Source organism: Eucyclogobius newberryi, unplaced genomic scaffold (assembly GCF_026437365.1).
Source record: "Eucyclogobius newberryi isolate DKJ021-1_F unplaced genomic scaffold, fEucNew1.0.hap1 SCAF_15, whole genome shotgun sequence".
Taxonomy (NCBI): domain Eukaryota; kingdom Metazoa; phylum Chordata; class Actinopteri; order Gobiiformes; family Gobiidae; genus Eucyclogobius; species Eucyclogobius newberryi.
The window spans coordinates 8,632,880-8,770,770 of NW_027315779.1; the positions used below are offsets into that span (position 1 = coordinate 8,632,880).

The following is a 137,891-nucleotide window of genomic DNA, read 5'->3' on the forward strand; positions in this document are numbered from 1 at the left end:
TCTAAATGTCTTTAAGTTTCTTACCTCTAAACGTCTTTAAGTTTCTTACCTCTAAACGTCTTAAGTTTCTTACCTCTAAATGTCTTTAAGTTTCTTACCTCTAAACGTCTTTATGTTTCTTATCTCTAAACGTCTTTAAGTTTCTTACCTCTAAACGTCTTTAAGTTTCTTATCTCTAAACGTCTTTATGTTTCTTATCTCTAAACGTCTTTAAGTTTCTTATCTCTAAACGTCTTTATGTTTCTTATCTCTAAACGTCTTTAAGTTTCTTACCTCTAAACGTCTTTATGTTTCTTATCTCGAAACGTCTTTAAGTTTCTTATCTCGAAACGTCTTTATGTTTCTTATCTCTAAACGTCTTTAAGTTTCTTACCTCTAAACGTCTTTAAGTTTCTTATCTCGAAACGTCTTTAAGTTTCTTATCTCTAAACGTCTTTATGTTTCTTACCTCTAAACGTCTTTAAGTTTCTTATCTCGAAACGTCTTTATGTTTCTTATCTCTAAACGTCTTTAAGTTTCTTATCTCTAAACGTCTTTATGTTTCTTACCTCTAAACGTCTTTAAGTTTCTTACCTCTAAACGTCTTTAAGTTTCTTACCTCTAAACGTCTTTAAGTTTCTTACCTCTAAACGTCTTTAAGTTTCTTATCTCTAAACGTCTTTATGTTTCTTACCTCTAAACGTCTTTAAGTTTCTTATCTCTAAACGTCTTTATGTTTCTTACCTCTAAATGTCTTTATGTTTCTTATCTCTAAACGTCTTTAAGTTTCTTATCTCTAAACGTCTTTATGTTTCTTACCTCTAAATGTCTTTATGTTTCTTACCTCTAAACGTCTTTAAGTTTCTTATCTCTAAACGTCTTTATGTTTCTTACCTCTAAACGTCTTTATGTTTCTTATCTCTAAACGTCTTTATGTTTCTTACCTCTAAACGTCTGTTTCTTATCTCTAAACGTCTTTAAGTTTCTTACCTCTAAACGTCTTTAAGTTTCTTACCTCTAAACGTCTTTAAGTTTCTTATCTCTAAACGTCTTTAAGTTTCTTACCTCTAAACGTCTTTAAGTTTCTTATCTCTAAACGTCTTTAAGTTTCTTACCTCTAAACGTCTTTATGTTTCTTACCTCTAAACGTCTTTATGTTTCTTATTTCTAAACGTCTTTATGTTTCTTACCTCTAAACGTCTTTAAGTTTCTTATCTCTAAACGTCTTTAAGTTTCTTATCTCTAAACGTCTTTATGTTTCTTACCTCTAAACGTCTTTATGTTTCTTACCTCTAAACGTCTTTATGTTTCTTATCTCTAAACGTCTTTATGTTTCTTACCTCTAAACGTCTGTTTCTTATCTCTAAACGTCTTTAAGTTTCTTACCTCTAAACGTCTTTAAGTTTCTTACCTCTAAACGTCTTTAAGTTTCTTACCTCTAAACGTCTTTAAGTTTCTTATCTCTAAATGTCTTTATGTTTCTTATTTCTAAACGTCTTTATGTTTCTTACCTCTAAACGTCTTTATGTTTCTTACCTCTAAACGTCTTTATGTTTCTTATCTCGAAACGTCTTTATGTTTCTTATCTCTAAACGTCTTTATGTTTCTTATTTCTAAACGTCTTTAAGTTTCTTATCTCGAAACGTCTTTATGTTTCTTATCTCTAAACGTCTTTAAGTTTCTTACCTCTAAATGTCTTTATGTTTCTTATTTCTAAACGTCTTTAAGTTTCTTATCTCGAAACGTCTTTATGTTTCTTACCTCTAAACGTCTTTATGTTTCTTATTTCTAAACGTCTTTAAGTTTCTTATCTCGAAACGTCTTTATGTTTCTTATCTCTAAACGTCTTTAAGTTTCTTACCTCTAAATGTCTTTATGTTTCTTATTTCTAAACGTCTTTAAGTTTCTTACCTCTAAACGTCTTTATGTTTCTTATCTCTAAACGTCTTTAAGTTTCTTACCTCTAAACGTCTTTAAGTTTCTTACCTCTAAACGTCTTTATGTTTCTTATCTCTAAATGTCTTTATGTTTCTTATTTCTAAACGTCTTTAAGTTTCTTACCTCTAAACGTCTTTATGTTTCTTATCTCTAAATGTCTTTATGTTTCTTATCTCTAAACGTCTTTAAGTTTCTTACCTCTAAACGTCTTTAAGTTTCTTACCTCTAAACGTCTTTAAGTTTCTTATTTCTAAACGTCTTTAAGTTTCTTATCTCGAAACGTCTTTATGTTTCTTATCTCTAAACGTCTTTAAGTTTCTTACCTCTAAATGTCTTTATGTTTCTTATTTCTAAACGTCTTTAAGTTTCTTACCTCTAAACGTCTATGTTTCTTATCTCTAAATGTCTTTATGTTTCTTATCTCTAAACGTCTTTAAGTTTCTTATCTCTAAATGTCTTTATGTTTCTTATCTCTAAATGTCTTTATATTTCTTATTTCTAAACGTCTTTATGTTTCTTATCTCTAAATGTCTTTATATTTCTTATTTCTAAATGTCTTTATATTTCTTATTTCTAAACGTCTTTATATTTCTTATTTCTAAATGTCTTTATATTTCTTATTTCTAAACGTCTTTATATTTCTTATTTCTAAATGTCTTTATATTTCTTATTTCTAAACGTCTTCATATTTCTTATTTCTAAATGTCTTTATATTTCTTATTTCTAAATGTCTTTATATTTCTTATTTCTAAATGTCTTTATATTTCTTATTTCTAAATGTCTTTATATTTCTTATTTCTAAACGTCTTTATGTTTCTTACCTCTAAACATCTTTATGTTTCTTATTTCTAAACGTCTTTAAGTTTCTTACCTCTAAACGTCTTTATGTTTCTTATCTCTAAACGTCTTTATGTTTCTTATTTCTAAACGTCTTTATGTTTCTTACCTCTAAATGTCTTTATATTTCTTATTTCTAAATGTCTTTATATTTCTTATTTCTAAACGTCTTTATATTTCTTATTTCTAAATGTCTTTATATTTCGTATTTCTAAACGTCTTTATATTTCTTATTTCTAAATGTCTTTATATTTCTTATTTCTAAACGTCTTCATATTTCTTATTTCTAAATGTCTTTATATTTCTTATTTCTAAATGTCTTTATATTTCTTATTTCTAAATGTCTTTATATTTCTTATTTCTAAATGTCTTTATATTTCTTATTTCTAAATGTCTTTATATTTCTTATTTCTAAATGTCTTTATATTTCTTATTTCTAAACGTCTTTATGTTTCTTACCTCTAAACGTCTTTATGTTTCTTATCTCTAAATGTCTTTATATTTCTTATTTCTAAATGTCTTCATGTTTCTTACCTCTAAACATCTTTATGTTTGGTCTTCCAGCTCCAGGAGCCACTACAGCGTGGAGCCGCTTGGGTTGGACTCTGCTCATCATCATGGGAGTTTTTCTGATCATTGTGGCTCTCGTTCTGTGCAGAAGGAGAGTGATCAAAAATAGGTTAATTCTGGGGTTTAATCACAAATGAACTTTTATATAATATATTGTTTGGTCTTTTTTAGGATGGATCTTCCTCCTCCTCCGTTCAAGCCGCCTCCTCCTCCGGTCAAGTACACGGCGGTCAGGAATCCTCCACAGCCTTATCCCACTGACTGGTGTAACTCTGTAAAGGTGCAGAAATGAAATGAAACTCATGCTTGTTTAGACATTTATGCACTTTCACAGTCTAAAGAGGAAAACAATGGGACGTGTGCTGAACAAAACCCTGCGTTGTATTCATGTGTGCAAAAAATATGGAAAGTAATATAAGATTTATTTCTTTTTTTTCTTTTAGATAAATGTATATATATTTGTTTTTATTTATGGATTGATGTGTTACAAACAATTGAGCAATCTTAGCACTTTCAACTCTCTGTACTGAATAATTGTGTGCATAATATGCACAATTTCATGTGTCATGAATAATATTATGAAAAAGACACATGCCATTTAGTTTTTGTGAGCTTTCCTATTCAAAGCTTCACCCTACTGTGTTTTTCTGCTCAAAAGTGCACTATACACACACACACACACACACACACTGTTATTGTGGCTTTTACTTTAGGATATCCTGTCCAGAGGCTCATTGTGTAATTGTTATACCACAAACCACATTTTGTACAAACTGTTTTGAAATCATCCCTTGACCTAATAAAAAATTTACACATTTTTGCATTGCATATTTTAGTCCGTCCGCTCTCTAACATAAATGGTGTCACTGCCATGTTGGAGTGTTGTTTATGGTTCTTCTGCTTTCTTGTCCTGCGACAAGTTGGCCACTGTCCAGGGTGTGTGTACCCCGCCAAAGGCCCAAAGTCACTGGATAGGCTCCAGTCGCGACCCCGAAAGGGAACAAGCGGTAGAAATGATGGATGGATGGATGCTTTCTGAAAACCAAAGAACATGTGATTGTTAAGCTATAAGACAGTCAGACAGTGCAAGAGTTACACATGTGTAAAATGTAGATTACAGAGTACATGTAACAAAGGTTAAGATATATTTATTGTCCCTGTGTACATTTGTTCTCTGCATTTGACCCATCCTTTTTATGCTGCTGGGTCAAACTGCCAGGAATACTGGGACCACATTTCTCTCTGAACCTTCTGCTACACGTGGCCCATCTGTGAGAGGATTATACATTTTGTGCATGTTTTGGGTTGATGAGGGAACCCAGAGTGAACCCACTCAAACACGGGGGAGGATGCTGTGACCTCCTCGCTGCGAGGCAGTGCCACCATAGCAGAGACAATGTTACAAGAAAATACAGTTTGGCAGGGTGCGAGAAAATGTTCTGATATTGCGAATTCTATGTAAGAATGCATGACAGTTGTAAGAGATCTGCAAATCCTTGAAACAGTATTTAATAATGATAATCATGTGGGTGTAATCCCTCATTCATCCAGGAGGTTTAATGTTGTATCATCTGGACTCTTTAAAAAAAAAAAAAAACAATGTTTCCACTTTCATCCAAGAGTCATTCTCAATCTGTGAATCAAGACCGGGAACTCAGATATTTATCCTACTCTGAGCAGGCCCTGCCCACTGGGCGAAAAGGTGTTATTGGTTTCAACAGAAACTAAACCTCTTTATTTTCTATCAAACTAGCCTCTTTATTTACTATCAGTCCTTTAATTGGCTATAAGCCTCCTATTGTCCCTGACTCACACTCTCTCTTCCCTGTGTAACTGATTAGCATCCGAATGCCCTGGGCGTCGACCTCTCCAGGGATTCAAAAATAATCTTAAACCCCCCATTCCTATTTAATGATGGTCTTTCTTTTTAACAATGATTTGCCTCTTTAACTCTTTCAAACCATCTTTTTGCTCTATCTTTGATAGAGTGGCTTTAAGATGACGTGAGGTGAAGATTCTAAGCAGGGAACGAGATGGTTTGAAAGAGGAGTTAAAGAGGCAATCTTTGTTACAATAATAATCATATTTTTGATTTTATTTTCAAGCATTTTTTTCCCAAAAAGTAATGAAACAAAAAAGGTGGAAGCTTTCTTCATTTGGAATATGGACATTATTTTCTAATTTTGACACAGGTTTGTGTCACATTGACGTGCTGTGCTTTGCATTTGTGTTTAAGCCTCAAAAGGAGGTTACGCTGTTTCCTGTTTGTAACTGAAGAGCCGTGTGTATAGAAAGTAAAAATAGACTGTGTCTTTGCACATCTTCATGACTCCAGACAGTGATGAGCTGTAGTCGTGGGCCGGAGAGGGAGAAACAAGAGGCCAGAACGGTTCAGACAAATGCGACATGAAAGGTAGGAAACCTACATCTGTGACAACAAGTTTGGGAAAATTAAAAGGGTTAGAAAAAAGTGAAAACATCAAGATGTGACTGGGAAAGTTGCAAACTTTCAACTCTTTACGCAATTACTTTATGGCAAAAAATTGTCTGGGCAATGGTTATTAAAGCTTGTCACACATTTTCCAGAGTGCAGCTTTGTTTGGCTGTTTCTGCTGCTGCTGTCTCTGGCTCTGCTGGCCTCACTGTGTCTGAACATTATATTCTGTTTGCTCACACGCAAACGCTCTAAAGGTATCCGTACTGCATTTACTGGGTTATTGTTCGCACCTAAACAACAATGCTTACTTCAACTTTTTTTTTTTTTTAGATCAAAATGCTTCCAGGTAAGTTTATTTTTTATATTCAGCAAGTAAAAATATTTTATACTCTTTATACTCACTTTATTTATGCAACACATTTACACCAGTTTCCAAAGACAGAGAAGTAAAACAACAAAAGGAATAAATGCTAAGCTCAATTTAATCTCACCAGCATTCTAAATCATATAAAGCAAAAATAAATAAAATACATAAAATACAATACAATAAATAAAAGGCATTGAGGCTCGCACAACTCACTCGGTGTTAAAACCCAGAGACTTGAAACACTGTGAGGCAGATCGTTCTCTTTAAGTTTGATTATTCTTACCAAAATACACTATTTCTATTTCAAGTTTAACACCGGATGAAGAGGCCCATCCAGGAGAAACAAACAACTATGCAGAAGATCATTCCCATGGCTTTCATTTGGAACAGGAAAATCCTATTTACGGCAACATTAGCACCGAAAACACAGGTAACAAAAAACAAAGATGAATCTTCCATAAGTATCTTATTGTGAGAGAAGACTTGTTGTGCTTTGTAAATACATTTTAATGGAAATTAAATCACATTATTGTTTTGAAAATATATAGAAATATAAACTTTTTTCCTAATCATATTAATTATTATTTGATGTTCAGGTTCTGTTGTTTATGAAGCGATGGCAGTGAGAACAAGAGGTCGCACTGAGGTACATTATAGAATATTTCTATTGTTATTATTAATAGAAAATACAAAAACATGCTTTGTGACTTTTTTTCCTGCCGCAAAAAGTAAAGTCCAGTTTAATATTTATGAACAGTCCGACATTCCCAAACCACATCATAATGTGGGCTACTTTGTGAGCAGTGTGCACTTTGATTTAATAATTTAATTTAATTTAATTTAATAACAAAAACGTTTCTCCCACTTATGCTATAATAATAATTGAAATCAAATTGTTTTAGTGGTCAATGGTTCTCTAATATCCTGATTGTGATCATTTCTTATTTGCAAGGACCTTTAAAAGTCCTATTTATTTAAGTCAATGGATTTCTTTAGTTGTTTTACAATTTGTAAAAAATAAAATAATAATCCAGATCTTAAATCTCGGTCCAGTACTTCAATCATTGGCCAACCAGTTTATGATTTTAAAACTTTTGTTTCAAAGTCTTGACTAGCTCATTCCAAATAGTAAAAGCACATTTTACCCATGGATCAATTCCTTCCACATAATCAAACTGTGTTTCAATGAGCTTCATACTCTGGATCGCACCAGCAGAGTAGTGTTCTGATCTGAAGAAGCTGAGTAGTGTTCTGATCTGAAGAAGCTGAGTAGTGTTCTGATCTGAAGAAGCTGAGTAGTGTTCTGATCTGAAGAAGCTGAGTAGTGTTCTGATCTGAAGAAGCTGAGTAGTGTTCTGATCTGAAGAAGCTGAGTAGTGTTCTGATCTGAAGAAGCTGAGTAGTGTTCTGATCTGAAGAAGCTGAGTAGTGTTCTGATCTGAAGAAACTGAGTAGTGTTCTGATCTGAAGAAGCTGAGTAGTGTTCTGATCTGAAGAAGCTGAGTAGTGTTCTGATCTGAAGAAGCTGAGTAGTGTTCTGATCTGAAGAAGCTGAGTAGTGTTCTGATCTGAAGAAGCTGAGTAGTGTTCTGATCTGAAGAAGCTGAGTAGTGTTCTGATCTGAAGAAGCTGAGTAGTGTTCTGATCTGAAGAAGCTGAGTAGTGTTCTGATCTGAAGAAGCTGAGTAGTGTTCTGATCTGAAGAAGCTGAGTAGTGTTCTGATCTGAAGAAGCTGAGTAGTGTTCTGATCTGAAGAAGCTGAGTAGTGTTCTGATCTGAAGAAGCTGAGTAGTGTTCTGATCTGAAGAAGCTGAGTAGTGTTCAGATCTGAAGAAACTGAGTAGTGTTCTGATCTGAAGAAGCTGAGTAGTGTTCTGATCTGAAGAAGCTGAGTAGTGTTCTGATCTGAAGAAGCTGAGTAGTGTTCTGATCTGAAGAAGCTGAGTAGTGTTCTGATCTGAAGAAGCTGAGTAGTGTTCTGATCTGAAGAAGCTGAGTAGTGTTCTGATCTGAAGAAGCTGAGTAGTGTTCAGATCTGAAGAAACTGAGTAGACCCCAACCACCGTCTTCTTTAGCATCAACGACCAGGTATTTAGTCTTGTCTCATTCTGGAAACAATCGGCAAAACATATTTTTTCCCTTAAACTTTGCAAAACAGAATTCATGTAAATTTCTCATTTATTTTTTATTCAATTAAAAATAGTTTCTATTATAAGCTGTGTGCCGTATGTATTTTAACTATGTACTATACTATAATGTTGGAACATATCAATGCCATTTTAGCTTTTTCCCCCCTTATGAATTATAATTAAATATACCCGACTATCTATACCAATTATACATGTTCAACTTCACCACAAGGATGTGATGCATGCAATGTGCAGATTTAGCACATTTTGACCAGATGTTCTTTCAAAACGGAAAACACATTGCAGCAGAGATGTATTGTGGTCAATGAAAGATTTCTCAACGATCTAAAAATAACTAAGCAGGTATAAAAATCTGTCTGTGTATGAAGAAAAACTAAAAATATAACCTCTCTAATATGCAGCCTGCCGGGTCTGACCTGAATTATGCATCACTGGATCTGAAGTTAGCCAAGAAACGCAAGAGGAGGCATCAACAAGGCCAGGTCCCAGGACGAGGCTCTCCTCCAGAGCAGCTCCAGGCCCGACTCACTCCACCTCTTGTTTTGGAAGAAGTGCATGTCTGCCTCCCTCTAAGAGACCACAGCCCCATGGTGTCCCACAGCAGCATCTACCTGAACAGCCAGCAGATCGACCAGGAGAGAGAAGACCACGACACTGTGCACGTGCTAACGTCTGAGGAGCAGAGGGACCTGGAGTGTCCAGAGGGTATACATATACAAGATGACACAGAGCTCTGATGTTAGACAGTTGTTACTTATTAGCACTTAACTTGATAGCAATATTATAATATTTAATATATTGTCTACAATAGGGAATCTAAACAAGCTGTAAAAAGAGTTACAACTCAAGACAACAAGATCAACAACAAAAAGAAAACTACAAAGACAAGATTTGCAGTGTGATTTTCCTGAAAAAGGTATATTAATGTGATATTTCTGTACTTGTGATTAATTTTACAGATCATGGACTAATAAGGTGATGTTAAGCCTCATTCTGATATGTTTTAGACTATTGAATGAATCATTATAATCAGATAATGCAAATAAAACTACATATTCATTTTCTGTCAGTATTACCCACCCGAATCTATCATATTATTATAGTGATCTTCATTCTTGCATGAAGTGATTTTTGTCACTTTTTTGTCACTTTTCAAATGTTAGAATGTGATGATGTCACTGGAGGATTGTACCGTATTGTTTTGCATAGGCTTAATAAAGAAAAAAGGAAATCCAAGTGAATAGCTTTTTTTAAATTTTATTTTATTGTGGCCCGTAGGCTTTACTAGACAGGAGAGGACAGTGTGGTCTGGGGTGAGAGAGAAGGGAGTAAATTGTCGGAGTTGGGATTCAAACTCATGACACTCTGGCCGGCTGCGCTTGGAGCCTGACATACTGTACGTGTGCGGTGCCTTAACCACTCGACTACATCTTTAAAAGCCTAAACCTCACAGGCAAATTTGATAGATAGGCAAAATATCAGATCGGACGTCAAAACATTTTGCGTCATAAAAGCTGTAGACGTCTAAGAAATTGCACAATAACAACCGTTCAAAGTCTTTAGAGAGCAACTAGAGATCAAACGGAACATTTTTGAGAAGCAGATGCAAAAGACAGATCATATCACTCGGAAAACTCAAGACATTTTGTGTAGGTTGTGGGGTTTATGCAACACAGGGAAATGTTTGTTTAACATTTGAATAGTAAATATTACAAATCTGTTAACAATTTCTTTTTTTTTTAACTGAATGCGCTAATTTAGGATAAGCATAATTTGATTTCATCTCAAATTTATTTTGAGTATATATTTGAGTTCTAGCAGCACATGCCATACAAGGGTGACCAGTGACCACTTTAAATAGGGTTAGTAAAAGTGGGGCAAGTTGGTGGGACAGAGTGGATGAATTTAGGTTCATAGATGAAGAGTGCTATAACCGTATGATCAATGTTTAGCACGTATGGATTATTACAACCCAGAAAAACAGAACGCCCCTCAAGACTGCTGCTTTTTGTGTGTGTGTTTTTTGTGGTTCATATTTATGTTATCCTTTTTTCTATTTCTATGTAGATATCATTATTTATTTTGTATCATGTCACGTGGCTCCAGTTTAAATATATAATTGGGACAATAACTATACCATAACAAAACCAGGACTTGAACAGTGCCAACCCAAGTCAAAAAGTTAAAGAACACCCATTATGCAAATCATAAACATACCTAGTATTTAGATGTATTCACAGTTTCATACATACAAGGTTGTCTCCCTTTGAGCCCCGAAAACCCTTGGTTTCTCCCAGATTTGTTTCTCCTGAGTCCTGAGCTGATTTTAAGTCCGTAAATCATTGCCACACTTGTTATGAGTAGTTTTGCCGTCAAATTGTGTTCATTATAACTATGTGAATAAATTAGCGTGTTGGGGAAAGCTAGCTTTTGTTTGGCCCTCCATGGTAATTCACTCTGTTGCCAGTAGTGTGGCGTGCTAACACCAAATCTGAATGAGGGAACACCACGGAGAACTGTGGGGGTTTCAATGTATACCTTGATTTAAGCTCTAACACGTAGGATGCCAAAGTAAAGACACTCGAGACTTTTGACATTTTAGGCAAATATAAAACTACAATTAATACATAATATGTGTCCTTTTTCAAACACGAGACAAAATGAAATTGGACTGACAAATGAAAAACACATCAAATCATACGAGCATTTCTTGGACCGTGGCTATAATGAATAATATAAAACAATGTAAACATGTCTCTTTGGCACAACAACAGGAGTGGGACATCTTGACGCGACAGAACCCCAGGATCTTTGTAGAAACATGGCCGCCTCTGTGTGAATGTCACGCTACTTCTTCACACGCTCGAACCTTGTGCGCTTTAACATTCACTTTAACATTGTTTGTGTGTTTGCTGCAGCAGATTGGACTGGTTTATGTCAGCTACGATCGGTCGCTCAAATCTAGAACTCACGTTATTAAACTAAGCTACGGTTTAGGTCAAGTTAGCATTTGAGCTAACCTGCTAGCTTGGCAGTCATGATGGAGCCGGACTCGCAACTGCGGAATGTAAGTAAAACATGCATTATTCTGTTGTAATACAGTGCTGCGCGTGTGGATAACCTAGGAGCCTTTTTGCAGCTGCGAGATTTCCTGCTCGTTTACAACCGCATGACTGAGATCTGCTTCCAGCGATGCTCCAGCAACTTCAACTACAGGAACCTGACCATGGACGAGGTCAGGAAACTACAGAACAGTTCAATGCATATGTTTTTGTCTCAGTCTTATTTGCTGTTATGATATCAGGGTGTCGGTTTAGTAAAAATCTATTAAATTCCACACTACAAGTAACAGATAACCTTGTTTAAGGGTAAATGCTCTGATCCTTCCATCTGTACAAATGTGTGTAACGAATTACCATCAAAGTTTGTTTATTTACTGACCTCTTTTGTATGGAATTGGCACGTGCTGGTCTTTAATTTTTATTTATTTTTTCATGGATTCAAATCAAATTCAAAGTAAGTAGATCATAAAAACTGTTTAAGTGATTAACTAATATCACATCTAAATGCTGAAGATTGTAAGACTTTAAAATAAAAAAATAAGGGTAGATAATAATTTTCAAACCTTGAAATTGTACACACGCTTCACAAAAAGTGGAATTTGTGCTTGATTATGTATCTGCAGATCAAATTAAATGGTGTTGTGCGGTCAAAAATTGTGCAACTATTGTCCATCAAAGTCAAATATCTGATTCATGCATCATTTGCCAAAATCATCCAAATGTTTCAAATGTTGTAATATTCTGCGGTGTGAAATTTTGTTGTTTCTATTATAGACTTTTAAAGGGTCGATACAACTAAATATAGATTGGACTAAATCAAATAAGAGACATACAGTAGTACATTATCTTTAAAATCAGCTGTAGAGTGTCAGTGAAGCACAGTTTTACCAGTGTGAGGTAGATCAAAAATGGCATGTGAAACCAGAGGGTAGATGTTGTTGTTTTATGATGTTTGATCTTCTTCCTTACGATTGTGTTTGTTTACAGGAGCGCTGTGTGGACAACTGTGCTGGGAAGCTGATCCGTTCTAATCACCGCCTGATGGCCACATACGTGAACATCATGCCTCGTATGGTGCAGCGGCGCATGGAGGAGATGGAGAGCAAGGCGGCTGAAAACGCAAAGCTGGAGGCGGCGGCCACGGCCAGTGTGGAACCTGAAACTCAAGTGGCTGGGATGGCTCAAAACTCACTAGAACTGAACACGGACAAAGTTGGACTATCAGGAGTCATACCCCTTGAACTGACTGAAAATATGAACAATGTAGACACTGGAACCTCAATAACAGCAGCTTTATCCGGGTCCCAAAGTGTAGAATCAGCTCAGTCTGTTTATACACCACCAACATCTTTATCTGAAGAGGTCCATGTGTCCACAGCTCCTGTCCCACAGGTGTCCACAGCTCCTGTCCCACAGATGTCCACAGATCAGCCTGCAGGCCCAGAGTGAGACCTGGTGCTTTACATGGTCGATCCCATCTAATGTATTGTTATTCCTGAAATAATTAATAAATAATCTATATCTGAATTAAAGTTGCCATTTCATGGAAAAATAATAAAGACCAAATTATCTGGACTTGCTAAATAAGCCTTGTTTATTTTTATATTTGTACCACATCCTGAGTCAATTTGCTCTAAGGTTCATCAAATAAACTTGATTATTTACAAAAATAGACAGATGAGCAACTTCATAACATTAAGCATTTCCCTACAGTCTGTTAGATGTGTGTGCGACTGTGATGGGGAAAGGCAGCATATCGTTTGTCTTCACTTCTTGTAACACCCGAACGTACGTACAGTGTCACCGGATGTCCTCTGGTTTGGTTGCTGCTGGGTGTTGGCTTTGGGTTCTGGGTTGTAAGCATAAATCATGAAGTTCATCAACTTGCTCAACTTCCTGTCTTTACCCTTTACATGATGTGTGCGCTATAATCTCTGTAGACATCAGAGGACAACATTCCCATTGTCTCTCGTCTTAAGATCTTTATCTCCTTCTTAGCTTCGCCCAGTCTTGGAAGCACACACAGTTAAATGACTTGTGGGTGCTCCTCATCGTGTCAGTTTAGGGAGATAAATATGCACAACAAAGGAAATCATTGTAGTGTTGCAAAAAACTGTCAGATCTGAAACTCCTTTCACTTTTGGGCACTAAAACCACTGCCTGGTGCATTGTACGTGTTTGCAATGCCAAAAGTTGTGTCTTTGATAATACTTTGATAATAATAATTACTCCATTGAAAGTAAAGTTGCATATTAAACTCTACTGTATATCAGATCTGTCCTATTTAGATCTAATACTTTCTGGTATTTATCTCTGTTTGTTAGTGCTGACTCCAGTGCAAAAGTATAGAAAAGAAACTGGTACGTACAGTCCAGGCTATAAATTGCACCAAAGCAGATTCCCAAATGAAATGTCTTTACAAGCCCTTCATATAACCTGTTTATGTCATGTTTGTTGCTGCCCCACACACCTCTTCTGACCCCCGTGGTGCTTTTTGAGGACTACTTTAGACCATTATCTTGGTGTAGCTGCGCATAGCGTCCACCAGGCGTCGCCGTAGAGCCGCGCGCGTCCTGGGGCCCTGACGCAGCCGTGCCAAGGCGCGTCCCGGGGCCCCCGCGGACCACATCAACTTTAAGAGGAGCGGGGCGTGGACTTTTCTTGGTCTTCAGACTGCAGCGCACGGACGACTTTGAGGGCGAACGGCGCTGTTCAGAAAAGCAATCCATAAACGGCAGGTAAGACTTTAGTTTGACTCCGAACAGCGCGAGTCCAAAGTACAATCGTCGCTGCGCAATTGGACTTTTGACAATCGAGCGCAAAAGTGAGACGTGTTTGGGCCGATCCCGTCGAAGTGAACGTCCATGGAAAGAATGAGTGGACATGGGCTCCGTCTGTAGGCTTTGGATTCCGTCTCTAGAGTCTGTTTGAGTTGAAGAAGTTAAACGTTTTGCCAATGTTGCCAGACTGTTACTGTATCATCTTCTGAATAGTGTCTTTCTGCCATTCAAGATGATCCTCTTATACCATATAAGGAAAAACATAGGCGGCTACTTCCCCTGCTACAATAGCCTCTGCTGCTGTCTACTGTGTTTAATATTCCTTATTAGAAATTACATCCATACAGAAGTTTCATGATTTTAGTTTAAGTGAGTTACTTTCAAATATTTCCGTGGAACACAACCAGAATCTTTGTGAACCCGTTTTTGTGGTTACAAAGTGTGTTTTTAACCTATTTGGTGACACGTTATAATACCTACACTCACCACAGCCTTAATAAAGCATGAAGAAAGGCTTAATTGATAATGAACAAATTGTTTTTGTTCCTGTTTTGCTCAACTCCTTCATTAAAGAGCCTGAATTATTCTCAATTAACTCATTCATTTAAGTCTTTCTGCATCCTTTATTAAGGCTGTTGTGTAGTTATCTTAAAAAGTTACAGTCATTGGTCAATTTTTAGTCCCTTTAACTGTATCGTTACACTCATGCTTTCAATTATTCCACTGCAAACTAACAATCTTTTTATAGGTTTAATTAAAATTCTAGACACAAACGCCTCTAGAGTGAGACTATTCACCTCCAGGCTCATAAACAAACTGGACGCCAGGAGTTGTCATTGCTGCGATATGAAGTTACATTCACTCAACACCTATTCCAGGCTACATGATATCAAGAGCGGAGACAGGAGCGGTGACCAGCCCAGAGAGGACGCCTCGAGTCTAAACATGGACGACATCTTCACTCAGTGTCGCGAGGGGAACTCCGTGGCTGTCCGACTGTGGCTGGACAACACCGAAAATGACCTCAACCTGGGGTGAGTGTGTTTTGTGTGTCCTCTCGCCGGCGCTGGGATACGAGCTTTGAACATCAGATCGACACTCTCTCGTCTCTGAAGTGAAGGCTCAGCTGAGGGCCGCATTTTGAAACTTATACGGGGCAAAGGGCCACAAACAACCTGACAATATCAAATTTGTTGAATGACAAAGTGATTCATTCAAAATGTTGCATTTGACATAGTTTGGCTGAGTCTCCACACCTTTAATAAGACTTGGAACATTAATATTAGGTTGGTATGACATCAAAATGCTTAATCTTTCCAATTTTACAGTAAAACCTACTGCTTCTTGTTGTTTGGATCAACTTAGCAGGGAGCAGCAGGGCCAACAAAAATGTGTCTAAGGGCCGCATTTGGCCCCCGGGCCGTAGTTTGGACATGTCTGGCTTAGAGACGGTTAGATTTACAGTTTGTTGCAGTGTTCCAGCAGCAAGCGCAGCCAAAGAGCTCACATTGTCTGTAGGTGAGTGATATCAGAAGGGTGCGTGTAGTCGCAGGTGAAGGCACAGTGTTGTAATATGTCGCCTCAGGACATGCCTTTCCCAAAAGTTTTCTTTTTTTATTTCTAACAGCTTGATAACACATATTTGTTAGTTTGGCTTACTCAGAGCGAGTTCTTTGGCATATTTCATGTTAAAATAGTTTCCTTCTGCTGAGCTCTAGTTCTTTTGTTTTTTTTACATTTTCCATTTTCATGACGTCAGCCTCTTAAGCCGTGCGTGTGTAAAAGCAGTGCGGCACTTCATGGAGGTTGTGGGCTGTGACTCAGTGTCCAGGCCTCACTTTTAACAGACTGGAAAAGCACTGTTTAAAGCATTAAGACTTGACCTATTATTAACTGAAAACGTTGCGAACACAAGAGGTTTAGTGTAATTTTAAATCTTTCTTAAGAATGTGTGAGATTGTTTATTGCTTAAATATCAAAAATCAAGTGTTGTGACGTCAACGATTAGCACCAATTAACAATTCAAAACAAACCAGGCTTAATTTCACAAGTTTTCCCCAGAACTACTTCTGAATACATTAAATACTGGGCTTATTTTGTAACATTTTGCCTGGAATTCTTACTAAAAGTGTACGGACAAAACACACATTCCCACACAAACTTCCTCAAACCTGCTCATTTCTAGTCTGTCTGAGCACGGATCACTTTCTTCTTCGTCTCTGAAAGCCCCAGATGTGCAAACGTCTTTCTACACTGGACAGTTCATTTCTATGTAAAATGATCTTGTTATAATTCTCAAATGTTCTGTGGAAATCACGCACACAGCGTTTTTGCACGTCTGCACACGTGAATGAAAGCGCTCGCCGGTGCCGCACTGATGAGGCACATGTGTGGTTGCTGCGTCCAATTCCAACTCTTGACTATTTGCCGAATGTCTATCCTCTTGCTCCCCATTTCAGAATGAGAATCAGACTCAGAAAGGGGTTTATTGCCGTTTGTCGATGAACACAGATTCACAAACATAGGAACTTGTCCTGGTGCAACACAGACAACAAACATTGAACACTTTGTACAAAAACAGCATGATATGTACATTCTAAGTAAAATATAAGTTTGATGCTACAACTGTCCTATAAAATGTATATATAAATAAAACGTTAGGGTTGGTCAAAACCTTAAAAAAAAGGGGGGGGAAAGAAAGAAAGAAAGAAAGAAAAAGCCCAGGAAGCCTAATCACTGTTTTTAGTACAAATATATCTTTCTCTGTATCCCCTTTGTAGCTTCAGAGTGACACAAAATGAGCTCCTTAGCCTTCACAACTGCCACCTAAAACATGTTTATTGTGTATTTTGAATGGTGAAAAGCAGGCCATGACGGGGCAACATTTTGATGAAATATTTGCCCCCTCACTTGTGGTCAGTAAATGTACAGTTTGAAACTCATTGCACTCATTCAGTTTAGACGGGACCTGCTGGCACAGTCCTCAAAATGCTGCCTCTAAACAGGAAGCTGAACCCCACGAATACTTGACCTACACTGACCTAAAAACATTTGACCTATAATCTGTTATTTGGACGACCCTCAGCCCAGGATGGAGGTGGGCCACTGTCCGTCCACGCAAGTCTTTTCATAGAAAGCGGCTTAGAGAGAACTCCCTGTGAAACTCCAGATTATCTCATTCCTTGTCAGGTCCTTATATGTGCAGTGTGTTGACGTTGACTTTGAGCACTGCAGAGCCTCCAGCCAACCACACAGCAGTCAAGGCCATTTCCTCTGCTCAGCTCCATACAGGGACTGGCCCTCGCGCTCCCGTATAAACATCATTATGCAGTCATTCCGCGGGGGGCTGCTTTGTTTCTGATGCCGAGTGGGTTCAAGTATGTGGCCTGAAAGATCTCCAAGTACGAGTGGAAAGAGGAGCCAAAAACTATCAAGTCTATTGTTACTTAAAATAAAGTGTTGGGTCGTAAAAAGCAAAAGAATTGGCTCTATTTGTTGTGCTATATTAGTCTTTTAGTAAGAGCCTTTAATCAGAAAGTCTGGTCATTTCCCCTCACTCGAAGATGTAATAGATTAGATCCAACTGAGTAAAACACTGTGGCTTTACGCGTGGGAACATACAATATGGTGATATAGCTCCCTCCTGTAAACATTTAAGAGGTTTCTGGCGCGCTCCCAAAAGACTGTTTGTGAATTTGACACAGGAAAGGCACAGGGAGGAGGAAAGGGAATGTGGCTCAGGATTCCACCAGGCATTTTCCGCTATGTCATTCCTGAGTTTTTTTTTTCTTTAAATAGCATTACGCAAGTACAAACTGTCCGTCTGCGGTGGAGAAAAGGACACAAAAGCACGGAAAAACTGATATTCCGAGGAGCTGCGTTTTTAACTTTGCCTTTAATATTACTTTTTATTGCTGCTGGTAACATAAAACAAAGATATCCAGACAGTATTCGACACTAAAACTACTACCGAAACTAGATACTAACGTGTGCATCATCGGGGTGAAAAGATACAGTATAGAGAACAAATGTTGATCTTTCATGGTTCATTTTAGAATAATCTGGATCCAAACCAGATACTTTTTTGGTCGAAAATGACATAGTATTTTGTAAAAGAAATCATGTTTTTTACTCTCATTATTATTTTTTACTCTCTAAATCTTATTTCAGTACATTTGATCCAGTCTGCTTCATCCCACCTTCACGAGTGCTATTCAAGCCTGACGCCGACGGTAAATGTAGCGTTGAATTTGCGGCTTTGCAGGAAGTCGCGAGAACCCCCCCCCCCCCCCCCCCCCCCCCCCCCCCCCCCACAACTGTTTTGGGGTCAGCTAATGCAAAGTATCCCGTGGGTGACGAGTCCAGTGGCACTTGGGTGAGAGGTTGACTCCTTGTAGACTGCTCCCTAAGCCTCTGTGGGCCATGTGTGTTTGCACCTCTGCACATGTTAGCGGGCATTCCTGTCCCGCGCAGACGCATTCATCACCAAGCAGTTGTCAGATGGTTGTAGGTAAGAAAAAGCATGTGCCGAAGTCTAAATAAAGATTAGGAGATAGGGGGGGAACATCAGTGTCAAATACAGAACCACACACATAGTAGTTGTGTTATCTGATATGCAGAGTTTCTGTGCACGTCCGCCAGCAGCAAACACACAATAGAAGCAAGTTTTAAAGTGTATATTCAGACATTGTGTGAAGAATGACAGCGTGCATTATACGGCTAAGTCAAATTTGTATTCGTTTTTGGTTTAGAGAAAAGTATTTTACTCTCATTAGTTACACAACATATCTAAAACTCAGACTAAACCTGGAATTAGGGGTGGGCAATAGTGACAAAACATAATACTACTATATTTAAATAACGATAGTCAAATAAAATGATGTCAATGTCAGCAGAAATGTGTTAAAACATCCCTTTAAATGTATTATTTTGAGGTTTAACTAGGAGACAAGTGTGAAATGTCTGTGGAATTAATCACAAAAGCTCAGAAATATCACCTTTATTTGAACGTTTACAACATAACCTTTTCTCACCTTTTATTTTCCATTAGCTTTTGTTGGATTTTCTACTATAATCAATACCGTATACTTGATATTAAAATGTTGCATATCTTCATATATATATATATATATATATATATATATATATATATATATATATATATATACATATATACATATCTAAAACAACATTCACAGTATTATCTAAATGTTGATTATTCGCCCACTTCGCCTGGAAATAAAGCTGTAACAGACCAGGAGTAAATTGAGCAAGAGAACAGGACCAAATCTACACGAGGACAAAACTGGGCTAAGACAAGACCAAACCAGGATATTGCAAAACACATCAAGCCCATTCAGAAAATAATCATCTTTTTGTTCACCACTGGCCTCCAGCACTTTTGAAGCAACTCTGCAAAGCTCTGACACATCGACCTTCTCATGAGTCAACAAAAAGTGGTGAAAAGTTATGAATTTGTGTATATATTTGTTTGCAGGGATGACCACGGCTTCAGCCCCCTGCACTGGGCCTGCAGAGAGGGCAGGAGCGGCGTGGTGGACATGCTGATCATGAGAGGGGCCCGGATCAACGTGATGAACAGAGGAGACGACACGCCGCTGCACCTCGCTGCCAGCCACGGACACCGGGATATCGTGGCGAAGGTACGCAGTAAACGGTTGAATAACTAAGCCTTTTTATCATCGTGCAGCGCTCTAATTGTGCTCATTGCTAAATCACAGCTCATTCAGTGCAAAGCAGACCCCAACACAGTCAACGAGCACGGGAACACACCTCTGCATTACGCCTGCTTTTGGGGACAAGACGAAGTGGCGGAGGTACTGTTTCTCACATATGCTTTTTTCTCTTGTCTTTTTTTAATGTAGATTCAGTATGCATTCAGCGTAAAATGATGAAAACGTAGACCTACACGTATTTTACACCTATTTTTTTGTCTTGACTTGGATTATTTTAATGTTTATTCCAAATGTGTTCAACATTTCCCTCTTGTGGTGAAAGTAATCTGATGCAAAATGTTCAGTACACGACAACTATTCGTATTGCAATGTGTGAACAACAAGATAAATAAATACAATTGTTTTCTTCATAGGATTTGGTTGCCAGCGGCGCTCAAGTGTGTGTATGTAACAGATATGGACAAACGCCATTGGACAAAGGCAAACCTCACCTAAAACAACTGCTTCAGGGTAAGAACTCATTTATTACAATCGCGTAGTCCCAGTGACGAGGAGCCATTTGTATTGACTGATTTTGCTTTACTCAGAAAAAGCAGAAAAAATGGGCCAGAATCTGACCAAAATTCCCTATAAGGAAACTTTCTGGAAAGGGACGATGAGGACACGACCTCGTGAGTCACGTTTCCCTCAAAAAAAAAGTGCACCTCATAATACAGCACATTTTTTTGACAGCAGTTTTTTCACAGGTAACGGTACTCTGAACAAACAGGCTGGAATAGATTATAAGCAGCTTTCGCTTTTGGCCAAGATCAATGAAAACCAGTCCGGAGAGGTCGGCATTTGTTCAAAACTCCTATTGATCCATTTCTCCCGTATTGTGTATCGACCCGGCTGTTTTGTCTGCAGTTGTGGCAGGGCCGGTGGCAGGGCGACGAGATCATAGTAAAGGTCCTGCATGTGAGGGACTGGACGACCAGGAAGAGCAGGGATTTTAACGAGGAGCATCCAAAACTCAGGTACTTTCCACTGCACACGTGGCACGGCACAATAAAACTCCACCGTATAAAAATCTGTCAGCGCTGAACTTCTTGCCTCTTGATATTATGCCACGCAAAATAACATCAGTTGAGTTATGTCGGCGCCATCGCTCTGAGGTGCAGGATCCATCATAGAAACGTGTCAAAAGTGGTCACATGGAGTTCATTTTTAAAACATTATAACTTAACCTTAATCAGTTGAGATGCAATTTAAAGTCTCCTGAAATGGATGGATTTGTAGATCACTATATAACTTATTTGAAACAGACGTGTTATTGTCATCTGGTTATGGAAACACATGCCGTTCTCTCTTCATAATCACACTGAATATATACATTTTAATATGGATTTTAAGTCGTATGAAGAATGTGACGAAATGTGAAGTAAAAACGTCAAATGTCATTGAAATAAAGCAGCTTCCCTTTTTTGATTTATTCATTGTTTATTTGAAAGGAACAGCTATAGAACCAATACAGATTAACGCGGCGTAATTTGACGCTTGTTTCGCAATAACTGTCACGGCGTAATGCTCAACAGAGTCTTAATGAGTAACACATTTGCCGTTTGGCCACTGGTGCGGATGGAATAAAAAAGCCAATGAACGACAACATTGACTTTACACAACAACACATATGTTTCAATGCTAAACTTTGATTTTTTTGTAGAATCTTTTCCCACCCAAACATCCTCCCTGTCCTGGGGGCCTGTCAGTCGCCTCCGTCCCCTCACCCCATCATTATCACTCACTACATGCCTTATGGATCCCTCTTCAACATCTTGCACCAGGGCACGAGTGAGTACAGGCGCCGTGGTTACACTTGTTACAACGCTTTTACATTTTGACTCGGTTTTGTCTTCTCTTCAGCGCTCGTCGTTGACCAAAGCCAGGCGGTGAAGTTTGCGTTGGACATTGCGAGTGGCATGGCGTTCCTCCACACGTTGGAGCCCATGGTTTCCCGCCTGTACCTCAACAGTAAACACGTGATGGTAAGTGCATCGCATCTGGCGTCGAGTATCAAAAGTACAACTAGAGACTGCGATTGTGCCCGTCCTGTTTTCGTTCCTCAACATGAATTGATGCAAAAATATTGAGTCACAATTTCTACTACTCTACAATTGGGCATTTTCTTTAATTTTCCTGCTTAAACTTGATCATTATTAAATATCTTTCAGCTGTAGCCTTTAAAAACAACCTGCACAAATTGAACAAAATATATATTCTTAGTTAATTTGTAGTTAGATCGTGATTAAGACTCTTGATGTTCTGCTTTTAATGACTTTATAAGGCTCCATGTGGGTGGTCTGTGTCTGTTACGAGCCCAGTTGTTTTGATGTGAAACAAAGCGGCATTGCGTTGTTCACAGATTGACGAGGACATGACAGCCAGACTCAGCATGGCCGACGCCAAGTTCTCTTTCCAGTGCCCGGGCCGTATGTATTCCCCAGCTTGGATGGCCCCTGAAGGTATCTCTCTTCCTGCTCACATCCTATACTTAGAACGTCTGAGTCATCCAGCAAGAACATAGCGCACCGTATAATTTAACCCAAACGTGTTGTTGTTGGGCATGGACAGTATTGTGTGACATTTGTATGTTGTCTTGATTTCAACAATATTGTCCGGCCAACCTACTGTTTCTGGACAAATGAGGGATTATATAGATCTATAGGTTCTAATGTTGTCACGATGCAACTCTGTTCAAACTCTATTTGGAAACTAAGGAACGGCTTGATACCCGTTAACGATTTCATATCACAAAGATTAGAAAGAATACTATTTTTATTGCAATACAAAGTTATTTTCAACACAAAATAATAATACTTTCTTTATTATTTCAATGTGGTCTTGCTGTTTTAGATTATTATAAAATTATTCAGGATTGGTAAAATTTCTGTCTTGTTATATACATTTGTTTTTTTCTTCCAGTATTGTTGAAATTATTATCTAGTTCAGTTACTAGTTTTAGTATTGATTAGTATCATTTTTGGGAAAACCTTAATTGGTCTTAATATGAAATCCATACTATTTTGAGATATAGACCAAAGATGTTAACTTCTAATTGAGAACATAATCTGTTTTATGTAGTTGAGTTGTTGAATAAAGAAAACATTTGCTTCTGAATAGATTTCTAGTCCAACTGGAACTGTTACACTGAAAGAAAAGTAGTGGTTCAGTTGACCTCTTTTTGAAAACATTTTGTCATAACTGAAGTTCAGATTTATTTGAACTGTCTCTGTTTTTAGCTCCTATTTTGTATTTAGTGGCTTGTTGTGCACACTATTTCAGCCTTTCTGTTCTTGCGCTCAGTTAAACCATTGTTAAATCTGCTTTTAGCATTACAGAAGAGGCCTGAGGACATAAACAGGAGGTCTGCAGACATGTGGAGTTTTGCTGTGTTACTGTGGGAGCTGGTGACGAGGGAGGTCCCGTTCGCCGACCTTTCAAATATGGAGATAGGCATGAAGGTACGCATTAAGCATCAAGCATTCAACCAAACATATAGCATTTATTTCCATTTGAAAAACACCATCTTTGAAACACCCTCAGGCGTTCTAATGGTCTTTAAATTGGATCTCTTTTCATAGGTGGCTCTGGAAGGACTTCGGCCAACGATTCCACCTGGTATTTCTCCTCACATCTGTAAACTGATGAGGCTCTGCATGAACGAGGACCCTGCCAAGAGACCCAAGTTCGACATGATCGTGCCCATTCTGGAGAAGATGCAGGACAAATGAAAGCCTCTTAGTTTTATTCTTTTATGTACGCAAACCACTCATTATCTTCACTTTTCATGCATTTGCTTAGCCACTGTAAATATATGGATCATGTCAGAGACCACTTAAGCGGCCACATGTTAAATTGGTTTTCCTCATATTTAAAATTGAGATAATTATGTTCTAAAGCCAACTTGTTGCTTTTGTTATGAATTTAGCATCAGTGTGGACTTGTATTTTAAGAAGACTGAACAGCAAACCAAAGAAATGTGTAAACAATCTTTAATGCAATAAATATTTTTTATTTATACTTGTTTTCTCTGTTTTTTCTCTGCTATGACAAAAATGCCATAGTGCTGCAAAAGTTTCAATAAAAAGTGCAATATTATAATACATTTAGACCAGGATGACCATATTTTCCAAATCAAAAGCGCACACAAGATGGGGAGTGATAATAAAAGTGTATAAAGTGTGTGTAATTAAGTACATTTTTATTCTCTCGGTCCATACATGTCTCATTCACACCACTTTATCGGCTCACTTGTGGCTCAGTATTTATCTGAGAGACTTCTATTTATGGAAATGAGTGCATTTTGTGTGTTCTGGTTATTCTAAAGTCATTCTTCTCTATTTTGGCAAAATAAACGACAATATGGCCCCCTCTTTAATGGTGGTGTGTCTCAAAGTGGTCAAAAACTGGCACAACTGGGACATGTCTTGTGTAAAACTTGGACAAATCAATGGTTTTGGACACATCTGCTGGGACATGGGACACACGGCTCAAAACTGGGACTGTCCCGGGACCAGGGCCGGCCCAGCCTATAAGCGAACTAAGCAGCCGCGTAGGGCCCCGAGGCGTTAATAGGGCCCCCAATCTGGCAACCCGTTTTATGCGAAGTGCAAGCGCAGCGTGCGCCACTAGTGTAGTAGCGCTGCTGGCGCGGCAGCGCACACAGCGGTAACATATAACGCACAAACCGCATTTATTTGTAATGACAATCTGGCAACCAAGACACCAAACCTGCGCTGATTGGTCAACTTCATTGTGCGTGAGCAGAAGAGCAAAACATAAACACAACACAAAGTGGTCCCTGCGTGGCCCTCATGTCCAGAGGAATATATCTCCTGGTGCCGAAAAACGAAAGAAGAAACTTCTTGACGATGTAAAGAAACTGCAAACTCAACAACACTTTCCAGGTATTGAACTTCTCTTACAAAGAGACGGTTAATGCTGCTGTTTGAAACAACACGATTCTGTCACGTTAGTTCGCTCAGGCTGGAGGCGACGAGAGCTCTGCCCCGCGCACAATATGTGTGAATGAAAGATAATAAGCTTAACATTTACACCAGCCCGATAGTGTTAGCTGCAGGTGAGGCCGGTGAGGCGGCGTCTATGCCCCGGGTCACTAAGAGGCGGAGATCCGGTCCGGACGAGCGCCGTCTCGTCCAGAACCTCTGACGTGAGACTTTGGAGTGAAAAGTGTGCGGCCCCTGTCCCCTGTCCCTGTCCCGGGCCCCTGTCCCGGGCCCCTGTGCAGCCTCACTTAGAGATGAGCGGGTTTGAGTTTGCATTCCATCTCTCTCACATCACCATGTGTGAGAGCAATCGTGATGTCTGTTTTACTTTGACTTCTTAAAGTGCAATAAGAGGAACGTAAAGGTTTATGCACGTAAGGTCCATCAGCCAATCACATCGCAGCATTGTTTCATGCAGGAGTCCAGTTTGTGATGTTCTGATCAGAACAAACATTTATATTGTAATTAACTTTTAATAGAGCATTAAAACATTTCAATTTATTTAAAAAGCATCATTAGACTATTTGTTATAAATTATAATAAATTGACTGTGAAAAATAACCAGACATATTATGATTACATCTGTTATAGAATAAAACTATATATTTTTATATAAAAGTGGCAAAGTCTCTTCACAATAGCGAGGTTTGGACCTTCACTTTTAGTTCTGTTCATTCTCTGGGAATAACATGTTTGCACTGTCTAGTCTTATCAGTGTTAATTGTTAATCAAGCAATGCTTATGCCATTTGTTTAATTTAACTTGTTTTGTCACTTTAGCAAGAAGGAAAAGTTGGGAGCTGTAAAAGATAAATTAGTAAGGATAACTATTAATTTTACATTTTCAGTTAAAATTAATCAATTTGATCATAATCATTTTTCATAGCCAATATTGTATTGAGTAATTAAGTACACTAATGTATTAATAACTGGCTTTAATCATTTTCTCCTGGCACAGTTTCATCACATCATCATTTTATAGCATTAAAACCTCAACATTTTACTCTTACTTTAGCCGGCTGGACCACATTAAAATGCAGCAGAAGACCCAAAAAAGGTCTGAAAATCTCTGGGGGAGAGCCCCCAGACCCCCCTGTTCATTAATTTAAACTGCTAATGTGCTAATGTGGCTGTCGACCCTTAACGCCCACAAATACACCCAAAAACATATCAGGGACTTGTGTTATTTGTACAGGGAGTAGAGGTGATGTCAGCGGAATACCAAGTTGCATTGTGGGATTTAAGTTATCAATATTTGAGCTTGTGAGGTGTTGAGAATAAACTAACTGGCAAACAGATGCCCTGGAGTTTTGGTGCGCTTTGTTTGCGTTGAAGAAAGTTCCCATATGTGAATTGTTTACTGACAATGGCAATAAAACTGATTCTGATGACGTGGTGAGGGGCCCCCAAATGTTTTTTCGCTTAGGGCCCCCTGAAGGCTTGGGCCGGCCCTGCCCGGGACGTGTGGTCCCGGGACATCAACACTGTACAACACAAGAGAATAACAATGCTTCTATACTCTTTTTTACGACAATAACTCTATTTACTTTCTTAGGGCTTGACAAAGGTTATTTAAATGTAGATTGCACAGTAACAGTCCTTTTGAAGTCGGTTTACTTCAGGACTTTACTTTGAAGAAGTGAGTTTGGGAGGGAGACTGTGCCCACGTGACCTGTCAGCTGACACACCGGAAGTGTCAAACCTCAAGTGTTCCTTGTTCAGTCGTCGCTCGTCACACGCAACGGACCAGCGCGCACGGGCTCGTTGGTGTGAAAAACGTTACGGAACCCTTTGAATCGTGAGCTTTTCCACAGAGAAGAGGAGCAGAAAGAGGAGCTTAAAGGTGCAGTTGTCTCTTTGTGTTTAAATGAGGTTAAACACGTAGCTGTCATGTTATCGTCTCTTTTGCCTTTCAATATTAAAGCTATGGACTTCCGTCTGAGGGTGAAATGAATGTGCTTTGTTACATTGCGGTTACTTCCTGTTAATGTATGTTTGCTCTTGTGCAGCAGACCCTGGAGGACACTGCCTCCTCTCACGATGCGGCTCTCTGCTCCTCTCCTGACCCCTGGAGTGGTCACTGTGGCCCTGGTTTTATCTTTGGGCTGGTGTCATTCACTGCATCCTTCAGAGCAGTCACATACGCTGCTTTTGGATCGACTGAAGACAAATGTGGGCTTTAACTGGAGAAACATAACCTGCCCTTTGTGCAAAACCATTTTCAGCATCCTTGACATCGCTCTCCTGGTAATGGATACACTGTATTGTATACATTACATTGTAGTTCCCCTGTCAAACTTCCTGCATGACTTTGCTTGCCTTGTATAATAGCAGTAGAACACATGATAATTCAACCTCAAATACCAACCCTATTGTAAACTCCCTGTGTTTTTGTAATCATTTCCAGGACAGTACGAATGCCGAGCGTGTGGCCCGTACTTTGGGAGAGGCTTGTGTCCGGCTGCATTTGGCCGATGAGAGAGTGTGTCGTGAAATAACCGAACTATTTAGGGACGACTTCATCCTGGTGCTGCAGAAGTCGTTGCTGTGGCCCACTGAAGCCTGTGCTTTGTTGGTGGGACCCTCGTGTGGTAAATTTGACCTTTACGCTCCGTGGAACGTCACTCTTCCCAAGGTCCCAAAGCCTCCGGTCGTTCCTCCTTCAGCTCCTGCCGCTGGCGCGCCTCAGAACAGAGTTCTGTTTTTGACAGATATCCACTGGGATCAGGTCAGTATTGACTCTGTTTCAAACAGAACAAAGAGTCCAGGTCTTCCCTCTGTCCTCTGTGTCCACAGGAGTACGCTGAGGGAAGTGCTGCAGATTGTAAAGATCCTCTGTGTTGCCGAAACGACTCGGGCACCCCGAGCTGGCGCCGGAGGGAGGCAGGTTACTGGGGCACCTACAGTAAATGCGACCTGCCTCTGCGCACTCTGGACCACCTCTTGAAGCACTTGGCCCAGAGTGGACCATGGGATTGGGTCTACTGGACCGGAGACATCCCAGCCCATAATGTGTGGTCCCAAACCAGAACACAGCAGCTGTCTGAACTGACCGTCATCTCCAGGCTCATCCACAAGTAATTCTGTACTTTTTAAAGTGTGATGAATATTGTGTAAATTAGAGCGGAAAGATTTAATTATCACAATCAAATATCGTCTTATTATGTCTAAAACCTGCTAACCCAATAGTTTAGACTTAAAATGAGAGTTTTGTACTGAGAAATACATTTCAAATCTTATGTTTGTAATAAAAGTGGGTTTAACATATTTCCAACATCGTTCAGCACAAGTGTGAAATATAATTAAAGTTCTTGCCCACAGACACCTGGGCCCAAATGTGACAGTTTACCCTGCCATTGGAAACCACGAGAGCACACCAGTGAACAGCTTTCCTCAGCCGTTTGTACACGGCAACAGGTCGTCAGCGTGGCTCTACAACACTATGGCAGAAGAGTGGGCCCCGTGGCTTCCAGAGCAGGCTCTGAAGACTCTAAGGTTTACTGTTCAACACAACAAGCATATTTGATAGTTATTTTAGTTGGTTGTGTTTTCCATATTTCCCCCTCTCTCTCTTTCAGATATGGTGGATTTTACACAGTCCAGATTCAGCCTGGTTTGAGAGTGGTGTCTCTGAACATGAACTATTGTGCTCGAGAAAACTTTTGGCTCATGGTGAACTCCACAGATCCGGGCAATCAGCTGCAATGGCTCGTACAAGTCCTTCAAGCAAGTGAAGACAAGAGAGAGAAGGTCAGTGACATAAAGCGCACAATAAACGGGTGTAAAGTCACAACGAGTCGATAAACGTATCGTCATGCAGATTAAAGAGTGACAGGGTTTGTTTTGACTCAGGTCCATATAATCGGTCACATCCCTCCTGGTCTGTGTCTGGGCAGCTGGAGTTGGAACTACTATCACATTGTCAACAGGTTGGATATTTTTTTATTTTTAATGTAGACTTTACAGGATTCATTTATAAACATGACATTTGTGAGACTTCCCCATATCCAGATATGAAGGCACAGTTGCTGGTCAGTTTTTTGGACATACACACACAGATGAGTTTCAGATGTTTTATGATGAGGAAACCCTGACCCGCCCCTTGAGTGTTGCCTTTGTGGCTCCAAGTGTCACCACGTATGTCAATCTAAACCCAGGTAATAAATGCATCACCTGTATTTTTACATTCAATTGTCATAGACTAAATGCACATTGTTTTAGGCTACCGGGTTTATTTTGCGGATGGAAACTACCCCAACAGTTCCAGAATGGTTCTCGATCATGAAACCTACATCCTGAATCTGACAGAGGCCAACCACGGCCCGGCAGCACAGGGTCCTGACCCCAACCCAAAGTGGACCCTTCTGTACCGGGCCAAAGAGGCCTACCGTCTGCCCAGTCTGTTTCCCACTGATGTGGACGGGCTCCTGCAGACCTTCTACAAGGATGATGCAGTCTTTCAGAAGTTTTGGTTTCTAAGATCCAAAGGTCATGTGTCTGAGCAATGTAAAGAGACGTGTAAAACGACCACACTGTGCTTTTTACGAAGTGGACGCTACGACATCCTGGAGCAGTGCTCACAACTTCATGGTTATGGAGACAACTTGGCCCGTGCAGCCAGGTCCACGTTGTGTTGACAAAGGCTTTAGAGACAAAACGACAGGACTGTGACCAAAGATTAATCAAAATCGGTCTATCATTGATCCTATTGTTATCGCTACTGCAATCGCCAAAGAGATTATTGGAGTCTATGCACAAACCTCATATTTGACCATTTGTATTGCGTTACCAAATGTGCAGTGAGACTGTTTGATTGCAAGTTTAGTTTACTAGATAAAAAGGGTAAAAATGATCATGTAATCCTCAGCTGTTCCGCAGTGCTTCTTACCTTAGTGCCTTCTTTATTACTGTACATTGCGAGTGACTGCATTTGCTTCTCACGGTCAATGACTTATTTGCACTTTATTTTGTTATTGCTTAAAGCAATAATTTTGCAATGCAAAACAAGCAATAAATATTACTGAATGTGACTTCTGTGAGCATAAATCTGTATCATGATTTCTTCTAAAACAACCAATTGTCATTAATATTCGAGTATCCTAAGTATAAAGCACGCATGCATTTCGGAAAGGAAACGTTTATTAGGGTTCGGAGAAATACATGGTGACACCAAAATCTTCTTTATACAAGTTCCAAGTCTTTGCTTTGTGTGGATTGTCGAGCTCTTCTCTGGGCAGAAACAGCCTGTAAAGATTCAAATCAAAGTTTCAGAAAGTATTTTAATGGTGGTTAAAGAATGTGTCTTAAAACCCTTTGAAACATACTTGTCCTCTACTATAAATGAGGTATTAAACCAAAAGTAGAATGGGACATCTTCATATCCTTTTGGAAGCCCCTGTAATACAAAACAGAGTAGAACAAACAAATCTAAACCATTTCTATTCAAATATTGCGGCTCTTACAGCACTTGATTCAAACATGACTTTGACATCTCCATCGACCACAGGCCCGTTCTGTAAACTGATCACGGCTGCGTTGTTTCCCACATCTGGAAAAACCTAAACGACACACAAACAACATTGTGTAGAAGTGACTGTTATAAAAGATAATTATTTGCATCCCAGTTTTTACAATTATGAACACGGACCTTCACAGCAATTTAAGTGTGCGCGTTAAACTACATACTACAAACAAGAAAAGTAGTTATAATGTTATGAATAATCTGCGAATGTAATGCGTAGTACATGTTGGTATGTATCTTTTACAAACTTGATGATTGTGCATGACTTACTGTACAGTTGTCCTGTTTGGCGCACACGCATTCAAACACCAGCTCCTTTCGGACAATTATCTTCACTTTTAAATCACTGCCGTTGCCTTTGCCGACACCTGGTTCAAAAGTGAAACAGTCGTAAGTGCAAATTGTACGTGTAGAGCATACATTGTTGGATCCGTATGCCGCACCTGCAATAGAGTGAACCCGGATGCTCTTGACCCTGAGGCTTTTTGGAGGAGGAAGTCGTCTGTCGAACGTGGTTTTCATGATTTCGTAATACCCCACGTATCTGCTCTGGAAGAGAAGCACAGTCGACGTGAATACGATGTGGGCAGAAACCGTCGATTATTTGAGATTTTAAATGAAGCGGAAAAGTTTGCCCGCACCTGTGAGGGCGTCTCCACTCCCTGGAACTTGCAACTTCGACTTTTGTCCGTCCTCCTCTCGCCAAAATACTCCAAACTGTCCTAAAGCGGAGTATGTGCAAGATTAAAAACACACATAAATGCCAGTTACACATCCCAATACAGTGAACGCAGTGTAATTAACTCACCTGAGCGGACTTAAACTGGTCACTGTCGATGAGCCAAGTGCACACCATTGTACCTGTGCGCCCTGAAAGACAAAACGGAGAATAATCATGACGCATAAACAAAAGATCATACGGTCATTGTGAACAAACCTTTCCCCCCTTTACAGTGAATTGCAATGATGTTCTTTGGATCCGCCGCCATCCACTCCCTCACACCGGCGGTGTATTTCAGCATATCACTGTGTCACAATGTAATCGTTTGTCACACTGTGTCACAATGTAATCGTTTGTAAGATAAGATAAGATAAAGGATTATCTTATCTATCTTATCTTATCTTATTTTACAAACAATTACACTCGAGTACATGCAAAACTTTACAGAGAATGATTAAAAGAGACATGTGACGTACTCCAGAGAGGGCACATTGTGGTCATCGATGAAGATTCTCTCCACTTTGTAATGAAAGAACTGTGGGTCGTAACCTTTTTCACCTACGGACAAAACAAACAAACATTTAAATACGGAATTAAAACAGATTACTCCTTTTAATCTCCGTTTTATGGCTTGCTGGTTCCGTCTTGTCTCTGGACACTTACTGCACAGGTTGTAGACTTTATAGTGCCCTTCATGTTTAGTGTCTAGAAACCTTGCAACTTCCTAAAAAGAGACAACAAAGAAATCAATTGAGACAAGTAATTGAAAGTGTGAAAATGAAATGGTATTGCAGAGTGGAAAGTAGAGTAAACGGAATTTGTGGCTTACCTTGATGGGATTTCTGTAGAAGGACTGTTTGCCAGAGGAGGGGAAAGACATGGCAATGACACGGTCTGAACGGGAAGCAAATGAAAAGTTTGAGGTTTGGGGATTCTACTCTGTTTTAAATCTCTGTAAAATAATCAAATGTGTACAATATTCTACCGAACGATTAACAAACCTGTGACGTAAGTAAGGTCGAGGTCGAAGCCGTCCTTCTGATAACGCCTCTTATTCTCAGAAACCTAAACAAAACAAGAAAATCCCACGTGTCATCGCTAACTCAGTTTAACCCATTGTGAAAATAAATAATATAATAGTATCAAATCGAAACAATACAAAAGCATGAAACCAAGAAATATACTCTATTCTCGATGCCAATTTTGATGGGTCAAAGTAAAAGTTTTAAACAATAGATTATCACTTTCAACACAGAATAATAGTATTTTCTTTCTGTTAAAATGTGGTCTCATTCTAGATGAGTCCACATTTTACCGTTTAGTAAAGGTCAAGTTTTGTCCTGTTTTTTAAGAAGACTCAAATCCGAATCTAGTTTCGATACTAGTTTTAGTATCAATTTGCATCTTATTGTAGATACTTTTGGAAAGCACTTTGGTCGTCTTGTAAAGGGCTCTATAAATAAAGTTAGATGGATTGAAACGTGTGCTTACCATTCTCCTGGTGACTTTCTCCAACTCTTTTCTCTGAGCTGCTAATCGGAACACTCTCACAAGGATGAATATTCTCGAGAAACGCAGAAATGTCACCACCCTGACGACAGAGACAAACACATCGTTGTATTCAAACTGGATGGAAACCTTTGGCCCCGCCGGAAGTTCAAATGTACCTGGGGATGAGGCTGGCTCCCGACAAGTCAGAGAAAGTGTAGATCATTGTGACTATTAGCGTGACCCCGACAATGACAGCGTCCAGGATGTTCAGCCTTGAGCTAAAATACACGGTAAACCTGAGGAGGCAACGCCCAGTTAATCAATGTAAACACATACATATCACGTTCTTCTCGTCTATATGGAAAGATCAGCATCTATCTGGGGCGCAACTGACCATTTTTAATCAATCGACTAGTCAGCAATTCATATATTTGATAAGTCAACAAGTCAAAAGATCATTTCTATTGTACGTCAAGTCTTTTTAAACACATAATCAACCAAAGAAATGTTGAAATATAGAAACTGGAAGCTTCTATATAGAGAACATTTACAAATAAAGTGTATTGATGATGAAAATGTTAGGAGATTTTAATTTAATAATGCAATGTCTTAAAAGGTATTTTTGCATGCGTTTTAAAGTCTGCATAGTCAAGATACCCTATTTTTCGGACTATAAGTCGCACTGGAGTATAAATCGCACCAGCCATGCATAATAGAGAAGAAAAATAACATATATAAGTTGCACTTGAGTATGAAATGTGGTGTGAAAATAACAAATAATATCACATATAAGTTGCTCCGGAGTATAAGTATAAATGTAAGTATAAATCGCACCCCGGCCAAAACTATGAAAAAAGGTGCAACTTATAGTCCGGAAAATACGGTAACAATTATAATGATCAAAACACAACCACGATTATTTTCAATACTACTTCATATTTAAATTGTTGATAGTTGATTAATCGTCACAGCCCTAAATCTATCCGTGTGTTTCAAGGCGATAATGTCAGCAAAGTAATCAGGAATGGAATAATGTTACTTTTATACTATCATGTGGTTTTATACTTTTCTTGTTCATTCACTATTGATACTTGTTCAAACGAGTATCTAGTTTTGATACTAGTTTTAAAACAGTGTTGCACCCACTGTATCAGAAACGAAGTCTGACTGATGACAGGAGTTTAGCAATGCTTTCCCCGGACTTCCTCTTTGAACGCTTCCTGTTAAACTGCATTCTTGCTGACTCAGGCATCAACCAGTGTGTGTGCGTGATATGTAGAAATACTTTGACTAGATGCCACTTCTTCACTTACTTTTCTACATAGACCCGAAGCAGGACATCAGCGAGAAAGAAGAATGAAATGACCAGGGACGCGGCCTCCAGAGCGTTCCCCAGGCCCCGGCTCCTGGCAGGCAGTGACAGGTCCACGATCACCAGCACCATATCCACGACGATCAGAACCACTCCAAATATACTGCACATACAAAGACACATACAAAGACACATACGCTCAAGCACAATACTTGTACAGTCCACAAGGCATTAAAGACTCACCGGAATCCGAAAGACAGGACCACGGGGGAGATCTTCTTCCGGATATTGCTGTACGTGAATAATGTATTACAATGATTGGATAAATAAAATACTTGTCATTTAAATTTGACGCAAAGTAAAAAGCATGGACATACTGGTACATAGTGTCAGGGTCCTGATCCTCCTCTTTTCCATCGTCTATTTCCACTTTGGCGTCCTCCATCTTTGCAACATTCCTAAAAATAAAATAATAAATACAGGCCTATAATCTCGTATCACAAAATAGATATATTGTCACAGTGTAGTGTAGTAAGCCCGTGCACTGTTCATGGGTTTTAGAATGATGATAAATTAGTTACCAGAGAGTTTACCAATTTGAAAGTAAATAATCTTCTTTTGAATGGTGAAAAGTCCACAAACTGCTGCCAATAACAGGAAGCGGAAAGCAGTGAATTGGCTCTATAAGACATTATTCAGTGAGGACTTGTTCTTATTAAAAAATATATATATAATATATTACGCAATAAATACATGTCATAGAACCTGTCCTCCAGCTCACATGGTGATGTCATGTGACCACAACATATTTTTTTGTTTTAAATCAAATGTCTTGATTTCTGATCGTTCTAAAACCCAGTGATAGAGAAGACATTTTGTCAAATAAAATAATAAAACAAAACAAAGTCAATAATTAGAAATCCAATTTACCCATTTACACCTGCATCTGAGCCTGGACTGAAATGAACAGAAGACATGGTGCTGGAGTCTTCACTGTCACTGTCTGGCTTTGAAGGAGGGACAGATAAAAGAAAAGAAAGGGGGGGAAAAACTGTTAATTGACCAGTTAGGCAGCTTGATCACACAAATGTCAATAACATGGACATAGTTAAATTAGGCATACAAGTTCAGATAAAATGCATAATAGCGCATGTGTCCTTGCACAGCACTGCAGCCTCTCCACGCCTCATCCTCTCACAGTTTTCTGCAGTTTTCCCAGTTTGAACTCACCCTTTAGCAGCAAAAGCCAAGCAAATCCCTCAGAGCCAGCTTACCCGTGCTTCTGTCCTGCGTGACATTATACGAGCGCGGTCTTGTGATCTCCTCTTAGGACAGAAGGAAGATGGTTCAAAGGTTAACCCGAGCGGACTCTTTCTCTCCTCCACTTTTCCCTCCGCGGTTTGTGCAAACGTAGCGGGTTTGGACTTCCTGAACTTCAGTGAAAAGAGGCGCACCGCTCCTCCTCGGACTGGACAATAATGACACAAACCTTCACGGACTTGGACTCCACGAGTAAAGTTAGCTGTAGCCAAACTAGCCTCTGCATCGCTTCCTCTGCAACATCGGGGTAACCGCAACATCTGGTTTTAATTAACCACTTTCAACAAAACTCTCAACAAACCTGTTTAATGCACAAAAGCCTTCTTTATCATTAACAGGCTTCTACCATTGCATTTACTTCTGACTTTTTTGTGCTACTGATTACAAAACAGAAGAGTTGATAAGTAATCGGGATTGTGACGTCACTCATCAAACAATTTTTTTTTTTTTCAATTGTGTGTTATATAGATTAACATTCTTTACACATAAATCACTCTGCAGAGTGTCAAAGCAATAGAGCGTTTAAAGATGCTAAATAAACTCAGCGTTCATTCAAAACTATACTAACTATTGTTAGATGTATTTATCAGTAGTGGCTCAGCTGAATGTCAGTTTTTTCCAAAGCTTTTTTGATTTGTTTTTCCTCTATCTTTGAGCTCAGCCTGGAACGTCAAAAACGTCCGTTATCATGGAGATCCGCAATGTTTGTTGCTGGTGTGCTAATTGTGCAGAGATCTTTGATCTATTAAACAGCCAAAACAATATAACCACGTTCGTATTAATGATTGCTGAGTTTCCATTGGTTTGAAAAGGCAAACTGAAAATGTGTGACGTCACAATCCCGAGCTCCATGACATCCAGCCTGATGGTTTGTGTCTGTTGTTATTCTTTGTTTACACAATTTACACCAGAGCTTCTAAAAAACATTCTTGGGAGTTGGCCCCAAACTTTGGAACGCTCTTCCTCCACATAAAGACTGCAGTTGATGCTTTTAAGACACGTTTAAAAAAGCACTTTTATTCACTGGCATTTAACCCGAATGATAATTGTGTGGTCCTCTGAATGTCTTTTTTAATTTTGTATATTTTATATTGTTTTTAATTGGGTTTGTACACATTTATGTATTATTCTTTATTGTTTTAACATATTTTGCTTTTGCTTGTTTTGTACTCTGTGCAGCACTTTGGGGACTTTGTGTTGGTAAAATGTGCTCTACAAATAAAGTTGGATTGGAGATTTTTTCCACTTGTATCCACTGCGGTTAATACGCACTTGCGTTACTTCACGTCACTGTGGATCACTTTTACCACTGCAGGTCCACGATCGTCACACACAGACTGCTTTCCTTCATCTTCTTCTTTGATATTTCATGGTAGTTGGTGTCAAAGTGTTACATTACCACAGTGCTGACTTGTGCCACTGCGTTTATGTTTCATTCTTCAAAGCCCATGAGATCAGAGCGGAAAGGAATCAATGCACACATTATTTTTGCATATGCTTTATATCGACACGTGAGCGGTTAAAAAGTTATATTCAAAAAGCGGAGGAAGATGAGCGTGAATGGAACCAGGACAGAGGAGGAACTGAAGAGAGACAGAGGAGGGCCAGAGGAGGGACAGAGCCAAAACCGTGGATCGTTCTAAAGATGTGTGTGAGGGGCACAGAGGCAGACACGAGAGGGGCACAGAGACAGACGTGTGTGAGGGGCACAGAGACAGACGTGTGTGAGGGGCACAGAGACAGACGTGTGTGAGGGGCACAGAGACAGACGTGTGTGAGGGGCACAGAGACAGACGTGTGTGAGGGGCACAGAGGCAGACACGAGAGGGGCACAGAGGCAGACGTGTGTGAGGGGCACAGAGACAGACGTGTGTGAGGGGCACAGAGGCAGACGTGTGTGAGGGGCACAGAGACAGACGTGTGTGAGGGGCACAGAGGCAGACGTGTGTGAGGGGCACAGAGACAGACGTGTGTGAGGGGCACAGAGGCAGACGTGTGTGAGGGGCACAGAGACAGACGTGTGTGAGGGGCACAGAGGCAGACACGAGAGGGGCACAGAGGCAGACGTGTGTGAGGGGCACAGAGACAGACGTGTGTGAGGGGCACAGAGACAGACGTGTGTGAGGGGCACAGATGCAGACGTGTGTGAGGGGCACAGAGACAGACGTGTGTGAGGGGCACAGATGCAGACGTGTGTGAGGGGCACAGAGGCAGACGTGTGTGAGGGGCACAGAGGCAGACACGAGAGGGGCACAGAGACAGACGTGTGTGAGGGGCACAGAGGCAGACGTGTGTGAGGGGCACAGAGACAGACGTGTGTGAGGGGCACAGAGACAGACGTGTGTGAGGGGCACAGAGGCAGACACGAGAGGGGCACAGAGGCAGACGTGTGTGAGGGGCACAGAGACAGACGTGTGTGAGGGGCACAGAGGCAGACACGAGAGGGGCACAGGGGCAGACGTGTGTGAGGGGCACAGAGACAGACGTGTGTGAGGGGCACAGAGACAGACGTGTGTGAGGGGCCCAGAGACAGACGTGTGTGAGGGGCACAGAGGCAGACGTGTGTGAGGGGCACAGAGGCAGACGTGTGTGAGGGGCACAGAGACAGACGTGTGTGAGGGGCACAGATGCAGACATGTGTGAGGGGCACAGATGCAGACATGTGTGAGGGGCACAGATGCAGACGTGTGTGAGGGGCACAGAGGCAGACGTGTGTGAGGGGCACAGAGGCAGACGTGTGTGAGGGGCACAGAGGCAGACATGTGTGAGGGGCACAGAGGCAGACGTGTGAGGGGCACTGAGGCAGACATGTGTGAGGGGCACAGAGGCAGACGTGTGAGGGGCACAGAGGCAGACATGTGTGAGGGGCACAGAGGCAGACATGTGTGAGGGGCACAGAGGCAGACATGTGTATGAGGGGCACAGAGGCAGACGTGTGTGAGGGGCACAGAGGCAGACGAGTGTGAGGGGCACAGAGACAGACGTGTGTGAGGGGCACAGAGGCAGACATGTGTGAGGGGCACAGAGGCAGACGTGTGTGAGGGGCACAGAGGCAGACATGTGTGAGGGGCACAGAGGCAGACATGTGTGAGGGGCACAGAGGCAGACGTGTGCAGACCATTGTTCAACTAAATATGTTTCATAATTGAACTTAATCAACTTGTATTTACAGATATGGACATTATAACTTCAAAGACATTTTTTATTAAAGTGGCACCTACTGTATAATAGGTCTGCACAAAACTTTACTTTTCTTGTACTGAAGATCTTGATGGATCGTACAGACGGATTTATTCATATCCAATTCTAAGCAAGTTAAATGCAAAAATGCAAATGTTCTATAATATCTAGTTTACTCAAATAAGATATCCAAAATCCCCTCTGTTGACAAACTAGAAACAGAAATATATACAAAGTGAAAAAAGACATTTATACCTGACTATTCATTCTTCAGTTTCTATCCATCCATCCATCTTCTGCCGCTTTATCCGGGGCCGGGCCGCGGGGGCAGCAGTCTGAGCAGGGACTCCCATACTTCCTTCTCCCCAGACACTTCCTCTAACTCCTCCGGGGGGATCCCGAGGCGTTCCCAGGCCAGCCGAGAGACATAGTCTCTCCAGCGTGTCCTGGGTCTTCCCCGGGGCCTCTTCCCGGTGGGACATGCCTGAAACACCTCCCGAGGGTGGCTCCTCTCGACGTGGAGGAGCAGCGGCTCTACTCCGAGCTCCCCCCGTGTGGCCGAGCTCCTCACCCTATCTCTAAGGGAGCGCCCAGCCACACGGCGGAGGAAACTCATTTCGACCGCTTGTATCCGCGATCTTGTTCTTTCGGTCACTACCCAAAGCTCATGACCATAGGTGAGGGTAGGAACGTAGACCGACCGGTAAATAGAGAGCTTTGCCTTTCGGCTCAGCTCCCTTTTCACCACAACAGTCCGATGCAGCGACTGCATCACTGCAGCCGCTGCACCGATCCGCCTGTCGATCTCACGCTCCATCCTTCCCTCACTCGTGAACAAGACCCCGAGATACTTGAACTCCTCCACTTGGGGCAAGGACACCCCACCCACCTGGAGAGGGCAAGCCACCTTTTTCCGGTCGAGAACCATGGCCTCGGATTTGGAGGTGCTGATTCTCATCCCAGCCGCTTCACACTCGGCTGCAAACCGTCCCAGTGCATGTTGCAGATCCGGGTTTGATGGAGCCATCAGGACATTGTCTGCAAACAGCAGAGATGAGATCCTGTGGTCCCCAAACCGGACACCCTCCGACCCCCGACTGCACCTAGAAATTCTGTCCATAAAAATTATGAACAGAACCGGTGACAAAGGGCAGCCCTGGCGGAGTCCAACATGCACTGGGAACAGGTCTGACTTACTGCCGGCAATGCGAACACAGCTCCTGCTCCGGTCATACAGGGACCGGACAGCCCTGAGCAAAGGGCTCCGGACCCCGTACTCCCGGAGCACCCCCCAAAGGACACCCCGAGGGACACGGTCGAAAGCCTTCTCCAGATCCACAAAGCACATGTGGACCGGTTGGGCAAACTCCCATGAACCCTCGAGCACCCGATGGAGGGTATAGAGCTGGTCCAGTGTTCCACGACCGGGACGAAAACCACTCTGCTCCTCCTGAATCCGAGGTTCGACTATCGGTCGGATTCTCCTCTCCAGTACCTTGGAATAGACCTTACCTGGGAGGCTGAGGAGTGTGATCCCTCTGTAGTTGGAACACACCCTCCGGTCCCCCTTCTTGAACAGAGGGACCACCACCCCGGTCTGCCAGTCCAGAGGCACGGTCCCCGAACGCCACGCGATGTTGCAGAGACGTGTCAACCAAGACAGTCCTACAACATCCAGATACTTTAGGTACTCAGGGCGGATCTCATCCACCCCCGGAGCCCTGCCACCGAGGAGTTTGCGAACAACCTCAGTGACTTCAGCTTGGGTGATGGATGAGCCAGCCTCCGAGTCCCCGGTCTCTACTTCCTCTTCGGAAGACGTGACTGAGGGATTAAGGAGATCCTCAAAGTATTCCTTCCACCGTCCGACGACATCCCCAGTCGAGGTCAGCAGGCCTCCACCCGCACCGTAAACAGTGTTGGTGAGACACTGCTTCCCCCTCCTGAGGCGCCGGACGGTTTGCCAGAATTTCTTTGGTGCCAACTGATAGTCCTCCTCCATGGCCTCCCCGAACTCCTCCCAGGCCCGGGTTTTTGCCTCTGCGACAGCACGAGCCGCGGCTCGCTTGGCCTGCCGATACCCGTCGATGACCTCCGGAGACCTACAAGCCAGAGTGGCCTGATAGGCCTCCTTCTTCAGTCTGACGGCATCCCTTACTTCCGGTGTCCACCACCGGGTTCGGGGGTTGCCGCCACGACAGGCACCGGAGACCTTGCGACCACAGCTCCGAGCAGCCGCATCAACAATGGAGGCGGAGAACATGGTCCACTCGGACTCAATGTCCCTAACTTCCCCCGGGACATGGGAGAAGCTCTCCCGGAGGTACAAGTTGAATACCCTACTGACAGAGGGCTCCACTAGACGTTCCCAACAGACCCTCACAATGCGCTTGGGTCTGCCAAGTCTGTCCGGCTTCCTCCTCCGCCAGCGGATCCAACTCACCACCAGGTGGTGATCGGTTGACAACTCTGCCCCTCTCTTCACCCGAGTGTCCAAGACACGCGGCCGGAGGTCTGATGACACGACAACAAAGTTGATCATTGACCTCTGGCCTAGGGTGTCCTGGTGCCATGTGCACTGATGAACACCCTTGTGCTTGAACATGGTGTTCGTTATGGACAATCCGTGGCTAGCACAGAAGTCCAATAACTGAACACCACTCGGGTTCAGATCGGGGAAGCCGTTCTTCCCGATCACCCCTCTCCAGGTGTCACTGTCATTGCCCACGTGGGCGTTGAAGTCCCCCAGTAGAACAACGGAGTCCCCGGTCGGTGCATTGTCCAGTACCCCTCCCAAGGACTCCAAGAAGGCCGGGTACTCTGCACTGCTGTTCGGCCCGTAGGCCGCCACAACAGTGAGAGACCTGTCCCCCACCCGAAGGCGGAGGGACGCGACCCTCTCGTTCACCGGGGTAAACTCCAACACGTGGCGGCTAAGCTGAGGGGCTATCAGCAAGCCCACACCAGCCCGCCGCCTCTCCCCTCGGGCAACACCAGAGAAGTGGAGCGTCCAGCCCCTCTCGAGGAGATAGGTTCCAGAGCCCAAACTGTGCGTGGAGGTGAGGCCGACTATATCTAGTCGGTATCGCTCAACCTCCCGCACAAGCTCAGGCTCTTTCCCCCCCAGCGAGGTGACATTCCATGTCCCCAGAGTTAGTCTCTGTGTCTGGAGATCTGGTCGCCGAGGCCCCTGCCGTCGACTGCCGCCCAGATCTCTCTGCACCGGCCCCTTATGGATCCTCCTGCGGGTGGTGGGCCCACGAGAGGGCGGCCCCACGTCGCTCTTTCGGGCTGTGCCCGGCCGGGCCCCGTGGGGTAAGACCCGGCCACCAGGCGCTCGCCATGGAGCACCCATCCCAGGCCTGGCTCCAGGATGGGGCCCCGGTGACGCCGATCCGGGCGACGTAAACTGCCTTGTTCGTGTTGTCATCATAGGGGGCTTCTGTTTCATGTCCCAAATATGTGGAATTCATTTTCATTTTTACACATGATGCCTTATTTCTATATGAAAATATTACAATGAGAGGAAAATGTACAAAACATACAAAACAGAACTACCATGAAATACTAAATACTAATAAATACTAAAAACTGGTACTAAGACTGCATTTTTGTCGTGCACTGAATAGAAATGGAAAACTCTCAAATACCAGCTTCAGGTGAATCTTAATGTGGACCAGGCCGAACCAGCTCCAGCTCTAAATAACTCCTGACACCTGAAGAGAGAAACAGATGGAAACTGGAGCGAGATAAAAGACACACTATGCTGCTTGTTATTGAAAAGTTGAAAAGTTATCATGGCAGCAGTACTTTTACTGGTTTTGGTTTGCAGCGGCTTTGCTCTGATGGACATGTTTGTAAGTATCATTAATTTCCATATGGCTCTTGAATATTATAGTTAGGTTGTTGGATATTTATACAAATGCAAATGCCTTTCTCCTGCTTAGGTCCTGGACTCGTGTGAGAAGGAACTGGCAGATCTCAAGAAAAGCATAAACAAACTGGAGAATCACCTTTTGATCGGAGCTTGGCAGATCCGATACCTGCAGACACACAAATATCTCCAGCCTCTTCACCCGACCGCATCAAACAAAGATCCACAGTCACCAGCTGACAGTGGCGGGACCAACAGCAGCGGGACAGTGGGCAGCGGGACAGTGGGCAGCGGGACTGTGGGCAGCTTGGGCACTACCCAGAGGGCTCCCCTTCCGTCTGCAGGTACTCTTATTGTACATGACAAAGGTATGTTTTCTTATATCATCAAATGTTTTATCAGGTCCAATGTCTCTGTGTGTGAAACTCGTGGTAAATAAATCATTGCAAGTTTAGTTTAAAATTATTATTTTATATATATATATATATATATATATATATATATATATATATATATATATATATATATATATATATATATATATATATATATATATATACATGGTCAAGATTTTTATTTCTGATGTAATTATGTCATTCTGTAATTATTTAAATAAATAAATAAATAAATAAATAAATAAATAAATAAATAAATATATATATATATATATATATATATATATATATATATATATATATATATATATATATATATATATATATATATATATATATATATATATATATATATATATATATATATATATATATATATATATATATATATATATATATACGTGTTAACTTGTGTTGGCGTCACCTGCTTGTCTCTGTGAGTAAAAATGCAAAAAGAGAGAAAAGAGTAGTGCGTAGAAGTCTGGCATATGTCCCCTTTGTTCCAGCGTTGCCATTTTCATATTCATGGCAAAAGTTAGTCTTTTTTTCCATTTTAGAAATGTTTTTTTCTCCTCCTTGTTAATACTTTTTTGTGCTAAATTTCACTGGTATTCATCACCATCATAGAGTTTTATATCCGAGCTACATTATTTTGAAGTGAAATGGAATTCCGCTGTTGACAACAGTCTACATTAATCTCTTTTTTTTTTTATAAATAATGGTACAGTCACAAAATACATGATACTGATGAGCTACTTCACAGCCACAGTTTCTCCAACTAATGTTTCTCTGAATAATGTGCACTTTGACAGTGTTTTCTTTCTACAAGAATTGAGATAGATACATTTAATATAATTCTGTGGAACTTTCTGGGCAAAGCAATAACCTCATGGAGACAAAGCAAGTGGCTCAATCAAGAAAGATGCGTAGTGCGCTTTGAATTGATCAGAAATAAAATGACAGCAGTTTGTAGACCAGGGCTTGATGCTCTTTACCGCTGTGGCAGATTGTTCTGAACTGTTTGAGAGAAAGAGACCTCCGAGTGGCTTCTACAGGATCAGGCCCGTTCCAAACCAGGACCCTATGTTGGTTTACTGTGACATGGACGATGGAGGCGGATGGACAGTGTTTCAGAGACGGAGACATGGAAAGGTGGATTTCAATAGGTAACAAAGTCAATATTATGGTAATTTATGATGGCTTTTCTATACCAAACAGTGTCTGTGTGTGGCTGTTTGACTTTGCAGAGACTGGGTGGACTACAGAGATGGATTTGGGGATTTCAAACTGTGGAACGATGAGTTTTGGCTGGGCAATGAGCACATGCACTCATTGCTTTCAAAAGGTTGTCCTCTTGATAAACTGTACATCAGTGGTCCCCAAACTACGGCTCGTGGGCCACATCCGGCCCGTTGGGCCTTTCAATCCGGCCCGCCAAGCTTGTCCAAGTTATATTAAAAAATTAAAATAAATAAATAATAATAATAATTTGCCGTAGGCTTTATTAGACAGTAGATGGAATGAGAAAGAAAGGAAGGGGAATGATGAGAGGGAAAGGAGGACGTGCAGCAAATGTCGGAGTCGGGATTCAAACTCACAATACTGTGGCTGGCCGTTCAGTTTACCTTTCACCTGTAATGTGAAGAGATGGCCACTGTTCCCTCTAAGCTGCGCACTGCTCGCACATAGTGCACTGCTCGTACATAGTGCACTGCTCGCACATAGTGCACTGCTCGCACATAGTGCACTGCTCGCACATAGTGCACTGCTCGCACATAGTGCACTGCTAGCACTTAGCGCGTGCACAAGAAAATCTATGGCGCGCAGGAAACAAAATTCACCACAAACGGCCACCGGGGCCAATCAAGCAGGAAGCGCAAGTGTTTGACACTGAAGAAGACTCTTGTGGACAGTAGAAGACTCTTGTGGACAGTAGAAGACAGTAGATAATTAATAATTATTTAATGCATTTGGAAAACAATTTGTACATTGAGCCTTGCATTTGTTGCTTTGTTACAAGTTACAGGTCAAATCTTGCGTGTAATTTATAGTAATTCATTAGTTCACACAAACACACCATATTTTCCTGGCCCGCCCCCTCAGCCAAATTTTAGAACCCAATGCGGCCCTCGAGTCAAAAAGTTCAGGGACCACTGCTGTAAATGGTAAAGTGTCTTTTGTATTTTTATAGCTTCTGAATTCAATATGCTTTTTTTAAGGTAAAAACTTGGTGAAGATAGACTTAATGGACTGGAATGGACACAGAAATTATGCGTTTTATGAGAACTTCAAAACCAGTGCTGAATCTGTAAGTGAACAAAATGTGTCATAGATGTGCATGATAGCAATTACTTGACTGTAATCTTAATTGCAGGAGAAGTACCGCCTTCAATATGGCCAGTACAGTGGCAAAGCGGGCGATGCTCTGACGGGAGGAGGGGGGATGGTGGAGCAGTGGTCCTCCTTCCTCAGTGGGATGCAGTTCAGCACCAGAGATCAGGTTAAGGATCACAATCATATAATGGGCCGTCCCATTATTATACATGCATTTTGTTCCAGCAGTGCCTGAAAAAACAAAAACAGACACAACATGAAGATATAACTGTTATTAAACACTACAATTTCTTAATGGAATATGAGAGTTGTTATTTGTACCAGAGGCTTGTTATGGCATTTTAAAAGGGAACAATTAATATATCTAACAAATATTGTACAATATTGTAGTAATATGGTGGTGAGGCATAATATTTTGATCATAGATTAAGTGGAAAACATATCTTCATCATGGCACATACAAAACATCTGTGTTGAATATACTATGTTCTTTTACTGCTTTGAAGAAATACCTTCTTTTAAAAGTTGGTTATGAAATAAAATTGTGTTTCATAGTTGTTTACTTGCCTTACTCGTAATGTTAACAGTGATTTCTTGACAGGATAATGACCGCTACCATCAGGGCAGCTGCGCTCAGGAGAATCAGGCCGGCTGGTGGTTCAATCGGTAAATTCTCAAGTTTTCACATTCGAAAAAGAAAAATCAAAAATCAGGATTACTCTCAGGATCGGGGTGGGCAATTTTGACAAAAATGTATAGTTTTTTATGACAGTATTCAGACAATATTAGGGCAATCCATCAGATTTAGTTCAGGTTCAAGTATCACTAAACAAGAATGCACAGGAAAATTGACCACCAAAATTGCAGAAATATCACTACCACTATTAAGTTACTAAGTTTAAGCTCTAGTAATTTTTAATCAGCTCTTTTTTAAAGATTTATTTTTTATTATAGACAATACACTCAAATTTGAAATTATAATTATTTTGACATTGATTTGACTTCTACAATTATACTACTACTGTATTGTATTATTACAGATGCCATGCGGCCAACCTAAATGGAAAGTTCTATCGCAAAGGGAATTATTCTGGCCAGTTTGACAACGGAGTGGTTTGGGGAACGTGGAGAGGCCTCTGGTACTCCCTTCGACACACGACCATGAAGACGCGACCACTGATGTTCCTGGACGCTGTGGGAAGCGGAGATGGAGTATTTTGAATACATACATAATTTTTTCAGCCCTTTTTTATCCAACTGTTTTATTTAAATACACAACATCTACGAAAGCTTCTGATCAGGCTGAATTGTAAGCACAGGTCTGTCCTATTTCTACAATAAAACGTGCATTGTAGTCATAGCCTTGATCTGATCTTTGTGTTATGAACAGTGCACTGACACAAGTCTATTGTCTTGAGAGTGGTATAGTAGATTTACATTCAAATTGTCCTTACCCAGTGAACCTGAATTACACTATAATGATCTTAATAATACAAACATGCTGCATAAATCCAACTATAATAGATAAAACTTAACAGTAACAGTATAAAAATTCCAAACTTCAAAATGAAATAACCTAGATTAAAGCTGGGGTACTTGATTTTCAGACAGCAAAACCAGGACAAAATAGATATGTGTTAAACTCGTCCCTTGCTCTCACAGACCCACATCCACATACACACATTTTTGGGCGTGTATGGTTTTAGAACAGATTTTTTAGATGAACAGGAACTGGGGTGAACTACTCAAGCGCAGTGAACCAGAGAGAGCTTCTTTCAGCTAATACTTACAGGTTGAAATAAAATACTGTATCACTCGCTGCAGGCAGCCAGCAGCGGTCTCATCAAGTGTTGCTTTTACAATATAACAAGACGAAAGTCGGTTACCCCAGCTTTAACTATAAAATTACAAAATGATAACAATTATCAACAAAAAATCATTCAACAAATATACTGAAACGCTGTACTTAATGACAAGTAAACAAAGAAAATTATCTTTATTGTGAGTCTTGAGGCCTTTATTGTTTGGGGGATAATGGAAGTCATGTCTATAGAAAGGCACCTGATCATGTGTGAATATTCCATCTGAGTTGGCCTGGATGGTCTTATTTAGTGCATAAACAAAATCCTTAATCTTTAACAATAGAGTTTACAAATCCCTTGAAATCTACTCGTAGGCCTCTTCACACCGGGAGGACAGATCCAGATCCATCATCCTCTGTTCGGCTCCACTCAGTCTGAACGGCGAGCCCCCACTGCTGCTGCTAAAGTCTCCAGACATGGGCAAAGATCGACCCCTGTCCCTCCTCTGCTGGGATGAGGACACGCTGAAGGTCGAGCTGCGTTGGCGCCCTCCTCTGGCACAAGAGGATGACTGCGCCTCCTTCAGTTTGCGGGCCAACATGTTCCTCTGTATGGGGGAAGGACCGCGCCGGCTCCAGTTTAATTCAGCCCTGTTCAGACTTAGATGGTTCAGACCGATGGGATAGTCCTGCTGTCCTACAACCGGACCCCCAATTCCCGAAACACCCTGGGGTTTAGGGATGTCCTTTTCTATTGGGGCTTTGAGGTCAGGCTTGAGCAGTCTTTCGGATGTTGAAATTGAATTGTCTGTGTTGGTGCCAGTGTGTTTAACCTCATTGTTTTGTGTGTGGGTCCAGGTCCTCTTTAGATCTTTTCTCTGGAGTCTCGCTTTGGCCCACTCCGATGCACTTTCTTCTGCAAAGGGATAAGAAGGGGACAACTTTCCACTTCTGTTCCAACTGCTGCCCTCAGGAAGAGTGCGAGATGCCACCTGAAATACATAACACTTTACATTAGCGATCTTCTCACGGTCTATGAAGAGGCATAACATTATAATTATATATAAACCATTTTGTTCAGTATTAACTTTGCCCCCTTCTGTACCACTACTACTCCTTAACATTATCTTTACTCCTCTTACGTGCAAACAGATTTAGGCATATTAATTTATTCATCGGGCAAAAGGTTATCCTAGGGCAGCACATTTTGGAAAAAGAAACGTCTGATGCGATTGGGATTAGATTTGCGGTTTCAATAATACGATTTTGTTCAAAACTTCACATTTGAAACATGCAGGAGAATTGACCAAAAGACTGAATATGAAATGACAAACTTATAACAGAATCACATGTATTTAAGAACATGTTAATACACATGTAAACTACAGGGTTAGCAGTTTTATGCAGAATAAGACAGGATAGTTATCTGGACAATGTTTAAAAAAAGAAAGAAGGATCACATGATGGTACTTCAAAAAAATTTGCTAATTGCGTCCAGTCAAATTGTGATTTCGAACTTGATTAATCTTGCAGCCTTTTCTTGAGCTGAGGAGCCATCTTAAATAGGAGAGGCCGGGCAGTCAGTGATCCCAAAGCACAATTGTCCAAAGGTTCATGGAGAAACCTGTTAAATATATATTCATATCTCTGTATAATTGATCTTGTACTCAATACGTCACGCCTATTTTGCTAGCATAGATGAGTATGGGGGCAATATTGGTCAAGTGGTCATAATGGCTTGTTTGATTCGGATTACATTAGATCACAAACCTGAGTCATGCTTCTCTCTCTGAACTGTCTTGCAAGTGCAGCCGATGAAAGTTGAGGTTTTGTGTCGTTAAAACTACAAGTGCGACGGAAATAGGGATTCCTGTTGTTGTAGTGGTCTTCATTTCCTGGTGCACATCCTTGTCTGGGTGCGGCCAACCCACTCCTCTCCACCATCTCCACCCAGTCCGCTGTCCGGTCCCTCCATCCAGTGCTACCACCTTTTGAATGACCTGGAACAAGAGGTCCAAGGACTAGCTGCACTCTAGGACTTAGTCTGTCAGGCGTGGTCCTCGATGTCTGGGGTGGCGCGTCAGAGAAAGGCGCAGCGAGTCGGAAAGGGCTCGAGTTCAATGAGTTGGTTTCTTTGGGTGGGCCCAGAGGGGACTCCGTTGGGGAGGGGATGGGGGAGCACGTTGGGGACGCCGAGGTTTCAAGCAGAGTGTCGTGAACAGGACTCGAGGAGACGTGGTACAGCTGCGTGGCTTCCTTCAAACCTTTCTTCTTCATTTCTTTCAACTGCTGCTGAGCCAAGCGATACCTGCGGCGAGCAAAAGCAAATTGAACAATACATGTGCCCAAATACAAGCGATTGATAACACATTTGAAAGAAAAGTCTATTGATTTTAGTAGTTCTGTTGAATTCTGATGAAAAGCTTATTTTTGTATTTTATTTATGATTCATGCATGTTCAAATGTATGTATTATTTCAATTTGTCTGTTTTCTCAGATTATTATTATTATTATTATTACCCTATTTTTGAGTAAAGGTGCACGGTATAAAATCTATGAGGTACAAAGGCAGAAAGGCAGTAAGAACAAATGTTTATCAAGGGATTAGTAAGCAATAAAAACAGCAGTAATGAGACGTTTAATGCCAAACTATGGAAAATTCAAGCAAAGTAATAATAACATTCTCATAGAAACAAGCAGGTGGCATATCCCCCAACTGAAATGTTGCGACCTTAAATATCTTGAATGAACAGAGACTAATCTATAAGGCTAAATGTGCTACGACTATTTCTACAATTAAAACATAATTATGACTGCGTGCAACCAACAATACTATTGCAAAAAACTAGTTACCCAAATATTGGCGGCAGCAGCTTCTGGCCACTAGGGGACAGTCTTTCTGGGTCTTGGGGAAGAGGTATCGCCAGTGTCTGTGTGAGAGGTGGAGCTGCCTCTTTCTGGGAGGCAGTAACTCCAGCTGTCGTAACATGGCCATCGGTGACACTGGGCCGCTGGAGGCTGTTGGCACAAATGGACGCCTCATCAGACAACTTCCTGCCCCCGGGCGAATGGAGAGAGCCTCGACGAACTGAGCTGCAGGAAGGAGGGGTCTGGCAGAGCTTTCTCCACACGGTTACAATGACAGTAGCCAAAATCACAGCCAGGCACAGAGAGATGCCCGTCACAGCCACAATGTTATTGCCCAGGGGTGAATTTCCAATGCTGGCGGGTGGAAGGGAAGGTGAAGAGCCTGGCCACACTGGAAAAGGAAAAATAATTTTAGATAAGAAATGTTTGTATTACTGTTGCTTTGGTAAAACACAGCCGTAAATTGTGCTGTAGAATAATATATAGAAAGGTATAGAACACCCTATGACTATTTGGGCTGAACGATTTTGGCAAAATAACTTATAAAGGACAAAAACTGCGAGTTGGATTCTCCACACTTTAAACATATGAAGGATTTTCAAAATTTGAGAGAATCCTGAAATACACACTTCAGAAAATGTTTGTAGATGTCCAAACTACAGTGTTCGTAGGACAAGACAGGACATTTTGCAAAGAACATTGCATTCTTGGTGATTTTTTTTTGCTATGTTGTTTCTTCCCTACTACCCTCTCCATTCCTCTCATTTATTGCGACCATTCATACATATTTCAGCCCTGTTTCAAAATAACAACATAGAACAAGAAAATGATTTGAAAAAGTCAACTGAACAGCAAATAAATTGTAAACTGACCAACACAGTCTTCAAGGGAGCAGAGAGACTGTTCTTTGACCATGCCGGTGCACTTCAGTCCACCTCCACCAGAGGGCAGTAAACAATCACGGACCCTCTCTCTCACTCCTTCACCACAGGTCACACTGCACAGGCTCCAGGGCTGCCATGGACCCCACGACTCTACAAGAAGAAACAACATAGCAAAGAAAACCAACAACAATGATTTACTTATTTTAAAATTGGTAGTGCTGTTAATATAGCTTTTTATTTTGGAAAATGTAATGTCAAAACTTCAAATATCGATTTTATTTAGATTTCCTGGACAAGCTACAGAATGAAAAGACTATATAAAAGACTAAGGGCTATTTTATGTTTTTCTTGATGTCCCACAGAATTATAAGAATAGTACGTCCATGCTGGCTTCTTTTCTGTTTGAGTGCAGTCATTTAGCGTGACATTTTACCCCCACACTTGGGTTTCAGAAAAGTGGATGCCAATTGAGGGATTCATTTTTAGATGCCTTTCATGTTCAGATGCCTCTTCCGAAACTACTCATCTCAATCGATCTGAGCTTGGGAAAAACTTTGGCTTGTCAACAAAATGCGCTCCTCTGTCCGTGTGTGCTCCATGCATCTTTCATTTCCACTGCAGTAACCCATGAACAATACCAAATGACACCGTTTTCTCACGGTTTATTTGTATTTTCTGAATTATTGTTAAATATCTAGCGACGAGTCTACAGACCTTTTTTTCGTTTTGTCTTGGAATAAACAAAATACATGCCATACCTGCTCTCCTGTGAACCACCAAACACGCCTGCGCTGGACTTGGCGACCGACTGTAGTTGAAGACAAACCGAAAGCAGTACTTATTCCTGCCGGGGTAAAACACGGAGCAGTTAAATTCGGTTTCATTCTCTCCCTGAGTGAGCCAGTTGAACGCCAGGGGGGGTGACGCCGGTTCCTCTGACCCAAAGCCCAGCAGCGCGGCACCGCCTGTCCCAGTGGCGGACAGACTCGGAGCGACCCCCGTGTCCTTGTAGAGCAACACTTTCCCACTGATGTGTGCACAGGGTGGAGTCAGCAGCTTAACGGACATTGTCCCTTCACACGCGCTCCTATACGCGTTGCCATTTTCCACAAGAAGCTTATAAGAGAATATTCTGGACAAATACAAGGGCCCGGAGCTTTTCACGTCCTGAGTGGCGTGAGGCGACTTCAGTGCCACGCGTATGAAGTCTCTCTCTGTGAACGGGAAAGCGCACGGCAGCTCGAGGCTTTGGGAGCGGAGCGGCGTGACGGGATACCGGGAGCGCGCGCGCACTTTGTCGATGCTGTTTCGGCCAATTTGGTTGTGCTCCATGAAACTGACCTCCAGGTAAAGAGCAGAGTCTATGCCGCTGCTGCAGGCGGTGAAGTGCTCGTTGGTGGCTAAAACGACCTGAGGCAAAAGAGACAATTACCATTTCATGTTTGAGAAATGTCACACCTATGTCACAATACGAGCTGTGACTATTACAAACAATTAGGCGCAATAATATGGCTATTAACAGCACACAATTAGGGCTATAGGCCTATAGTCGTTTAGTTGGTTGATGGTGTTTTACTCAACCAAAATTCATCAACTGATTACTTCATTTTAGAAGATTGGACATGAATGATACATTTAATCTGCCCCTTTATATGTAATTGCAAATAAATTGTTGTTTTGCATACACTTCCATGCGGTTGTAGTCGTGTGAGTGCAGTTAGGGTCTGATAAATAGTTTTAACCATAAAGACATAGAGTTTTTGCCAGTTTTGCACCACTCTCCCCTTTAGTCAACTAGTTAATCGATTGGCAGAATGTGTCTTTAATCGACCAAGAATGTCTTCAGCCGACTACAGCCCTGCACACAACAACAAACACACTGTCACGACCACTTGTCTATGCTATGTCTGTCTATGTCTGCTATGATAATCAACATAGCAAATGACGATCACAGTTATTATCTTCGTACATGTTCTAACACATCAGAACCACCCGCTGGCACCTCGTACCTGAAATGACCCGGACTGGTTTCCTGCCCTCTCGACCGCCACATGAAAAGTGGGCCATTGCACTTGCAGTTCTGAGCTCCACCACCAGGTCGTTCGCTCCACACCGCCCCGGCCTGTGCCATTGCTGCGAGGGGCTGCTGGGGCGATGCTCGTTTGCCCCAGCAAGAAGCGGAAGGTCCCGGCAGAGAGGAAGCACGAGCAGTTGAACTCCACCCTGAAAGTTGCAGGGGAGTTTGGGATGATCCGAGTGGTTATGGTGGTGTTGGTCTCTGTGTTCACTAAAGAGAGGGTCCTTTGAACTACGGTGTCGTTGTTGCTGGGATTTGATAGAAAATCCACAAATACACTGGCGTTGCTAAGGGCGATGTGAAGAGAGGGCCATATGCTGAGCCCAGCCAAAGCTGTATGGGACAAACAAAGCAAAATAAACATAGTCAATAAATCATATAACATAAAGGTACTTGGATTTTTTTTTACTGACCAAGTTGTTTAAACTTACAGTACCTCCCTTTTCAAACTCAAAATATATGACATTTCTTTCTGTTGGTCTAAAATGTTTATCTGCTAACAGGTTCCATCAAAAAGCTGTGATCTAATAGTCAACTGGTCATTAAAAACGTTGGCTGTGGACGCATTTTATTACAGGCAAACAAACAAAAAAATCCTTCCTCAAATGGAAGTATAACGTAGAACAGTCATACTCTGCCCTTCTCTTTGAATGTATATGCCCATAAGTACATCTGTTCCTTAGCATAGTTGGTCTCACCATATCCCACGAGTGCCAGCAGGAGAGGTAGTGTGCAGACAGTCTGTGGCATTACGATGTCCCGGTTTTCTCCTATAGTTTATGTTCATCTTCCTCCATCACTAACCTCTGTAAAAGAGATACTACAATTAGAAAAACACCCAAAGACAGAATCAACAAACAGAACCACGATAGGATGTTTTCCATTACATTAAGCCATGAAAAACAGGAAGACAGGACATAAATCTGGTTATTTACCAAGTTCTTCCTTTTCCTCAGTCCTGACAATGCACACGATGAGCAGCTAAAGGTTTCACAATTCCCTCCTTTGAACTAATGACCTATATTTATGCAACAATTATCATGTTTTTTTCTTTGAGCAGGCAAGTTTCTAAATGTATGGAAAAGAATGCTCACAAAGTGAAGTAAGAGGCATTGTACAATCCAAAAGATAGACTTGAAACAGCATCTTACCGGTCACGACGCGCGCTTTGCCCCATCCACTGAAGACGCAGCTCACAGAACAATTAATGATCCTGAGATTCAGAAGTGGATCACTGAAGGAGGCGGCGGTACCGGAGGCGCGCGGTTTGGAGCGTGAGGCGCTCGTGAGCGCGCATCGCCGGAGCGCCTCCCCCCGTGACCGCGCGATGGTCAATGTCTACTGGTATTTACATCTGTGTCCATCATAAACTCATCTGTTTGTCTGAGTGGGATTTAATTTCAATACCATCTTAGTTTGTACGCGTGTTCTGTTTGTTTTTTCCCCCAACATGACATTTATAACAAAGCATAAGCTAGACAAGACTCGATCGTCCATTAGAACCATGACTATTGCACCTGGTACATTGTTGAGATTGCCCGAGGAAAAGCAATGTCAAAGATAAAGACATCAAAGACAAATGTCAATAAAATAACTTCTTTATAAAGGATAGATGTGAAACTATTATATTAAGTCAATTGAATTACTTTAGGAGTTCAACGGTTTTCGACACACCCATTATATGAAAGTTTATTACTTTACAGCCGCAATAAACAAATAAGGCTGGTGACAATTGCTGTTGAGATTAAAAGGTAAGGGTATAGCACAGGTCAGGTTGCACTCTGTCTAGCTCAACATGTAGAAACAAGACACAGTTTACAGCAAGTGTGTAATGAATAGAGCATTTATTTCCTGAACTAGAAGAGCTGATTGACAAATAAGCACACACAAGGTCACAGTAATCTAATCGGGACTCTGCAATTTTTTTTTAATATGAAACTCTTCACAATAGGATCCACAACTTCAGTTTAAACATTTGAGACAACGACAAGATTAACTCTCGTGCCCTCTAGCACCCTGCTATACCTGTCATCTTTACAGGTGCTTCTTTGAGTTTCAAAATCTTGGCACAAAATATAAATCTAGCGACAACATCTGGCAGTTAGATGTCATAAATGATATGCTGGGAAAACACGAACGCCCAGTGGAACAGGTGGTTTGATATTTCAATGTTACAGTTAACAAAAAAGCGACAGAAAACAAACAGAAATTCAGTTTTGATTGACGCGCCAGATAAATAGCTCTTTAATAGATGAGATGTACTATCAGTATGCAGCAGACAGTTCAAATGTTCAAATGTAATAGAATACCGTGGGAGAACTGCATTTTCAGAACAGACGGGGTTAAAATAGATTTGGGTAAAATCTCAAACCCTCAACAGAATCATCTCTACACAGGTGTCCCATCTTCTCAGCAAGCAAGAGCCTACAAAAAAAAAGAAAGAAATGCATCTCAAACAAGATATTTTGTATCAATTTACACATCTGATGACACTAAAAACAGACATTTCTTACCTTTCTTTTGATAGAAGAACAGAAAGTCCCAGAAGCTTGGCAAACTCCTCTGCAGTCAAAGATCCCTTATCTGACACCTATTGAAGACAAAAATCCATATTACAAATAGCAGTTTGTACAAGTTTATCAAGTTTTTCTTTTTCTACATCGTGAAATTGTTTGATGCGCTGTAAGCACATTGTGTTGAACCATTTGATTTGCGTTTGCTTGGTCTTTGGAATTATCATGTTCCTTTAGGCCACACACTGTTGTTCGCATCGGTGCAGCTTACATTGTCCAGTGCTGAGGCGATCATTTCCTCTTCACTGTGGGACTGCAGCTGGACCACCATCACACCACTGTCAAACACACGCAACCTACAGAGAAGACAAAACAGACACAAACAAGGTGCATGCAGCAGTCAATCTTTACTCCAAACGTAACATAACAAGACCAAATAACTTTTGCAATACCAATGTTTTCTTTCAAAGTCTAGAAGTCACAGGAAATGACACAAAAAAAGGTTGAACGGATTTTGAAAAAAAAAAAACAGGAAGCCAGGCAGGAAAACATGGCCCTTCTGTGAAACGGGCGCCAACTCTGGCTCATAGTTAACAATATCTTCTCCATACACACATGGTCAAAGCCTAACAGATTTGATGCTAAATTTAACAATATAAAGTATCAAACTCACCTTATAGGCAACTTTAAGGACTCTAACATCCTGCACGCATTTAGCAAATCGTCTGGAGAGAGCAGCTATAGCACAGGGAAACATCTCAGAATTTTGAACATTTATTCAATGTAAAATAGCATTGTTACCTCCATCCCTCGTGCACGATTCACAAGGCAATAGACTTCAGTAAGTGACATCATTCCACCACGCTCCTACAAGTAAATGTAAGCGTACTGTAAATAATGAATCAATGCCTAAACCTTTGTTACATCATTTATCTGCTACAACGACTTTTCTGGTTCAAATCTAGAGACAATTAATCCATTTTCGGTATAGAAACAAGCTTACCTCTAGTGGGGCCTGAAGCATATCTCCAAGTTGCTTAGCAAGCTGCATATGATAATGTGTACCCGACCCATGTGTTTCTCTGGTCACAGGATTTGCTATACCCATACTCAATAAGTAGGACTTGAAGCGTATGGTCTGTGTTTAAACACAAGAAACAAAGTGTAGAGGACAATAATGGCTTTATGGTCGTATGCCTGGTTTTGATTACGATGTTGTGGAAATTTCATACCTCATCCTCACTTATGTCCCCCTGTTTGTCTTTTATCTTGTTTGCTATTGATCTGGAGACCTCCACCATCTCTTTGGCCTGTAAAAAAGTTAATACATTGTTATATTAGTATTAATGTAATCAAACCAATTTGTATTTGAAATGTATCCAAAAGGTATTTCTTTACCTTCACCATTAGTTTACTGAGATCCTCGAAAGCCTTAAACAGAAATAAAACAAAACAAAGAGAAAAATGTGAACCATTTAATTTACCACAAGATTTCAGGCTCTAGCCATAATTTCAATTCCAGAGACCGCCCTATTTCTTCATCACTTGTTTTTGGCTGATGCTGAACATTCTTCCATCTCATCACTTTACAGCAGTTGAGATGTCACAGCTCTAGTTAGCGTCACAACCACGGTACGTTACATTGGATGATGGTCTGTAACATTTTCTTGATCTCGACTGACATTATACTGTACTTTCAAGATTATTTGTACCTCAGAAATATTTTTGTCCGTCTCTTTCCTCTTTTCTTCGATCTTTCGCTCAATGCCAACGATTCCCACTGCACGTGTCCTTCCTGCCTATAGAGCCAGACAGGAAAGGCAAAGACACAATGGAACAAAGAAAACACATAGGAAAAAATTTCAAGCCAAACAAAAAGTATCCGATTTGAGGTGTAGTAGAAACAACATTATTATAAGCTATAGAAAATCAATATATTGGTAAGGCTTGTTGAGTGTTGTGGGAGTCACTGTGAATAGTCTCTGGGTTACAAACAGCTGAGCAATAACTGTAAAGGACAAGGACAATGTCATAAACGAGCCAATATTGCCATCTTGTGGCAGAAGCTAGATGTGTTAAAGGCGGTATGAGAACGCAGGCGGAAGTGCGCATGCGCACTCCCCCGTGCGGACCGATACAACACACACGTGCGTTTGTTTATTAGCGTGACAGATCACATCGCATCTCTCGTCTCCCGTAGATTTCTGTTCACTTCTGCGTCAGCTCGAACTGTCTTTCTCCGTCTTCATTTTGCCCCGTACACTGAGGGAACTATATTATGATAGATCCATGCGCTTAGGCACGCGGAAACGTGGGGACGAGCCTGACGCGGCTGCAGGTGAGTGGTAGGTGCGTTTTATGATTGCTACGTGGCAGGACAAATGATTTATCCACGCCACGAGGAAATATGATAACAAATTTGCTGAAAAAAATCGTCCATACCACCTTTAAGTCTACTTGTTATATATTTTACTGTGCATATGCCACGTGTATTTTCTTAAGGATAGACTCATGTTTCTAACCTGAGTGCCTGTTCCTGTGGGCATAGGTTGTGAAGCCGGTGTATTTTCCCATCTTCGTTGTGTCATCTCTTCTGATAATCTCCTGTAAAACTACATCATACAGCAGACATGAATGTACATCCGTTATAATCACCTGTAATATATATTATTTGCTTTTCTATAAGCATAACTAAAATTACCTCGATCTGTCCATGTTCTTTGAAAGATAACTTGATGTAGGAGTATTTGCTATGCTGATAGGGCCCTGGCTCTTTGTTGGCAGGTGTCGGTTGCAAGTGGACGACAATTTTAGCACTTTTGCCAATACCTGCAGCTTGTTCCTCAAATAATAATATCTGAGAGAGTGGCATGGATATACAACATTCCTGCAAAGTAATTTAAACACGTTATTGATGCTGATAACTTTAAATATGCACTACATAACCTTTCTAGAGGAGTGTCCGCCACCTGCTTGTCTCCATGGAAACGTTATCGTTTTCCCCATGGCATTAAACTTAACTTTTTCAAATTTATTTGATCATGGATGTTTTTATTTGATCAAAAACACCAAAGATCTGACCTATAACTTGACCTGCTTGTTTCCATGAACATATATAGGTTTAATACCATACTGTGGAATGCCCCAGGCAAAACAATAACATGTATGCCAATATGGTCCTTACATGGTTTTTAATATCTCTCCAAATAAGTCGATGAGTTGTAAGTAAAACAGCTCCAACATCCAGTTTAGCCTAATGAAAAGAAGTTAATTAGTTTTTGTTACATTATTGATTGTGTTAAACAGGAGGCTAACAACATTACCTTGTCGTCACCGTCATACAATTGGACACCTCGCTGTTGAATTACTAATGTTTCATTTATTTCGAGCAGTCCATTAGCCCAAGAAAAGCGATCCATCTTCTACGGCAACTCTTTCAAGACTCAATTACTTTGGAAACCTTTGCTGGAGCTACACTCTGCTACTATGCTCATGTTATGTTTACTTCCGCTGTAGACGCCGCGGTCCTACGCCTCGCTGATGACGCCACACTTAGCGGACTGTGATTGGCTGAATGAAAAGAGAACCAGGAAGATAAACAACTCAAGTTTATAACATAATATAATAGATCCATGGTTTCTAACATGTTTCTAACATGGATCTATTATAATATCTGGATAGGGTATGGCTAGCCGCAGCATGATGTAGACACCCCCAGTGTAAAAAATGAGCTATTCTGGATAACATTTTAAAATGTTTAGCTAAATTTTAAATACATGAACCGTATCTGCATTTTAGTTCAATGAGTTCTCCAACCTATCGTTGAATTAGAATCAGAAAAGGTGTATTGCCATTGTCAACAGAATTCACAAACAGAGTAGGAACTTGCTTTGGTGATTCGGTGCAACATAAAATAATGAATTAATACAACCTATACAAGTCAAAAAGAAAAACAGTAGACCCTCAACATTTGCAAAAAAATAAAAGTAGACTATAAGATAGGACTGCAGCCTCCTGGCTGAGGAAAAAATAAATTTGTTTCCGCCCGGTTTCGAACCGGGGACCTTTCGCGTGTTAGGCGAACGTGATAACCACTACACTACGGAAACTGTATAGCGCATCAGAATGTTCCCGCATTTTCTAATTTTGTCTATCTCCTCAATTTTTTTTTTTTTTTTTACGGCGTAAGACACATACTTTGAAGACGTACAACTCTAGTACGTGGCGATGAATGTACATTTTCACTTGGCTGCCAAACGCCATTAAAAGCAATACAACAACATGGTCTGGATCATGGAGAAACTTATTTTTTGTTTTAGAATCCTCGTACTGTTTTGAATCTGAATCTTATTTTCAGACCGAACAATTCAGGTCACAAAATCACACCTTAACTTCGGTGTTCTTCTTCTTCTTTGGTGTTTTATCCCGGTTTTTTATCGCAGTTGGTATCCAAGTGACTTGATTGAACATTGTATCTTATGCTTTGATTGTTTTTAAATTGTACTGCAGGATGCTGTTTCTCAGTTTCTGTAATGTAGTGGTTATCACGTTCGCCTCACACTAATAGTCCTAAACACTGGCCTAAACAGAATCTCTTTAATTTCCTATGGTGGTGCTAAACCACTACGGATGCAATATACGTTTGGCCAGCAGTGGCGCTGTGGCGAGGTCGCGCCATGTTTTGTTGACGTCATTCATTCAGTGCTATGACCACAGGAATGTCTACAGAGCCCTGCACATGTCCCATCTAATCTTTTTCCAGACTTGGACAAAACAGAGGGAGTTCCAGACAGCTCTAGACACAACAATGCTGATTTAATCCACTCACACAGATCACGGGCTCTTTACTAAAATGTGAACATCGTGCACATTGTTATAATACACCAGGATCCTTCTGTGATCCGTGTGATGCAGGCTACAAGAAAAACACATACAATAAATAATATAAATCCATGTTATTAATGTATACGTTGAAAACGTGCGGGGCCAAAATACCTCATAAACAAAGACATTAAAAAAGCAACAATAAACCACATTTTCAAAACAGATGTATCAGTTTGTATTGTAGCTGTAATGCTACTGTGTGTACGGATTGTGCTCTACAGATAATACAATACAAACAGGGCCGGCCCAAGCCTTCAGGGGGCCCTAAGCGAAAACATTTTTGGGGGCCCCTCACCACGTCATCAGAATCAGTTTTATTGCCATTGTCAGTAAACAATTCACATATGGGAACTTTCTTCAACGCAAACAAAGCACACCCAAACTCCAGGGCATCCGTTTGCCAGTTAGTTTATTCTCAACACCTCAAAAGCTCAAATATTGATAACTTATTATATTGATAACTACTCCCACAATGCAACTTGGTATTCCGCTGACATCACCTCTACTCCCTGTACAAATAACACACGTCCCAGATACGTTTTTGGGCGTATTTGTGGGTGTTAAGGGTCTACAGCCACATTAGCAGTTTAAATTAATGAACAGGGGGGGTCTGGGGGAGATTTTCAGACCTTTTTTGGGTCTTATGGTGCATTTTAATGTGGTCCAGCCGGCTAAAGTAAGAGTAAAATGTTGAGGTTGTAATGCTATAAAATGATGATGTGATGAAACTGGGCCAGGAGAAAATGACTAAAGCCAGTTATTAATACATTAGTGTACTTAATTACTCAATACAATATTGGCTATGAAAAATAATTATGGTCAAATTGATTCATTTTAACTGAAAAAGTAAAATAGTTATCCTTACTAATTTATCTTTTACTGCTCCCAACTGTTCCTTCTTGCCAAAGTGACAAAACAAGTTATATTAAATTAAACAAATGGCATAAGCATTGCTTGATTAACAATTAACACTGATAAAACAGTGCAAAAATGTTAATTCCCAGAGAATGAACAGAACTAGAAGTGAAGGTCCAAACCTAGCTATTGTGAAGAGACTGCGTTTCTGCAACTTTGCCACTTTTATATAAAAATATATAGTAATCATAATATGTCTGGTTATTTTTCACTATCAATTTATTATAATTTATAACAAATAGTCTAATGATGCTTTTTAAATAAATTGAAAAGTTTTATTGCTCTATTAAAAGTTAATTACAATATAAATGTTTGTTCTGATCTGAACATCACACACTGGACTCCTGCATGAAACAATGCTGCGATGTGATTGGCTGATGGACCTTACACGCATAAACCTTTACGTTCTCTTATTGCATGTTAAGAAGTCCAAGTAAAACAGACATCACGAGTCACGATTGATCTCACACATGGTGATGTGAGAGAGATGGAACGCAAACTCAAACCCGCTCATCTCTAACTGAGGCTGCACAGGGACAGGGGCCGCACACTGTTCACTCCAAAGTTTCACGTCAGAGGTTCTGGACGAGACGGCGCTCGTCCGGACCGGATCTCCGCCTCTTAGTGACCCGGGGCATAGACGCCTCTCACCGGCCTCACCTGCAGCTGACACGGGGCTGGTGTAAATGTTAAGCTTATTATCTTTCAGTCAGACATATTGTGCGCGGGGCAGAGCTCTCGTCGCCTCCAGCCTGAGCGAACTAACGTGACAGAATTGTGTTGTTTCAAACAGCAGCATTAACCGTCTCTTTGTAAGAGAAGTTCAATACCTGGAAAGTGTTGTTGAGTTTGCAGTTTCTTTACATCGTCAAGAAGTTTCTTCTTTCGTTTTTTGGCACCAGGAGATATATTATTCTGGACATGATGACCACGTTCTGTTGTGTTCATGTTTTGCTCTCGTTCGCCTCGCGCACAATGAAGTTGACCAATCAGCGCAGGTTTGGTGTCTTGGTTGCCAGATTGTCATTACAAATAAATGCGGTTTGTGCGTTATATGTTACCGCTGTGTGCGCTGCCGCGCCAGCAGCACTACTACACTAGTGGCGCACGCTGCGCTTGCACTTCGCATAAGACGGGTTGCCAGATTGGGGGCCCTATTAACGCCTCGGGGCCCTACGCGGCTGCTTAGTTCGCTTATAGGCTGGGCCGGCCCTGAATACAAATAATAATTATAATAACTTTTATTTATATAGCGCTTTTCAGTGACCCAAAGACGCTGAACATATATAAAAAAGGGGGGGGTATTTACAGACAGGGGGGGACAACACGTACAATACACATTAATATACAGATAAAATGTAAACAAGACAAAAGAAGTAGAGAGAAAAAGATGGGGATGTAACAGGGGGTAGAAGTGTAGGCAATGGGGTAGAGGAGGCTAGGGGTAGGGGAGGTCATAGGCTTGGGTGAAGAGGTATGTTTTTAGGCGGGATTTGAATGTTGTGAGTGAGGGAGAGAGTCGAGGTGCTGTTCGGGAGAATGCTCTGTCGCCAAAGGTTTTGAGTCGGGATGTTGGTGCAGTCAGGGTGAGAGAGGAGGAGGATCGGAGAGCTCGGGAGGGGCGGTGGGGGATGAGGAGGTCTGACAGGTAGGGGGGGGGGCAAGGTGGTGAAGAGCTTTGAAGGTGAGAAGGAGTATTTTAAAGTTTATGCGTTGCTTGATGGGGAGCCAGTGGAGAGAGCGGAGAACGGGAGTGATGTGATCACGGGACCGGGTGTGGGTGAGGAGGCGGGCAGCGGAGTTTTGGACCATTTGGAGTCTATGGAGGGAATGGGAGGAGATGCCAGTGAGGAGGGAGTTGCAGTAGTCAAGGCGGGAGGAGATTAAGGCATGGATGAGGGATTCAGCAGCGGGGAGGGTGAGGCAGTGTCGGATTTTGGCGATGCGGCGGAGGTGGAAGTATGAGGTCTTGACGATGTGGCTGACATGGGGAGTGAAGGAGAGGGTGGGGTCCATGATGACACCGAGATTGCGTACCAGGGTAGAGGGGGTGATGGTCGAGGTGTCGATGCTGAGTGAAAAGGGACCAGTTTTATTGAGAGTGGATTTGGTGCCAATGAGGAGGAGCTCTGTTTTGTCACTGTTCAGTTTGAGGAAGTTGAGAGTGAGCCATGATTTTATTGTAGAGATGCAGGTTTCAATGTGGCTGAGGGGAGGGTTTTGGGTGGATTTGGTGGTGAGGTATATCTGGGTGTCGTCAGCGTAGCAGTGAAAGTCCAGGTTGAGTTGGCGGAGGATGTGACCAAGGGGGAAGAGGTAGCAGATGAAGAGGAGGGGGCCGAGGACTGAGCCCTGGGGGACCCCTGCGTTACTGGGGAGAGGGTGGATGAGTGACCGGAGAGGGAAATGAACTCTTGCCTGTTGGTGAGGTAGGATGTGAGCCAGTCAAGTGCAGAGCCCTCAACACCCAGTTGGCGCAGCCTTTGTAGGAGGATGGAATGGTTTATAGTGTGAAAGGCTGCGCTGAGGTCTAGTAGTAACAGGATGTTGAGGGCCCCGGAGTCTGCAGAGGTGAGGAGATCGTTGAGTACTTTGACCAGGGCTGTTTCAGTGCTTTGAAGTGGGCAGAAGCCAGATTGGAGGGGTTCATAGAGGTTGTTTGACTGGAGGTGGGTGTGAAGTTGGGTGGCGACGATGCGTTCCAGCGTTTTTGAGAGGAACGGCAGGTTGGAGATGGGGCGGTAGTTGGAGAGGTTGGCGGAGTCTAGGGTGGGTTTTTTGAGGATGGGGGCGATGGAGGCCAGTTTGTAGATGGAAGGAACATGGCCGAGGGATAGAGACTGGTTGAAGAGGGTGGTGAGATGGGGGATGAGAGCAGGGAGGCAGGCCTTGGTTAGATTCGTTGGGAGGGGGTCGAGAGAGCAGGTGGTGGTTTTGGAAGCGGTGATGATGTCTATGATATGAGAGGAGTTAACAGAGAAGAAGGTGGTGAGGGGAGGGAAGGGTGGGTGGTCAGGGAAAGGGGGGGGGGGGGGGGGCAGGGGTGGGGGTGATGATGGAGTTAATGGAGACGGCAGTCATGGAGCTGTTGATTTTGGAAATTTTGTCATTGAAGGCAAGGAGGAAAGAGTTGCAGAGGTCAGGGGAGGAGGGTGGAATGATGTCCGGTGGCTGGAGCAGCTTGTTGACCCTAGGAGAACAGGGTGCGAGGGCTCCGGTGGGAGCTGTTGATGAGGGTGGAGAGGTGGGCAGATTTGGCGGCTTGGAGAGTGTCACGGTAGGAGGAGATGTGTAATTTGAAAGCTTCGGCGTGGACGGTGAGGCGGGTTCTTTTGAGGAGTCGTTTGAGTTGGCGGCCAGTCTGCTTCATGGTGCGGAGTTCAGGGGTGTACCAGGGGGCGGGGTTGATGTAGGGGATGGAGGAGGTTTTCCAGGGGGCTAGGGAGTCAAGGGAGTCGGAGAGGGTGGTGTTGAGCATGACAGCATAGTCGTCGGGGGAAGAGGGGGGGGGGAGTCAGGGGGGAAAGCAGAGGATATGAGCTGGGAGAGCGTGAGGGGGTTGACTGACTTGATATTGCGGTAGGTGATGGTGCGTTTTTTGGGGTTGTGGGGCGAGGGTAGGGGGGCGGAGAAAAGGATGCAGAGATGATCAGAGAATGGGAAGGGGAGGGGGTGGGGCTTAGATATGGGTAGGAGAGAGGAACAGACTAAGTCCAGAGTGTGGCCTTTGGTATGGGTGAGGAAGTCAATGTATTGGGTGAGATGGAAGCAGTCCAGGAGAGAGAGGAAGTCGGATGTCAGTGGGGCGTTGGGGCAGTCAAAGTGGATGTTGAAGTCACCAGTGAGTAGGAGGCGGGCAGAGAGAGAGGATGCGATGGTGAGGAGTTCAGACAATTCAGTGAGGAAAGAGGGGTGGGGCTTTGGGGGACGATAGATCAGGATAGCGGTGATAGAGTTGGGGAGGGAGAAGGCGAGGTATTCAAATGATGAGATGGATGGAAGGTTGAGGTTCAGTTCAGTGGTGATGGATGTAGATTTTTTATGAATAACAGCAAGACCTCCCCCACGCCCGGAGAGGCGGGGTTTGGCAGTGTAAGTGTAGTTGGAGGGAGTGGCTTGGTTGAGAGCATAGAAGTCCAGGGGCTGTTGCCATGTTTCACAGAGGAGAAGCAGATCAATGTTATTGTCCAGTAGCAGTTCAGATATAACAGGTGATTTGTTGGAGAGGGAGCGGCAGTTCAGCATTGCAAGGGAGATGGATGGGGGCGTGGAGATGGATGGGGGCGTGGAGATGGATGGGGGCGCAGGAGTGGGGGGGCGGAGGTTGCTGAGGTTGGCAGTGCGGCAGGTGGGGGTGACGGGGGGGGCGAAAACTAGTCCAGAGTGAGGGGATCGTTGGAGTGTTGGTTATGGGAGAGACCAGAGCCCCGGTGGACGTAGCGGGGCCGGCGAAGGATCCCAGCTGAGCTAGCTGCAGAGGCAGCAGTAGCTGGGAGACGGTGGTTATGGTTGAGGAGGTGAAGGTCAGCAGCGGTGTAGGTGAGTAGGCGAGAAGTTGCTGGAGCGGTGGCCTGGAGGCGCGGGAATGATAGTCCGAGGAGGAGATGGAACGTAACAGCAGATGCGAGTAATCCAGTTAGAATGTTGGCGGTGGCTAGAAGCTGGTTAACTAGAAGCTGGTGGGCAGAGGGTTGTGAAAAAGCAGCAGTGGACCGGGTGTTGAAGCTGGTGGAGTGGGTGGCGTTGGTTGCCCACGTCCTTGTCTGCACGGCAGGGAGGCCCCGCGATACCATGACGGACCTCCGCAGGTGTTAAGCCAGCTGTTAGCTGCCGGCTAGGGTAGTAGATAGTCCAGGAGTGAGGGAGGAGATGAGCGATGGACGGTGCAGTAATGTCCGATGAAGTTAAGGAACAGGGATGTAGACAGAAGACAACACAGAGACGCGGGAACAAAACAAAACAATGGAAACGACTAACAAAACAAAGACGTTGGGACAGAAGCAGCAGTCCACATACCAGACGCCGGCATTGCTCTAGCCCAATCAAGACTCATTTGAGTCCAGTTTTGTGACCAGATCGCCCCCGTCTGTGGAGCGGGGAAAGCAGAGAAACGGGGCTGTACCTTGGTTGTATGGGGCTGCTTTTCTCCGGGTGGAGCCGGTGCCCCGCTCTCCGTGTCTGCTCCTGTGGCGGGCTGGGGCCACACCTTCGCCCAGGTACAGACCTCCGGGGCGGCGGGTGCGGGAGCGCGGAGCCGGTGTTCGGGCGTGGAAACGCCGGTGCAGCGGAGGAGAAGCGGTACCGCTTGCTCGTGGTGCATGCGGCTCGTGGTGGAGCCGATGTTCGGACGTGGAAACGCCGGTGCAGCGGGGGAGAAGCGGTGCCGCGTGCGGCTCGTGGCGGTGCGTGCCGCTCGTGGTGGAGCCGGTGATCGGACGTGGAAACGCTGGTACAGCAGAGGAGAAGCGGTGCCGCTCGCTCGTGGTGCGTGCGGCTCGTGGCGGTGGTGCACAAAGAGAAGGCGAGCGCTGAAATAAACTCACCTTCCCTTCAGACGCATTTGAGTTTTATTTGGACCAGATTGTTTTAGTTTCACGTCAAATAAAAAAAAAAATGTTTCCGCCCGGTTTCAAACCCGCGACCTCCCGCGGCGGCGATACTTAAACTTAACAGGGGTGGAAATTACCCAAAACTGACCGAATAGAAGCGTTAGTAGTTCAACAAAAACATCGGACAAGTAGCAGTGACGTTTTGTGACTAAAACACAGTTTCAAAAGAGCACAACACGAACTTTACCAGAAAACGTTCTCAAATGCCACGAAATGCGAGCGTTCAGGGGGAGTCAAATGTCCAAAATATGGAAAAGAAAACTCTACCGTGTAGATATAATTTGGGCTCTACCTAATAGATCCATGGGCTCCACAACCCGCCTCCGGAGCCACATACGGCTCTTTAGCGTCCCCTAGTGGCTGGAGTTTTTTCAAAAATGTATGAAAATGGAACTAGACGTGGGGATTTGTGTTTTAATATGGTTTCTGCAGGAGGAAAAACATGACGCACACATTCTTAACTTTTTCCAATGCTGTAATTTTTAAATAATAAATATTTAATTTCAACATTTCTATCAACGAAGATTTGCGTCACAGCCTGCGACACACGCTGTTGTAACCAAACCGGAACGAAAGAAAGCTGATGAAAACAGGATTCAAGGAAGAATGGACCGAATCATTTGATTGCCAATGCAGGAGGATTGTGTGCATGTTGCTTTGCAATGGGAAGTTGTCAAATGATAAAAAGAGTAATTTGGAAAGTAATTTCCAGTTTAGGCACACTAAATTGGCAGTCGACCACCCAGTTGGTAGTTACATCAGAAACATTTCCAAAAGGGTCAGATTTACAATTGATTTACGCCATCAGAAATGTCATGGTGACCAGAGCGTAATACTTTTGGAATCATTCAATCATCCCAAAAAACAATTAAGAGATATTCAGGTTTTAAAGTGACCTTTGCTGGCCAGTGGTCAGTGCTGCTGCTGTCACCTGTGTATGTACAACCACCACATGTCCGGTCAGTGTCACTGGATTCATGCATTTGACCACATCATATTATTTTCTGATATTTTATAGTTATTTAAGGGGTTTAATTAAATGTTGATATTCCAAGTTATAAATGTATTAATTACACAGTCATATATCTGAACTTTCTGGGTATGTGCTTTCACCTGTACAATTTCATACAGTTATGACAGCAACAAGCATTTTGAATGAGGCACATATTTCTGACCCGACGGCCGACGTGGACCTCCCGGAACAGACGCCAGTTGCAGTTAGCCTTTAGCCTTCAGGACATCTGAGCCATTTCTGCTGCGAGACAGTAAGGGATCGTATCAAAATAGGTTGAAGCTTAAAAGACGGAATATTTTCCGTCTCTCTCTGGACCCCCTCCCCCCCTCAAAAGACAAAAAAAAATATGTCTGGCTTCACATTAAATTTTCCGCGTTGATAAAACGATAGTAGCTTGATAGACCCTGCTCACCTCTAGTCCCTGCCACAACGATATATTGAAGCTTCAAAGCAACAAAAAGACGAAATGTAGGTTCAAACACCCCCCCTCAATTTTTTTGGCTAAATAATTTTAAGACATTGCTTCTGAGCAGTAGATCCATGGCCCTCAGATCCGTGGTGGTCATTAGTTCCATGATTTGTTCAGTTATTAAACTCATGGATCCATAGTTTTACGCATGTAGCTCATTCGTAACATTTGAGCTATTTCAAGGCACCTCGGTCCGTTCACATCACCTACACGCGCTCTGATTGGTCTAGACCTGGGGTGTCTAACTCATTTGGGCCGCGGGCCAAATTTCGACGCTCAGGCTGGGTCGCGGGCCGAACATAACGTAAAACATAAAACTATTGAAAATATAAGAAATAAATAGCTTTATATAGCCTGTTTTGAAGCAATTACTGGATCGATTAAAAACAATTACAAAACTTTTGTTTTCATAAACTGAAATGCATTTAGAAAAACAAGTGTAATATTTCACCAATACTGTGCTTTAGTTTAAGTGCATTACAACTTCAGAGTTGATCTACAGTCCTACACAGAGATAAACATTTGACTTTATAACAAAATAAACTTCTCAAGATCTATAAAAAACGTTTAAATGTCCTAACTAACATTTCCACGTCTGTGTAGTTATCTGTACACCTGAACTGACACATCACTAAACTTCTGCTCAAAAGTGCTTAAAGTGCACTTCTCCCTCAGCAGCTCACACAGCAGTGCAGCAGAGCCCAAATGATTCTACCAACGAGTGCAAAAAGTATATATTGTGAATGAAATTATGTATCAATACTGGGACTAAATTATACCTGTAACGTCATAAGACTATGAACCAAGAGAGAAACTTGCATAACTTCATTCAGTCTTCTGGGGTATTTTCCAACTAATCCTAAATTACTAATACTGGAAAAGGTCCTGATAATATGCTGAAACCTAAGGTCTACAGCGTGGCTAGGCCGCGGAGCCCCAATTGTAGCTTTATATTTCTGTTCTTAACTGGCCTGATGAAGAACCTGCCCCGTTTCTGCATGTTTGACACTTTATATGTGACACATGTTTGACACTTTATATGTGACATATGTTTAACACTTTATATGTCACACATGTTTAACACTTTATATGTGACGGGTTGAATCTTTCCAGACGCCTCGACCGGCTCAAGTTTCTTTCATAAGAAATGTAAATATCCCCACGTTTTAAGACTTCGTTCAGAATGACACAGGAAAATGTCACAAATGTATTATATAATTAATATATTTTCGTAAAGGTGGATTTATTGGTAGGAGCTGTATGCCGAATATGTTATTTATCTTATGCCAAGTTTTATTGTTTTAATAAGTATTTTTATTTCTATACTGCACATTTTCAGTGATTCAATAGTGTCACTCAAAACAAAATTAAAAAATTTAAACGATTAAAATGTATTTAATGACGTTAATTGTTTTATCCCTTTATTGGAGGGAAAAGGGATATTTCAAATTAGCCCGAAAGTAATCAATTTATAACTCTGTTTTGTCACAGGAAAGATGTTAAAGTCCCACAGTCTTCAGAGAATTACAAAAAAGACTAAAATCAAGATATTTTTTGTCGACTTTGAATTTGCTGAATTCACTCACACATATAATTTAGAATATGTTTACAGCAGAAGAGACAGTTTAGGTCTAAAACACGAGATCTACCAATATCTGCGTTTGTGAAAGAAATATTGTGAGAATTCATTCACACACGCTGCAGACTTGAATGTATAAGATTGATAATGATGAACTTTTAAAAGTAATCTCAGAAGATTTGACTGATGTTTTTTAGAGAACTGTTTAATTTATCAAAATGGGTACAATTATTTTTTTATTCAAATTACTAAGTCTAGAATACATAGAATATACAGGACTCCAAATATACTACTCAGAATGGGCCACGTACAAGTAACACAAAGCATCTTTATGTGAGGGGTCCCTTGAGATTACTTTAAATTAATAATTTGATCGATCACAGATTATTCATATTTTGGACATGATTGAGGCCGTCTCTAATGGACAGGAATACTGTCCATGTTCAGTTTTTCTGCAACATGTTCCAAGCAAAAGGCTCTGTGCAGGTGAAAGGACCAGAGCAGCAGTGATAGAGCCAGTGATTCTCTGAGTGATAAAGGACAAATACAGAGACATTCATCCAAGCACAGTCACTACCAAAGACCCAAACTCCTAGTGGCCAGAGAAGTCTGTTCCACCTCTGAAGACTGTGAGTACATTATAGGTTTGAACAGTTAGTCGGCGCCAAGCGTCACCGTAAAGTTCTCCGTGACAACATCCAGGGCATCACTAAGCCCGCTATCCGCCGTCTGGCTCGCCGCGGCGGCGTGAAGCGTATCTCCGGTCTGATCTACGAGGAGACCCGCGGAGTGCTCAAGGTTTTCCTGGAGAACGTGATCCGTGACGCCGTCACCTACACCGAGCACGCCAAGAGGAAGACCGTGACCGCCATGGACGTGGTGTACGCCCTGAAGAGACAGGGCCGCACTCTGTTTGCCTTGTTCCTGGATAGCTCCTAACAAGTCAAACAATGTTGACTTCACCAGCCCACAGAGTAAGAAGCGAAGAAATGACACCTGTACGTAATCAAGCATTTAAATAAGTGTTCTGACCAGAGGCTGACGGCAAAGAACAGATAAAGTTGTTGCTGCTTTTTTTAATATTGAGGAACTTGTTTTTTAAAGTTTATATTGACTCATTTTCACTTTCAAGTGTCATCTAAGTCTTTCTTATGATTTGTCTTTTTGATGATAAACCAGAATTGTACAATTATGAAAGCCACGTTGGCTTCATTTGGATCGTTATCAAAAACACCATCAATCACGATTTAATGTCTCTGTTTAAAAGGCCTCAATTGTTACAGCTGTCCTTAGACAATGTACCGGTATATATATTATAGCAGTTTTTGTTTTATATTTTGACAATTTGACACCAGGAAGTGATCATTAACACAAGATCACTTATGGTCATATCATAACTGTTGGCAAAATATATGATCCTATTATATTATAGCACAATCTCCACTTATTTGTGTTGTTTTTTCGATAATGGGTTTTAATCCAAAACTGAACATCTCACTTTACATCTTAATACTTAATTTGTCATGCACTGTTGGTAACTCATGTATAAAATGTGCCCATGCGTTCTATCTGCAACATGGACCTATGCTTTGACCGTCATCTGTTTTTATCTGTATAGGCAAACGTTCCATTACTTAATGTATAACTAAGCCATCAGTGATTTACCTACAATAATGTTGTAGGTAAACAGGCAGTACAAGCACAATATTATTGTGCTTGTACTGCCTGTTTACATCATATGCATTGTATCCTTCTAACTCAGCAAACTCAGCAATCAACCAAGTCTCCATGGTTTGAAATGTACATGTTAATTTGACCTTTCAAAATTTGTTCAGAAACCTCTCTCCACGCAGTTTCCACACATCACACTCGTGTAAACACATATAGTTATGTACATGAACAGAATTACACCATTGCCCCAGCGCAGACTAACACAGAAAGGCTCCTCAGCTTTGTGTTTACTACCGTCACAAACTCTGTTAATTACAACTAAACACTGAAGCAACACTACAAGTTTAGTTTGTGTATTTACTCCTTGACATCTCTTTTGCTTGTCTAAATACAAATTGTTTCTCATATATCAAAGTTTAGTCCAATTTAAAGCTAAATGTAGGAAAAAGTCGACGCGGAGTGTCTCGCTGGTGTGGACATGGCCAAGGTTTGATGGCTTATTATTAAAAACACAAGACTCTGTGAGTCTATGACTGCATTAGACAACTAGATGTGACTTTGTCCTAAAGATTCGTGTCAAATAGTTTGCAAAAAATTAGTCACGTTATTGTATTTTTAACTCTAAACTGCGAAGAGAAAACACAAAGCGGAGACGGCGCCGCTCAGCAGAGAGGGTTGAGTCTCTACGGTTCTCATGTCCGTTATAAGGATCCTCCGCGCGCGCCCCGGCTCCAGACACAGATCTAACCCACACGAATCATGGCAGAGACCGCTCCCGCAGCAGCCCCGGCTCCGGCCAAAGCCAAGGCCCCCAAGAAGAAGGCCGCGGCCAAGAAGAAGGACGCGGGCCCCAGCCTCACGGAGCTGATCACCGACGCCATCGCCGAGTCCAAGGAGCGCAAGGGCACTTCCGTGGCCGCGGTGAAGAAGGCGCTGGCGGCAAAGGGCGTCGATGTGGCCAAAGCCAACAAGCGCATCAACACCACTCTGAAGAAGATGGTGGCTTCAGGCACCGTGAGCCAGACCAAGGGCACGGGGGCCTCCGGCTCCTTCAAGCTGGCCACGAAGGAGGCCAAGCCCAAGACCGCAGCGAAGAAGAAGAAGAGCCCCGTTAAAGCCAAGAAGCCCGCGGCGGCGAAGAAGGCAGCTTCCCCCAAGAAGAAGGTGGTGAAGAAGGCCCCCGCCAAGAAGGCCAAGTCCCCGGCCAAGAAAGCGGCGAAGAAGCCCGCCAAGAGTCCCAAGAAAGTGGCAGCCAAGAAGCCCGCCAAGAGCCCCAAGAAAGCTGCGCCCAAGAAGGCCGCCAAGGCAGTGAAGAAGAGCCCCGCGAAGAAGGCCCCGGCAAGGAAGGCCAAGAAGTAAAGTCACAGCGACCACCACGACCCTCAAAAGGCTCTTTTAAGAGCCACCACTTTCTCTAAAGAGCAGCTCTTCCCTTGAATATCAATCTTCCAGAATCACAATGACCTTTACACACGCAGTAATAATGAAACACATGCTTAGTCTCCCTGGGAGAACATGGAACCTTCTGTTTGTGTTTTCCTCGTTTGAATTACTCCGTCTCATCCACACCAACATTCTGCTGTTTGTCTTCTGGTTTGTCAGTTTGGTAAACATTGTTTTTCTCCTGCTCTGGAGTAATAATGACAATATTTTATCTTTTGTAGAAAAAGCTTCAGTTGTAGTCATCTGGTCTCAGTTAGAAAAATTAGACGTTTCGACTCTCATCCAAGTCATTGTCAATGGATGAGAGTCGAAACGTCTAATTTTTCTAACTGAGTCCAGATGACTACAACTGAAGCTTTTTTCTACAATGGAACACGCCTGGACGAATGAGGGATTACACCGAAATATTCTATATTTTTATTAAAATTGTATTATATTATATACTACTCTATACAGGCATGTTGTCATACTTTATTTAAATGGTTTCACGTTTATAAATATACTATTAAGATACTGTTACTATTATACGTATATTACTACGATATATGATTATGTGGTTTGTAATACTCATTTTAAACATACATGTATTGTAATGTTTTTAATGATACAAACATAACAAAGAGTTTAATATTTTTAATCAGGACAACTCAAAATGAACTGTTACAGTTTCAAAAGCCTTAAAGAAACTCAAACTGAAATCTGATCACGTTATTTATGAAGTTATAGAATGAAAGGGACAGAACACGGGGCGCGCGGGACAGAGGCGTGGTTAATGTTTGAATTCAGAGCGCGAGCCCAGCTCAGCCAATCGGCTTCGTCCTGGTTGTATAAAAGCCGCTGCCGCTGACTGAGAGAGCAAAGTGTTTCATGTCTTAACACTGTCTTAACAGCAGAGAAAATGGCCAGAACGAAGCAGACAGCGCGTAAATCCACCGGAGGAAAGGCTCCCAGGAAGCAGCTCGCCACCAAGGCGGCCCGCAAGAGCGCCCCGGCCACCGGCGGCGTCAAGAAGCCTCACCGTTACAGGCCCGGCACCGTGGCCCTGAGGGAGATCCGCCGCTACCAGAAGTCCACCGAGCTGCTCATCCGCAAGCTGCCCTTCCAGCGTCTCGTCAGGGAGATCGCCCAGGACTTTAAAACCGACCTGCGCTTCCAGAGCTCCGCCGTCATGGCTCTGCAGGAGGCCAGCGAGGCCTACCTGGTGGGTCTGTTCGAGGACACCAACCTGTGCGCCATCCACGCCAAGAGAGTGACCATCATGCCCAAGGACATCCAGCTGGCCCGACGCATCCGCGGAGAGAGGGCTTAAACTGACCACTAGTGAACCCCAAACAACGGCTCTTTTAAGAGCCACTCACACATTCTAAGAGCCACACTTGACTAGAAAATTGGTTGGAATCAAAAATAAACCCATGGGTCAAAGGCTACCTTTTTAAAAATTACTCCTAAGGTCTTTCCTTCCTGCTGCTGTCAGACTGTATAACTAACATTGTTAGCCCTGAACATGTGAAATATCTACTGCGTTTTAACACCGAAATTTCCCCATGTGTAAACAAAGGAATATTTTATCTTGAAGTGTAAAACCAGGTTTAAATTATGTATATACTGTAATACAAACCATCGCAGCAAAATGTAAGTTATTGTGCTTCACCCAGTCCACTCAAATCCAGCCTAATACGTATGTTCCTATCCTACACTGTTTTAGAGCTGGAGCCCAGCTGCGCCCTCTCTGTCAGGTCAGTAAATAGTGCTTCAATGGACAAAATGATTCTACCAACGACTGGAAAAAAAACATTGTATATCATATATGACATGGCACTTGCTGTAGAATCGGAGTCAAAGGTTGTTTTTTTTTTGCCATTGCCAATGAACTGAATTCACAAACATAAAATTATCCACACAGTGAGGAGAAATGTGGGGAAATTTCAGTGTTACAACATAGGTACAGAAGTGAGAGATCAGATAACTTACACTTTTAATAGAGGAGCCTTTACAAAAGGAAAAAAGAAAACTCTTGTAAAAAACCTTATATTCTTAAAAGTAAAAACATAAATTTAAAAAATGTACAATTATAAAACAACCTATATGAACTCAAAACGAAAAACAATTATAATCTGCTACAGGATACAAATAAAATAAGGATATACAAAATGTACAGTTTAGTACAATTTACAATTTAGTAGTAGTGTTATAGCCACAGTGTTGTTCCCCATTGTAAGTTCTCTTGTCCTAAATGTACAGTCGTGAACTTGAATGTATTGTTTCATGTATTGTTACTTTGGTAAAGCGGAGAGGATGTCCGTGCTCTGATTGGAGAATCAAACTAACGCTCAGCCGACCAATCAGAAGTCAGCACTGCTGCTATATATACCGCCTGTGAGCGGCCACAGAGAACAGTTTCTCCTTCGTGTGACATCATTTAATACTATAAACATGTCTGGAAGAGGAAAGGGCGCCGGTAAAGCCAGAGCAAAGGCAAAGAGCCGCTCCTCCAGAGCCGGGCTGCAGTTCCCCGTGGGCCGTGTGCACAGGCTGCTGAGGAAGGGTAACTACGCCCAGCGCGTCGGAGCCGGAGCTCCCGTCTACCTGGCCGCGGTGCTCGAGTACCTGACCGCTGAGATCCTGGAGTTGGCCGGTAACGCCGCCAGGGACAACAAGAAGACCAGGATCATCCCCCGCCACCTGCAGCTGGCCGTCCGCAACGACGAGGAGCTGAACAAGCTGCTGGGAGGAGTGACCATCGCCCAGGGAGGCGTGCTGCCCAACATCCAGGCCGTGCTCCTGCCCAAGAAGACCGAGAAGGCCAAGTAAAGACAGACCCGAATAACAACGACTCAACGGCTCTTTTAAGAGCCACCCACTCCAGAGAAGGAAACAAAACCTTCTTTCTGATCCTACTTTTGAGCCATCATTCATTGAAACTTGCTCATTTATAAGTAACTAAAATGTGGTCCCCACAGGCTTTTAATCTAACTTTTAAGTTCTGCTATGCAGAAATACAGCAGCTGTTGGGACAAGCTGATCTGCAAAGAATTTACAAACTTTTCAAAACCTACAATAGTGATTAATCAGGGTCAAATCCAAAAACGAATACCCTATAAAATGTCCAAGAGCAGCTTTTAGTGAATTTATTTCAAACAATCTAAATTATAAAGGGCTATGATTTAAGACACTCTAGGGTCTATATCCAGAAGTTAAAACTGTCTAAATCCAGTTAAATCCCATATTATCTTTGATCACTGATGGTCAGTTATGCGAATTGAAGTAACAGACAAAGCTCCTATGTATATACAGAATATGCAGTGAGAGTTAAGTTTGTGGATCCCACAAGCACATTTGTGAAATAATTGTGTGGTTTGCACAGTGATTTTTATTGAAGTTGGAGTTGTTTTAATCTTCATTTAGATATTTTAGAAATCCTTTAATTCTTGATTTGAATATTTCCAAAAGGAATCGTGAAAGAGAAAACGCCGCTTCTACAATCCACCAATCAGCTTTGAGGAACAGCACAGCTCATCTGCATGAGGCTTGCTTTAAAGAGCGGGGCGGCGCTCTCTCAGTCATTCGTCCGTTTAACCTCAAAACAGCTCACCATGCCTGAACCCGCCAAGGCCGCGCCCAAGAAGGGCTCCAAGAAAGCCGTGACCAAGACCGCTGCGAAAGGCGGCAAGAAGAGGAGAAAGTCTAGGAAGGAGAGCTACGCCATCTACGTGTACAAGGTGCTGAAGCAGGTCCACCCCGACACCGGCATCTCCTCCAAGGCCATGGGCATCATGAACTCCTTCGTCAACGACATCTTCGAGAGGATCGGCGGAGAGGCCTCCCGCCTGGCGCACTACAACAAGCGCTCCACCATCACCTCCAGGGAGATCCAGACCGCCGTGCGCCTCCTGCTGCCCGGAGAGCTGGCCAAACACGCCGTGTCTGAGGGCACCAAGGCCGTGACCAAGTACACCAGCTCCAAGTAAACCCAGTGTCCTTCAACCCTTAAACAACGGCCCTTCTCAGGGCCACCCACATCTGACAAAGATGAACTTCAGTCAGAGCCAAGTCATAAACAGTTATTGTGAAGTTAATTTACAGCTTTATTTTCATTTGCTAAGTAGGACATCGTTTTTAGGCTATCAACTAGAATTTCTATCGTTTAGTTTCGTGTGCTAATAGCACGGATATTCTCGTTAAAGTCGCTGTGAAGACGCGGAACCTCGCCGGCCAGCAGCCATGTTTGTTTGCATACAAACCGCATCACAGCAAGCTGCGCGCAAGGTTTTCAGGGTTTAATCAACGCTCATTGGTCGATTTGGGAGCCGATTACAAGAAATTGGCAGCAAATTTTTTTGTGGGATTTTGTTTTGGGGGTTATTGTTACGAGATTTATATTATAGAATGTCAAAATTGTATTCTCCACCTCGGTGGAACGAAACTTGCTTTCTGGGGCTCCTACAGATCTTAGCCAATGGCCTATTTTCAGTGTGTACGTTTTTACTTTTTGTCCTGAGTCAACGACCGTTGGGACATCTCCCCGTCGCCCGTTCCTATTGGTGGAAGAACAGCCCCGCCCACAGTCTGTCTTCACCGACGTCCGCAAAAGCAGAATAAAGCCCACGAAACGTCCGCTACAAATTCTTACTTCTCTTCAATTACTAAACAGTAAACATGAGTGGCCGAGGCAAAGGAGGAAATGTTTAGTCAGAACCCTGGACAGCTCTGGGTGCGCCTAAAATTCTGCGGCAGAGGGGCTCCTCCAAGCCGCGATTTTGTAGGAGAGATGCTGTTGCTCGAATCCTGCTGGATCAATGCAGCAGACGTTTATTCTTTCATTGCTCTTCCCAACAAAAAGGACTTTGAAATCTGCTTTTACGATGAGACGCCGCTCAGGCGATTCCTGGAAATATACACCGCTAAACATAAAGAACAAAAATGGAAAGACTGGACTGTGGAGTCCTCAATTCAAATAGACACAACTAACATTATAGTGAAATTCTGGACCGGCCGCATCGCGGATCAGGACATCGCAATGTACCTGCGCAGATTCTGCAATATAATCCAAATGTCCAAACCGGCGGATAAATTTGGCATATGGTACGGAATACGTAAATATAAAGTTAAACTGTTGAAAGACTCTAATGGACATTATGTTAATATTCCTAACTCCATCTCACTCGGTCCCTACAACGGCCGCATCATCTACCCCGGACAGATCAACTCCTGCTTCATCTGTCAGTCCCTCGACCATCAGGTGAGACAATGTCCACTGGTGAAGTGCTGGAGATGTGGGAATAATGGACACAAGGCCAAGGACTGTGAGTCTGAAGCTCTGTGCTCCCTGTGTGGGGAACATGGTCACACATATTTCACCTGCCCCAGCTCACACTACAATAAGTCCAAAGCACCGCCCACAAATGCACAAGCAGACACTGATAACACCCGGATGTCTTATGCACAAGCCGCAACAGTCCAGCCATCCAATCTGACCACAGAGCAGCCTGTTACAAAGCCACTCCACAGCAAACAACCCAGACCTAAGCCCAGCTCCACATCTGAGCATCCTGACCCCCGCCCGCCTCTGCCGCCCTCTAGAGGCTCGGAGGTGCAGCGCCAGCCAGGGCTCTCTCGAGGCGCCTCCACTGTGCGCAGTAACCGGTCCGAACAGCCGCCGACTGCGACCAGTGGCACCGTGAATTCGCCTGAACGCAGTGCCCGGCCTAAAAAACCGCCGCCTGTGATCGGTGCGCAGCCTGGTAAAACCAAGCCGCCGGAGACCAGCTCCCGACCCGCTTCTACAAAGCTCCCTCCTGGAGCCAACGTAAATACAACCATCTCCAAGCCGACACCAGAGATCTGTGCCCGGCCTCCTGACCCGCCCTCCAACTGTCCGGAGCAGGATTTACACTCTGAACCACTAATAATTGATGACTCCGACTCTACGCACTCAAATATGCCCCCGTTACCATCCTCAGACGACTCCCACGATCCCCAGGGTGAAGGTGAGGAGCCTTCACTAAGTATTTCTGAAAGTGATCATGAGCAGCAATATGAGAGTGCGAGTGAGAGCCCGAGCTCCGTGATCAGCTCCGCCTCAGAGATCCAGAGCAGCAGCTCTCCTCTGCCCCCTGAGAGGGCACAATCCGACTCCTCTGTCACCCCAGAAGGTATTTATCCCCCCACTGATTTTATCCTGGTGAATGGGAAACGTAAAAAGAAAAGATCCAGAAACAGTAACAATAAGAAAGTTGATAATAAAGCCTCCCCTGACATTAAACCCCAATGACAACTCTAACTGTGGCCACATGGAACCTGAGAGGGATTCAGTCGACCAAATATAGACAACCTAAAATAGACTTCCTGTTAAAAACAAACTATGATCTATTGTGTTTACAAGAGTTGCGCCTAAAAACTCCAAATGACGTGGAAGATGTCAATAATCTTTGGAAAAAAGGGAAATCTGTTGTGTCCATTGGGGAGGAAAGTGCTGATGGTGTTGGGATATTTTTTAAAAATGATGACGTTGAAATGATAAAACAAAGGGTCCTAATGCCTGGAAGGCTCCTGTTGGTAGACTGTTTTTATAGAAATAACAAATATAGAATTATCAATGTTTACACTGCACAGGCAAGAAATAGCAAATGTACATTATTCCGGAAGTTAAAAGAATGTTTACTTGTTAGTTATAATGTAATTTTATGTGGTGATTTTAATACTGTGACAGACTTGAATGACATAATAACAAACACTCCAACACAAATGACCAAAGAGGGAAAACTTTTAAAAGATGTCACTGAAGATTTAATTGATGTTTACAGAGCACTGCACCCCAATAATATTGATTTTACACGTTTCGACACCAAAACCAAAACTCAAATTGATCGTATTTATACTTCTTCAAATATTAAAGCTTTTAACTACAAAACAATATTAACTGAATTCTCTGACCACTTGATCGTCCAGACGTCGCTCACTCACGGCCGTCTGAACAGAAAGGATACTGGAAAGTTAATAATCAATGTTTTCAAAATGTACATGCAATAAATGAAATAAAACTAGAAATCCATAGAATAATCTCTTTAAAATGTTTAACCAACTCCTACATCTCTCTCTGGGAAATGTTTAAATCAAGAATTAAACGTTTTCTTAAAAATCAAAGTAAAGAATTAAACAAAATAAAAAATGCATATTATGATAATTTAATTACTGAGTACATAAATCTGAAACACAATCCTGATGATAATGATGCTGATATATCTAAGATCAAAGAAATAAAATCTCATATTAATTCTGAATTATCATTTAACATAACTAAAACTACAAATATTGACAATAATGGAAATATTGATCAAGCTGTTTTAAATTACACCAAAGAATTAAAAGATAAATTTATTGCTTCTGTCCAAGCCCCAAATGGCTCCATTATTTCAGAAGAGAAAGAAAAACGTGAAACAATAAAACTAATATGTGCAGAAAACTACAAAAGAATAAACCCAAATGATTTCGATGTTCAAACAATATTAAGAGACGTCCCCACGTACAGCCACCTGGACTTCAACCCGCTCACTCAAGAAATACAAGAGTCAGAAGTCAAACAGGCAATTTTACAACTAAATCGAGGAAAATGTCCTGGTCCAGATGGACTTTCCTCCGAATTTTATCAATTATTTGTAAATGATATAAGTGAACTTTTAACTTGTGTGTATAATGAGGGTCTGTCCCGGGGCTGTTTGGGGGACACTCTCTACGAAGGGGTCATGAATTTATTGTATAAAAAAGGAGATAAATGTGACATTAATAACTACAGGCACTTAACAATTATGAATACTGATTATAAAATACTGGCAAAAAATATTGTAACGAGAATGAACAATGTACTCGAAGAAATAATTGAAAAGGAACCAACGTGTGCGATTAAAGGGCGGGTCATGTGGGACAATCTATGCACTTTAAGAGAAGTTTTGAATTTAAATAAGGAAGACCAGAATTTTTATGTTTTAGGCCTAGACCAAAAAAAAGCCTTTGATTTTGTGTCACAGGAATATTTATGGAACGTATTGTCTAGATATGGTTTTCCCACAGAATTTATTAATATGATCAAATGTTTGTACTTTAAATCCACTGTATGTATTAACGTAAATGGTGTTTTAACTAAATCGTTCAATGTGTGTCGTGGGGTAAAACAGGGATGTCCTCTGAGTGCAGCACTTTACATTATAGTCATTAATCCACTAATATCCACTATCAATAAATGTACAAATATCGAAGGAATAGATCTTCATGACTCGTTTAAAGTTAAAGCCATGGCCTATGCAGATGACATCACTGTGATTATTCAAAACCAAACGGAAGTAGAACACTTAAACTCAATTCTTAAAATCTATGAAAATGCTTCAGGCACGAAACTAAATCTCAATAAAACTGAAGCCGTCTGGATCGGAGAGGAAAACAGAAAAGTCATTATAAACATAAACCCTCAAGAAGAAATCAGAGTATTAGGATTAATCATATGCAACAACAGCTCTGACAGAAACTGGAAACTAAAAACTGATCAAACGAAAGAAGAATTTAAAAAATGGGAAAACAAAAAGACGACTTACCAACTAAGAATAAATATAATTAAAATGTTTATTCTCTCAAAACTAATATTCCTAGCTACAATTTTTCCTCCTCCAAAACAAACTGTACAACATCTAACTAAACTGTGTGTAAACTTCATCTGGGGCACGACTCGTGAAGTGACAAAACGACATTTATTATTTAAAGATAAAAGTATCGGCGGTTTAGGAGCAACTAATTTGGAAGTTAAATTTACAATAACCTTCATAAAAAACACTTCTCTGGCCATTGCCCGAGGGGCTCCTTGGGTGGGGGACCTCAAACTGTGGAGAAGGCGGATTGGGAGGGCACGTAAAGGCCCCGTTTACAAACTTCTATACGGTGATTTTACTGACAAACATAAACTGGATTTTAATGGATTAACTTCTAAAATGCTGTACAATTTAATAATAGAAACACTTTTTGGGGACATGCTGATTTTTAAACAATTAACCGAAAATCAATCTATAAATGTAATAAAACGACTAAATAAATGCTCTGATCAAAGCATCAGAGACAAAAGGTGGCTAATGGCAGTGAACAGACTCCCTGTGCGAGCTGTTGTGTCGTGGAGCTGTTATGTAACAACTAAAATATGTCCCATGCCCAATTGTGAAGAGGAAGAGACTCTTGAGCACCTTCTCATGGACTGTTATAGAACTAAGGAAATATGGGACCGTCTAAAAACAATAGGACTCAATTTCAACTTGAATTACTGCTCCGTGGTGTACGGTCACTTACAGGAATCCTTCACCTCAAAGCGAACAGAACTCTTTTAGCTCATCATCTCCATCTGTACAATTCAGATATGGAAAACACGGACAAAGTGTATCTTTCAACAAACTTTTATTAACAGTTCAACTGTATTCAGACAGATAATCACTGAACTCAAGAGACGAAGGACACTCAACACGTCCTTTTCCTGGGACATCTTGAATTTACAATTGTATTTGTATATAGATATGTATTTCTGAAATTTTATGTACACTTTAAATTTATGTAAACATGCGAAACTTTAATAAAGTTGTTTAAAAACGCAAAGGAGGAAAAGGACTCGGGAAAGGAGGCGCCAAGCGTCACCGTAAAGTTCTCCGTGACAACATCCAGGGCATCACTAAGCCCGCTATCCGCCGTCTGGCTCGCCGCGGCGGCGTGAAGCGTATCTCCGGTCTGATCTACGAGGAGACCCGCGGAGTGCTCAAGGTTTTCCTGGAGAACGTGATCCGAGACGCCGTCACCTACACCGAGCACGCCAAGAGGAAGACCGTGACCGCCATGGACGTGGTGTACGCCCTGAAGAGACAGGGCCGCACTCTGTACGGCTTCGGAGGTTAAACGACACTTGACTGAACACAACAACAACGGCTCTTTTAAGAGCCACAATCAACCTGAAGAGGAACCTTCTGAGTGTTGCACAACCCTTATTATCGATTATACACTTAGGATAGACTACGAAACGTGAAAAAAGCACGTAATGGCAACTTTAAGGAGTGTCTACAGAGCCGCGGCGCACGGCTGCAACTGCGATTTTACTTTGGTGGCGGCCGCGCGTTTCAGCGCCGGTGCAGACTGTGCCGGGTTAGGGTTAAGGTTAGTGTTAGCCATGAGGGTCCCTGAAACTGCCTGTATGCACTATGGTGGTCAATGAGTGTCGCCCCCTGCAGGACACTGTCCGCTGGTCGTGGCTGTGAATAAGAGTGTGAATTCAGTTCATTGGCAATGGCAAAAAGAAAAAACCTTTGACTCCGATTCTACAGCAAGTGCCATGTCATATATATGATATACAATGTTTTTTTTCCAGTCGTTGGTAGAATCATTTTGTCCATTGAAGCACTATTTACTGACCTGTGTTTTCTCTTTCACGATTCCTTTTGGAAATATTCAAATCAAGAATTAAAGGATTTCTAAAATATCTAAATGAAGATTAAAACAACTCCAACTTCAATAAAAATCACTGTGCAAACCACACAATTATTTCACAAATGTGCTTGTGGGATCCACAAACTTAACTCTCACTGCATATTCTGTATATACATAGGAGCTTTGTCTGTTACTTCAATTCGCATAACTGACCATCAGTGATCAAAGATAATATGGGATTTAACTGGATTTAGACAGTTTTAACTTCTGGATATAGACCCTAGAGTGTCTTAAATCATAGCCCTTTATAATTTAGATTGTTTGAAATAAATTCACTAAAAGCTGCTCTTGGACATTTTATAGGGTATTCGTTTTTGGATTTGACCCTGATTAATCACTATTGTAGGTTTTGAAAAGTTTGTAAATTCTTTGCAGATCAGCTTGTCCCAACAGCTGCTGTATTTCTGCATAGCAGAACTTAAAAGTTAGATTAAAAGCCTGTGGGGACCACATTTTAGTTACTTATAAATGAGCAAGTTTCAATGAATGATGGCTCAAAAGTAGGATCAGAAAGAAGGTTTTGTTTCCTTCTCTGGAGTGGGTGGCTCTTAAAAGAGCCGTTGAGTCGTTGTTATTCGGGTCTGTCTTTACTTGGCCTTCTCGGTCTTCTTGGGCAGGAGCACGGCCTGGATGTTGGGCAGCACGCCTCCCTGGGCGATGGTCACTCCTCCCAGCAGCTTGTTCAGCTCCTCGTCGTTGCGGACGGCCAGCTGCAGGTGGCGGGGGATGATCCTGGTCTTCTTGTTGTCCCTGGCGGCGTTACCGGCCAACTCCAGGATCTCAGCGGTCAGGTACTCGAGCACCGCGGCCAGGTAGACGGGAGCTCCGGCTCCGACGCGCTGGGCGTAGTTACCCTTCCTCAGCAGCCTGTGCACACGGCCCACGGGGAACTGCAGCCCGGCTCTGGAGGAGCGGCTCTTTGCCTTTGCTCTGGCTTTACCGGCGCCCTTTCCTCTTCCAGACATGTTTATAGTATTAAATGATGTCACACGAAGGAGAAACTGTTCTCTGTGGCCGCTCACAGGCGGTATATATAGCAGCAGTGCTGACTTCTGATTGGTCGGCTGAGCGTTAGTTTGATTCTCCAATCAGAGCACGGACATCCTCTCCGCTTTACCAAAGTAACAATACATGAAACAATACATTCAAGTTCACGACTGTACATTTAGGACAAGAGAACTTACAATGGGGAACAACACTGTGGCTATAACACTACTACTAAATTGTAAATTGTACTAAACTGTACATTTTGTATATCCTTATTTTATTTGTATCCTGTAGCAGATTATAATTGTTTTTCGTTTTGAGTTCATATAGGTTGTTTTATAATTGTACATTTTTTAAATTTATGTTTTTACTTTTAAGAATATAAGGTTTTTTACAAGAGTTTTCTTTTTTCCTTTTGTAAAGGCTCCTCTATTAAAAGTGTAAGTTATCTGATCTCTCACTTCTGTACCTATGTTGTAACACTGAAATTTCCCCACATTTCTCCTCACTGTGTGGATAATTTTATGTTTGTGAATTCAGTTCATTGGCAATGGCAAAAAAAAAACAACCTTTGACTCCGATTCTACAGCAAGTGCCATGTCATATATGATATACAATGTTTTTTTTCCAGTCGTTGGTAGAATCATTTTGTCCATTGAAGCACTATTTACTGACCTGACAGAGAGGGCGCAGCTGGGCTCCAGCTCTAAAACACTGTAGGATAGGAACATACGTATTAGGCTGGATTTGAGTGGACTGGGTGAAGCACAATAACTTACATTTTGCTGCGATGGTTTGTATTACAGTATATACATAATTTAAACCTGGTTTTACACTTCAAGATAAAATATTCCTTTGTTTACACATGGGGAAATTTCGGTGTTAAAACGCAGTAGATATTTCACATGTTCAGGGCTAACAATGTTAGTTATACAGTCTGACAGCAGCAGGAAGGAAAGACCTTAGGAGTAATTTTTAAAAAGGTAGCCTTTGACCCATGGGTTTATTTTTGATTCCAACCAATTTTCTAGTCAAGTGTGGCTCTTAGAATGTGTGAGTGGCTCTTAAAAGAGCCGTTGTTTGGGGTTCACTAGTGGTCAGTTTAAGCCCTCTCTCCGCGGATGCGTCGGGCCAGCTGGATGTCCTTGGGCATGATGGTCACTCTCTTGGCGTGGATGGCGCACAGGTTGGTGTCCTCGAACAGACCCACCAGGTAGGCCTCGCTGGCCTCCTGCAGAGCCATGACGGCGGAGCTCTGGAAGCGCAGGTCGGTTTTAAAGTCCTGGGCGATCTCCCTGACGAGACGCTGGAAGGGCAGCTTGCGGATGAGCAGCTCGGTGGACTTCTGGTAGCGGCGGATCTCCCTCAGGGCCACGGTGCCGGGCCTGTAACGGTGAGGCTTCTTGACGCCGCCGGTGGCCGGGGCGCTCTTGCGGGCCGCCTTGGTGGCGAGCTGCTTCCTGGGAGCCTTTCCTCCGGTGGATTTACGCGCTGTCTGCTTCGTTCTGGCCATTTTCTCTGCTGTTAAGACAGTGTTAAGACATGAAACACTTTGCTCTCTCAGTCAGCGGCAGCGGCTTTTATACAACCAGGACGAAGCCGATTGGCTGAGCTGGGCTCGCGCTCTGAATTCAAACATTAACCACGCCTCTGTCCCGCGCGCCCCGTGTTCTGTCCCTTTCATTCTATAACTTCATAAATAACGTGATCAGATTTCAGTTTGAGTTTCTTTAAGGCTTTTGAAACTGTAACAGTTCATTTTGAGTTGTCCTGATTAAAAATATTAAACTCTTTGTTATGTTTGTATCATTAAAAACATTACAATACATGTATGTTTAAAATGAGTATTACAAACCACATAATCATATATCGTAGTAATATACGTATAATAGTAACAGTATCTTAATAGTATATTTATAAACGTGAAACCATTTAAATAAAGTATGACAACATGCCTGTATAGAGTAGTATATAATATAATACAATTTTAATAAAAATATAGAATATTTCGGTGTAATCCCTCATTCGTCCAGGCGTGTTCCATTGTAGAAAAAAGCTTCAGTTGTAGTCATCTGGACTCAGTTAGAAAAATTAGACGTTTCGACTCTCATCCATTGACAATGACTTGGATGAGAGTCGAAACGTCTAATTTTTCTAACTGAGACCAGATGACTACAACTGAAGCTTTTTCTACAAAAGATAAAATATTGTCATTATTACTCCAGAGCAGGAGAAAAACAATGTTTACCAAACTGACAAACCAGAAGACAAACAGCAGAATGTTGGTGTGGATGAGACGGAGTAATTCAAACGAGGAAAACACAAACAGAAGGTTCCATGTTCTCCCAGGGAGACTAAGCATGTGTTTCATTATTACTGCGTGTGTAAAGGTCATTGTGATTCTGGAAGATTGATATTCAAGGGAAGAGCTGCTCTTTAGAGAAAGTGGTGGCTCTTAAAAGAGCCTTTTGAGGGTCGTGGTGGTCGCTGTGACTTTACTTCTTGGCCTTCCTTGCCGGGGCCTTCTTCGCGGGGCTCTTCTTCACTGCCTTGGCGGCCTTCTTGGGCGCAGCTTTCTTGGGGCTCTTGGCGGGCTTCTTGGCTGCCACTTTCTTGGGACTCTTGGCGGGCTTCTTCGCCGCTTTCTTGGCCGGGGACTTGGCCTTCTTGGCGGGGGCCTTCTTCACCACCTTCTTCTTGGGGGAAGCTGCCTTCTTCGCCGCCGCGGGCTTCTTGGCTTTAACGGGGCTCTTCTTCTTCTTCGCTGCGGTCTTGGGCTTGGCCTCCTTCGTGGCCAGCTTGAAGGAGCCGGAGGCCCCCGTGCCCTTGGTCTGGCTCACGGTGCCTGAAGCCACCATCTTCTTCAGAGTGGTGTTGATGCGCTTGTTGGCTTTGGCCACATCGACGCCCTTTGCCGCCAGCGCCTTCTTCACCGCGGCCACGGAAGTGCCCTTGCGCTCCTTGGACTCGGCGATGGCGTCGGTGATCAGCTCCGTGAGGCTGGGGCCCGCGTCCTTCTTCTTGGCCGCGGCCTTCTTCTTGGGGGCCTTGGCTTTGGCCGGAGCCGGGGCTGCTGCGGGAGCGGTCTCTGCCATGATTCGTGTGGGTTAGATCTGTGTCTGGAGCCGGGGCGCGCGCGGAGGATCCTTATAACGGACATGAGAACCGTAGAGACTCAACCCTCTCTGCTGAGCGGCGCCGTCTCCGCTTTGTGTTTTCTCTTCGCAGTTTAGAGTTAAAAATACAATAACGTGACTAATTTTTTGCAAACTATTTGACACGAATCTTTAGGACAAAGTCACATCTAGTTGTCTAATGCAGTCATAGACTCACAGAGTCTTGTGTTTTTAATAATAAGCCATCAAACCTTGGCCATGTCCACACCAGCGAGACACTCCGCGTCGACTTTTTCCTACATTTAGCTTTAAATTGGACTAAACTTTGATATATGAGAAACAATTTGTATTTAGACAAGCAAAAGAGATGTCAAGGAGTAAATACACAAACTAAACTTGTAGTGTTGCTTCAGTGTTTAGTTGTAATTAACAGAGTTTGTGACGGTAGTAAACACAAAGCTGAGGAGCCTTTCTGTGTCAGTCTGCGCTGGGGCAATGGTGTAATTCTGTTCATGTACATAACTATATGTGTTTACACGAGTGTGATGTGTGGAAACTGCGTGGAGAGAGGTTTCTGAACAAATTTTGAAAGGTCAAATTAACATGTACATTTCAAACCATGGAGACTTGGTTGATTGCTGAGTTTGCTGAGTTAGAAGGATACAATGCATATGATGTAAACAGGCAGTACAAGCACAATAATATTGTGCTTGTACTGCCTGTTTACCTACAACATTATTGTAGGTAAATCACTGATGGCTTAGTTATACATTAAGTAATGGAACGTTTGCCTATACAGATAAAAACAGATGACGGTCAAAGCATAGGTCCATGTTGCAGATAGAACGCATGGGCACATTTTATACATGAGTTACCAACAGTGCATGACAAATTAAGTATTAAGATGTAAAGTGAGATGTTCAGTTTTGGATTAAAACCCATTATCGAAAAAACAACACAAATAAGTGGAGATTGTGCTATAATATAATAGGATCATATATTTTGCCAACAGTTATGATATGACCATAAGTGATCTTGTGTTAATGATCACTTCCTGGTGTCAAATTGTCAAAATATAAAACAAAAACTGCTATAATATATATACTGGTACATTGTCTAAGGACAGCTGTAACAATTGAGGCCTTTTAAACAGAGACATTAAATATTGATTGATGGTGTTTTTGATGATGATCCAAATAAAGCCAACGTGGCTTTTATAATTTTCCAATTCTGGTTTATCATCAAAAAGACAAAGGCATAAGAAAAACTTAGATGACGCTTTATGTGTTCACTGCCATCAGCCTAAGGTCAGGAAACTTATTTAAATGCTTGATTACGTTTGTAGCTCCTCAGAAACAACGCTGCACACGGATCTCGAGACATTTATTAGCCTTTTTGCCAGTAAAACGCCGTGAAAATTACAGGCAGAACAAAAACAGTACATTTAGACACTCCCCACAATCATTGTTAAACACAGTATAATACAAACAGCCGCCTGTCACTGCGGAGGTCTTTTACGTGCTGGTAGTTTCTACTCTTGACCTACAAAGCCATAAATGACATGGCCCCATCCTACCTCAAAGATGCTATAGAACCATATCATCCAAACAGAGCTCTTCGCTCTCAGAATGCCGGCCTTCTGGTGGTGCCAAGAGTCTCTAAAAGTACTGTAGGAGGTAGAGCGTTTAGCTACCAAGCCCCTGTGTTATGGAATCAGCTCCCGACCCATGTTAAATATGCTGACACAGTCTCTTCATTTAAGTCCAGGCTTAAAACGTTCCTCTTTGAAATCGCTTATGGTCAGAGTAGTTAGGAACAGAAAGATAAACCCACAGCTTCAGCTACGCTGCCCTAGGAGTAACTGTGCTGGGGGAAGTATGACAGCTTGAGCACTATCCTCTTCTTCTGACTACTTATGCTATCAAACAATATTTATTTTTTAATTCCACTTGCAAACTGTTCACCGCCTTCTTTTTCTTTCTCTCACTCCTGAGGACCTGTGGACCCAGATGTCCCTCTCCTGGTGAAGTGGTCCCTGCCCCATGTGGACGGTCCCTCATCTGCCTGAAGAGTGGCTCCAGTTCGCCTCAGTCGGTCCCTCATCTGCCTGAAGAGTGGGTCCAGCTCGCCTCCGACGGTGCCTCATCTACCTGAAGAGTGGGTCCAGCTCGCCTCCCACGGTCCCTCATCTGCCTGAGGAGTGGGTCCAGTTCGCCTCCGACGGTCCCTCATCTGCCTGAAGAGTGGGTCCTGCTCGACTCCGACGGTCCCTCATCTGCCTGAAGAGTGGGTCCAGTTCGCCTCAGTCGGTCCCTCATCTGCCTGAAGAGTGGGTCCAGCTCCAGTCTCCTCGTGTCCGTCTGTCCGTCTGTGAGAGTCGGATCTCTCCTTCACTGGAACTCCTCCAGGTTTCTACGCTTTTTTCCCAAAGAGGTTTTTTTTGTAGTTTTTCCTGGCCGAGAAGGAGAGTCTAAGGACAGAGGACCCTGGGACATCGTCCCTCGCCACCACAGACATTGTCTGACTTCATCGCCACCACAGACATTGTTGATTCATTTCTCCCTGTGGCCCTCAGAGGCAACTGTTGTTGTGATTTTGGGCCTTACAAAAATAAATTGATTTGATTTGATTTGATTTGGTACCATATAAGTGCATTTCATGCTGTTTATGACAAAATATAGTTAGCATGACACAAATTCGCAATCACATGAATTTATCATACAAAAGGTTCCTTGATCATTGGGCTGGGCTATTGCTTGTGCTGCCTTCAGCGTGGCACTGGTTCTGCCTTTCCTGCATGTGCGTGATAATCAATCCCACCTGCGTCATAATCAATCCCATCTATGAAACAAAAATGCATTAACTATTTACTGAGAGTTACGTTTATAGATTAATTTTTCAGCACCATAAATTGCCTCTATTATTAGTTTGTATAACATTTTAGAAGTTAAGCCTCTGTAATCCAGTTTATGTTAATGAGTAAAATCACCATATATAAGTTTGTCCCTGCCCACCATCTTTTTCCAGAGTTTGAGGTTCCCCACCCAAGGAGTTCTTAAAGTTTAATTTCTAAATTAATTAATTAATGTACAAAAATATTCAGTTGTAGTCATCTAGACTCGGATGAGTCGAAACGTATCAGAGTCAGAACTACAATGGAACACTCCTGGACGAATGAGGGACACACCCAGATGTTTCTGATTTTGATGAAATGTACAGCCACATTTTGCTTGTTTTGGCAGAGGACGGATTGAAGCGAAACAAATTGGTTTTGAAAATAAAAATAAAATATAATTATTCTTAATTGCAAAGTTATTTGTCCGTTTCCCATTAGTAAGCAGAAGATTTAAGATAAGATAATCCTTTATTGTCCCTCATGGGGAAATTTGATTTGCCCCGACCACTCATTTTTTACTGCTTCATGGTGGAAGAATCAGATGTGGCTCTAATGTTGTTGTTGTTGTTGTTGTTGTTGTTTTATGGCGGTTGGCATCCAAGTGTTGCATTACCGCCAGACTTTATTCCTCAGACTTTGTCGTAGTTGTTGTTGTTGTTGTTGTTTTATGGCGGTTGGCATCCGAGTGTTGCATTACCGCCAGATTTTATTCCTCAGACGTTTCCTCAGACTCTGTCGTAGTCCGTAAAAGTACTCCTTCCATTGCTTTGGTGCTACAAAGCCCATGAGGTCATGATATGTCTTTGTGACTAGAATAGTTGATGTTGTTTCAGAGACCAACCGGCTTTATTCCAGGGAGACTCTTCTTCATCTTCCTCTCCTTCTTTGACGTTCGGTGCTTCCACCGTACAGCTTTATTCTTCAGGCTTCATTCTATAGGCTTTAATATGTCCACTGACGTCGCCGCTTGGTAGCCGTGCGTCTACGAGACTGGACGAGGACAGGAGACCACCCCCACCCCCATCTCGTCACTCTGATCACTCTGACTCCCCACAAGCAGACCCCCATCACTCCGACTCCCATTTAGCGCCTTTAGCCTGTTTTCTATATCTGCCCAATCAAGCTCCTTTGTTCCAAGGAATCTCCCTGCAGCTTTAGCAATGATCCTGATCCTTTCAGTTCTGCTTTGAGTCTGAGCAGCACAGTTTACAACATCCACCATAAAGAGTACAAAATCCTCTCTATCCACAACCAGGGTATTCTCATTGATTCTGGAACCTGCACACTTGGGACCTCCACTCTTGAAACCTTCACACTTCTTGGGAGCCACGCTGGCCTCTCTCATTTCGCCCTGGCTGGGAGCAGCGCTGGCTCCTCTCTCTGTATTTACTCTAAACTCGTTACTTGAAGCTTTCTTGACTGCATCTGCATAGGATATACCTTGAGAGACCTTTATTTTCTGCACCTCAGCAGCTCTTTTGCTAAACCTGCATCCCCCGTAGGCAGAGCTATGTTCTTCCCCACAGTTACAGCACTTCAGTTTTGCACCCACGTCACACTTCCCATACTCATGATCTCCTGCACATTTACCACACCTTTGCCTCCCTCTACAGACCGCTGCAATATGCCCAAAGCGCTGGCACTTAAAGCAACGCAGGGGCGGCGGAACATATGGCCTGACGCTATAGCACATGTACCCAATGAACACCTTACTAGGCAGGCACCTCCCTTCAAGTGTTACCATTACCGACAAGCTGTCACATCTTACCCCAGACCGGGTCACCTTCAAACGCCTAGCGTCCACCACCGTAACTCCCGTCAATTTCTCCTTAACTTCATCCACAGACGTCGCCGTAGGGACACCTACGATAACTCCTCTGACCGTGTTTCTTTCAGCATTAGACACAAGAATGTCCTTTCCACCCAGACGTTTAGTTCCAATCGCCTTCCATTGCTGAGCCGCGTCCTTGCACACGACCAGCAGCGAGCCATCTCTAAGGACACTCGCACTCTTGATCACTCCCACAGCTACAGTTAGGCTCTTTGACAATGCCACTGAATTCCACTCCCTAAAGGATGCACTATCTTGTGCAAGCTTTATGATCACCTTACAGTCTCTGCTCTCACCCCGGACATCAATAGCTTCAGCCTCATCCTGCTGCTCATTCCCAGAACCCTCGGACGAGCTAAGGGACTTTTTACGTTTCCGGGCACGTGCAGGCAGAAAAGGCTGCTCATCCACGCCGTCCAGAACGTCTTCCATCCCCGATCCACTCTCCTCCGCCATCCGTGGCATTATCTAATGGCCGCTCCAATGCTCTTTATTCGGCTTTTGCGGACGTTTGTGAAGTGAGTGTGTGGGCGGGGCTGTTCTTCCACCAATAGGAACATGCGAAGGGGAGTCGTCCCAACGGCCGTTGACGCAGAACAAAAAAGTACAAACTCAAAAAGGATGTCCTACAAAAATAAAGCTGTAAATTAACTTTACATTAATGTGCTGAACTGTGTATGACTTGGCTCTTAAAAATACAGAAACGGATTCTTCTTTTGATAGTGTTACAACTTTGGGAAACTTTCTTTTTTAACAAAGTGTACACATAGATAAGATAAAGATATAAGATAAAATAAGATAATCCTTTAATATCCACACAAGGGGAAATTTCGCTGTTACAATGCAGTAGAAACAGGAGGAAAGGACAGATTATAGGGAAAACACACTCTTAATAGAACTCTTATGAACAAAAACAAAAAGACTCTTATTAACAAAACTCCTCTCCTATCGTGATAGGGAATGGAGGGGGGGAAATAAAATAAAATAGATAATAAAAATAAAGATAAAAATCAGATAATAATAAAATAATGATAATAGAATAAAATAAAAATAAAATAAAGTAAAAATAGCTAGCACAAGACCAGGTAATACTGTTAGCAGGTAAGTAAACCGTATAAAAAACAAAATAGAACACTCTTTGTTATTACAACCATGTTGTAATGGTGAATTTACCATGTCAGCCTGCAATACCAAACCCGGCCACTAGGGGCCCGGCCGCCTAATGATCAGACGAACTTTCTTTGTGTTTTTATTCTTGATCTGTGCCTCGGAGATGCTGTTAGCTCTTCCCTTTAGCCCCGTTTTTGTGTGTTGTTAGTTAGTGTGCGTCCATGAGACAGGTGGGTGTTTTGCTGTGCTTTATTGTGGGGTTAGAGATGAAGATGAAGTCGGAATGCTTGGTGTTGTTACAGAGGTTTAACCTGCATATTACCTGGACTAGCTTCCAGCTAAGAGCTAAACGCTAATGCTAAGATAATCATTCATCATCATCATCATCAACATAATCATTCCGTGTTCTTTAGCTAGATCTTGCTGTTATCATTTGGGCCTCTGTATTTATAAGTCAGCCTTATATGCATGTCCTTTAGAGTATGTTTCCCTTGGTGCCATTAGGGTAGTTTGATTATTATTTGTGAATAGATTAATAGTAGAGGCTTTGAGGCCTGCCCTTTTTTCATGAGGCTGCAGAGTGTTTGTTTATGTCCTGTTGGAAACTATATATGTATGTATATATATGATTGTTTATATATTGTCATTCAAGTAATCACCGTTTATTAGTATTATTATTAGTATCAGAGCACTGCTTGTGTTATTGCTACTGGATTACTTTTTATGGAAATTGTTCTAATATTATCTTTATCTGTTTTGTTTACAGAACCACACACACACACAGAGACCTATGTACGCTCATTATCTTCAATAAAAGGAAGTAACAATCCATCCTGCTTCAGTGCATTCTGACCGATGCCCACTCCGCGATCAGCCCTCTTATAAGATTGAGGTGTTTCAGAAGTCTCTCTTACACTCATATTTACAGGTATTGCACATGGTTGATTCAGTATTGCACATGAATATGATGGTATTGCTGGTATTGCACATGGTTACATCAGTATTGCACATGTTCAGGGCTAGCAGTGTTTGTTGTAGAGTCTGACAGCAGCAGGAAGGAAAGACCTACGAAACCTTTCCTTCACACAGCAAGGGTGGATCAGTCTCTCACTGAAGCTGCTCTCCAGAGCGGACAGAGTGTCCTGCAGAGGGTGAGACTCATGGTCCAGCATAGATGTGAATCTAGCCAGGACCCTCCTGTCCCCCACCTCCTGCACCGAGTCCAGAGCACAGCCCAGGACGGAGCTGGACTTCTTGATGACTCTGTCCAGCCTCTTCCTCTCCCTCTCTGTGATGCTGCTGCTCCAGCAGACCACACCTACAGGAGCTGATGCCACCACAGAGTCGTAGAAGGTCTTCAGGAGTGGCCCTGTCACTCCAAAAGACCTGAGTCTCCTCAGGGGGTAAAGCCGACTATGGCTCTTCCTGAACAGTGCGTCTGTGTTATGAGTCCAGTCCACCACCATCTCCTTGGTCTTTCCCGCGTTGATGAGGAGGTGGTTCCGCTGACACCAGTCCACAAAGTCCTGGGCCAGTCGACACAGCTGTCCGTGTCGTGTCTAAAGTCTGCAGTGTAGAGGGTGAAGAGAAAGGGCACGAGGACGGTGCCCTGGGGCGCCCCCACACTGCAGGTCCGAGTATCAGACACACAGATAGTGTTTAGTGTAGATCACAGCTTCAAACTTAACGCGTATGATTAGGGCTGCAACGATTATTCGAGTTAATCGAATAATTTGATTACAAAAAAGATTTGATTATTTTTGTATTGATTCGATGCTTCGTTTAATTTACATATTTTTTAAAAAAAAACGGTGAATCTGTGGCGCGCGGAGCGCACGGAACGACTTGTGGCGCTTTTGTTTCTCACGGAGCTTCTTCCTGAAGCAGCTGAAGCACAACAGAGAGAGCGGCGTGTTTAAAACTCACGAGTGCAACTCATGGATCTATTATAGGTGCGACCGGGAAGAGTTTTGCTGTGTAAAAGAGCACGTGCCGCGAGCTGTCGCTCTAACCACCACAACGAGCTCCGCGCGCGGCCCGTCCCAGCCTCCGTGTCCTCACCATGGTCCTCATCGTGGACCCCTGCTCCACACTCGCTCCGCACTCGTGCTCCACACTCTGCTTCCCAGTCACACTCGAACGTTTCAAACATGCCACACGCTCCTCTGCGGCGCCTTGAAACAGCTGATACATCCATGGAAACAGCAGGAGGACCGCGACTATATAATAATCTGATGTGAAACAGAAAGTCCGCGATGACGCGGAGCCAACGCCGTAAAGTGACAAAATGCAAAATGTAGGGCCACCGCTCCAAACACCAGCATCACTGTCCCACACACAATGTTTTACAAACTAATGTCTTATTTTAAGTTATGTGACAGAAACGCAAAATAATTCATACTGTAACTGTTACAAACAGTCTGGTGACAAGTTAAAGGCGCAATGGACATTTTTTCGCAATTTGAGAACGCAGGCGGAAGTGCGCATGCGCACTCCCCCCGTGCGGACTGATACAACACACATGTGCGTTTGTTTATTAGCGCAATGGATCACATCGCATCTCTTGTCTCCCGTAGATTTCAGTCTTCTTCTGAGTCAGCTCGAACAGTCTTTCTCCGTCTTCATTTTGCCCCGTACACTGAGGGAACTATCTTATGATAGATCAATGCACTTAGACACGCGGAAATGTGGGACAAGCCGCACGCGGCTGCAGGTGAGCGGTAGGTGCGTTTTATGATTGATACGTGGCAGGACTAATCGGCAGTCAACGCCACGAGGAAATAAGACTCAGACTTATGCCAAAAAGTCGTCCATTCAACCTTTAATTAGCCCTTTATATATATTCTTTATATATAAACAGAACACTTTGGACTGAAGAGAAAAGTTGCCGTTTGGGGGACAAACTTATGTGAAATTGAGAATAAAATGTTTTTTTTTTTTTTAGGGAGAAACTCAATTTGTTTATTACAATGAACTATAACGGTGTAATCCCTCATTCGTCCAGGCGTGTTCCATAGTAGAAAAAGCTTCAGTTGTAGTCATCTGGACTCAGTTTGAAAAAATAGACGTTTCGACTCTCATCCAAGAGTCATTGTCAATAAAAGAATTTAGATCGAGAACTCCGATATTAATACTGTTCTGTGGTAAGACCCGCCCATTGGGCGGAGCCTTCCTGAAGTAGAAAGAGTTGTTTGTTTCAACAGAAACTCCCCCCTTGTATCTACCGAGCTAGCCTATTCAGAATCTTAATGGGCTATTAGAATCCTCTTTGTCTTTGTGAGACCCTGGCTCAACCACCCTGAGTACCTGATTAGCATCCGAATGTCCTTGTCCTGGTCCTCTACCTTTCCAGGGGTTCAGTAACCCATTATAAATAACAGGAAGATTAAACCTTAGCCCTCCATTTCTGTTTAAAGAAGGCCTTCTTTAAATTCTGAATAGGCTAGCTCGGTAGATACAAGGGGGGAGTTTCTGTTGAAACAAACAACTCTTTCTACTTCAGGAAGGCTCCTCCCAATGGGCGGGTCTTACCACAGAACAGTATTAATATCGGAGTTCTCGATCTAAATTCTTTTATTGACAATGACTCTTGGATGAGAGTCGAAACGTCTATTTTTTCAAACTGAGTCCAGATGACTACAACTGAAGCTTTTTCTACAATGAACTATAACGTTTATTTAAAAAACGATTTAATATGCTTTTAAATTGTATACGGAATGTACAAAAAATAGATTAATCGATAACTAAAATAATCGATAGCTGCAGCCCTAGTAGAGATTGAGGGGCTACATATTCGCCACTGGTCATTTTCTACATGGTCAAACTAACAGAAGTGTGTCTTTTTCTAATTGTGGGTGGCCCTGAGAAGGGCCGTTGTTTAAGGGTTGAAGGACACTGGGTTTACTTGGAGCTGGTGTACTTGGTCACGGCCTTGGTGCCCTCAGACACAGCGTGTTTGGCCAGCTCTCCGGGCAGCAGGAGGCGCACGGCGGTCTGGATCTCCCTGGAGGTGATGGTGGAGCGCTTGTTGTAGTGCGCCAGGCGGGAGGCCTCTCCGCCGATCCTCTCGAAGATGTCGTTGACGAAGGAGTTCATGATGCCCATGGCCTTGGAGGAGATGCCGGTGTCGGGGTAGACCTGCTTCAGCACCTTGTACACGTAGATGGCGTAGCTCTCCTTCCTGGACTTTCTCCTCTTCTTGCCGCCTTTCGCAGCGGTCTTGGTCACGGCTTTCTTTGAGCCCTTCTTGGGCGCGAAGTCTGGGTTCAGGCATGATGAGTACTGTTTAGGACGACCAACTGTGACTCACAGCACTGCTCCGCTGTATTCATACAAACCTCATGTAAATGACCTGGGCTGGCCCTTTAATCTAATTGGCGGATTCCATTCTCACAGGTCTCCGTTACCGAACAAGCTTCATGATCTTTTATAATTCGGAAACCAGTTTAAATTGTTGTTCGCATTTGGATTTTTATGATTTTTTTCCCCCTGTTTTGTGAGGCACTTTGAATTGCTATCATTAAAATATAAAATTATATTTGATTTGAACATGTGCATCTCATATCTGGTTTGTAACATTTGAAATCAAAATCGTACATATTCCTTTAAGGGCACTAATACGGACACATATTTTATTTGTAAATTCTAAATGTTATGAATGCTCTTTTTGATACATTTTTGATACATTTTGCTATGGTTATTATTCATTGTTGTATGTTGCTCCTTAATGCCAGAGCAAGTTCCAAGTTTGTGAATTATGTTGACTGATAATGGCAACACCTGTTTGGTTCTGACATGTTCAATAGCTAAGACAATTATTATAAAATGGAAACAGAAAATACAGAATTGTTAACTGAGTGCTTTTACATGCACACAGATTACCTGGGTATGATCATTTTTTTACAAGTATCCTGGTTTTGTGTGTGTCGATGTAAACTCCATATCCTGTGCTGCTCACTGGGATATTCAGCTACTGTCCAGAATACTGTGGCATGTAGACGCAGTATCCAGATTTTTCACCAGTACTGCTGTATGTGCCAACTCAAGTAACATATTTTGTAGGAGCTATTCATTTCCAAAAGGACTTTCTACCAGGGCTGTTTTTAGTATTATTATTTTATCATCATCAATCATGTAAGTTGTCTACTGTACAATACAGCCATATTTTGACAGTGAACCAAAACAGGTCCTAAAAAAAAACTGCCAACATATTTAGGTCCTTGCCATATCTGTGCCATTGTTGCCATAGTTACCACTCTAGATATCCACATGTAAACAAGTGTATGAGTATCCCTTTTTCTCCGAGCGCAAATGCCATATCCAGATGCTGTCATAACCGTGATACTGCTCATATTCACTGAGCCAGAGTTTTTTCAGTTACAGACACTCAAACTAAACTGGCCTCTAGAAATATCAGGTGTCACCATTGTAACAAGTACAGAAACGGGAAATCTTTGAAATACTCCATGTGATAATTCATAATTAAACGTTTCTTTTGTGCACTTCCTCTTCTAGAAAGAAAACTCTTCCATTACTGCATTTGAAAAACTGAAATAAAATGTGTACAACATTTGTAGCTAGAAAAAAATCATTGGCATTAACATTTATTTTAATAGTTTTATTGTCCAAAAACAATATACAGAATAAAACGGCATCATTTTCTCTTTCAATGCAAGATGTAGAAGATAATTAAATTCATTTTTGAAAAGCCCAAAAAAAGTGAAAAACAGATTAAACAATTTTCATGGGAAATTAGCTAGAGTCCCAACATCCCCTGTTCTTAGACCCTCCTTCTGGGTAAGGGAAAACAAAACCTTCTGGGAGAAAGTAGAAACCTCGGAGAGAACCACAGTGAAGGAGAGATCCTACTCCCACAGGCGGACACGCTTCAATTTGCACTGTTGAGCATACTTGCAGATGGAGCAAAGCCATGTGTTACCTGCGTGATCAGTGAATGTGTTGTTGTGTTGTAATGAGCATGCGCAATAAATGGTCAGTAGTGTTGTTTTTCCCTCAGACCAAAGAGACGACGGTTGTCTGTATTCTTTCCCCCGAACCACATTGGTGACTACAAAACGATAGACTGCTGCAGAATGTCTAACGTAACAGGTTATGGGCCCAGTCAAGTAGGCCAAAAGTGGTTCAGACTTTTATTCGACGGCGAAGAGAAAAGTTACGAGCTGTGGGAAACGAGGTTCCTCGCGCATATGGAGTTACGCGGCCTCAGAGGAGTTATCTCGGAAGACCCGGAGATAGATGAGGAGGACGAAGATGCTTGGGCGGAAGATGAGACGAAGAACGGCGAGGCATATGCAGAGCTTGTGCAATGTCTGGACAACAAGAGCTTGTCATTGGTAATGAGAGACGCGAAAAGAGACGGAAGAAAAGCGCTGAATATTCTCCGCGAACACTACGCTGGAAAGGACAAACCTTGCGTTGTGAGTTTATATTGTGAACTTTCCTCGCTTCATAAGACCAGCAATGAAACGGTAACTGACTATATTATTCGAGCAGAGACTATATTCACGTCATTGAGAAGAGCAGAAGAGCACATTAGTGATGGGCTTCAGATAGCGATGGTAGTTAAAGGGCTACCTGATTCATACAAGCCATTCGTCGTGCACATCACCCAGACAAATGACACTGTAACGTTCAGCGAGTTTAAAACGAAACTGCGAAGTTATGAGAGTACTGAAAAATATGGGAAGAGTGACGTGAATGCTGATGAAGACAACGTGATGAAGACTAGTTGGGCAACAAGGTTACGAGGAAGAGGAAAGAAAATGGTCCTGGCTGATGTTGAATGTTACACGTGCGGTAAAAAGGGACACATGGCCAGGACATGTCCGGACGGATACCAGTTGAGAAAAGAGGAACGAAAATGGGACACAACACAGCGCGGAAGGGGACAATATTGAGGACGAGGCCGTGATTATGTGAAGAAAGTTGATGGAGGGACGGAGGCAGAGCCTACATCTTTTTGTTTCTTCAAGATGAGTGACTGCCCTACACAAAGCGGAAACAAGAAAGGTCTCATGGTCGACTGCGGCGCCACAACACACCTGATCAACAACGCCACAAAGTTCAAAACAGTTGACAAGAGCTTCAGACCGGAGGACCACATGATCGAGCTTGCCGACGGATCCAAGGTGAGCGGGATGGCAAAAATGAGGGGAGATGCTGAAATCTACTTGTTGGACAGCGAGGGACGAAGAGTGAAGACGATTCTCAAACAGGCACTCTACATCCCATCGTTTCCACAGGACATCTTTTCAGTTAAAGCAGCGACGGCCAACGGAGCTGAGGTCCGCTTTAAGGACGGTAATGACTGGCTGGTCCACAAGGATGGTACCAAATTCAAAATGGACGTGTATGGTAGGCTGTATTACCTTAGCACAGTAGAAGATGAAAATGTTGATGAAGTATATGGGTGTCATGACATTCAAACGTGGCATAGGATACTTGGTCATTGCAATTTTGATGATGTTGCAAAATTAGAAAAGGTGGTTGAAGGAATGTCTATAAAAGGGAAACATGACAAATCCAACCAAAAATGTGAAATATGCACACAGGGCAAATTCACACAAAGCAGAAACCGACAGGCAGACTCTAAAGCTACAGCTGTGTTAGAGCTTGTACACACAGACCTATGCAGTCCTATAGAACCAGCAGATAAAGATGGGTACAGATATGCAATAGCATTTACTGATGATTGCAGTGGGATGATATTTCCATACTTTATTAAAACAAAAAGTGACACGAAAAAAGCTACAGAAAAATTCATAGCGGATGTAGCCCCATATGGAAAGGTAAAGTGCATAAGGTCAGATAACGGCACAGAGTTTACCGGACAAGAGTTTCAATGTCTACTTAGGAGTAATGGGATAAGGCACGAGAAGAGTGCACCCTACTCACCTCATCAGAATGGGACTGCCGAAAGAGGGTGGAGAACGTTATTTGAGATGTCACGATGCATGCTATTGGAGAGTAACCTCCCAAAGCAATTATGGACATATGCTGTTCAAACAGCAGCCCAAATCCGCAACAGGTGCTACAGTAAGCGGCTAGAGCAGACACCTTAACGTATTTTTACAGGAAAAACACCTAACCTATCTAACATACAGATATTTGGCTCTGAATGCTATGTTTACAAGCAGAATAAGAAAAAGCTAGACTCCAGATGCAGCAAGGGGATCCTTGTAGGCTATGACAAATATAGTCCAGCATATAATGTGTATTCTGAGACAGGAAAAGTCCTAAAACATAGGCTGGTAAAATGTATCACCAAAGGTGGCACAGATAGCCAGACCCAGACAGATTGTGACATGGGGGAAGACATTGAGAGTTATGTAAATACACCTCAGAAGAGAGTCAACCAGGGTCAGAGACAGCCTGAAGAGAGTAAAGAGTCCAGTATTGAAGAGGCTGCTGAGACAGGTCCGACCCAGACAGACAGTACTCAGAAAGAAGAGGGAGAAAGGAGATACCCTACAAGACAGAGAAAGGCTCCAGAATACTTTAGTACCAGTGTAAAGTTGAGTGTAACAATGACGAAAGTGAGAATGGAGATTATTTCTACAGAGTAGCTTATGACGTTCCTAAAACACTAAGAGAGGCAATGGACTCTAAAAAGTCAAAAATGTGGGCTGATGCGATGAAAGAGGAGATGAACTCTTTGACAGAGAATGAAACTTTCACTCTGACCCCACTGCCAAGAGGCAAGCAAGCAGTGGGAGGTCGCTGGGTATATGCAGTGAAAGAGAGCCCAGATGGATCTGAGACTTGTAAAGCCAGATATGTTGCAAAGGGCTATGGTCAAGTGGAAGGAATTGACTATAAAGAGACTTTTTCACCAACAGCCAACATGACCTCTGTACGAGCATTAATGCAGGTGGCTGTACAGGAGGATCTTATTTTACACCAAATGGATGTGAAGACTGCTTACCTCCATGCTCCAATGGACTGTGAGGTATATATGGAACAGCCGGAAGGTTTTGAAATCAAATCAAAGACAGGGGAACACTTAGTGTGTAAACTCAACAAGTCATTGTATGGTTTAAAACAGTCCGGACGTAACTGGAATATGTTACTACATGATCACCTTACAGAGAACGGTTTTGTACAAAATTATGCTGATCATTGTGTCTACAGCAGAAAATCTGAGAATGAGAAAGTGATTTTGTTAGTATGGGTGGATGATTTAATCATAGCAGCGAGTAACAACACCTTACTCAGTGATGTGAAGGAAATTTTGAAGAGAAGATTTAAGATGAAGGATATGGGTCCACTTAAATACTTCCTGGGTATAGATTTTAGACAGAGTGATGGAGAAATCAAAATGACCCAAAAGAGACACATAGAGAAGATATTAGCGAAATTTGGAATGTCCAAATGCAAACCGAGATCCACCCCATGTGAGCAAAAGTTAAACTTTGACAGTGAGGGTGAAGTTATTGATTCAACAGGATACAGAGAGATAGTAGGTAGCTTGATATACATTATGACATGTACAAGACCTGACCTGAGCTGGGCTGTTAGTAAACTATCTCAATACCTAGCAGAACCAAAGCAACAGCATTGGGCGAAACACATACTCAGGTACTTAAAGGGTACTATGGATCAAGAACTACACTACCAGAAATGTGAGGAAAGCCCATTACAGCTGGAGGGATACAGTGATGCTGATTGGGCAGCCGATATGGATGACAGGAGGAGTACAACTGGATACTGTTTCAGCTTAACTGAGAATGGTCCAGTTATATCATGGAAGAGCAGAAAACAGCAAACGGTGGCATTATCCACATGCAAAGCTGAGTATATGGCGCTAGCAGCCACTACTCAAGAAAGTATGTATCTTGTACAACTACTTGGAGGAATAGATAGTAGTAACCAGCATACACCGGTCAAGATATTTGAGGACAACCAGGGGGCGATAGCTTTATCAAAGAACCCAGTTTGCAGACAGAGAAGCAAACATATAGACATAAAGTACCATTTTGTACGGTCTGCACACGCAGAAGGTAAAATATGTATAGAATATTGCCCTACTGCAAACATGGTAGCTGATGTCCTTACCAAGCCTTTGACAAAAGCTAAGTTTGAGAGTTTTAAGGGATGTTTGTTTGGGAAGTAATGTTGAACATTGCTAATATACCAAATGTTTTATTTTAAAGTTGTTTTGAAGTGTTTAGAACTTTGCCAGTATGCCAAATGTTTTATTTTGGGGTTATATATTTTTGGTTTTATTTACCACTACATGAGAACTATACACATGTCTTTGAGTGGGAGTGTTGAGCATACTTGCAGATGGAGCAAAGCCATGTGTTACCTGCGTGATCAGTGAATGTGTTGTTGTGTTGTAATGAGCATGCGCAATAAATGGTCAGTAGTGTTGTTTTTTCCCTCAGACCAAAGAGACGACGGTTGTCTGTATTCTTTCCCCCGAACCACATTGGTGACTACAAAACGATAGACTGCTGCAGAATGTCTTGCGTAACATGCACATAGAGACTGTGGCGCTGGAAGCACTCAGGAGGAGAGAAAAACATACATTTTACCACCAAATGTTAATTCACCCGACACAGTAATATTTACCGTATGGACAATTAGTAAACTCGGTACATGTTGTGTGTTTAAACAAGAGCAGTGAGCTTGGATATACAAGGGGGGTTTGGAGGATAATATCAGGGAAGGTTAACATATGGCTTGAAAGGATGGAAAATGTAGACATTATTTGTTAACATGAAATAAAAGGTAAAAATTGTGGCCAACATTTTTTTTTTTAAATTGGAGATAACTTTATCATTTTGTGGAGTAGCCTTTTTCTTTATGTTTAGAAGTTGTGGGTGACAGTAATCGTTATTACGGAGGTCACGGCTGAAAGGGGGAGAATCACTAAATAGATAACAAAGGGATCAAGTTTAGAACATAAAGTCAAATGTAAGATTAGAATGAGAACTACTACTACTACTACTACTATTACTACTACTATTACTCAACCCCACTAAAATATAACAAATATCACAGATTATAATTGTACTTTTTTGTCTTAGTGAATGCTTCAACGTGTAGTTTATAGCTTAAATAGTGCTGTTTGGTCTGAGGTAGTTTTAAAAGGAGCCGCCCAAGGACAACATTAAAGCAGCATTATGTAACTTTCGCCTCTACATTCTCAGACGCTTAATTTTGACAAACACAACTATAGTGTAAATAGCCTCTGGTAGTTTACACATTTGTCAAAGTAAGCGTTAAAAGACATCATGTCACAAAGGGTCTTCAGCTGGTACCATAATCCTAGTTGGTTCCTTCCGTCTTTGACAGGGACAATGTACCCTGTAACGTAAAAAACAAAGATTTGAGTATCTCACCTTCAGTTTCGACACTTAAACGGCAGAAGGGCCTATGTGTAATAATCAATGGGAGATAATAAAGCAGTTTGTGTTTAGACAATCAAATCCCACTGAATACTTTGCTGCCTTCCTCCCAAAAAAAGCCACTTCATGGTGTTTTTTTTTCCCCTTTGTTTTTTTTTTTCCTCTCATATTATGTGATAAACAATATGATGAAACTCAATTGCAGAAAATTGCAGTGCTGTGGGTGGGTACAGTCTCGAATACAGACTTAAAGGTTACACATACAAGTATGAATCACTTAAAATACAACATTAATGTATACAATAATGAATGAACACCATTCTAACAAGGCTAAAAGCTTGTTCATTCTGGGATACCTAATGGTCACACTGCAAGGAAATAGATATTTCACTCGCACCGTCAAATCAGAGTGCAGCTTTTGGCTTTTTTTTGTTGGTTTATTATTATCTGCAGATATAACATTACACACTTTTCTCTTGTTGCCATCTGCTCCATAGTTTCAGGTAACGGATGTCCAAAACTCTCGGGGATAAAGAGTGTGACAAATGCAGCAAACAGACTCAGTGATGCAATCGTAATATGAGGCAGGAACTTTAGGAACACACCTGAGGACAGACAGGACAGAGTGATAGAGCTATGTCATTATATACCCTATATAAAAATAAAACCAATAATTCAGCATTATTTTTAAACAAAGCATCAATTCTAACTTCAATTCCAACGTAAAATTATTTAATAGGGCTACAATGCAAGTTATACAGATTATCTGAAAATATATCATACGCACAAAGCGCTTTCCTCTGCTCTAAAACATACATTAAAACTCCTTTATTTCTGCTATAACAGGATCAATAGAAGACTGTGTACATCATTTTAGTTTGGTTCATTTTGGACTTTTCACCTTTGGCTTCTGCCCAAAACCACAATGCTGCTGGTGTTTGGAGATTAATTCTCATATTGTAAGAATTTGCTGCACAAGGTCAATCCTTTGCTGTTTAGCCTCCATTAATCACAAAATCTGTAATTTTTCACAATATTTTACTCCTGAAACCAGACGTGCTGACCCATTGTTGGGCATCTGTTCTAGTCATAAGATGAAACTCTTAAATACTGACTGAGTTTGAGAAGAAACGGGGCAACGCAGCTGCCGATCCGGGAAATCATGGAGCAGGTTCCAGTGCCTGAGTTTCGCAGGGGCGTCGGGTACAGCTCCGAGGTGTAGGTGAACATGAAGCAGGTCCCAGCCGTGAACAAGAATTTGGCCGTCATCTCAACAATTAAGGTCAGAGTTGGCATATCTGAAAGACAGAAACCAAACCAGGTGATATTATTTACAAAATGTCGATTTATACCAGATTTTCTTTTTCTTGGGACACACATCCGTCACAGTCATGGGCATTACATTTTGGAACAAATATTTTATTATGATACTTGACATTGTGGGGAGGTGCATTGTAGAAATATTCTATCAGGTATGAGACACTGGAATACTTGGAGTCGGACTGCTCCAAGTAGCTGCTCCAAGTAGCTGCCGAAACATGTCAAGGTACGACACGAAAATACAGGCCTGACTAAGAACGTTGTACAAAACGTTAAGAACCGCATAAACCCAATGGGACTATAATGATTTTGCCATGACTATTTGTTCTTATATTAGAGTAAACGCGTCACACTCACCTTTAGGCACCAGTTGTATGAAGTAGAGAGGCAACGCTCCCAGACAAAAGGTGGTAATGATGGCGGCTCGGCGGCGACATTTCCTTAAGTCAAAAGAAGAAGCATCAATGAGCAGTGGTTGAATTAAGTAAAAGATACAGGAGCAAACATTTACTCAGGTGAAGATAAAATGTATCACATGTAAAAGTACACATGAGGAATATTGAATAGTGTAATAATTGTGCCACCAAATAACATGAAAAAGTACAGACATCTGGATGAAATATAATAGAGTTAAATATAAGTAGACTTGGTAAAGAAATGTGCTTACATTACCAGTCTAAACCAGGACTAAACCATGTCAACAGAGAGGACAAAATGTTTCGGGAGGTATCAAGCTGCAAACTTCTACCCAGAGGACATTCACATGACTAACCTCCATCCACTGATCCCTAAAAGTGAACGTGGTAAATATACTTTTACAACCCCAAAACCCTCATTTTTACCCTTACAGTGCCCCATCTTAACCAGACACTGGGTCTACGGCAGCACATTCACAGACAAATTACATCAAGCAGGCGTATGCTTTAAAATAAGATGACCAGATTTGAATTGTCTATAAGGTCATCAGAAAAAAGTCTCCATTACGGCAGAGGCAGACCCACACATTCTAAACATTTGGGTTTGGCCCAAAGAGAAGGAGAGGGTGTCATTGCCCATTCAGGCTGATTTGATGTGGTTTTAGTGCCCTGCAACATAGTTATATTTACTTCGGTAACATAGAGTATCTTTCTGAGACTATACTTACACTCACAAGTAATATTTCAATTCAATTCAATTAATTTTAGTTTTTGTAACGCCATGAAAAGCAAATAAACAATGTTTTATTTAGCTTGAAGTAAAAGTCTCTAACCTTATAAATGATAAATGACTTTTGCACTGCTCCTAAAGATATGATTTATGTTGTCTAATCTTTGTGCTCATTTAAACAAGATCTTTACCCTTAATCGTTGTGTGACATTCAAATTATTTTAACTTAAAAATCAGTTGCGTGCGTCCAGACATTTACTCCCTTAACCTTCATTTAAACTTCCCTCACAATGAACACAGGTAAAAGTCAGTCTATATTTATTTTGATCTTATAGCTTTTTTATTTTAAATTGTTATCCTGTAGCAGATTTAAATTGTTCATTGTTTTATGTTAAACCGAATCACCAGAGCAAGTTCCTATGTTTGTTAATTATTTTCATTAGCAATGGCAATAAACCTTTTTTTGATTCTGATTCATGTCGTTGTCTATTCTAGGTAAGAAAACGTTACTTACTTTGTTTTTCAGCACAGTTCTAAATGCCTATTTTTCCCCCAGTCCATCTGCCCCTTTTTATGCCTTACATTTTGCAATTTTGTTTTATTTTTGTTGCTCAGATCATCAGTAACGCTCTTCCCCATCTGCTGTAAACATTGCGCACGCTCCCGCACATTTCCTACATGCAGCCAATCATACACCAATTCAACAAAAATAACCAATGAGACAGCGGACAAAGAGAGCCAACAGAGATAGGAGCGACTCTGACCGACAGCCAATCAGTGCTCAGAGTTGGTCAGAGAAAGGCGCAGAGGGTTAATTGTAATTTAGTTATATTCTGCAATTCACCAAAATTGCCCTTTTTAAGATTCAAAAAGCTTTTGGAAAAACATCTGAGGCTTAAGCCCCCTAAACCACCACTATAATCTGGTACAAATAATCTCATCAATGTGTTATTTTATTATAGCTCCCTCCTGTACATGGTCCCTGTAAAATAAACTGAACAAACTAAACTGAAATAAATTCTATGATGAAAGCCAATTTATAAAAAAGTACCTGAGGATGAGCCAGCAGGAGATGTAAGCAGGGACCTCCACAAGCGCTGAAATAAAACAGCTCAAATAGGGGTTTGGGTGGAGCTGTGACGTGTTCAGGCTCAGCCCGTAATAGCCCAAGAATACGATGAACCTGGAAACAAGCACATGTTGCATTTGCACATCAAAATCACTTTAACTCTCACCAACTCCAGATTCCATAAAGCTCAAAACAATAAGCAAGAATATACAATTCCTCTATTCTCACAGTTTTGCCAATTCTTTTCATCCAGGCCTCTCAGGATGGATAGAAAAAAAACTATTGTTCTGCTCTTTATTCTTTGATTATAGTGGCGTGCATTGCCTCTAACCTGGCGATATGATATAACGAGATACAATATTTCACGATAAAGCCCGGCAATTTGTTGTGATTGTCTTTAACTTCAAAAATGATTTCTGTTTTGATGAGTCATCAAATAGGACGCAGCAATAGTCACAGAAAGTCACTTTCTGGTATTAATTCACTGAGACTCAGTGAAATTATTGAATTAATCAGTATTGATACTGAATCAGTGAAAGTTTTGATACTTTGGTTACATAGGGCACATGCTGTTCCCAAAATGAATCATCCTCAAGTCACTTCTTTTAAATGCAATTCATTAAAGTTATCATTTATAATTGGACATAATGTGTGCTTAGAGGCTCAGTGCTGCCCTCTACTGCCAGTATTCACCTTATTCCACCTCACCCACTTTTGCCTCTTTTTGCCACAAATGGGCACTTCTGTTGTAATGGCACTTCCAGTCCAGCGGGAGCTAAGTTTATTTTGTGGAGAACAAAGGAAAAGTCTCACCACTTAAATATGCTATAAAGTAGATTGATTTGTGTAAAATGTCCAATGTTCACGTGACTAACACGTTAACAATGTTATCTTAACAATGTTAACTTGTTAGTCACTTGTTAGCCGATTCCCTGGGCCTTAAAACAACTTTTGAATCTGTGTAGAACTTATTTGCTAACTGGTAGAAGGATTACTTCATATGGCAGGGCCCAGGGGAGCTTCAGGAATAGACATGGGAAATCAACTGAAATTCAGGCAACAAGACAACACCATTATTATGCATAACCATCAGAATATTGAAATATCCGTATTGGAGTATTGTGACACCCCTATTTTGTTCTGCCTAACGGTAATTCTACACTATTCCCTGTTGTGGGGTTTCTCAGTTTGTATCCAGTCTGGTTCTTGCATTTGGAAGATATTTCAGATGATATTAATAAAGATGTTTTTTTCCAAAGTTGTTTATTTGCCTGATTTGTCATATTGACAAGTCCGACCTGTTCGGAGGGCATTTTCTTTTGTGCTTTTCAAAGACTTAAGTTTGACTTTATGTGTTGCATTTGAGTAATACAAAACATACTTGTTTTTTTTTTTTTTGCACAGCATGAGTAATTTTGTAATTTCAGACACTTACCATATTAAGAAGAGGTTTAACGTTGTGATCCTTATGCTACTAGTTTTAAACAAATCTAATATACTGTAGTTTTTTTTCCTTCTCTTTCTCTTGTCCTTTTTCAGGCAGCTGCAAAACACAGAACAACACGCGTTTGTTTGATATAGTAGGGTCATTCGTTATATATTTGTGAATCAAATCGCAAAATTCTTATTTTGAATTCGAATAGTGTAGCTGACGCTATTTTGTCAGTATGGTTACTATGGCAACTCAAACATTTTATTTTCATAAGAGTTTCTGACCAAATTGACCCAAGCATCATTGTAATTGTTTGTTATTTATTTGTTTATTTAAGTTAATATTTAACTGTGTAAGTTTTCATGTGACCATAGGCGTTGCCCCGGAAGTAAATATACAGAGACCGGGAGAGAGATAAAAAGAAAAGACTGGCTAGAGAGTAGAGAAAAGACAAACGTCTGCCAGAAAACCACTTAACTACCAATGGTCATATGTTGGGGAACACGGTAAATACCCTTGTGAATGTTTATTTTGTACTGTTTGTAATTTATCATAGCTGATACATTTTTCTGTCTTTGTTTTAGTTTTCACGGTGTAAAGGTGTAAAAGTGTCAATGTGCAAAGTTGTGAAAGAACAGTGTGGTCAAAACTTCGTCTAAAAAGACGAAGTTGAACCACGGTAGTTACAAATAGCAAATAATCATTAGAGGAAAACTTGTCTCTGCAGAGGTGAAAAAAATAGTCAAAAAACTAAACATCGTCCTTTAAATTTGACTGCAGAATTATTATTATATAATAGTTTCCGGTAGAATCCAATAAAATAATAACAAATAATACATTCATTTTTGTCAATATTACCCTTGCCTCAATTTGATCACAGCAGTACCTACAGGGACCTGGTCAAAAATGTTTTGTGGAGCTTGAATTTTGTTCCATCGAGCTGCTTTTCTTATAATGGCCTCAGCCTCCTTCACCTTCCCCTGACAGAACAGCCATCGAGGAGACTCCGGGATCAACCTGAGTAAAAAAAGGACCGTTACACCAATGCAGATGGGTAAAGGAATACACTGACCAATCATGGTTCATTTATGAAAAGTTGTATTTTGATTGATTCATGTTTGTTTGACTAATCCTGTATTGTTCTGCATTTGAGGTTTGAGTGCTCATAAAATCTCTCCAGGCATCGCCCACTGCTCTTATAATTACTAACAATCATTCATTAAAAAAAAAAAAAAAAAAAAAAGCCAAAATTAAACCAGGAAAACACATAACATAAAGTGGCATCATCTTAGTTTTTCAGTTCTGCAGTTTTGAACAGGAAGTGAATAGATCTGTTTATATTATTGAGCAGTTTCACATCAGTATTGTGGTTTATGATGAAGAAAATGTTCATTAAAGTGTTATTCCTGCAGGATTAGCAAATGCTATTATGCTATATCGCTGTCAAGTGAAAACTATAACTAAACTTTTGCCAAAGCATGAAGAGTTCCACCAAAGAATGCAATTCATGGGTTTCAGTCACATTACTTATTTGTTGTCTCCATCATTTTGAAGACATCACCACATGCTGTTGCCTATTGCTGCTGTTAGATAGTCATGAAAAGCATTGCATGAAATTCAAAATGAAAAGGGTTTATACTTCAAGAAGACAGAGGTTACGGGCTTTAATCCACATTTACATCGGTGAGTCACTGACACTTGCAGAGGCAACTTGCCACGACAAACTTTTACGGACATTTACATCTGCTCTTCCTTTTCGCAGTGCAGAAGGTGCTCACAGACTTTGTGTTTGATCCTAAAATATAACACCTGCATAATTCAATTGGAAATTAGGCTGGTTAAAACTGTCTGCAGTGATTTCTGTAAGTCCACTGGTCCCTCCTGACCACAGCCATACATTTCTGGACAAAAGAGGTCATTGGGGACGAAGAGAAATAATCATTTGTCTTGAGACTTTTTGTTGGCCCAGCCCACAGCGAGCATGCCTCTCTACTGCCACCAAGATGGCAGTAGGCAAAATAAAAGTTGTTACGTTGGTCCATTTGTGACCAAACCACGACCAAAACAACAATATTGTTTGAAAAACTAACAATGAAACTTGACATTTAATTCTAAAAGGAACATAGAGCCAATGTGCCAAAGTGTTTGAGGCATTGTGGTAATGTGCTCAAAATGTTGTGTCTGTCAATAAGCCGCAACATTTTGGACTGGCCTCTATTCATTGAGAAAGAATCAAGACCCTAGTGCAGGGAATTACAGCCGCAAACATGCTGTAAACACATGTGGACTACCCTTTAAAACTGATGATGTGGCAGCTGAGGCTTAACCATGGCAAGAACTCTGAGTTGAAAAAAAAATATATAAGGTCATTGCCACTCACCACCACATTGGGATGTAGGCTAAGCCTGGCAGAGACAGCCCTAGAAGCAAACTTCTCCAGTCTCGAAGGAAGTAGGCAAATATAGGTAATATCATGTATCCCACCGCAAAGGCAGAATTAGTGGCAAGCGACGAATACATGACTCGAGCATGACCGGTCAAGATCTCTGCGCCTGAAGGGAAAATATAAAATAAAAACACAACACAAGTTGGAATGTCATATCTAGTTTACCGCACTGTGCGGAAAATTGTTATTGACTGCTATGAAAGTTATTGACGTGCATTTAACAGTTTGGACGACTTGTCCAGTTAAAGGAATTATAGATGATTTTGGGCGCCAATTCAATGTCTCGTTGGTGGCGTGGACAGCCGAGTAGTTTTCCAACATGTCAATTATTCCCTGCGGACTACTGAACACCTGCAGCCTCGTTCCCAGCATAGCAGCACGTTTCCATGGCTGCACATGCATAGATGATATGCCGGTGTGTTTATCGCCAGTTCCTCCAGTACAAAAATGACGACAGAGAAAGTGCGGGGATGAGAGATGATGCGATCCGTTGTGCTAATTAACAAACGGATGTGTAGCAGCGGGCTGTTGTTGCTCATGCACAAGGTTTGATGGGATGCGGCGTCTTTGAAACAACAGGAGGGTGGGGGGTGAGTGTGGTGAGTGTGCACATGTGCATTTAAAGAAAAAAAAGGGACTAACAGTAGCTTGAGTTCTAAAATCGGCTAAGATAATTATAGTTAAGATTTAAGATTAAAAATGGGGTTGCACAGTGACAGTGGCAGCTCTGCTACTGTGATCATGGGTTTGATCCCTGGGCCTGATCAACATCACATGATCTCTCTGGTTAGAGTCGGCATTACCTTCCCATGTTACCATGGGTTCTCTCTGTGGTCACCGGCTTCCTCCAACAAGCGTGTTTGGCCACTCTAAATTGCCCTCAGTGAATGAATTTGAGAGTGAATGTTTGTGTGTCGAGGGAACGTTATATTTACAAAAGGTATTATCCCGCCAAATAAAGTCAAAATGAGAAAATAATAAAAACATATAAATAAGTCCCGATGTATTATTCTGTATGTATATTTCAATTCTATTAACAAAATATTCATATTGTAAATAACGAAATATACAGTTTTGCATACGGTTGTTATCGCAGCGATCAATATTTAGCTTATTTACATCGTAGTTAACACATGGGTGTGGGTCATAATTTTTGTGAGTACAAATATTACTTTGATAATTGAAATGATCAATAATCCTTACCAAGTACCAAAGCAGCTACAAAATTGGACATCTGGCCCAATCCATTGAAGAACAGAAGAACAGTGAACAGAATCCAAGAGTTTGCATACACTTGGAAGAAGGTGAAGACCGTCTGCAATGCCATAGTTGCAAACAGGATCGGCTTCCTGCCAAATCTGAAAGAAATTAAGGACAACATTAAATTGCCTTCTTTAATCTTTTTTCAAGCAAAGGACAAGGTATAGTCCTAGTCCTCAAGATCTGATAAGCTTAGGGCTTTGAGTCAGTAAAATAATTAATCTAAAAACAATGTGCCCGTCCCGGAGAAACCTGTACCCTGGCGATGCCAAATAAATATGGGAAAGAGTGTCTGGAGTGTCTGCCAGTGTGGTCCAATAGATTTGGTTTTCCATCTGGCAGATCACTAAGCACGAGCAAAATGTATGATTCACATCAGAAAAATTGTTAAATCATTAAAATTACAATCGCTTTGTGTACGAATTGTGCTCTACAAATAAACTTGCCTTGCCTTAAAAGCATGTGGTTTGAAGCAGAGTTAAGACTGAGGTTGTGTTCACGTCACATCACAACATTCTTTAATCTCAATCGTTTAAAATTGAGTAGGAGGGCACGAAAAGGCCAATTCATACTTCACGAGAAGCAAAAACTGCAGAAAATGAGCGTCAAGAACAAAAACAAACTTCTTTTGGGCGTTGCATACTTCAGATACATGAGAAGTTCTGCTGCTGAACCACTCTAAGCCCCGCCCCCCACAGCTGTCGCTATGTTATTGCTTTGGAGAAGGTGAAACGATGGTGCCACTATTCAACTCTAATGACGTGATTGTTGTCAGCTGAAATTGATCCATGAGATTAATATGACAAGTTTGTGAAGCCAATCTCTAAGAAATACTGATCAGGTTCAACATTTGTAAATAATACATTTATCTCAAAAACAGTGAATCTCCCATAGTTACAAAGGCCCCTGTCCACCATCTGAGATTATGAACTGTTTCTGTTCATAAAATGTAAATTAAAACACAAAACCACAAAATGATAAAGTATAATTTATTGTATTTATCTAAGGATTTAAGATACAGCCATGTGTGTATCCACTCAACCACCTACTGAGATTTCAGACTCTTAAGAAATTATTATTATCAAGTGAGTGGGACCCAGACCCCAAGAGCTGTTGAGCTTCAATACAATTATAAGTATAAAATAATACAATTAAAAGTCGAAAGTAAGTTTATTTTCACTTGGAGTTTAATTGATGGTATTTTATTTCTTCTGCTGGTCGGCTGCACGTCAGTAACAACACAAATTCTCTTGCCGATGAATAAAAGTGATTCTGATTGTGATTTATAATTGCTAAAACTCTTTAAACTCCTTAATCTAATTCGCATACTGTACTTGTCTGAGAGTTCCCCTGAGAATAAGGATCCACAGGTGACTCCAGCGTAGAAAACTGACGCTGTGAAAGGCTGCTTCCACTCGTCATGGCAGACCAAGTCAAACTAAAAAAGAGCGAGAGGGGAGAAAGAAAATCAGAGTAATTGTATCAGGCTGCAAAAGTTTTTCTCGAGACTGCTAAACTTGTTTCATGTTGTAGGTAAATGTATAACATTGGTCACATTATAAACGCATTACAAGCATTTGCTCTAATCCATTGTTGGCCCGCCCTCTTCCTGTATAAAACATATCAAGGTATTAGCCGTCAATCAAACAAGCTCAGCTAAGCTTGGTTGTGTTGTTATGGCCTGCAGCCATCCATGTGTGCTGGTGCATGAGCAAAGAAGCCAAAAACATTTTGAGTGGGAACTGGAACTTTTATTTTTATTTGCACGTGCAGCCAAGTGAATGAGCAGTGACCTGGTAAATAGTGACGTATATCTAATCTTCAACGTTTTCCAGTGGAACCTAGCCTCGATAGCGAATAACTTGAACGTTGAACCATGTTCTATTGATTAGTTTATATCATATGTTGAGATAAATGTTTAGACAATAGAAATTACATTTTGTTCTTGCCAAAATAAGCTTTAAAAATGTTTCAGAATATGAGTAGCTCTTGGTTGTTTTGTATTAGTAGCTGATTGAGGCAAAAAGGTTTGAAACCCCTGAACTAGAGGCATACAAGTCATGGACTCGGTTGTTCTGGGGATGGAGATCTTCCAAAAGTACAGGAGGTCAGATCACACTCACAGGTTTGGAGAAAATATTTGTGGTGGTTTAATAAATAGGCATATTGTAAAATGTGTTGGGGTAAGCACACAAGGGTTAATTCCTGAGATGCACAGTTGAGGTGACATGTACAAACATGTGAAACTATGCCTTATTTTAGGTAGGTATTTCAAGGAGAAGATTTGAAAGATTGGACAGGATCCAAAAGGGCAATTGTCTTCAATGATCATAAACTCTACTGCTCCCATAATCTGGAAACCAGTTTAAGTTTAGACCTACCCACAAAAAAGGTCTCATATAAGACCTTTTGTCTGGTTAGAACCTGAATTGTGCATGTTTGACTTTTTGGAGGGCAAGTGAACTTTTTCATTCATTTTCTACCGCCTGTTCCAGTCAGGGGTCACAGGTGACTGGAGCCTGTCCTAGTGACTTTGAGCCTTAGAAAAAGGCCAGCTCATCGCAGAGTTAACACAGAGACATAGACCCACTGCCAGCCATTCACTCTCACATTCATTCACTAGGGTTATTTAGAGTTGCCAATTTACATAAACCATGCATGTCTTTGGACGGTGGGAGTGCAGAGTGATCATGTGATGTTGGTCCGAAGCCATAATCTCCTTTTTGGGAGGCGATAGGGCTAACCACTCTGCCGCCGTGCACTGCTTTAGAACAGCTTTTTCAGATGTCCAAGTCAAGAAGGGGTGAATCCCAGAATGCACTTTCCTTTGCAATGCAATTCTTCTAGTTTTGCGTCGTTTGCAGAGTGTACTTCACTCATGAGGGGGAGATGACCTAGATAAAAAGCAATTGTACATATTTCCCATTTCAATTACATGTTCTATACCCATAGAATGATTTTTCATAATATGTCATTTAAATATTAACCCTGGTCGGTTGGGTTTGGAGTTATTCAAGGCATAACTAACAAAGTGTTGATTTATTTGGTACCTCTGTGACTAACGTGGACTGGTAGATGTCTGTGCTGTAGCTCCAGCCGTCCACACAGGGCTCCTGCTGCAGCTGGGTGAGGTTCACGTCTCCAGGAGCAGAGCCCTGAGCCCACAGATCTATGACCACATCCAGCCTGTACCTGCTGCAGTAGCTCCGCTCCTCCACTCCATTCACCACCTCAGGATAATAGGCAAACATGTTAACACTAGGAAAATAACTACTAAATGATACACATCAAAGTGTTTCCCACAGATTCTGCTAGAACGATGGCACAGGCAATCCATCCAATCCATTGCCTTATTGATTGAGTAAAAATGTCACGTGTTGACATTTTGAAAGGTCTGTTCACTATTTTCACACGTATTATACTAATGTGTGTTTTAGAAAAAAACAGGGAGAAAAACCTCTGAAAAAAAAACAGTTTTTATTGTAGCCCACCTGTGTTCGTTTTGTCAACTTATTCATTTGGTCTTTGTCAGCGAAATCAAGTACCACAATACTTTGCAGCAGTTGCTCCTACCCTGCACTGCTCAGCACTGTTGTGTTTGTTGCTGGTGCAAGTGCCAAGGGCTGAGAAGTGCTTTACAGACTCAAGCAGAGTCTGAGCGGGAAAAGTGACGTGTGGTTTTGAGAAACACAGGGTTACACAGGGTTGGTTGCACGCACGCACGCCCCCCCGCCCAAGTTAAGACAGAGCAAACTGCTTCCGTGAGACTTACCACATGTCAACTATAATATAAGAACAGAAGGTGTCCTTAAGGTGTTAAGAATAGCACTCCACGGCCGATGTGGAGCGCCATGTGACGTCACCGCACCAACAGCGCGTACCCGGAAGTCAGTCAATGGAAACTGCAAGGCTATCAATTCCCATTGAAAACACTTCATAAAGCGACGGTCAAAAGTGATTATTACGACCCAGAATCGACTCATTTGTTCCACAAAGACGGTTAGCAACAAACACTGCTGCTATGGAGTATGTAAAAGTGATTCTCGCTAGACCTGAAATAAAGGGCGTTTGGTTCATAACTTTCCACAAGGAGTTATAGACAGACCGTCATCCCGATTCTGGAGCCCAGAACTAACCCTAAACCTAAACCTAAACCTAAACCTTAACCTTAACCTTAACCTTAACCTTAACCTTAACCTTAACCTTAACCTTAACCTTAACCTTAACCTTAACCTTAACCTTAACCTTAACCTTAACCCTAACCCTAACCCTAATCCTAATCCTAATCCTAACCTTAACCCTAATGCCTAAACCTTAATGTTTAAACCCGAAAACAAATTAACAAAAGCAGGAATCGAACTCAAGACTTCACACATGCAAGTCCGCGTCTCTAACTGCTGGGCCAACACTTTTAGTAGACTGTTTGCTACGAGACAGATTATAGTGGCTAAATCGGCATGTTAACTTTCCTGAAGGCGACAAAGAAAAGTGACAAATGTCACTTGTGGATACGGGCGTGTGGCAGACCAAAAGAACATTTCCACTTCGGGAAAATTAGGAGGAGCACCTACATTTGTTGAAAACACTTTGTAGGTGGACATGGACCAACATCTGACCACCCAAATCGTATCCCAGCAACCACTTGCAACGAACAGGTGAGTTAGAGTAATAAACATGACGATAAATAATAGTGACGATGAGTGTCAGTGTTGTTTTGGGTCTACTGAATAAAACTGATGTACAGCGTGCGCGGAACATGGTAAACTTATGTCCGCGGCTTACTTTCAGGGACGCGTTCTGCCCGTGAAAGTAAGCAGACCCCGGGGACGCAGGTTGTCACACACCGCTGCCTGCGGCTGGAGCCCCGGATATAAGTGTACCGCAAACGCTGTAGAATTAACATCAGTTTATTCAGTAAACCCTTACAAATGCCATGTCGTAATGTTCAAAAATCTGACTTGTTGTGAACCGAGGAGAGAGCGAAGAGTATAGATGAAGACGCTGAAAGCCCGGATATACTTTTTTACAGGTTCAGCCTTCTTTCCGCTAATACGCCGTCCTCTGCACCATAAACATCACTTCAACTAGTTCAGAAGTGTCCTCTACTTTATGCTGTTTCAGCTTCGCTCTTGGGACGTCATCTTTCTTCAATTTGATTGAGATTATCTGTCGTAGTCGCTGTTGTTCTACCATTTTCCCATGTTATTTCCCTGACGGCCTGAGCGGGCTTGAATGTCATCCAGGACTTTTGTAGTGCTCATTAATATTCTGACGTCACGCCCACGTTTATCTATTCTATAAATTCTATGTAACAACTGGGACTAAACTTGAACTAGAAGAGGAGCAAACCAGGACTGCAATGAGACCAGATTCAGTCTGAAACGTCCTGGTACTGTCCCTGCTATGTAATGTCAAAGAATCTAAAGAACACACTTAAAAAAAATAAGAATAAATTACAAACCAAATTATTTCCAAAATAAATAAGAATTTAACTTGGACGCTTTGAACCCTGCGGCCATTACAACGGTGTGTGAAAATTATAGATTTTTACTGGCCATAGTAGTTGTATTTACCACTGAATTATATCAACTCAATTTGTATTTATGTTTGCATTTTATTCTAAATCTAATCTAAATAGACCTTTCTTTCTTACACAGTATCACACATGACCAAGACAAACCAGCCTGACCCATATGTCATGTAAGACGAGAAACAACCGGAAGCTACATATTGAATAATGCACTGCATACCTGTCTCGTCCAACTTTAACCACAACAAAACCTTTACTTATTTTTACTCACCACAAAAGGTATGGCAGCTTTTTGCCACTCTTCTGTTAGATTTGCTTCGGGAACAGTGCAGTGATGCGGGGGTGCATCGGTCAAAAAGACTAAGGTGAATGCTCCAAATCCATTGGGCATTATACTGGCACAAAGGAGGAAGAATATCACGTACTGAAAGCAGCCCCACTGTCCCAAAAATGCTACTTTCTCCTCATAGTCAGTCATTGTTGGTGAATATGGATCCTCTAGTACATGAGCCCAACAGGTAAAAACAGCACCATTTGAAAAACAGGTTTTTGTTTGAAGACGCAGACAAAGTGGTAAAGCAGGAACATGTCTCCGCCCACAATAGGCTGTGCTGCTGCTTCTACAACACACCCACTTTTTTTCAAGCACAGGAAAACCACACCACATTTACATCAACTTCCTCGTGATGGTGCCACACAATAACAAGGGCATAGATATCTTACAGTTTTTTACGATTGAATAAACACTAAAATCTAAAGTTTAGTCCAATTATCAAAACCTTACACTCAAGGAGGAAAACTCGGCCTCAGATCTGCACCACTGTAAACACAATAAGTCAGTTCACACTTTGTGCAAAACAATACACACAGTGATTTACAACACTGAACACACTTGTATGTATTTAGACACAGAAGTATATCAAAATGTCACTTCCTTGCAATTCTAAAGCACTGACTGTCAAATGACCACACCCATGTGCCAATCCATTGAACACTGTCATCAGGTGACCAAACACATGAGTGCTTAATTGTAGACACACCAATCAGGTTTAAGCACTATAAAAATGCAGTAAGTGAGTTCACCAAACTGAACCAAAATGGAAGGAAGAGGAAGAGTGAAGATGAGAGGGGGAATCGGAGGAGGAGGAGGAGAAGGAGGCAGAGGCCGTGCCAGAGGTAGAGGTGGACGTAGAGGTAGAGGTGGAGGTGGAGGTTGGGGTAGAGGTAGAAGAAGAGGAAGACTTCAAGCAAGAGGAGGAGGAGTTTGGGAGGGTTCTTTTTTGTACTGGATAAAATGTAATGTTCATGAAAACTGGGAATTATTTATTTTTATTTTGCCATGTTGGCTTGAGTATATGGAAAAGAATAAATGACATTGTCAACAGCATTAGTCTTGTGTCCTGTGTGGTGACTACAGTCATGCACACAAGTGTGTTCAGTGTTCACTGTGTGTGTTGTTTTGCACAAAGTGTGAGCAGATATTGTGTTTACAGTTGTGCAAATCCGAGCGATGTTTTGCAAATTCACGGTGTACTTCACCCATACGACTCTATGCACTTAGAAGCAGAATTGGCCGAAAGTGTTTAATGTTTTCAATAGCAGTGTGTAACTGGTGTGTAACTGGTGTGTAACTGGTGCAAAGATAGTTAAGTCATATGCAACGTGTGTGTTTCATATGGTGAAAAAATATGGTTTTGATCAATTAGTGTAGTTTTTACAAGAGTGTTTCATTTTGCAAAGGAGCTAAGGTGTTTTGCTAATTGGGTTTGTGGTTGTGCTAATTGTATGTAGGGTTTTGCTAAATAAAACAAAACAATCAAAATTGTGTTTATTCAATCGTAAAAAACTGTAAAGCAATATATACTGAGTGAAGTTAATGCTAACTTTAGTCCTTTGTTATGTCAAATATTGTAAATGATAAAATAATGTTTTTGTTTTTAAAGCCTTTTCAGGGGAAGCAGCAACAACAGTTCGTTCAGTTCAGTTGTTAAGAATTATGTTGTATTCTTATTAGTTTAAATGTGTAAAATAATATATATATGGTACTTTGTCTGCACGCTACACGGTCTGCTGCGTGTCGCAGCCGGTTACCCCCCACGAGACCGAAGGTTCGCTAGTCCGAAGGTTTTAAAGGTTCACTAGTCCGAAGGGTCGCTAGTCCGAAGGTTCACTGGTCCGAAGGTTTTAAAGGTTCACTAGTCCGAAGGGTCGCTAGTCCGAAGGTTCACTGGTCCGAAATTTCGCTAGTCCTTAGATTCACTGGTCCGAAGGTTCACTGGTCCGAAGGGTCGCTAGTCCGAAAGTTCCTCATAGGCTAAAGTGAAGGTGCAGACGGCATTGGGATGTAGTCAGTCTGTAAAATGTGCACGAAGCACGAAGACACGCACTGGGGCTCGTCACGTTTAATGTACCAGCTGCTCACAGGAGGCACCGCAAGTTGTACTGTGTATGTGAAAATAACAAGGGAACATCTCGAATCCTCCGCTTTATGCCCTCATTTTATCATAAGAAAAATGCGTGAACAGAATCGTCCACTCTATGCCTTCATTTGATCAAAGTATAGAAATGATATATGTATATATAGAAACGCGTGATCCGATCACCGTAGGATTGGTAGTCAAAAAGGAAATTCAGCTGGCCAAGACGGGAGTGTCTACAGAGCCGCGGCGCACGGCCGAAACTGCTGGGCTAGAGCTCAGGCTATGCACAGAATCAAGAAAATACGTGAGTTTAATCATAAAAAGTGCATCAACACTAGAAAAGTCCAAAAAGCAGAGTGTGGGGCAAAGGGAGGCGAGGAGAGCCCGCTGCGCAGACTCACACCTTCGGACTCGTGAACCTTCGGACTAATAAACCTTCGGACTTGTAAACCTTAAAATTTCGGTGAATTTTTAAAATTTCAGTGAAATTTCGGACTCGTGAACCTTCGGACTAATAAACCTTCGGACTTGTGGGCAGCCACCGTCGCAGCCTGTGTCTATTTTGTACCCGTGGGATGGTTTGAAAAGCGCCCCAGAGTCCCACAGAAAAGCAGTGGGGATTTTTAGCCAATCAAATCTCAATAAAAAGTGACTGCGTCACTATGGGAAAAGCCATAGGAAAATACTCTCAGAGGGGCGCTTTCTCCACCGCCTATTTTAGCGTAGCAGCTACACCACAGAGCTAAGCAGTTTCTTCCCTGGAGACACAGACATGTGCGAACGCCTAACACGGAAGTGCCACACCTCGCGTTTTCCGTGTTTACGTCTTAAAACTGCATCTACAGACGTGTGTGTACAAAAAGTACGTCCAAAACGATTCAGATTGAGCTCCTCGACTGTGGCTGCTGTGAATATGAAACTATTTTCATGTTTCATGCTGATTTCGTATCAATCCAAGCCGAGACATGTGATGGCGACATGTGATGTGTCAAACTCCATGCTTCGTTACCTTGACTACAAACACACCAAAGAGAAGTGTTCAGTTTATTACCAGGACAATTCAATTCAATTCAATTTATTTTTGTAACGCAAACAACACAACAGTTGCCTCCTTGGGAAAAAGTAGAAACCTGGAGGAGTTCCAGAGTGAAGGAGAGATCTGACCCACTCTCGAGGTGGACCCACTCTTCAGGCAGATGAGGGACCGTCCATACGGGGCAGGGACCACTTCACCAGGAGAGGGGCATCTGGGTCCACAGGTCCTCAGGAGTGAGAAAAAGAAAAAGAAGGCGGTGAACAGTTTGCAAGTGGAATTAAAAATGTAATATTTTTAGATAGTGCTCAAGCTGCCATACTTCACCCAAAACAGTTGCTCCTAGGGCAGCGTAGCTGAAGCTCTGGGTTTATATTTCTGTTCCTAACTAGTCTGACCATAAGCGATTTCGAAGAGGAACGTTTTAAGCCTGGACTTAAATGAAGAGATTGTGTCAGCATCTTTAACTTGGACCGGGAGCTGATTCCATAACACAGGCGCTTGGTAGCTAAACGCTCTACCTCCTACAGTACTTTTAGAGACTCTTGGGACCACCAGAAGGCCGGCATTCTGAGAGCGAAGAGCTCTGTTTGGATGATATGGTACTATAGCATCTTTGAGGTAGGATGGGGCCATGTCATTTATGGCTTTGTAGGTCAGGAGAAGAATTTTAAATTTGATTCTAAACTCGACGGGGAGCCAGTGAAGAGACCTCAGCACTGGCGTAATGTGTTATCTTTTTTTAGTTCCTGTTAGTAATCTTGCTGCTGCATTTTGAACCAGTTGAAAGCTTTTTATGGAGCTTTTAGGACACGCTACGAGCAGGGAGTTACAGTAGTCTAATCTAGTCGTTACAAATGCATTGATAAGTTTTTCAGCATCACTTTTAGGCAGGATTCTTCTGATTTTGGCTATGTTGCGCAAATGGAAAAAGGCTGTTTTACAGGCTTGATTTATATGTGCTTAAATTGAGAGCTCCTGGTCAAATAAGACTCCGAGGTTTCTTACAGTAGAACTGGAGGCTACACTAACATTGTCCAGTGTGACTATCTGCTCAGATAGATTGTCTCGTAGATGCTTAGGGCCAAGCACAATGACCTCGATTTTTTCAGGGTTAAGAAGCAGATAGTTAAGTGTCATCCAGGTTTTTATATCCTTCATAAAAGTACTAAGTCTGTCTACTTGATCGCTCTGATCAGGTTTCATTGATAAATACAGCTCAGTGTCATCTGCATAGCAGTGAAAGTCAATGCCATGCTTTCTGATAATGTTGCCTAACGGCAGCATATAAAGAGTAAACAGAATTGGACCGAGTACTGATCCCTGTGGCCACCAGTGGCTGGGGCGCCGCCCCCCCCTGTCAATCTGCCAACTACGTCAATTTCTTTTGTGTCTAAAAACAATATAAATTATTCAAAAATATATTATATTCTTATTAGTGTAAATGTGTAAAATAATAATATATATCCATATATATATATAAATAGATATAGATGTATACTTTGTTTGCGCGACGCGTGGTCTGCTGCTTGGCGCAGCCTGCGTCACTTTTCTACGTAGCCATGGGGCGGTTTGAATAGTGCCTCAAAGAAAATCAATGGGGATTTTTAGCCAATCAAATCACAATCAAAAGTGACTACGTCACTATGGCTTTCTCCATAGGAAAATAGCGACTGATGGGCGCAATCTTGAGCGCCCTTTTGAACGTAGTAGTTACGCCACGGAGGCATGTGCGCGCGCCTATGCGGAAGTGCAACACACACAGTGTTTTCCGTGTTTACGTCTTAAAACTGCATCTACAGACGTCTTGTTACAAAAGGTACGTCTAAAACGACTCAGAATGAGCTGCTCAACTGTTTGTTGGCTTTATTCGTGTTGAAAGCGGCTGATTTCGTATCAATCCGAGCCGAGACATGTGATCCGTGCTACGTTACCATGACCACAAACACACAGTTTTTTTTTGTTTATTATTTGCATAAGGCTAACGCTAAGCATTAAGTATCGCCTAACTTCTAACATATCATTAACAAAAGTGGAAATAAAGTGTGTTTACTTAATTAATTCAGTTGTAAATGTGTATTCAAAATATGTATCCATACAGTCGATGTTAAAAAATTCAATTTTGAACATTTAAAAAAACAAAAACACGGTCATGTCAAATACCCCCCCTATAATTTGTACCACCAGCTGCCACTGCCTGTGGCACACCGTAAATTACTTTAGAGCAAGGTGATGCTCTGGTTTACATTAACAAATTGGTATCTATCAGATAAATAGGATTTAAACCAGCTGAGGGCTGTTCCTCCGACACCTACATCACATTCTAACCTCTGCAGTAGAATTTTGTGGTCGATGGTGTCAAACGCTGCGCTGAGGTCCAACAGGACGAGGATTGAGACCAGTCCATCAGCAGCAGCTAATAACAAATCGTTTGTGACTTTAACTAGCACAGTTTCAGTGCTGTGGTGGGCTCTGAACCCTGACTGGAAAACTTCAAATAAGTTATTGTCCTGCAGGTGGCGACAAAGCTGTTTTACTACAACTTTTTCAAGGATTTTAGAGACAAAGGGAAGATTTGAAATAGGTCTGTAGTTTATCAATAGGTCGGGATCTAGATTAGGCTTTTTCAGAAGAGGTTTAATGACTGCATGTTTGAAGGACTGTGGAACATAGCCACTTTAGAGTGAAGTATTTATTACATTAAGAATAGGGTCTATAATTAGGGGAAGAACGTCTTTGAGGAGTCTGCTTGGAATAGGGTCTAGGACACAAGTTGAGGTTTTAGAGGACATAATGGCTGAAGTTATCTCTGCTTGATCAACAGCTGTGAACCTTTCTAACTTTACTGATGGATTTATATGGGACGTTAGTTTTACAGCTTGGGCTAGTTCAGGGCGAATAGTGGGAGTCATTTCATCTAATTTATCTTTGATTGTTTTTATTTTATTGTTAAAAAATAGGAGGAAATCATCAGAGCTAAGTGTAGCTGGGATTGAGGGCTCTACTGCACTGTGACAGTTTGTTAGCCTGGCCACAATGCTGAAAAGAAATGTTGTGTTACTTTTGTTGACTTCTATTAGATTTGAATAGTATCTGGTTTGGGCCTTACGCAGAGCCTGCTTATAGGACAGTAGGCAACTCTTCCATGCTTTTAGGGATTCTTCTGAGTGGGTGCGACGAAATGATCCTTCTAGCTTTCTAACTCTTTGTTTATGTGAACGCAGTTCTTGGTTGTACCATGGGGAGGTGCGCTTTGGCCTAATGATCTTCTGTTTTAACGGAGCTGCAACATCAAGAGCAGACTTCAGAGAATTCATGGTCAGGTCGACAAATTGATCACTTAAACTGGGACTAAAGCTGTTCTCAGCAGGATCACATGACAGGTCACTGAATATAGGCTCTATTATCTCTTTGAATTTTGAGATAGATTTTTCGGATATTGTCCTTTTCGTTATAACTTTATTCTGTGGGGCTGGATGATCTTTAAGAATAAACTGAAAGGTAATTAGGAAATGATCTGACAATATATCGTTTTGAGGGAAGACAATGAGGTCACTAATCTCTATTCCATACGCTAGGACAAAATCCAGAGTGTGCTTATGACTGTGAGTCGGTTTATTTACATTTTGAGTAAAACCAATGCTGTCTAACAAGGCGCTGAAGGCAGTACTGAGGGAGTCATCACTCACGTTCACGTGGATATTAAAGTCTATCCCAACTATTTATCCCAGGCTAGCAGTAAGTTTGATATAAAGTCAGAAAACTCTGTTAAAAACTCTGAATAGGGACCAGGAGGTTGGTAGATAACTGAACAAAACTCATTTTTGTTTCTCAACCAAAGTACACTTTCGGCTGGTCACAAATACTCGGAGGGCCGTACTTATTCAGAGTAGGATAAATAGAGTTCCAAGACTGGATTCGCAGATTGAGAATTACCCTCTGATCAGAATAGGTTTGTTGCCAATGTCAATGAACGGGATTCTTGCTTTGGTGATTCAGTGCAACATTAAACAATAATTAAAAAAAAACTGGGCGCCTCCCTGGGAGGTGTTTCGGGCATGTCCCACCGGGAAGAGGCCCCGGGGAAGACCCAGGACACGCTGGAGGGACTATGTCTCTCGGCTGGCCTGGGAACGCCTCGGGATCCCCCCGGAGGAGTTCGAAGAAATGTCTATGGAGAAAGACATCTAGGAGTTCCCTGCTGAGACTGCTGCACCCGCAACCCGGCCCTGGATAAGCGGAAGAAAATGGATGGATAAAAAAAAAACCATATAGGTCAAAAAGAGAAACAATTCAAGTCTGCTATAGCAGGGGTGTCAAATTCATTTGGGCCGTGGACCGAATTTCGACGCTCAGGCTGGGTCAAACATAACGTAAAACATAAAACAATTAAAAATATAAGAAATAAATTACTTTATATAGCCTACGTTGTTTTTGAAGCAATGACTGGATTGAGTAAAATAAATTACAAAACATTTGTTCTCAGAAATGTGTTAAGAAAAACAGGTGTAATTTCAATACTGTGCTTCAGTTTATGTGCATTACAACTTTAAAGTTGATCTACAGAGATAAACATTTGGAACTGAAAAATATTCTATTTGACTTTATAACAAAATAAACTTCTCAAGATCTAAAAAACCTTTTAAATGTACTAACTAACATTTCCACGTCTGTGTAGTAATCTGTACACCTGAACTGACTCAGCACAAAATACAAACAAATGTGGGAGCTTTTAAGTAAGGAGGCTAAGTTACACCTCTGGCCTTGAAAAGATAGAATCAAAAAAGCTGGGGCCATGAGCCACAGTGTTCCATCAAACCAAACTCTTTTGTCGAATTTCGACGAAATTCAAGCTGAGTCGTGGGCCCAATATTATGTACAAAATAAATTAATAAAAAATATAAGAAACAAATAGCTTTTTTACCGCCTAGTAATAGTTGTGGAGACTGTTGCACAAATGCGCAGCAGGCGAAAGACTGAGTCCATATTCATGCAGCAGGAGGAACAGGAACATGGACTTTTGATTCATATCACATACATGTTTCTGCTCAAACTCAATATGAGCTCGCTATTTTCATAGTTTAAGCTTATCTTAGTGACAGATGATTCATGTAGTGACTCAAATGAGTGCATTGTGTTTGTGTTCACAGTCACATTAGTGTAGACAGTCATGTTCATACTTTGTTACACTCTGACCTGTGTTTTTACCTGTGGCTCCTGATCTGTAGAGGTTTGGATGTTTTCCTCACAGCATCATCACAGAAGTTAGTTAGCTCCACTTTTAGCACAACTCTTAACATCCACAAAACCGTCTCTTTTCTTTCTTCCACGTGTTTCCTAAAGCCATACGTATCTTTCCTGCTCAGAAGTGTGTAGAGTGGCAACGTGCGTCTTTACTTCTCAGCACTTCTCCCTTGGCAGTACACACAGCAGAGAAGGGCCACGCGGGGAAGGGGCGGCCACCGGCGGCATTGTGGGACATGTAGTTTTGGTGATAAAAACGGTCATCGATTAAAAAATAATTATACATACATATTATACGGTCTTCCTCTTGGCGTGCTCGGTGTAGGTGACGGCGTCACGGATGACGTTCTCCAGGAAAACCTTGAGCACTCCGCGGGTCTCCTCGTAGATAAGGCCGGAGATACGCTTCATGCCACTGCGGCGAGCCAGACGGCGGATAGCGGGCTTAGTGATGCCCTGGATGTTGTCACGGAGAACTTTACGGTGGCGCTTGGCGCCTCCTTTACCGAGTCCCTTTCCTCCCTTGCATTATTAAAACATCTTTATTAAAGTTTAACATGTTTACATAAATTTACAGTGTACACAAAATTTCAGAAATACATATACAAATAATGAAATATACAAAAACAACTATAAATTCAAGATGTCCCAGGAAAAGGACGTGTTGAGTGTCCTTCGTCTCTTGAGTTCTGTGATTATTTGTTTGAATACAGTTGAACTGTCAATAAAAGTTTGTAAAAGATACTCTTTGTCCGTGTTTTCCATATCTGACTGAATTGTACAGATGGAGATGATGAGTTGAAAGAGTTCTGTTCGCTTTGGAGTGAAGGATTCCTGTAAGTGACCGTACACCACGGAGCAGTAATTCAAGTTGAAATTGAGTCCTATTGTTTTTAAACGGTCCCATATTTCCTTAGTTCTATAACAGTCCATGAGAAGGTGCTCCAGAGTCTCTTCCTCTTCACAATTGGGCATGGGACATATTTTAGTTGTTACATAACAGCTCCACGACACAACAGCTCGCACAGGGAGTCTGTTCACTGCCATTAGCCACCTTTTGTCTCTGATGCTTTGTTCAGAGCATTTATTTAATCGTTTTATTACATTTATAGATTGATTTTCTGTTAATTGTTTTAAAATCAGCATGTCACCATAAAGTGTTTATATTATTACTTTGTACAGCATTTTAGAAGTTAATCCATTAAAATCCAGTTTATGTTTGTCAGTAAAATCACCATATAGAAGTTTGTAAGCGGGGCCTTTACGTGCCCTCCCAAACCGCCTTTTCCACAGTTTGAGGTCCCCCACCCAAAGAGCCCCTCTGGCAATGGCCAGAGAAGTGTTTTTTATGAAGGTTATTGTAAGTTTAACATCCAAATTAGTTGCTCCTAAACCGCTGACACTTTTATCTTTAAATAACAAATGAAGCCTGCGTAAATTCACCTGGAAGACCTAACTTAAATCGGCGTCGGCCACCATGGAAGGACCCCTCTCCCCAGCGCCATCATCGCACTCAAACAGCGTCCGCCTGTCCGTCTGTGAGAGTCAGATCCCTCACTTCACCATGGACTCTTCTAGGTTTCTGCGCTTATCCCAAAGAGGTTATGCAGTTTTTCCCGGCCAAGAAGGAGGGTGAAAGGACAGGGGGCGTATGCACCATGGCCCCCGCACCTGCTCCTCATCCACAATCAACGCTCTCAAGTGACTCCTCCCCGCTTCAATCAGAGCCCAGGCGGTCGCATTTAAGCCCTCAGGCAGATGGCTCGGCCACTCAAACCGTACTGCGACCCACCACCTCCCCAGCTCCTCCTCTACATTCCCCTCATCCTCTACCTTCTCTTCACATCTACCACCACCAGTCTCCAGGCTCCGGGGGGAGACATCTAATTCAATTCGATTATGGAGTGCCCATGATCACTGTCTTCCACCGGGGTCTGAGCGCCAAATAAACTCCGTAATAAAGCTCGCTAATCATTCTCTTCTGTGTCCTGTGTCTGAGTCTCTCCAGGGTGAAATGTCGTTTTGTTACTTCACGAGTCGTGCCCCAGATGAAGTTTACACACAGTTTAGTTAGATTTTGTACAGTTTGTTTTGGAGGAGGAAAGATTGTAGCTAGGAATATTAGTTTTGAGAGGATAAACATTTTAATTGTATTTATTCTTAATTGGTAAGTCGTCTTTTTGTTTTCCCATTTTTTTAATTCTTCTTTCGTTTGATCAGTTTTTATTTTCCAGTTACTGTCAGAGCTGCTGTTACGGTTTTCCTCTCCGATCCAGACGGCTTCAGTTTTATTGATATTTGCACCTGAAGCATTTTCATAGATTTTAAGAATTGAGTTTAAGTGTTCTACTTCCGTTTGGTTTTGAATAATCACAGTGATGTCATCTGCATAGGCCATGGCTTTAACTTTAAACGAGTCATGAAGATCTATTCCTTCGATATTTGTACATTTATTGATAGTGGATATTAGTGGATTAATGACTATAATGTAAAGTGCTGCACTCAGAGGACATCCCTGTTTTACCCCACGACACACATTGAACGATTTAGTTAAAACACCATTTACATTAATACATACAGTGGATTTAAAGTACAAACATTTGATCATATTAATAAATTCTGTGGGAAAACCATATCTACACAAAACATTCCATAAATATTCCCGTGACACAAAATCAAAACCTTTTTTTTTCAAGGCCTAAAACATAAAAATTCTGATCGTCCTTATTTAAATTCAAAACTTCTCTTAAAGTGCATAGATTGTCCCACATGACCCGCCCTTTAATCGCACACGTTTGTTCTTTTTCAATTATTTTTTCCAGTACATCGTTCATTCTCGTTACAATAATTTTTGCCAGTATTTTATAATCAGTATTCATAATTGTTAAGTGCCTGTAGTTATTAATGTCACATTTGTCTCCTTTTTTATACAATAAATTCATGACCCCTTCGTAGAGAGTGTCCCCCAAACAGTCCCGGGACAGACCCTCATTATACACACGAGTTAAAAGGTCACTTATATCATTTACGAATAATCGATAAAATTCGGAGGAAAGTCCATCTGGACCAGGACATTTTCCTTGATTTAGTATTAAAATTGCATGTTTGACTTCTGACTCTTGTATTTCTTGAGTGAGCGGGTTGAAGTCCAGGTGGCTGTACGTGGGGACGTCTCTTAATATTGTATGAACATCGAAATCTTTTGGGTTTATTCTTTTGTAGTTTTTTGCACATATTAGTTTTATTGTTTCATGTTTTTCTTTCTCTTCTGAAATAATGGAGCCATTTGGGGCTTGGACAGAAGCAATAAATGAATCTTTTAATTATTTTGTGTAATTTAAAACAGCTTGAGCAATATTTCCATTATTGTCAATATTTGTAGTTTTAGTAATGTTAAACAATAATTCAGAATTAATTGTCTTAATCTGAGATTTTATTTGTTTGATCTTAGTTATATCATCATGATTATTATCAGGATTGTGTTTAAGATTTATGTAGTCATTAATTAAATTATCATAAAATGCATTTTTTTATTTTGTTTAATTCTCTTTGATTTTTAAGAAAACATTTAATTCTTGATTTAAATATTTCCCAGAGAGAGATGTAAGAGTTGGTTAAACATTTTAGAGAGATTATTCTAAGGATTTCTAGTTTTATTTCATTTATTGCATGTACATTTTGAAAACATTGATTATTAACTTTCCAGTATCCTTTCTGTTCAGACGGCCGTGAGTGACGTCTGGACGATCAAGTGGTCAGAGAATTCAGTTAATATTGTTTTGTAGTTAAAGGCTTTAACTTTTGAAGAAGTATAAATACGATCAATTTGAGTTTTGGTTTTGGTGTCAAAACGTGTAAAATCAATATTATTGATTGAGTGCTCTGTAAACATCAATTAAATCTACAGTGACATCTTTTAAAAGTTTTCCCTCTTTGGTCATTTGTGTTGGAGTGTTTGTTATTATGTCATTCAAGTCTGTCACAGTATTAAAATCACCACATAAAATTATATTATAACTAACAAGTAAAAATTCTTTTAACTTTCGGAATAATGTACATTTGCTATGTCTTGCCTGTGCAGTGTAAACATTAATAATTCTATATTTGTTATTTCTATAAAAACAGTCTACCAACAGGAGCCTTCCAGGCATTAGGACCCTTTGTTTTATCATTTCAACGTCATCATTTTTAAAAAATATCTCAACACCATCAGCACTTTCCTCCCCAATGGACACAACAGATTTCCCTTTTTTCCAAAGATTAGTGACATCTTCCACATCATTTTGAGTTTTTAGGCGCCGGGGCCTCATCCTGGAGCCAGGCCTGGGATGGGTGCTCCACGGCGAGCGCCTGGTGGCCGGGTCTTACCCCACGGGGCCCGGCCGGGCACAGCCCGAAAGAGCGACGTGGGGCCGCCCTCCCGTGGGCCCACCACCCGCAGGAGGATCGGAGGCTGGCTCATCCATCACCCAAGCTGAAGTCACTGAGGTTGTTTGCAAACTCCTCGGTGGCAGGGCTCCGGGGGTGGATGAGATCCGCCCTGAGTACCTAAAGTATCTGGATGTTGAAGGACTGTCTTGGTTGACACGTCTCTGCAACATCGCGTGGCGGTCGGGGACCATGCCTCTGGACTGGCAGACCGGGGTGGTGGTCCCTCTGTTCAAGAAGGGGGACCGGAGGGTGTGTTCCAACTACAGAGGGATCACACTCCTCAGCCTCCCGGGTAAGGTCTAGTCCAAGGTACTGGAGAGGAGAATCCGACCGATAGTCGAACCTCGGATTCAGGAGGAGCAGAGTGGTTTTCGTCCCGGTCGTGGAACACTGGACCAGCTCTATACTCTCCATCGGGTGCTCGAGGGTTCATGGGAGTTTGCCCAACCAGTCCACATGTGCTTTGTGGATCTGGAGAAGCCTTTGGGGGGTGCTCCGGGAGTACGGGGTCCGGGGCCCTTTGCTCAGGGCTGTCCGGTCCCTGTATGACCGGAGCAGGAGCTGTGTCCGCATTGCCGGCAGTAAGTCAGACCTGTTCCCAGTGCATGTTGGACTCCGCCAGGGCTGCCCTTTGTCACCGGTTCTGTCTATAGTTTTTATGGACAGAATTTCTAGGCGCAGTCAGGGGTCGGAGGGTGTCCGGTTTGGGGACCACAGGATCTCATCTCTGCTGTTTGCAGACGATGTTGTCCTGATGGCTCCATCAAACCCGGACCTGCAACATGCACTGGGACGGTTTGCAGCCGGCTGGGATGAGAATCAGCACCTCCAAATCCGAGGCCATGGTTCTCGACCGGAAAAAGGTGGCTTGCCCTCCCTCTTCAGGTGGGTGGGGAGTCCTTGCCCCAAGTGGAGGAGTTCAAGTATCTCGGGGTCTTGTTCACGAGTGAGGGAAGAATGGAGCGTGAGATCGACAGGCGGATCGGTGCAGCGGCTGCAGTGATGCAGTCGCTGCATCGGACCGTTGTGGTGAAGAAGGAGCTGAGTCGAAAGGCAAAGCTCTCTATTTACCGGTCGGTCTACGTTCCTACCCTCACCTATGGTCATGAGCTTTGGGTAGTGACCGAAAGAACAAAATCGCGGATACAAGCGGTCGAAATGAGTTTCCTCCGCCGGGTGGCTGGGCGCTCCCTTAGAGATAAGGTGAGGAGCTCGGTCACACGGGGGGAGCTCGGAGTAGAGCCGCTGCTCCTCCACGTCGAGAGGAGCCAGCTGAGGTGGCTCGGGCATCTGTTCCGGATGCCTCCTGGGCGCCTCCCTCGGGAGGTGTTTCAGGCATGTCCCACTGGGAAGAGGCCCCGGGGAAGACCCAGGACACGCTGGAGAGACTATGTCTCTCGGCTGGCCTGGGAACGCCTCGGGATCCCCCCGGAGGAGTTAGAGGAAGTGTCTGGGGAGGAGGAAGTATGGGAGTCCCTGCTCAGACTGCTGCCCTCGCGACCCGGCCCCGGATAAAGCGGCAGAAGATGGATGGATGGATGGATGGATGTATTTGGTCGACTGAATCCCTCTCAGGTTCCATGTGGCCACAGTTAGAGTTGTCATTGGGGTTTAATGTCAGGGAAGTAGACACACACCAATGCTATTCCTTAACACACAGATAACACAATTCAACTTAGAATAGGAAACGACACAGAAATATCCGACGTTTGTGTGGCATGCATGGGAGAAACCGCCGGGCCGGGTCGCCCGGTTGATGTAAGCAGCCTGGCGACCCTCCTTCGTCTCACGACGTTTTTTCTCATGCAGGTTGGTTTTATTAGATATTATGGAATAGGCGGGTCACATTTCTCATTGGTCAGCTTCACATCAAAGCACTTGTCTTTTACAACTGTCTGGTATTTTCCATAGAGATAAAACCTTGGGTAAACATTACCCAAACTTCCCTGGGGTGTTACACCCCCTCCCTAGGGTAAACATTCTCTGCTCCATCTTTACGATACCTTCACAAATGCAGTTTGTCACACATGCTGTTTTTCTCTTAGACTAATGATGCAGATAATATATCACTATTATGCAGATAAAATACATCACAGAAATATAATCATATATTTACATTTTATCACATTTAATGTCAGGGGAGGCGTTATTATCAACTTTCTTATTGTTACTGTTTCTGGATCTTTTCTTTTTACGTTTCCCTTTCACCAGGATAAAATCAGTGGGGGGGATAAATACCTTCTGGGGTGACAGAGGAGTCGGATTGTGCCCTCTCAGGGGGCAGAGGAGAGCTGCTGCTCTGGATCTCTGAGGCGGAGCTGATCTCGGAGCTCGGGCTCTCACTCGCATTCTCATATTGCTGCTCATGATCACTTTCAGAAATACTTAGTGAAGACTCTTCACCTTCACCCTGGGGATCGTGGGAGTCGTCTGAGGATGGTAGTGGGGGCATATTTTAGTGCATAGAGTCAGATTCATCCATTATTAGTGGTTCGGTGTGTAAATCCTGCTCCGGACAGTTGGAGGGCGGGTCAGGAGGCCGGGCACAGATCTCTGGTGTCGGCTTGGAGATGATTGTATTTTTGTTGGCTCCAGGAGGGAGCGTAGTAGAAGCGGGTCGGGAGCTGGTCTCCGGCGGCTTGGTTTTACCGGGCTGCACACTGATCTCAGGCGGCGTTTTTTTGGGCCGGGCACTGAGTTCACAATCGTAGTCGGCGGTTACTGCGCTCAGTTGAGGTGCCTTGAGAGAGCCCTGGCTGTCGCTGCACCTCCGAGCCTCTAGAGGGCGGCCGGGGGTCAGGATGCTCAGATGTGGAGCTGGGCCTAGGTCTGGGTTGTTTGCTGTGGAGTGGCTTTGTAACAGGCTGCTCTGTGGTCAGATTGGATGGCTGGACTGTTACGGCTTGTGCATAAGACATCCGGGTGTTATCAGTGTCTGCTTGTGCATTTGTGGGCGGTGCTTTGGACTTATTGTAGTGTGAGCTGGGGCAGGTGAAATATGTGTGACCGTGTTCCCCACACAGGGAGCACAGAGCTTCAGACTCACAGTCCTTGGCCTTGTGTCCATTATTCCCACATCTCCAGCACTTCACCTGTGGGCATTGTCTCACCTGATGGTCGAGGGACTGACAGATGAAGCAGGAGTTGATCTGTCCAGGGTAGATGATGCGGCCGTTGTAGGGACCGAGTGAGATGGAGTTAGGAATATTAACAAAATGTCCATTTGAGTCTTTCAATAGTTTTACTTTATATTTCCGTATTCCGTACCAGATGCCAAATTTATCCACTGGTTTGGACATTTGGATGATGTTGCAGAATCTGCGCAGGAACAGCGTGATGTCCTGATCCGCGATGCGGGCGGTCCAGAATTTCACTATAATGTTTGTGGTGTCTATTTGAATTGAGGACTCCAAAGTCCAGTCCTTTCATTTTGGTTCTTTATTTTTAGCTGTGTAGATTTACAGGAATCACCTGGGAGGCGTCTCACTGTAAAAGCAGATTTCAAAGTCTTTTTTGTTTGGAAGTGCAATAAACAAATAAACGTCTGCAGCATTTATCCAGCAGGATTCTAGCAACAGCGTCTCTCCTACATAGTCGCGGTTTGGAGGAGCCCCTCCGCCGCTGAATTTTAGGCGCGCCCAAAAATGTCCAGAGTTTTGACTAGACATTGCCGCGGCCACTCATTTTTACCTCTTCGTGGTAGACCAGTCAGCTTTGGCTCCAGCGGCCGCTCCGCGGTGTTTATCCTGCATTTGTGGACATAGTTGAAGAGAGTGAGTGGGCGGGGCCGTTCTTCCACCAATAGGAACGTGCGAAGGGGAGACGTTCCGGAACAAACAATTATTTTGCTTTTTTTCGTCTTAAAAGAAAAAACTTACACATTTGTCACATTATTTACTTAAAAAATGAAAATAAAGCAGAATTTATTTCTGTACAGTTCACTGCATAAATTAACTTCACATTAATATGTTGAACTGTTTATGACTTAGCTTTTAAATATACAGAATATGACTTTCTTCAAAAAACATGCACTGCTGTTGTGTTGAGGGCTCATCTCTCCACTTGTTAAACGTACTTTGCTTGTGTTTTCCAAAGTTGTAACAATATCACATACAGTGATCCCTCGCTATATCGCGGTTCACTTTTCGCGGTCTCGCTGCTTCGCGAGGTGAGAGCGCGCGTGTGAGCTGCGGGACACGCCGGTATGAGCGGCGCCGCGTGTGAGAGGCCGGTGAGAGCGGCGCGCGTGAGCTTCAATGTTTTATGGAGTATTTCATTGTATAATAACTGTAAAAAAATAAAGGTTTCTACTTCGCGGATTTCGACTCCCGCGGGATCTTCTTGGAACGTAACCCCCGCGATAAACGAGGGATCACTTTATTTATATGGCCACAGTAGACATACATTTGTACATGTGCATTACATGTTTGTAATGTTCTTTGGTTTGGTTATTATCTGCTTCAATAGTCAATTAATGTTTGTGTCATTTTGTCCTCCACATTTCAAATGTAATTAAAGCCGCACGCGGCGATAAAGGCCCTCGCCCCCCTTGCGGCCGCGGGGTACTTGCCACCGCAAAGAGCCCACCTCTAATCCCCCCGCCTACATCACCTCTTCCTCGCAAACAGCACAAACTTTTACACTACTTCATGGAACGTTTTCACAGCTCCGCGTGTGTGTATATATATATATATACACACACACATAGGGCTGTGTACTTTCTCCTCTGCTCTTCTCCCTGTACACATGTAACCAGTCTATATATATTTGCAGTATAATCACACAAAATCTGTATTATTTTTTTTTAATGTTCAACATATCTGGTATTTGTTTTATTGTGCTGTCGGTGTCCTCCAGCCCTACTTCTTCTTCTTGTGTTCCCCTTACAAATTTGACGGTCGTGACTTCCTCTTGTTTTATGTGTTGTACACTGATTTAATTGTTGTTATATCTTTTTTTTAGTTTGGGCTGGATTTGCCACGGACACGTGTAAACTTATTTGGTGTTGTTTTGTTTACCAGGTATGTTTTTCGCCCCTTTCAATATCTCTGTCTCGGGAAGAGTTAGAGCTGGATTTGCCACAGGCACGTGTACATTTATTTGGTGTTGTTTTGTTTACCGGTGACAAGAATAAACGGATAAACCGTGTCTCGTGGCCACTCGATTGAATAACACAACGCAGGAACACTCCGGTCACACACAAACTGCTGCACCTCCAGCTACGACTCTGTAAAACGAATCAAGTTTGCGGACGACACACCCTCATCGGGCTCATCTCGGATGGGGATGAGTCTGTCTACAGGAGGGAGGTGGACCGGCTGGTGTCCTGGTCCAGCGGTAACAACCTGGAGTTCAACGCCCAGAAGACAGTGGAGATGATCGTGGACTTCAGGAAAGTCACAGCCCCCCAACCCCCCCTCACCATCTCAGACTCCCCCATCTCCACTGTGGACTCCCTCCGCTTTCTCGGCACCAACATCACCCGGGACCTGAAGTGGGAGCCCACCATCACCCAGAACCTCAAGTGGGAGCCCACCATCAGCTCCATCATCAAGAAGGCCCAGCAGAGGATGTACTTCCTGCAGCAGCTGAGTAAATTCAAGCTGCCAGCGAGAATGATGGTGCAGTTCTACACAGCCATCATTCAGTCCATCCTCACCTCCTCCATCACCGCATGATACGCTGGAGCCACAGTCAGGGACAAACAGAGACTACAGCGCCCGCCCTCTGCTGAGAAGGTGATCAGCTGCGGACTTCCATCTCTGCAGGACCTGTACCTGTGCAGGACCTTCTACTTACTCCCAAAGGCATTCATATAAAGCGTTGCAAACATTCAAATAGTTCAACGTACAGCAGATACAGCAAGTTCTTGTAATATCCAACCTGAGACACATCATCAGGATTGTACAGCTACATATTTAGCACTGGTCTATTTCTATGTTGTCAAAAGTGACAGAAGCGCATCTTTTTCAGATGTGAAGGGCCGTTGATCATAGTTAGGAGCACAC

At 42.1% G+C, this 137,891-nt stretch overlaps 20 protein-coding genes, 1 non-coding gene and 1 pseudogene across 24 annotated transcripts in view; 12 read left to right on the top strand and 10 right to left on the bottom strand.

Moving 5' to 3' along the window:
- LOC140360302 (uncharacterized) overlaps positions 1-4,101 on the top strand; it is a 14,308-nt gene extending 10,207 nt beyond the window's left edge. Inside the window, exons 6-7 of the mRNA XM_072445514.1 lie at positions 3,319-3,433; positions 3,496-4,101. Of these exons, the coding sequence (XP_072301615.1) occupies positions 3,319-3,433; positions 3,496-3,616 (236 nt within the window). The 3' untranslated portion in view covers positions 3,617-4,101. The remainder of the gene's footprint in view (positions 1-3,318; positions 3,434-3,495) is intronic.
- Positions 4,102-6,414: 2,313 nt separating this feature from the next.
- LOC140360303 (uncharacterized) lies at positions 6,415-9,017 on the top strand. The gene is made up of 3 exons (XM_072445515.1): positions 6,415-6,558; positions 6,725-6,774; positions 8,681-9,017. The coding sequence occupies exons 2-3, from the start codon at positions 6,745-6,747 to the stop codon at positions 9,014-9,016; spliced, it is 366 nt and encodes a 121-aa protein (XP_072301616.1). The 5' UTR covers positions 6,415-6,558; positions 6,725-6,744; the 3' UTR covers position 9,017.
- Positions 9,018-11,059: 2,042 nt separating this feature from the next.
- On the top strand, positions 11,060-12,828 carry timm10b (translocase of inner mitochondrial membrane 10 homolog B (yeast)). Its single transcript, XM_072445517.1, has 3 exons — positions 11,060-11,346; positions 11,419-11,514; positions 12,329-12,828. Exons 1-3 carry the CDS (start codon positions 11,317-11,319, stop codon positions 12,788-12,790), a joined length of 588 nt encoding a protein of 195 aa, XP_072301618.1. The 5' UTR covers positions 11,060-11,316; the 3' UTR covers positions 12,791-12,828.
- A 1,163-nt stretch (positions 12,829-13,991) lies between these two features.
- Positions 13,992-23,876, top strand: ilk (integrin-linked kinase). Its single transcript, XM_072445959.1, has 13 exons — positions 13,992-14,079; positions 15,000-15,155; positions 19,619-19,784; positions 19,863-19,958; positions 20,231-20,327; positions 20,405-20,488; positions 20,564-20,649; positions 20,724-20,833; positions 21,520-21,647; positions 21,720-21,841; positions 22,219-22,318; positions 23,187-23,317; positions 23,438-23,876. The coding sequence occupies exons 2-13, from the start codon at positions 15,067-15,069 to the stop codon at positions 23,585-23,587; spliced, it is 1,359 nt and encodes a 452-aa protein (XP_072302060.1). The 5' UTR covers positions 13,992-14,079; positions 15,000-15,066; the 3' UTR covers positions 23,588-23,876.
- Positions 23,877-26,873: 2,997 nt separating this feature from the next.
- smpd1 (sphingomyelin phosphodiesterase 1) lies at positions 26,874-29,765 on the top strand. The gene is made up of 8 exons (XM_072445960.1): positions 26,874-27,108; positions 27,269-27,589; positions 27,658-27,938; positions 28,183-28,356; positions 28,440-28,611; positions 28,714-28,790; positions 28,873-29,018; positions 29,083-29,765. The coding sequence occupies exons 1-8, from the start codon at positions 26,902-26,904 to the stop codon at positions 29,496-29,498; spliced, it is 1,794 nt and encodes a 597-aa protein (XP_072302061.1). The 5' UTR covers positions 26,874-26,901; the 3' UTR covers positions 29,499-29,765.
- Positions 29,766-29,982: 217 nt separating this feature from the next.
- Positions 29,983-35,282, bottom strand: tpte (transmembrane phosphatase with tensin homology). 4 transcript variants are annotated; one of them, XM_072445961.1, is made up of 19 exons: positions 35,181-35,282; positions 34,837-34,913; positions 34,284-34,364; positions 34,150-34,197; positions 33,908-34,069; positions 32,771-32,890; positions 32,595-32,694; positions 32,105-32,168; positions 31,933-31,997; positions 31,767-31,827; positions 31,580-31,661; positions 31,320-31,408; positions 31,191-31,252; positions 31,024-31,104; positions 30,826-30,931; positions 30,653-30,750; positions 30,324-30,419; positions 30,186-30,256; positions 29,983-30,105 (listed from the first exon to the last, which is right to left on the bottom strand). In XM_072445961.1, exons 1-19 carry the CDS (start codon positions 35,202-35,204, stop codon positions 30,003-30,005), a joined length of 1,590 nt encoding a protein of 529 aa, XP_072302062.1. In that variant the 5' UTR covers positions 35,205-35,282; the 3' UTR covers positions 29,983-30,002. The 4 variants fall into 4 exon arrangements, with proteins under 4 accessions (XP_072302062.1, XP_072302066.1, XP_072302065.1 ...); XM_072445965.1 differs by having other exon boundaries at positions 34,837-34,909; positions 35,181-35,249; XM_072445964.1 differs by having other exon boundaries at positions 35,137-35,232.
- Positions 35,283-42,082: 6,800 nt separating this feature from the next.
- On the top strand, positions 42,083-46,460 carry fgl1b (fibrinogen like 1B). The gene is made up of 8 exons (XM_072445518.1): positions 42,083-42,263; positions 42,354-42,648; positions 43,682-43,841; positions 43,923-44,020; positions 44,895-44,983; positions 45,050-45,175; positions 45,611-45,675; positions 46,050-46,460. Exons 1-8 carry the CDS (start codon positions 42,204-42,206, stop codon positions 46,228-46,230), a joined length of 1,074 nt encoding a protein of 357 aa, XP_072301619.1. The 5' UTR covers positions 42,083-42,203; the 3' UTR covers positions 46,231-46,460.
- A 554-nt stretch (positions 46,461-47,014) lies between these two features.
- thsd1 (thrombospondin, type I, domain containing 1) lies at positions 47,015-53,910 on the bottom strand. The gene is made up of 8 exons (XM_072445966.1): positions 53,791-53,910; positions 53,338-53,445; positions 52,572-52,972; positions 51,321-51,972; positions 50,551-50,712; positions 49,664-50,069; positions 48,581-49,118; positions 47,015-47,802 (listed from the first exon to the last, which is right to left on the bottom strand). Exons 2-8 carry the CDS (start codon positions 53,387-53,389, stop codon positions 47,176-47,178), a joined length of 2,838 nt encoding a protein of 945 aa, XP_072302067.1. The 5' UTR covers positions 53,390-53,445; positions 53,791-53,910; the 3' UTR covers positions 47,015-47,175.
- A 733-nt stretch (positions 53,911-54,643) lies between these two features.
- Positions 54,644-58,679, bottom strand: vps36 (vacuolar protein sorting 36 homolog). Its single transcript, XM_072445968.1, has 13 exons — positions 58,476-58,679; positions 58,337-58,405; positions 57,854-58,039; positions 57,675-57,764; positions 56,865-56,951; positions 56,551-56,583; positions 56,385-56,462; positions 56,156-56,290; positions 55,954-56,019; positions 55,826-55,890; positions 55,424-55,508; positions 55,153-55,229; positions 54,644-55,063 (listed from the first exon to the last, which is right to left on the bottom strand). The coding sequence occupies exons 1-13, from the start codon at positions 58,569-58,571 to the stop codon at positions 54,982-54,984; spliced, it is 1,149 nt and encodes a 382-aa protein (XP_072302069.1). The 5' UTR covers positions 58,572-58,679; the 3' UTR covers positions 54,644-54,981.
- Positions 58,680-59,188: 509 nt separating this feature from the next.
- Positions 59,189-59,261, bottom strand: trnav-aac (transfer RNA valine (anticodon AAC)). The gene has a single exon. It is a non-coding gene; the product is annotated as a tRNA-Val (tRNA).
- Positions 59,262-70,082: 10,821 nt separating this feature from the next.
- On the top strand, positions 70,083-70,562 carry LOC140360440 (histone H4-like). Its single transcript, XM_072445648.1, has 2 exons — positions 70,083-70,109; positions 70,278-70,562. Exons 1-2 carry the CDS (start codon positions 70,083-70,085, stop codon positions 70,560-70,562), a joined length of 312 nt encoding a protein of 103 aa, XP_072301749.1.
- A 1,483-nt stretch (positions 70,563-72,045) lies between these two features.
- Positions 72,046-72,962, top strand: LOC140360646 (histone H1-like). The gene has a single exon (XM_072445969.1). The coding sequence runs from the start codon at positions 72,054-72,056 to the stop codon at positions 72,651-72,653; it is 600 nt and encodes a 199-aa protein (XP_072302070.1). The 5' UTR covers positions 72,046-72,053; the 3' UTR covers positions 72,654-72,962.
- A 673-nt stretch (positions 72,963-73,635) lies between these two features.
- On the top strand, positions 73,636-74,062 carry LOC140360306 (histone H3). Its single transcript, XM_072445519.1, has one exon. The coding sequence runs from the start codon at positions 73,636-73,638 to the stop codon at positions 74,044-74,046; it is 411 nt and encodes a 136-aa protein (XP_072301620.1). The 3' UTR covers positions 74,047-74,062.
- Positions 74,063-75,143: 1,081 nt separating this feature from the next.
- LOC140360647 (histone H2A-like) lies at positions 75,144-75,610 on the top strand. The gene has a single exon (XM_072445970.1). It carries the CDS (start codon positions 75,171-75,173, stop codon positions 75,546-75,548), a length of 378 nt encoding a protein of 125 aa, XP_072302071.1. The 5' UTR covers positions 75,144-75,170; the 3' UTR covers positions 75,549-75,610.
- A 709-nt stretch (positions 75,611-76,319) lies between these two features.
- Positions 76,320-76,734, top strand: LOC140360648 (histone H2B 1/2-like). The gene has a single exon (XM_072445971.1). The coding sequence runs from the start codon at positions 76,331-76,333 to the stop codon at positions 76,703-76,705; it is 375 nt and encodes a 124-aa protein (XP_072302072.1). The 5' UTR covers positions 76,320-76,330; the 3' UTR covers positions 76,706-76,734.
- Positions 76,735-82,325: 5,591 nt separating this feature from the next.
- On the top strand, positions 82,326-82,655 carry LOC140360441 (histone H4-like; annotated as a pseudogene).
- Positions 82,656-83,765: 1,110 nt separating this feature from the next.
- LOC140360307 (histone H2A-like) lies at positions 83,766-84,232 on the bottom strand. Its single transcript, XM_072445520.1, has one exon. The coding sequence runs from the start codon at positions 84,203-84,205 to the stop codon at positions 83,828-83,830; it is 378 nt and encodes a 125-aa protein (XP_072301621.1). The 5' UTR covers positions 84,206-84,232; the 3' UTR covers positions 83,766-83,827.
- Positions 84,233-85,313: 1,081 nt separating this feature from the next.
- On the bottom strand, positions 85,314-85,740 carry LOC140360308 (histone H3). Its single transcript, XM_072445521.1, has one exon. The coding sequence runs from the start codon at positions 85,738-85,740 to the stop codon at positions 85,330-85,332; it is 411 nt and encodes a 136-aa protein (XP_072301622.1). The 3' UTR covers positions 85,314-85,329.
- Positions 85,741-86,413: 673 nt separating this feature from the next.
- LOC140360309 (histone H1-like) lies at positions 86,414-87,330 on the bottom strand. Its single transcript, XM_072445522.1, has one exon. It carries the CDS (start codon positions 87,320-87,322, stop codon positions 86,723-86,725), a length of 600 nt encoding a protein of 199 aa, XP_072301623.1. The 5' UTR covers positions 87,323-87,330; the 3' UTR covers positions 86,414-86,722.
- Positions 87,331-97,080: 9,750 nt separating this feature from the next.
- On the bottom strand, positions 97,081-97,511 carry LOC140360442 (histone H2B-like). The gene is made up of 2 exons (XM_072445649.1): positions 97,490-97,511; positions 97,081-97,439 (listed from the first exon to the last, which is right to left on the bottom strand). Exons 1-2 carry the CDS (start codon positions 97,509-97,511, stop codon positions 97,081-97,083), a joined length of 381 nt encoding a protein of 126 aa, XP_072301750.1.
- Positions 97,512-104,427: 6,916 nt separating this feature from the next.
- On the bottom strand, positions 104,428-119,274 carry LOC140360310 (solute carrier family 22 member 4-like). The gene is made up of 12 exons (XM_072445523.1): positions 119,027-119,274; positions 116,276-116,455; positions 114,560-114,663; positions 113,169-113,323; positions 111,900-112,071; positions 110,398-110,536; positions 109,523-109,611; positions 108,070-108,201; positions 106,230-106,312; positions 105,668-105,850; positions 105,022-105,157; positions 104,428-104,511 (listed from the first exon to the last, which is right to left on the bottom strand). Exons 1-12 carry the CDS (start codon positions 119,231-119,233, stop codon positions 104,442-104,444), a joined length of 1,650 nt encoding a protein of 549 aa, XP_072301624.1. The 5' UTR covers positions 119,234-119,274; the 3' UTR covers positions 104,428-104,441.
- An 8,469-nt stretch (positions 119,275-127,743) lies between these two features.
- LOC140360311 (histone H4 type VIII) lies at positions 127,744-135,567 on the bottom strand. The gene is made up of 2 exons (XM_072445525.1): positions 135,550-135,567; positions 127,744-127,974 (listed from the first exon to the last, which is right to left on the bottom strand). Exons 1-2 carry the CDS (start codon positions 135,565-135,567, stop codon positions 127,744-127,746), a joined length of 249 nt encoding a protein of 82 aa, XP_072301626.1.
- Positions 135,568-137,891: the final 2,324 nt, after the last annotated feature.

Excerpts from the sequence above, each read along its gene's own strand:
- LOC140360647 (XM_072445970.1), top strand. The coding sequence starts at position 75,171 with ATGTCTGGAAGAGGAAAGGGCGCCGGTAAAGCCAGAGCAAAGGCAAAG.
- LOC140360310 (XM_072445523.1), bottom strand. The coding sequence starts at position 119,233 with ATGACTGACTATGAGGAGAAAGTAGCATTTTTGGGACAGTGGGGCTGC. Across the intron at positions 114,664-116,275 it reads AGTCCACGTTAGTCACAGAG|TTTGACTTGGTCTGCCATGA; the intron begins GTACCAAATAAA and ends GCTCTTTTTTAG. Across the intron at positions 105,158-105,667 it reads CCCGTTTCTTCTCAAACTCA|GTGTGTTCCTAAAGTTCCTG; the intron begins GTCAGTATTTAA and ends GTCTGTCCTCAG.
- timm10b (XM_072445517.1), top strand. The coding sequence starts at position 11,317 with ATGATGGAGCCGGACTCGCAACTGCGGAAT. Across the intron at positions 11,347-11,418 it reads CGGACTCGCAACTGCGGAAT|CTGCGAGATTTCCTGCTCGT; the intron begins GTAAGTAAAACA and ends GCCTTTTTGCAG. Across the intron at positions 11,515-12,328 it reads GGAACCTGACCATGGACGAG|GAGCGCTGTGTGGACAACTG; the intron begins GTCAGGAAACTA and ends GTTTGTTTACAG.
- ilk (XM_072445959.1), top strand. The coding sequence starts at position 15,067 with ATGGACGACATCTTCACTCAGTGTCGCGAGGGGAACTCCGTGGCTGTC. Across the intron at positions 20,328-20,404 it reads CCTAAAACAACTGCTTCAGG|AAAAAGCAGAAAAAATGGGC; the intron begins GTAAGAACTCAT and ends TGCTTTACTCAG. Across the intron at positions 20,834-21,519 it reads GAGGAGCATCCAAAACTCAG|AATCTTTTCCCACCCAAACA; the intron begins GTACTTTCCACT and ends ATTTTTTTGTAG.
- thsd1 (XM_072445966.1), bottom strand. The coding sequence starts at position 53,389 with ATGCCACAGACTGTCTGCACACTACCTCTCCTGCTGGCACTCGTGGGA. Across the intron at positions 52,973-53,337 it reads GCTGGCACTCGTGGGATATG|CTTTGGCTGGGCTCAGCATA; the intron begins GTGAGACCAACT and ends TGTCCCATACAG. Across the intron at positions 50,070-50,550 it reads CTCCCTTGAAGACTGTGTTG|TGTGGCCAGGCTCTTCACCT; the intron begins GTCAGTTTACAA and ends TTCCTTTTCCAG.
- LOC140360440 (XM_072445648.1), top strand. The coding sequence starts at position 70,083 with ATGTTCCAAGCAAAAGGCTCTGTGCAG. Across the intron at positions 70,110-70,277 it reads AAGCAAAAGGCTCTGTGCAG|TTAGTCGGCGCCAAGCGTCA; the intron begins GTGAAAGGACCA and ends AGGTTTGAACAG.
- LOC140360307 (XM_072445520.1), bottom strand. The coding sequence starts at position 84,205 with ATGTCTGGAAGAGGAAAGGGCGCCGGTAAAGCCAGAGCAAAGGCAAAG.
- LOC140360442 (XM_072445649.1), bottom strand. The coding sequence starts at position 97,511 with ATGAATACAGCGGAGCAGTGCT. Across the intron at positions 97,440-97,489 it reads GAATACAGCGGAGCAGTGCT|ACTTCGCGCCCAAGAAGGGC; the intron begins GTGAGTCACAGT and ends GCCTGAACCCAG.
- tpte (XM_072445961.1), bottom strand. The coding sequence starts at position 35,204 with ATGTCACGCAGGACAGAAGCACGG. Across the intron at positions 31,662-31,766 it reads TAAAGTCTACAACCTGTGCA|GTGAAAAAGGTTACGACCCA; the intron begins GTAAGTGTCCAG and ends TTTTGTCCGTAG. Across the intron at positions 31,105-31,190 it reads ACCAGTTTAAGTCCGCTCAG|GACAGTTTGGAGTATTTTGG; the intron begins GTGAGTTAATTA and ends ACTCCGCTTTAG.
- LOC140360306 (XM_072445519.1), top strand. The coding sequence starts at position 73,636 with ATGGCCAGAACGAAGCAGACAGCGCGTAAATCCACCGGAGGAAAGGCT.
- LOC140360308 (XM_072445521.1), bottom strand. The coding sequence starts at position 85,740 with ATGGCCAGAACGAAGCAGACAGCGCGTAAATCCACCGGAGGAAAGGCT.
- LOC140360303 (XM_072445515.1), top strand. The coding sequence starts at position 6,745 with ATGGCAGTGAGAACAAGAGGTCGCACTGAG. Across the intron at positions 6,775-8,680 it reads GAACAAGAGGTCGCACTGAG|CCTGCCGGGTCTGACCTGAA; the intron begins GTACATTATAGA and ends TCTAATATGCAG.
- LOC140360646 (XM_072445969.1), top strand. The coding sequence starts at position 72,054 with ATGGCAGAGACCGCTCCCGCAGCAGCCCCGGCTCCGGCCAAAGCCAAG.
- fgl1b (XM_072445518.1), top strand. The coding sequence starts at position 42,204 with ATGGCAGCAGTACTTTTACTGGTTTTGGTTTGCAGCGGCTTTGCTCTG. Across the intron at positions 42,264-42,353 it reads TTGCTCTGATGGACATGTTT|GTCCTGGACTCGTGTGAGAA; the intron begins GTAAGTATCATT and ends TCTCCTGCTTAG. Across the intron at positions 45,176-45,610 it reads AGTTCAGCACCAGAGATCAG|GATAATGACCGCTACCATCA; the intron begins GTTAAGGATCAC and ends ATTTCTTGACAG.
- vps36 (XM_072445968.1), bottom strand. The coding sequence starts at position 58,571 with ATGGATCGCTTTTCTTGGGCTAATGGACTGCTCGAAATAAATGAAACA. Across the intron at positions 56,584-56,864 it reads CGGACAAAAATATTTCTGAG|GCTTTCGAGGATCTCAGTAA; the intron begins GTACAAATAATC and ends TTTCTGTTTAAG. Across the intron at positions 55,064-55,152 it reads GTTCTTCTATCAAAAGAAAG|GCTCTTGCTTGCTGAGAAGA; the intron begins GTAAGAAATGTC and ends TTTTTTTTGTAG.
- LOC140360648 (XM_072445971.1), top strand. The coding sequence starts at position 76,331 with ATGCCTGAACCCGCCAAGGCCGCGCCCAAGAAGGGCTCCAAGAAAGCC.
- smpd1 (XM_072445960.1), top strand. The coding sequence starts at position 26,902 with ATGCGGCTCTCTGCTCCTCTCCTGACCCCTGGAGTGGTCACTGTGGCC. Across the intron at positions 27,109-27,268 it reads TCCTTGACATCGCTCTCCTG|GACAGTACGAATGCCGAGCG; the intron begins GTAATGGATACA and ends AATCATTTCCAG. Across the intron at positions 28,357-28,439 it reads CAGGCTCTGAAGACTCTAAG|ATATGGTGGATTTTACACAG; the intron begins GTTTACTGTTCA and ends TCTCTCTTTCAG.
- LOC140360309 (XM_072445522.1), bottom strand. The coding sequence starts at position 87,322 with ATGGCAGAGACCGCTCCCGCAGCAGCCCCGGCTCCGGCCAAAGCCAAG.